Source organism: Saccostrea echinata, unplaced genomic scaffold (genome assembly GCF_033153115.1).
Source record: "Saccostrea echinata isolate AGI-Se365-2 ecotype Australia unplaced genomic scaffold, CSIRO_AGI_Sech_v1 ptg000016l, whole genome shotgun sequence".
Taxonomy (NCBI): Eukaryota; Metazoa; Mollusca; class Bivalvia; order Ostreida; family Ostreidae; genus Saccostrea; species Saccostrea echinata.
The window spans coordinates 5,592,054-5,736,232 of NW_026889765.1; the positions used below are offsets into that span (position 1 = coordinate 5,592,054).

General features: G+C 32.0%; 2 protein-coding genes across 3 annotated transcripts; one reads left to right on the forward strand and one right to left on the reverse strand.

Annotated features, from left to right (window-relative positions):
- Positions 1-6,020: 6,020 nt before the first annotated feature.
- Positions 6,021-90,949, reverse strand: LOC133188372 (uncharacterized). 2 transcript variants are annotated; one of them, XM_061323762.1, is made up of 4 exons: positions 90,780-90,949; positions 83,206-83,327; positions 72,576-72,831; positions 6,021-6,288 (listed from the first exon to the last, which is right to left on the reverse strand). In XM_061323762.1, the coding sequence occupies exons 1-3, from the start codon at positions 90,876-90,878 to the stop codon at positions 72,600-72,602; spliced, it is 453 nt and encodes a 150-aa protein (XP_061179746.1). In that variant the 5' UTR covers positions 90,879-90,949; the 3' UTR covers positions 6,021-6,288; positions 72,576-72,599. The 2 variants fall into 2 exon arrangements, with proteins under 2 accessions (XP_061179746.1, XP_061179745.1); XM_061323761.1 differs by lacking the exon at positions 6,021-6,288 and adding an exon at positions 60,874-61,598.
- A 34,749-nt stretch (positions 90,950-125,698) lies between these two features.
- Positions 125,699-144,055, forward strand: LOC133188376 (uncharacterized). The gene is made up of 14 exons (XM_061323764.1): positions 125,699-126,111; positions 128,696-128,796; positions 129,598-129,743; positions 129,967-130,179; positions 130,730-130,839; positions 131,889-132,031; positions 132,304-132,474; positions 134,134-134,261; positions 134,732-134,874; positions 140,443-140,513; positions 141,307-141,448; positions 141,762-142,046; positions 142,165-142,374; positions 142,897-144,055. The coding sequence occupies exons 1-14, from the start codon at positions 125,850-125,852 to the stop codon at positions 143,169-143,171; spliced, it is 2,400 nt and encodes a 799-aa protein (XP_061179748.1). The 5' UTR covers positions 125,699-125,849; the 3' UTR covers positions 143,172-144,055.
- The last annotated feature ends 124 nt before the right edge of the window (positions 144,056-144,179 follow it).

Consider the following 144,179-nt stretch of genomic DNA (forward strand, 5'->3'; position numbering starts at 1 on the left):
ATCGAAAAACTCGTTGTTTTATGGGAAGAAGATCAAAAGGAGTAACTACATGTAATTGTAAAAGTTGCTCAAATGCAGCGTTATCTATTCTAAAGAAGTTTTTATATCTACTGGGGTCTTCTCTTTGCACCTCATCTAGCGATGCATTGTGTGCACCAAGTACATATATTATACGAGTGTTCCGCCGCTGTTTCCATTACGATGTTTTTATTTTTTTTTTTCAGTTTTAATGCAATGCATAATACAATAACAGGTACAGCTAACAGAACCTCGTTTTCCAATAGAGAGAGAGAGAGAGAGAGAGAGAGAGAGAGAGAGAGAGAGAAATATTGCGAGGGAAACACGTAGAAATCCCTATAGTCTATTAACAATCTAATAAAACGTATAAACGTGTGTACAGGAAAGTATTATAATACAAATATAATACTTGTATTATACAGTATCTACAAATCTCATCGTTTGTACCGGCCTGAACAACTTCAAAATAATGAAGAATTTTGCGAAAATTTTATCAGGGTCTTAAAGTTTACCTTGTCTTCTTTCACTAAATTGTGTTTTTCGTTTGGTATTTTGAAGGAAATTCTGGTATAACCAGTGCAAATCAAGTGCACGATTAGGATGTAGCTGTGTTAGCTCATGTCGCCTCTGTATTATGGTCTGCAGGCATCTACAGACACATCCCTAAACACTAGTATCATACCTGACAATATTTGGATTGCCGAAATGAAAGAGATATTGAAGACATAAGCGAGTGATTATCGATATAGTAACGTTGTAGAATTTTCGTTGACCATGTTTTTTAATCTGAAATATACTTGTTCCGTCAATAAAATGTTAATTTAAATTACAGATAGTTTGTATTTCTTGGAGTTTTCATGTTAACCTAGCGACTCAAATTTTAAGCTATAATTTTTTATTTCATTTCCGAATGTTATTTATCTATACATGCATATAATAAAATATGTACCACCATGAGTACTACATACATGTATAATTTGTTTCACTGCACGTTTGTATTACTCTACGTATTACATGTACAGTGAATTACGATTAAATGTAGTGTGACATCGAAGTCATGTACATGTGAATCTTTCTTAAAACATACATTCATTCTTTGAATTGAAAAGCATTCAGCATATAAAACGAAAAATGATAAAGCTAAAGAAAAAAAAAGAGGGCATTTTTTATCATATACGAAAACTTAAGATTGATCTAATTCGGTGGTAGGAATCAAACATATGGATACGAATCGTGAAAATTCTCTCCTCCATTTAAATTCATACTGTAGAATCAATCTGGAAATAATGTGCAAATGTTTACATTCCAATTCCATGCGATTTAAATATCTCCGCCCATTTGCGGGTACCTTAAATTCGAAAGTGGCCCAGTTCAAATTTCCGGAATTTAAGGCTTATACATGTTCTTTTCAATGACGTTGTGTGGAATTATAGCAATATGTTTAACAAAATATTCGAAGTATAAATATCAAAAGCATATGTATGCACAATAATCATAGATTTATTTAGCAATATAGTCTTATTTAAGGCTTAGAATGGGTGGCCGAAAAGGCTCCAAATGACACTCTAAAGTGCACTCATTCTTTGAATGCTGCTGTTGGACATGTCTAGTTTAGGGGTTGCAACCTCATAAAATAAAAAGACGTAATTTTTATACGCAGTAAAACATCACTTGAAATTACCTGGAGAAAGAGCATATAGCATGTACCGAATGATTTTGTATGGAGAAGTCACTGACATGCTTGTGAACTTTGTCAAGTTTCTAGTCTGTGCAGAAAGGCAGTGTACGAAGATGGTATGCATACCTGTATGTCAATTAAATTACATATTTATTTAATTACGGATTGCAGAATTTAAAAAAAAAATGGAACTCCATTGTAGAAATTTCTCTTTTTTTAATCTATTTATTGGAATAAATTTAAAGTGAAAATAAGATTATTATTTTCCTGCTTTATGTACATGTAGTATTTCTCCGTGTAATACACGTATATTTATTAGAAGATTTAAAAAGAATTTTTCATATGGTTTTTATCCTCAAGTTCAGATACATGTAGAAAGTTAGTAATCTTGGCTCTATAAATGCTTTATCTTTGTCTTCATGATTTGTGTAATAGCAAGAATTTTTTTTATTCATCCTCCCAAGCTGGTCATTTATTAATGCTGTTCGGAAATCCCCTGGCAGTTACCGCAGCTCGTGTCATTAATGCAGGTGACAAAGTTTCATATCCACATTTTTATTTCCAGGTCAATTTCGTAAAATTTTAGGTGAGAGAAGCTTTTTAGTACAATATTTTTGAATAATTATTGTAAAAAAGCAAAAAATTAATATATCGAAGATAATTTGAAAATGAATTATGTGAAGATTTGAAGATAATTTGAAGAGGTGAACATTTAATTGCTGTATTTTTTTTACGGTATCATACTTTTATAAATGCTAGAGTTTTAAATTCATCTTTTTTTTGAAAAAAAAAAGAAGAAAAAATGCAAAAATCCGAAAATACAGCAAAATTGTTGCTTATTTAAATTATATGTGAAAATATATTGATTTATTAAAAATAATATTCAAAATAATGTTTTTGCTACAGTTTACTATATTACCAAGACGAGCAGTGAAAGTTTTGGGGACCCTTTAAAATTTTGTCCGGTCACCAAACTTTATGATTAAAAGAAGATTATGCAGACGCAGGATAATTGTTTATGGAGTCATGGTTCTTTCAGAGACATGTTCATCAATTAACACCATTTTACACGTGTGTTTCAAGTATTTTCAACAACTTATCAAGAGAAGATGAAATCTGCATTTTTGTAATCTTTAATAATGGGTAAGTACTCTTTAACACTTTAAAATCCGAACTTTAACTTTATGTATTGACTTTACTATATATGAAATTTATTAACACTAATCTCCTATGATCTAATTTATTTAAATGTCTGTGATTCTATTTGAACATTCTTTTTTCTTGTTAAACTAAATAAAATGATACATACACATATAAATAACATGCATGCTAATCTGGAAAATAATTATTTTTCTAAAAAAAATATATTCATACTGATGAATTTACTTTACTATTTGCAAGATTTTATTGATAAAAAGTAAAATATGTCTATATTTGCTGCATATATTAAAATAAAAAAAATCCTTGGTCAAATTTAGTATAAAAAAGGTCTAATAATCCAAAGAAAATACGTTAGTAAAAATATGGCCCAATGATAGGTTGAAATGCAATCAAGGTCATTATAACGGCCATAGAATTTACGAAATGCTGCCTAAGAACGAGATTTTTGAAATCTCTGTAACATAAACTTATTCGTCAGTAGACAACTTCGGCTTAAAATTTGATTGTACTCAGAGCATGCTCTTGTGCATCCATTAAGTTGGGAGATTCAATTAGAAAGGGTTTCGATGAAAAAGCTGAAGGCATCTCGTTTGTCATACAGTTTAGTCGTTAATTTGTATCGTCTATAGTCAGGAAAACATACAAGTATATATGAAACAGTTGTGGCAGACTCTATCATTACAAGAATTGCTCTGTGTCACAACCGTTCTTAACATTCTTAACAGTCAAATACATGTATATGTATACATGTAAAACGTACGATTGTTGAAAAACACCAATATCGACGTAAACAGAACATGACTTTACACAAGTATCATTCATCTCCATCAGTTAAAAATATTGCTATAAATAACTTTTCTCTTCAACTTACTTTGTGTTACAGGCACTTGTTTGTCTGGAGAAGCCTTTGAAATTGAAATCCCATACATACAAGTGAAAGGTGAGATATATAAGAAAAAAGTCATGTACATACACTTGCTTGTCAATAATGGATTACATGTATAATATTAAAAAATAAACAATGGTTATATACTCTTTATAGATAGATAAATATTCAAAACTTAGTTTTGGCTGAGAAGTACGTTTGTAAGCCAAGTTTATTTCTTTGTCGAAATATATATACAAAGTTATTGTTCATATCCCTTTTGGAAAGTCTACTAAATATCATGAATGGAACGAGGGAAAAACATTACATTTATGTTGTTTTAATTCAATTTAATTTAAAATGCGAAAGTTATTTTTTATTTCCATCAGAAATCAGATTATTAGCAGTAATGATTACTTTGACATATACTGCAAAGTCCAGAATCAATGCTGGATTCAAAATTTTTTTTTATTAACTCATTCACTTCACATTAAGTACATATTTAACATAAAACATTAAATTAAGGATTTAGAATCCACATACTTTGAAAAAAAGAAAATAAAAAGCTCGTTGATATCGAAGTACATTAAGAGGTTTAGTTTCTCTAACTTATCATTTCAATAACATTATGTGAAGGTTACTAAATTTCTTAAGTAGCAGAAATTATAACTTTAAACATCTGGTATTAATTACTAGTATTATAATTGTTGTATTATTGCTTGAACAAATGTTGAATATGGCAAACTCATAGTTCACTTTACTAGACTTAAAACAAAAATTGGATATTTTTAATTGCATAAAAAGTAGACATATATAGGTTACAAAGAGCATCATTTTGTTTTTTTTTTTCAGTGTACACAGTAAGAACATTTTTGTTGTCTATTTCTAAGAGGGTGTAATTTTCACTTTCCTTGACGGCTCAAGTTCTCTTGTTCCCCAGTCTAAGAGCTCTTGGCACTAAAATGTGCTTTGTTTTTCCATAGAATTAATAGACTACAACAACATTTTCCAGTAAACCACATGTAACGAATTTCAATTTTTTTTTTTTCAGAGGCAAATTCCTTCTATGAAGAAAGTGTTTATAAGTACCAATATTGTAATAGAAATGGTGGGATTTATGCTACAAAGGGAGATTTTTCAGTAGGTCAGGAATATTCCATTGAACAAAAAGAAAGAGGAGAAGGCCTCTTCGAAGATCCTGAAATTTTAAATGAAGGAAGAAAACTGATGAATGGAAATTTGTCCTGCTCAACAAATAACTCAGGTAATTCGAACTTAAGTTTAGAGATACAAAAAAACCGTACTTAGAACTTAAGTTTAAAGTTTAAAAATACAAAACAAAAACTTCGGATTTCCATGATGTAAAAGATTTATTGAACATCTTTGCCAAATATTCTACATGCACTTTTATTTAATATGATTAATCATTATCTTTTTACACTAGGAGTCATTAAAATTTTATCACACAAATAACCCTTCACCTGTCTCTTAGTTTTTCTGCATGTGTGCATATAATATGAGCTCTAAAACTGAAGGCAGATTAAACATAAGTCATTAATTTTTCACTGGATAGTTAATATTGTTATTTTATACTTTCAGCTCCGGATTACATTCAGATAGATTCTGGTGTGTATATTAGTTTTTTTTATCTGATAGCAAAATAAGCATCAAGAAAATTTTAATGGCCTTTTCATGTAACTTGTTTGCTACTTTTTAAAGCTTAAGAACGATTTTTTTAAATATCCATCGTAGTGTCATAATGACATTCTCTCGCACTTAACATCATTTTGCAAACATATACTCGTACCTACGTTCATTTTTTTTGTCTTTATGAAAGGAAAAAAAAGAAGACTTTTTAACAGCTGATTTTTTTTTAAAAAGATTTTTTATATGCTTTAAAGTTAATTCTGTAATTGTGTACAGCATTCATGATAACAAATTAAATAATTAAAATGTTACCTTTATAAATTGCATCCATAATTCATTTATAGACACTGCTGTTAAAAATGATTTTTTGATTTCTACTTTAAAATAGTGTCCCTAAATGACCTTTTCTTTTCTTTCTTTTTTAAAAAATCATCTTTGTCCATGAAAAAGCATTACATTCCCTTTATTTTAAATAAGTACATGTGTTGTACCAGTAAGTGTACAAAATTTCAAAATATGAATAAATGACTTAGATTAGTAAAGCACGCTTACCACGAAGGGCCAGGAACGGAGATTTTGCTTCTTTATGTACATATTATATACAAATTAAAATCACTTCGCTGTAAGCGCCAATTTAATTTATAAGTGCGTTTGCTATAAACGTGTTTCACTGTGAATAAAAAAAGATTAAATGATATTTTATCATAACAATTTTCAGAAGTACATCAAATGCCTGCAAAAGAGCATTCCAGACCGGAATCCCTAGAGAGTACATCCGATTTGGATTACGTTGTTACTGAGGCATATACATTCCCAGCATGCAAAGAGGATATTTCATTATTTCAAAAGATCACGTACCCCCAGCTACTTGTAGTGTACAGACGACCATCAAACAAATGTTCCTCCCGTGGTCTTCCAACTGAAAATGAAAACGAGGATTGCAATGACAATATGGTCAAAAAATTTAAAAGGGCTTTGTCAAATTGCAATGCAAATTTAAAAATTCGATTAGAATTTATATTTGAATATAATTATACAGATAAACTTTATATTCAGTTTACATGGATGAAACATGATATGGCCAAATCTTTGCAGTCATTGTTAAAAAATCATAAATATTTTTACGATATAACGACAAGTCAATTCAACAACGACAGTGAACTCGTCAAACAACGGAGTGATGGTGTGTATAACTACTATAAAAGATTCAATTTAGATGCAGGAAAAGCGATTTCAAAGTCAATAAAAGAGAATTTCGTGTTTATGCGAGAGAGACTATTTCCATTTACATTTAAAGATGGGTTATGTCACATTGAAGGCAATGCTGGCGAACAAATGTTTGTATTTGCTTTGTGTGGCTTTACAACAGATTATGTGGATTATAATTCCAGCTTTTATGGAGAAGTTTATTTAAGTAGATCTATGTCTGAAGATAATATATATCCCATGGACTGCAGTGGAAAAAACAATATCCAAATGAGCAATTGCATTTGACATATTTGAAACAAAGAGAATGTTGAAGCTCTTTTCAGTGAAATGGTGCTGCAAAGCCCTTATAAGGTGTTTGTATAGAAAATCTAAATGAAGAAAGAGTTTTCTATGACTTCTAAGGGAAATTCAAGAAGAACCTTAGAATAGACTTCATATTGAAATCTGTCATTGATATAAAAGGGATACATAATATGCTAAATGAAATATAAGCATGCAAGGGTCAATACGTATATCCCTAGGCTAGTGAATATTGTAACAGTAAAAAACTCGAAAGGACTTAAAACATTATTTTTATATCAGAATTCAAAAAATGTTACATGTGCATCTCTTAATTTTGAAATAAAATTTTGATAAACCTCGATAGAAAATGAAAAAGAGAAATGGATTTCCCTCAAAAGCGTATGCTATATTAAGTTTCTTTGTAGTTCACATAAGTTCTGTAAGTAAGTTTCTCTATCTGATTAAATTAATGCTTACGAAAACATTTATAACGGACGAATTAACAACACTGCAAAATTAATAATTTGTTTAGGAGAGCTACATGCTAAGTGTGTCAGTACGAAATGTAAAATGCCAATTACATGAAAATTTTTGCATCACCTAGTGTAACTTCTGACTTCAATAGAAAAGGTTACATTTCCTTTGTCAAAATTGTGTCACTGACATGCTTCGTTTTGTGGTTAGTAATGTACTTTATAACCAAGGTTACAGAATGATGTATGTATCTTGTTGTTATGGACGAATTATGTGTTAATTAACGGATAAAGGGTTTAATGATTGAGTAGGGATGCAGAAATTACCTGTATGTTAAATTGCATGAATGTATTATTCACAATTTGGGGGTATCGTGCGGTTGTCGAACCGTTGTTGCACGGTAGAAAAAGTGTGAGTTGAACAAAAAAGGGTTAAGAAGTTGGCTGTTATTTTTAGAATAAGAAAAGCAGGACGGCTTGAAAATACACATAAACAAAAATTGATTAACATTAATGTTCATTTAAAGAAAAAAATCTTTCTTACAACTCATCATGTTCTACATTTGAAATCCATCTGGCAAATTGCTACTAACAGGAATAAATATTACACGTTGATCTCATATTATAGCTAGATCATTTGGTAATCTAACAATATCTTATTTATCAAACTATAGGGCATGGTGATCGAATTTAAAATGGAGCAAGGTTGGGGGGGGGGGGGCTTCTATTTTTCTCTCTCTAAATACAGTTCCTGAAAGGTTATGTACCTTTCTTGCGTTCATTTTCCTAATTCACTCTTTGTTTACATTGGGCAGCAGAGTGTTTCAGGGATTGGGAATTTTTTAAGCTACATGTATACACACTAATACGATTTTGTATGTGAAATAATATGATTAAATGATTTGAGAAATATGTTGTGTTATGAAAAAAAAAAAAAAACAATTTCCACAAAATTTTACTAAATAGGTCGTTGTAATAGAAAAACAATAAGCAAGATCTGCTTATATTTCATGAATATTTATGAAGGAACAACACAAACACGAATGTCCGCGGGAAATCATAGAAGACAAGGTACAAGGGGTGATAAAAAAATTCCCGAACTAACTGAATGACTTCCATAAAAGAAATGAAATTGGGTTTAAGTGTTAGTTTTTTCCCCCTAAAGTAGGCCCCTGAAATTTTAAAACACATATGCCACGTAGGAAACACGTGGTCCACGCGGTCAAGTGTAATGCTCCATTGCGTACTCTTCACAGCAGCCCAAAGATTTTCCCGGCCATGGCCCTATATCCTATATACCCGTAACACGCGGGTTATTTTTTAATAACAAGAATAACTCTTAAATTGCAAAATCTCAGCAATAGGATGGATGTATTAGGATTTCATTCCCCAGTATGTGCATGTAAGTGTCTTTTACAACCCGTCTCCTCCGATTTTGAAGCATCGTGTATCCACCGTGGATCAAGTATGGCCGCTTTCTCTTTATTATACCTGATCTGTAAACAGTCTAAAGTAACTGAAATCTTAGGGGATTAAAAAATTATTTTATTCTTAAGATATTCAACTACTTATTGAAATGTGACTCGGCAATCTTTTATTACAAATTGTTCAACAAAGGACAAATCTCTTTCCCAACTTACTTTCACTGGGCACCAGAAAGAACATCATGTTAACCATCTTCCTATCTTTACTTAAACAATCCATCGAATTACTAATTAAACGTTTGGCAAGTGTTTGTCACCATTAAACATTTACAAATCATTTTAGATTACCTTAAAGGATTTTCCAAGATTCCAACACTATACAGCCGTTCCATGTACGAGAACGACTGAGTCGACCATTTTTTGTCATAGGTCAACTATATGTCACAGGGTGAATAAATTATTATTCTCATAAATATTATATGTATGATTAAATATTTAATGACCTAATCACTGATCATCATTTCATTATCTTCATCATCATTTTCATCTATAAAGCATAGTGAATTACAGTCCTCTGGAATTTGCTATGTGTTCATTCATAAAATATCTCATTCATATTCATGGGGTTGAATGCTCATTGGTGGATTTAGGAGTGTGAAAGGTCAAAGGTGTTTGTGTCAGAATGGGTGAGACTTGGAGTTGTATGATTGGTTGATATTTTAGAGTGAGAAGTGTGTGAGTGATTTTACTAGTTTGGCGCCAAATACCCTAATTAATTCACTCCACCCTAGGACAGCCAGGAGTAAGGAAGAATTCCTCTCCTACTCCACAAAGTCTATCATTTTATAATGTGGACAATTTAACTGCCTATTCGGTAAGAACTTTTACCACCGTTGCTTTAATTAAATTAAATATCTTATCAAATAATTATCTACTTAAAGATAATTACATTGGAAAAGTTGAAATATATTAAAGTAATTTAATGTGTGAGTGTATAGGTATGAGAGTGTATTCATTTATTTTCATTACTGTTATTGTTACAGGTCACCTATTTAGTCTTACCATGAAATTGAAAAATATATAAATCGAACCCAACAGCTGTATTCATTTTATTATTAAAAAGGAGTAACAAATAAATTACGGCTGTGACATATATATTGACGTCATTTTCACATTGTGGCGTCATAAACATGGAGCAAAATATTATGTAACACATGCTATTTATAGCACATGTTTATGACTATAATTTTATGATTTCCAAATTTCATTCTAATCTGAATTTTGGTTATGTAGATACAGGGGTAGTTTGCGAACTTTTAGATCACCCCTAGTACATTGTTTTTTTTTTTTTTTTTTTTTTTTTTTTTTTTGTACGAATGTGTAAAAAATGTTAAATATCTATCCTCACGAAGACGGTGGAAATTGATTGCTCTAAAAGATAACCATCGTTAAGAAAAAGACTTTTGCCATTCATGTCAAAATCAATTTTATGCATCGAACAGCCCACCTTATTTTTTCGACACCAGTTTTGTTCATCAATTAAAACTGGGGAATGTCTTCTCGCAGGCCCGTAGCAACAGTTTTAAAAGTTGGTCGGTGGGTGGGGGCAACCTCCCAAAAAAATCTGACGAGCGCAAAAATAGATAATAAATAGATAAATTAAACAATAATAATAATAAAAAAAAACAAAGAAAGAAACATGAATTATCCTAAAAGTGTGTGTGGGAGGGACCTCTAAAAAAAGTCTGACAAGCAAAAAAAAAAAAAAAAGAAAGAAAATAAATGGAAATTTACTATAGCAAACTACTATACTCTGGAAAAGTGCCCCCCCCCCCCCGCATTACGGCCGGGTCTGTTACGTGACACATCAATTTAAACGGTGTTAATACTTTCTTGGTATGAATATAAATTATATTATTTCAATTTGACATCTTTAGAATGTGTTCGATTTCAATTATGTAAATTACAGCATTTTTTTTAATTTAGTAATCAAAATGAATGATTGTCCAACTTTATCCTAAACTGACGCAAATTATAGCGTGTATATCTGAAGCTTTAAGAAACATTAGAGAAATGGACGCCATATGGTAAATCCTTAAAAGTATTTTGGAATTTAAAGAGCAATTCCACTATTTAACGAACAGTAATCAAACTCAAAAGTCCATTGAAACTATACAAATCGGGAACAGAACAAACGGATCTCTAAAACATCAGAGGTGGGATCAGGTGCCATAAAGGAGTAAGCATCCCGTGTCGACCGGTCACACCAGCTGTATGCTTATTGACATTATGGGGCAAAAAAGTAACATGTAATTTGTACATGTGAAAAATTTAATTATTTCAATAGTGGTTGAAAGTGCATTTCAAAACCAAACACAGGTTGTAACCACTATTGAAATAACGTTCAAAATTGAAATAATTATTTCATTAGTGGTTGAGGTTCATTTCAAAACCAAATAATTATTTCAATAGTGAACGTTATTTCAATAGTGGTTACAACCTGTGTTTGGTTTTGAAATGCACTTTCAACCACTATTGAAATAATTATTTCAATAGTGAACGTTATTTCAATAGTGGTTGCAACAATACAGTGTCTGCTTCTACATGTGAATGCTCATTGGGTAACTTCATATGACATCATTTTACAACATCTCTGCACCTCTGTTGTACATTGTATTGGTAATCATAAATGCATGAAGATTTACATGTACAGTACTAGTAATTTAAATAAACATCCACTTCTTTTGTAAAGTGAAATTAATTTGAAAACCTTTTTTCTCAGTTAAGAGATTAAAATGGAGAATGTATACAGTATCAGTTTGTCCTTGCATATTCTTTACTAATTTGTTTTAATTATATTAATTTGTTTTTTTTTAAATTTTCATTTTCAGATATAAATGCATGCTGTGTTTGTAAAACAGATGTAAAGTGTGGGTGGCTTAAAAATATGAAGTCAACAATAAAAAGGAACGTACAGTATACACATGTATGAGTTATGTCCAACAAGTCCTTTAGAATACAGGTAAAAAAATTTATACTTTTTAGGATCCTTCAATCACTTTTCAACAAACCCATAAATTATCCTTGCTATTTTTCTCTCGTCTGCAAAGCAGAGCGACACTTAGGGATCACTTTACCTGGCGTCTGTCAGTCACACCTTGGATTTGATATTTTGCACTTACAGTGTATTTGCATGGCATCATGAATTTTGTAAAAAAAAACCATGGTTACGGACTTTGAGACCTTTGAACCTGACCTTTGACTACTTTTTTTTAAAATCATGATGCTAGTATACAGTTATGCTTTTGATATTTAAGAGGAATGTCTATACTGTTTAGCACTGATTGTTGTCAATACCAATGATACAGTCTATATCTCCTTGAACTTTGACCTACTTTGCAAAAAATACTCCAGACAGTCAACTTATGCTTTCTGAGTTTTGAGAGGCAGGGTATTGACAATTAGCATTTATACATGTTAATGAGCTCATGACACTGTACTTGATGAATTATGTACAGTTACCACACACACACTGAAATTTAAATACATAATACTAGTACTTTGGAAAAACACAGGGAAAAGTATACCAGAATGGATCATTGTTGTGTGACAGATTGACAAATTGCAGTAAAGACAGGCTGAAATCTGTTTTAGAGGAGTGTTGGATCAAACTAAAATATTAATAAAATGATAAATATTTTTTATCAATTTCATTTTGATTATTCATTTTAGCTTTTAGGTTAGGGAATCATATTTCTATCAAAGTCTTGCACGTTTTACTATTCGAAGATGTTTTTTTTTCTTTCTTCACAAGCAATAAGGAGTATAATGCTAGTAGCAAATAAATAGCTGACCACTCTGGAGATTGATTTGCACCTTTAATGATGCAATATAGGGAAGGTGACACATGTGTTTCTTGGAACACTCTAGTAATATTGTTCTGTACATTTTTAATAAAAGTAAAAGAGCATTAGACAGACCATTTGATAATAAGTACAGAAATTTCCATGGACAGAAATTGGCAATGCTTGGCAGGTTTATTAGTAAAAATTGGAACATTGAATGCATTATTTATTTTTTTTTAGCTCACCTGACCTAAAAACTCAACTAAGCATCTCATGTATTGTGATGAGGTTTTGAAAATTCTAAATTGTACAAATCATGACTCCTAGGGGTTAAGTTTTACAATAAAATATAAGAAAAAATTTAAAAATCTTCTTCTAAAGAACCATTAGACCAGGAAAATGAAACTTAATAGAAAGCTAACTGAGGTAGAGTAGATTCTAATCTGTTTTTATAACTCATTGCCCCCAGGGCTAGGGTGGGTCCATAATAGGGGATCAAAGTTTTGCATGGAACTACATGTATATAAGATTTTTTTTTAAGTAACAAATGAAAACCATTAAATTACAAACATTCCCAATTTTTGTAGACTTTTAATTATGAACCACAGGTTAGAGTTAAAAGTAATTTGTATAATCAACTAAATGTTTTTAAAATATTTAGCTAAGGAATGGATTCCGCAGCCAGAGCCACATGGGCACCAGATCCCTCTTGCTCCTATTACAGAGGATCTTTGACCAGTCTGGTATTTATTCAAGCCGATGATCCACTTGTCTGGTTATGCTATGCAATGATTCTGTCCAAATACTGCTTAGGCAACAAAAGGACATTGAACAAATCCAATGTGGGAAGACATGAGGAAACAAAGAATAACTGTCTCCAACTTTGGAGCTCTGCTTAATGGTAAGTGAAAATGGTAATGCATGTGCACATTTGCAAATGGGTGTCTAAACCTGTGTAGAAAGCTAGAGTATGTGTAGGCATGTAGAAACAATTTAATGCTTTGATATTTATTTTTTAGTGTAATGTTTATTTTTTAATGTTTATGAAATTTAATGAATCAAATCAGATAAAACTGTTTTTTTTTATGCAAACAACTAATTCATTGCAGACTTGCTGTTTCTTTAAAGAGGTTCCTGATTCAGCATACAAATTAGAAAATGTAAAACCATTGCATGAGGAATAACATATGAGAATGATACTGAAGAAGTACCAGAATGACTTTGGTGAATCAATTCAGAAAATCAGTGATTTGCTAACCTAACTTAAAAATTAGAGTGAAACTTAAATATTAGAATTATTCTATGCCCCACCAAGAATATGACTGGGGCATATAGTGTTTGCCTGAATTAAATCTTTCCATCCTTCCATCTGTCTGTCCATTACAGTGCATTTAGTGAAGTTTAAAAGAAAATATTCAAGATATTTTTATCAAACCTTACATGACAATACATATTACTATCATTTTTTTTAAGTTGAACTTTCCTTTAAACTTGACCTCACTTAATTTGTGTTTAGCTCTGTAACGAAGAAGATATTCAAGATATTTTTATCAATCTTTTTTCAACCTTTATATGCTGTTACATATTAGTGAGGCTGTTGAACTGCATCATATCTTTTTGACCTAGACCTTCCATTGACCTTGACCTCACTTTTAAAAAAAAAAATTCACTTAGCTCAATTTCAAAGGAAAAAAATCAAGATATTTTTTCAAACTCTGTGTACATATTTGTGAATGCTACTGAACTGCATTAAAATTTTATGCCCTTGACCTTCTTTATGATCTTGATCTCTTTGTTATTAAATTTTCATTTAGCTCAGTTTTAAAGGAACTATAAAAGATATATTTTTGAAGCTTCATATTTTGATACCTATTGGTAAGAGCTATTCAATACCATCAACATTTTTTAACCTTGACTCGTTCTCTTTGACCTTACTATTCTTAAACTGAGTAAACTCAATTTTAAAGAAACTATTAAAGATATTTTTATCTCAACACATATAACAAAATGCATTGGTGAAAATTTATAAAATTTCTCCATTTTTCCCTTGTCCTTCCCTATGACCTTTTGACTTTACTAATTGTTGTGTTTAAATTTCAGTTTGAAAGAAACTATTCAAGAAATTTTCTTCAAACTTCACACACTACACAAATTGTTGACAGCTATTCAACTGTTTTCATATTTTTCTGACTTAACTTTCCCTGTGACCTTGACCTCAATATCTCTCATTTACCTACGCAGTACAGTTAAGGTGCCAAATGGAAATATCGGCGAATTGTTTAGGCAGAAAATACATTCTTTACAAAGATGGGTGATTCTTTTTAGGCCTTTACTATTATCGGACAAATGTAATGTGGCTGAGGACGTTTATATTTCCTATTTAGATTTGTCACGAAATGTGGCAGTCACGTGATTTTAGCAAATATACCTGCAGTATTGAGGTCATCTATAAATTCCAATATTGCAAGGGCATAACCAAGTTAAAAATCTAAGTTTAATTTATAATTATTTTCAACACTCTTTGTAGTTTGTGAAAAGTGCTGCGAACCTATATAGATTCTACTATATAATTGTAAAATTACATTTGTTGTTAATTGTAAAATTACATTTGTTAGGCCGTATGTTGAATATTTTTCTGGTCAAGTACATTTAATGTAGATATAACGCAGCTATGTTAAGGCTTCCCGAAGCTTTAAAATGCGCTCAAATAATAATATGTCATTGCGAGGTCGGTTTTAGTTTTAATTTACAAGTATTGAACTTAAGTACTTCCAATTTATATAGAGGGTTTCCTCGGCTTTATATTAACATATTTGTTATGATATCACATGACTTTGTTGATCACGTGACGGTCATTTATAATTTTTTGAAGTGTTTCATATAAATCGCTTCGGCGCAGCTGATTAACACAATAATTATTAACATTTTGTTATATAAATAAACTCATCGTATGCTTGTGTATCCGAAATGTGCTTGGGAAAAGTCATAGTATTACTTAGATACAAGATATTTCCTGAGAAATTCAACTTACCTACAAATTTGAGGGTATTTTCCCCACAATATCGTAATCTGTATTAAAACAAAGCCAACACAAATTTTTCCCAAGCAAGATTCAGTTAGAGAACAACCTCTTCTTACAGATTTCCACAAAAATTCTTAAATTAATCCTCATTAATCACCTGCGCCAGACTCTTTTATACACACAAAAAAAATCTACCTCCCACCACGGGTATAAAACAGAGAACATTTCAAAAGTATATTTTTCATAAGCATTTTGAACATGCTTAATTTCAATTAAGGGTAGGTAGGTGGTGTATTTTTAAAATATTCGGACACATAAGACTAAGAAAACCTTTAACGACCCGTGAATTTTGCAATAGCTTTCTAGCATTTTACATGTAGTTTGAAATAAAGTGTAAAGTTCATGACACTCTCCCCGTCAAAACACCTCAAGTTTGCAGTGACTTGACGTCATTTTCCATTATGACGTCATATTTTGGTAGTTCAGAGATGTGAAGGCACAGAGTGCACTGTGATATTCTACGGGAAGCCTTAACCTACCTGCGAAATAATTCATTTGCAAGATTTCATCAGGTTCGCAGCACTTTTCAAATATCTTCATACCTCATGTGTTTATGTGTAAAAGTTTGTCGTAATTCATTAAGGGTATGCCCTTACAATATATCGATTTATTTCGACCCTTCTATTACCCTTCAATGAATCTGCATACAAATGTACGGCAGTTTCACTTGTCTAGGGAATGTACGGAAAGTATATGAATAAAATCATAAAATAGACATCACATCCAAGTTAATGGCCTGTTATATATCTGCAAATAATATTTTATTTAATTACAAAACACATTTTTCATTGTATAAAAAATAACTTGATTCGCCTCTCACTGCATACAAACTGCGTCAAATTTTACGATAGGACGTCACATTGACAATTGCATTGCGATCAGTAAATTGTTTATACATTGCTGTGTGGGATTTAACCAACGACAAAAATACATGCAATAGTAAGTATTGATCAGATGTAGTTTAAAGCTATCCAACAGTTTAAAATATCGTACCATTTCATTTTGTGGTAAATTGAAGGACATGTATTTTTGTGTGATGTCATAGTAAGCATTTCCCGTAAAAATTAGGCCCCGCCTCTTTATTGCAGCCTTAACTGTGCTGCGTAATCTTAAACAAAGAAGCAAGGTACATTTCTCTTCAAGTTGCATTACAATGAAATCTGGACAGGGGACAGGGCATTCTTGTCCTATGGACATATTTTTAGCTTTCAATGATTGATATATTTTGGTTTACTTTTCAGGAATTTGGCTTGATGAATTGATTGGGTGCTTAAGATGTTTTACCAGATAGTTTAGTTCTGCATCCTCCTTTTTGTGAAGTATCTTACCAGACTCCAGATGCTAGGACAGCAATTTCCTAGTTCATGAGAGTCAAGTGTACCAACTCCGCTGCATCATTAACAGCTGAAGATGCAGTCCATTATCTGAAGGACTAATACTTCGGTACATGGTATTTTAATATGCAAAATATCATATACAGGTTTATGATTCCAGTGCTCCTTTGGACTATTACTGACTACTTTGCAAAATTTATCTTTAAAAAATTGACCTTAGTTTACTTCGATTTTTCTGATATTTTCCTATTTCAGAATACGAGGAAGATTCGTAACATCTGAGAACTGACCATGCCTACTACCACCAGATTCAAGGTTAACACATGTGTAACAAGAACTGTTGCATCCTCAGTGTTTGGACTCCAATAAACAGTGTCATTATTAGAATTGTGAAGGATAAGGAATGGGAAAAAATATGCTATAGATTTTTACTACAGTACCTTTATTCCAACACAAAGAGAAAACCAGAAACTTTGACAAGCTATGTTGGTGTCTGTTCTGTTCAGTAATTAATATTGCCATGTAAATCTGAGATGAATAAAGTGTAGCAGTTTTTTTTAAAGAAAGAAAATTTTCAATCCAGTACCTTTTTTAGTGCATGGACATACAATATTTGGTAGAAAAATACCATAAACATGTTGTTCAGTGACTTGTAAAGATACACTTTCTGCATAATGTTTAATTTTCAATCATTCATTTTTAAAATATGATTATGTTAATATTGCTACAGGTAACCTGTGTATTTGAAAATACATATACTGTCACAGGAATAAGTGAAGTACTCATTGCTGTCCAACTGCTGAGTGTAGGAATTTAAAAGAACACATAAACGGTCAATTTCACTCTTAAGGCCAGGCAACACGTTCCTCCAATATCGGCTTTGTATCTGTTCATAATATATAGAAAAATATTCATAATTTTTCATTATCTTGTGAGATGTGAACTGTTTTCAAAATGTCTTTTAAAAAATGTATCAAAAATTGTGATATTGACAATTCTCGAATTTAATAATAGAGTTATATAGAAAACACCATCCTCTGGTACATGTATCTTGTACAGATGCCTGGTAAGGTACCTCAATTTTTTGTGAGGAAGCTTGTTTAAGTAGTAATGCTTCAATGACAAATTCTTAGGAAATGATTTTGTGTCCTGGCAATTTTTAAGCACAGTGCAGTCTCTAGTTAAGCAAACTGACGTTGTGATATAGCAGGTAAATTTAGACATAGTCCTCGACTGACCTCGAGGTAGTTGATGAGGAACACTTTATCGGATAAGATAAGGACTCCGGCACTAATATTTTTGAGAATTAAAACCTCACTTTGTCGAACTGTGGCAAACTACTGATGTTGAGCCAGGATATAATAGCTTTGTGCAATATGTTACACCACTGTATGAAGCCAATTGGAGCTACACACAAGTGAGAGCCTTCACAGTATGATGGTTTTTAAGAGCTGTAAGCCATCTAAGCCTGCATATTTATATGTGACGTGATGTGTCATTTCAATAGCATCTATCGAAGTTCAGCTGATACAACTCTGCAAAGATTTTGACATTGATCCCTTGCATTTCAATTGACAGGAAAAACAATGGTTTTACTTGACTCCCTCAATCAAGTTACAAAACTCCATGTAGGGCATGCACATTGTATTAAATATGTTGGAAATGACTGGAAGGGTTACAAAAATATGTGACATAAGTCTAGGTCACAAAGGCTAAGCATGAGCTCCATCAAGTTGATTTTCAGTTCTAGCTATCATGATTGTAGGTGACCAATCACTCACGTCAAACCTAAGCAGTTATCTTACTAATACACTGTGCTGTATACAGTAGCATCTGAAAAAAAAAAAACATACAAAAGACAGACTGTAGTTGACATTGTTAAAATTAGATAAACCTTAATCTTCTAATCACTGTACACTCTTTGAAATGTAATTTGATTATTCCAAATATATAATTATGCTGAAAGTAGATGTCGTCACCGTGTTAAATATGACAAGAAGATACCTTGTTATTTTGATCACCAGGCTCCTGATCAGCTCTTTTAAAGGAGAAAAAAAATTGTCTAACAGCTATTGTTTTCCTATAGTAATCAGTTGATTTTCGATGATTTGAGGAATTCACTTTATTTATTAATTATATTTATATCTTCCTCAATATACCCGCATATATAATCCCATAAATATTTTTTTTTCTTTGTATGAAAGCCAAAGAAATGACAGTCTGATAATCAATGTGCAAAAATTGCATCACCGGGTACTTTCGTTATTTCCAACCAATGAAAATTGTCCTTACTTTAATAGAAAACTATTGCGTCATATTACCCACAATGCAATTATTGCACATACATCACAGGATTATAGAACATACATCACAAGATTTTGAATATATATCACAAGATTATCGAACATACATCACAAGATTATAGAATATACATCACAAGATTTTGAACATACATCACAAGATTTTGAATATATATCACAAGATTTCGAATATATATCACAATTTATTGAACATACATCACAAGATTTTGAATATACATCACAAGATATTGAACATACATCACAAGATTATAGAATATACATCACAAGATTTTGAACATACATCACAAGATTTTGAATATACATCACAAGATTTTCGAATAAAGCAACGTTTTACAAAGGAATTACAATCACAAAATTATGAATAGTGTGTCCATGTCTGGTAATATGTACATACGACTAATAACTACATTGTAGAAAGGATATCAAAATCTTACTGTGCTCAAATAATTGTACGACAGCTGATAATGTAATTTTCTACATTACACTTAAATGCCCCTAGAGATTTAGAGAGTCTTATGTGCTGGGAAAGTTTATTCCATAGGTGTACACTGAGTACTCAAAAGAGGTCTTGAATAAGTTTGTACGGAATTTTGGTAATCTTAGGTCATAGTTAGTTTCAGATCGCAGGTTATAAGAAGCTGAGGAGTGAAATTCAAATAAATTATAAAGATATTCTGGAGCCATTCCGCTGAAAATTTTGTAAAATAATATGTATTTGTATAGATCAACTAGCTCATAAACTGCCAACCATCCAAGTTTCTCAAACAGTGGTGTAGAAGAAGAATCAGGACTTGCGTCAAGAATAATCCTGGCTGCCCTTTTTTGTAATGTAAATAGTCTACCCATGTCCTGCTTGGGGGTATTACCCCAAATAGTCAAACAATAGTTAATAGATGGTAGAATATAAGCATTGTAATATATTTTCTGGTATGTAGGGGAAGAATTTTTTTTATCTTACGTAGAGTAAATAACTTATAGTTTATAGTTTTACAAACAGAATCAATATGATTTGCATACTGTAACTTATCATCAATATGTACACCAAGAAGTTTCTCAGTTTCAACCGTTTCAATTGTTTTGTCTGAGGCATCAAATTGTAAATTTGGATTATCTAGTTTTGATTTTCTTTGCTGTGTTCCCATTAGCATACATGTTGTTTTGTCTACATTTACTATCGAGAAATTAAGACGTACTAATGCAATAATCAGTTTTACATATACTTATTGTAAATAATGTATAAATTATAAGAAGCGCGCAGTGATTTTAATTTATTATAGGGGTTTTATCACATTTTTAAATTTCTTGTTAATTAAACGTGATTACATTGTTATTATATATCATTATCATATAACCGTATAATTAGTTTGAAAGGAAATCGTAAGTTGATGATAAAACGTCCGACAGGGTTAGATTAGATAGTCGGTAACATGGAGCTGAGACATCATCGGTGTAAATTCTAAAACAGTTGTCATAAGGATGACTTTGTCGTTAAACGAATGGGATTTTAATGTTTGAGTCTCAACCAGAGAGAAATACTGTAAACTAACCATTATTCGCGTCATCTTTTATTCGCGATTTATCAGTTTGAAATCAATTTTCGCGACTGATGAAACATTCTCTTCAAATGCAAAGCAAAATAAAAGGTTCGCGGTGAGTTAAAGTAGGTCGCGAAACTCACGGATATTTCTCGCACGCGAATAAAAGTTGGTTTACAGTAACCGTTACAATTGCCGATGAAACCGATGACAACTCGCGATATTGACTGATTGAAAGCATGTTCGTAATTATCTAAAGTAATAAGCAATCTAAGTATCATGTTTTATTTCAGTATTTCAATAAATGCTAGTCAAATACATTTTACATATCCTGTATCCGCGCATACATATTAAAAATTGTACTCTTCATCAATGGCGCCGTATACCATTAGGAATGCCTGAGTAATATTCTGTGCTACTCTGAGTGCATGCGATTAATATACAAATATAGCCCTTTCATGAGGTCGATCTATAGATATATTGTCTTCACAGAAAAGCTACGAGGTCGAGGTCGAATTAACTATGGATTGACCAAATGAATGGGCTATATTTGTTATTTTTTACAGAGATCGACAAATCAAAATTTTGAAAATATTGGGAACAAGCCACAAGTTTTCTCGCTTTTCTTTTTTTAACATTTAGATACTAGAGATAAAAATAAATTAAGCTGTTTAATGTAATTATGTTACTTTATACTGATCGAGTGATTTAGGGAATGAACTAATTTGAAAGACAACGTTTGTTGTATTACCGGTATATTATATCAATTTATGAAAAACATCTATTATGTTTTCATATAAAATACATCCTTATACAAGGAATTGTTACATCTTACCAATTATTACGAAACATCAACATTATAAATAGGAAATGAAGTAATTATTTTTTCAGAAACATCAAGTCATATAAGCTTTTGTAAAGTTATCACTATTGTTGTTTTATACAAGATTATTTCCATTTTTAGAAATATCAAGTCCATGTACTTTTGAAGTTAATGGTCTTAACTCACATTCCAGGTTTTTGAATTGTAGATATCTTTAACTACACTCTCTTAGATATCAAGATATAATTTTCATACATCAATGACGTTTTATTGTGTAAACGCTAGGGATGTCTAAGTGGGCACTCTATCGAACATATTGGTATCAAAAATCTATCAAAAATGTAACTTAAATATGCATTGTCCATGTTTATACTGTAATCAACGTAACTTGTACAGTAAATACCATATAATACCTGTGGCTGCAGGCCCGTAGGAAGCAAATTTCAGTTTGGAGGGGGGGGGGGGGGGGCACATCATACATTTTTCAGTTGACAGTTGAGGGGGCACTACCAAAAATTTCCTGACAAGCAAAAAAGAAAAAAAGGTCATCAAGCATATAGTATCTATGTTTACTAAAGTAATCTATATATCGGCAAAATTATCGTGCCCCCCCCCCCCGGTTCCTACGGCCATGGGCTGTGCACATGTATATACAGTAATTACCTTGACCAATCGCTACCTCTTTAAAAGTGATGAAACTACTGATCCCAGTCTATAGATTATTACATGTACAAAGGTGTGAAACAGATTTTCCTCCTATATTGATCAAATCGTCCTCCTAAACAAGAACCTTAAACTCTTTATAACAATTGTGTATTAATTGATGATTTTTGTGTTTATTTCATAGATAAATTTACTTCACCAAATTTTTGCGATACCTTCCTTTCGCGAAATGTTTGGTATTCATAAACGAGAAAATTGTTTCACGAAATTGGTAAATGTTTTATATATTCTTTATTAATAAAAATATACGTTAAAATAAAATTTTCGCAAGGAGACCATCTCGTTTAATTACACAAAAATAAAGTTCTTTTTTTATAGAAAGTAATTAACAGTAATTTAAAAAATTGTTTTCGTTTGGCTCGATGGTATGTACATGTAATATAAACGTAAAGAAATGATGTTGAACAGGGCATAAATGGTCTCAATAAAATTAACACACCTGTATTTACGTTGTTATCGAGTACCCGGGTACTCGATCGGAAATTCGTCCGAGTAACACATAATCAAATATATAGCGATTTGACATCCCTACGAAACGCACATCAAGAAGAGATCATTACCGTTACAATTAAAGTGTATTTTTCAATAGACTTTTGAGCTTGATTACCGTTAGCTATCTCCATATATCGCTAAAAATAACACATATTAAGCAAAACCTACAAGCTGTAAACTATATCAGGGTGTATAAGTAAAATGTTTAAAAAAAAACCCTGATAAACCACTGGAACAAAAAATAAAAAAAGGAAAAATAAAGTAAAAAGGAAAAAAATTAGCACAACATTTACATGACTGTATCTGTTATATTATACACTCAAAAGGAATTTTTAAATCCGTGTCACTGACCTGGTTTTGTCGGTGTGCACTTGGGGTTTAATGTAAGGACACAGAGCATTTGTTATGTTGCGACGTAGACAAGCCCAAAATGGCCGCTCAACTACCTTTATACTTTTCCATTATCATTAATTTGCAAATAAAAGTCCATATGTTTTTTTTTACAGTGTTAAAGGACCTTGAATTTGCAGGGGGATGTCCTTAATAGTAATAAATCCCAAATACTGGCATTGGGCTGAAAATATATTAGTCTTCACAGATGCAGGGTTTAAAACTTTAGTGCATTTTTGGCAAAGGACAAGGCTCTCGGAAATTCAACATTTGCATCCATTTCAAATTAGTTGCATTATTTCTTTAAAAATCTTCCCCTCTGCTCCTGGGTACTATGCAAAAAAAACTGAATGCATAGTTATGATGAGGAAGGTTGCCTCTTCCATAATTATGAATTTCATGGCCCTTGGGTCTGGGATTCTGGTGTTAGAGCGGAGCTCTATTGATTATATAGTGAAAATGCATTAATTCTTTGAAAATCTTCTCCTATGCTCCTGGGTATTAAGCCGATGAACTAAGTACATAGTTATGATTTGGAGGGGAGCTTCTTCTAAAACTGTGAATTTCATGACCCCTGGGCCAGGCGTTCTAGTGTTAGGGCGGGGCTCTTATGGTTATATTGTGAAAATGCATTAGTTCTTTGAAAATCTTCTCCTCTCCCCCTGTATATAAGCAGATAAACTAGGTGCATGGTTATGATGATCAAGGGTGTCTCTTCCAAAATTGTGAAATTTGTGTCCCCAGGGTGAGGGGTTCTGTTGGAGAAGGGAGGCTCTATTGATTATATAGTGAAAGTGCATTATTTCAATCTTTAAAAATCTTCTCTGCTCCTAGTTATGATGAGCAAGGACTTCACTTCCAAATTTATGAATATCTTGGCCCCTGGGTCAGGGGTTCTGGGTGGGGCTCTATTGATCATATGATGAAAATGCATTAATTCTTTAAAAATCTTCTTCTCTCCCCCATTATATAAAGCAGCTAAACTAATTGCATGGTTATGATGATCAACGGTGCATCTTACAAGATTGTGAAAATTGTGGCCCCAGGGTGAGGGATTCTCCGGGAAAGGGGGGGTCTCTATTGATTATATAGTTAAAGTGCCCCTGGGTCAAGGGCTTTGGTATCAGGGTGGGGCTATATTGAATCTATAGTGGAAATGGATTATTTCCTTGAAAATCTTCTCTCCTCTTGGGCATCTAGGATAAAAAAGTTGTAATAAACAAGGATGTTTTTACCAGATTTTGAAATTCTGTATCCTATGGTCAATTTATTAATTTCTACTGAAAGAAGTTATTCCCCTTTGCTATACAACTATAATAGTTAATCACTGTAAGTAATGTAACTTAATAAAGGTCAATTGAATAAAAAAAAATTAAAATATTAAACACAAAAGCACTTTCATAGCTTTAATGGTCAGGAAAAGTTTTAAATAATAGATAAATAAAAATGGTACAAAAGTACCATATCTTTGTACAATAAATAATATTTAAAGAGCAAGAGAGGCCAATGCGAGGGGGAATGACATGTGTTAACTGATACCGGTAGTGTTTTGTCTAGTCCGCATGAGGAAACTTTACAGATTTGTTGCTGAGTACTAAATTAATATTTTGATGATCCCTGATTATCCTGTTTCTCTTGCTTTTGAACAACATAGCTTTATCTATCAGCTTATTCTGTTTTAATCTATGGATTGTTACATTATACTCAGGTGACCGTTAAGGCCCTTTGGCCTTTTGTTTTACTAAGCAGGTAAGGCAAAATATAACATTTTTTTCTTTTTGGAAATTAATAATACTCGAGAAAAAATATAACCATCTGAAGCGCACTTACACAATTAAATTACTTTTCATTTAACACATTAAGAATCGATTCAATTTGCAAATAATAAAAAAAAAACTGAAAAAAACCCAAATATTTAAAAATTAAAGAAAATAAAAAACGTGACATTTTCCAAACTGATAATGAAAACGTCATTTAAACAAATATACAAACATAAGGGATGAAGGTTAAAACAAACTCTCCAACGAATAAGGGAACTAGAGACAATTTTGAAGAAATGATATCATTTAACCTTTTAACTTGTTTCATAACTTGACTAATATGTAAAGTCAAATGTCAACTTTTAATATCCCCACTTAGCCGTGGACATCTTTTTCTCCTCTTCTACGCTAAGACAAGACGAAATGATAACCCGTGTAAACAATTCTTGAAAGACTGGTTTCTCTTGTGGGTGGTGTAGGAAAATAACATTGAAACATGATTCGTCTTTCATTTTGAAACCTATTTTGAATATGAATTATTGCCATTGACAATGAGAGGTTAAAGTATAGCCAACATGATCAAAACTATACAATTTCAAGAATATTTTAGACATCCTAAATTTTTCTTACTTCAACATAGATCTCTTTGACTATATCTTACGAACTGTGGTGTCTGCAAATTTTGACCTATACTCGGCACTCAGGGCCATTGAGCAGTGAGGGATCTTTTTCGTGCCAGCATCTACTGTGACACGGGACCTCGGTTTCTACGGTTTCATCCGAAGGACCAGTCTCCACGTCCCACAGTGGGATTCGAACCCGCGACGTAAGGATTAACTCCTTACTCCGCGAGTCTAGAGCAGACGCTCTACCATTGCGCCATGCGGGCGACGATGTATTTTTGTACTCTAGCTGCATATTATCCAAAAATATTTACAATATCAAATGTCTTAATAAAAACCTTTTTACATTTCATACATGTGCAATGTATACAATTAAAATTAAAATTTGTTTACGATATCAATACATGTCTATGTCAATCTATGTTCTCCCAAACACCTCCCATGCACCAGTCTTTCACACTTATTTGATCTGGATTATCTCTCTTAGCATGCTGCCACACACCGTCAAGTTCCAATAATATGGACTCTGACATCCGATGTTTTTCTTTATCTCTTTCTTCTCTAGGAAACTATTATTTGGGAATAATTCGAATAGCGTTCTTAAGCAATATGCTTACTAATCAATTTTTAGAATAGAGTGTTTTATGTGCATGTGTGAAATCAGGGATATATAATGTAGGTGTATAGAGTTCTAAAACAAAATTAAGGTGTATTGTCCCTCTGATAAGAGAGATAACTTTCGAAGGATATTATTCCAAGCAATCTAATGAATTGCCTTACCATAGTTTACTAATGAGGATCAATATGTTGTCAATTCAATCAAATGAGAACTAAGTTACAGATATTGATTTCTATTTTCCAATGCCAATACTTTTATTACATGTAATTACTTATACAGTAAAACGTTTAGTAAGAACACGGATAAACCCCACTGTGGGACATGGAGACCAGTCCCTCGGATGAGACCGCATAAACCGAGGTCCCGTGTCGCAGTAGGTGCTGGAACGAAAAAGATCCCTCACTGCTCAATGGCCGTAAGTGCCGAGTATAGGACAAAATTTGCAGCTCTCCACCGCAAGTGGTGGCGTCTCCATATGAGTGAAAAATTCTCTAGAATGACGTTAAACAACATACAAACAAACAAAAAACGAACACGGATATAGCACATTTACGGCTATAGCGAAGTTTGTACCATCGCATCATCATTATATCACGTCATCGTTATTGCACCATCGATTTATCGTCATCTCGCCATCGTATTATCGCGCCATCGATCCTTTTGTCGATGCTTGATGGCACGATAGTGAAGAACGTGGTCCTACCCGGATTCCATACTCTCTACATTTACTTTCAAATCCAGTAATGCAGAGCTGGGGTCAGTAAGGGTTAAGATATGCTATAACCTATACCAAAGTGTCTAGTTTCATTTTATTTTTAATTTTTTTCCCTGTCAAAATTAGCAAAGGAAAAAAACAACCAAATAAAAAACTTGGAACGAAAATAGTCTTAAAAGAATACATGTTAATTAAATCACAATCTGATTGTAATGTTTTTTCTAGCTCAAAACACTGCAGCTCGACTTATCACAAAAAAATAAAAAAAAAAGAGATCACATCACTCCGATTCTTGCAGACCTGCACTGGCTTCCAGTAGAATTCCGTCCTAAATATAAAATCCTCGTATACACCTACCTAGCAGTGTATGTATTTGCTCCAATATACTTACAGGAACTGATTACTATCCTTAAAACTAACCGTACTCTACGATCGGACGGAAGTCTGCAACCCAATTTTTCGAGGGTGCGCACCGGAACGTATGGCGGCAGTTTAACTATGCCGCTGCCCATCTGTGGAACAGCCTTCCGGTGCGCATTCGACAAGCCAAATCCATTCAGTGTTTTAAAAGACAACTGAAATCCTTTTTTTTTTTTATAAATTAGCTTTTGATTAACTTTTTAGATTTATCTATCTTGTGATTTTTGAAAACATTTCATTGCTAGACTTTTAATCAACCGTATTTTTTTTTTCAATATTAAGCTAATTTTATTTTTAAAGTAATCCATGCAATCTTTTATGTACATTCTATGTAAAGCGCCTTAGGGTGATAGTTTTATTATATAGGGCGCTATAGAAATTATTTATTATTATTATTATTATAAGTTAATTGAAATTAATTGTAAAACACGAACATTCTAGCTAACTGCTAACTTTTCTTGGAATTCTTTGGGTAGTCTATAGTTTATTTGTCTTATTTTCACTCAGCTATGCAACTGATAAGAGCAGTTAGCAAAAACAGAATGGAAAAAGTTAATACGTATTTTTTATCTTTTTTAAATACAATCATGTTTATACTTTTAACTCTAATTAATTAAGGAATTAATGGGTTTCATTTTATAGAAAAAGGGAAAAAATAGTGATATATATAAAATTTTCCTAGCAATTCCTGTTACATAGTTTTAACGATATCACTTACAATTGAAAAATTGAAAAATGAAGATGATATAAAGTTTGAATCATATGAAAAAAAGAGGGCGTATAAGGCGAGGACGATCCCCTGCTCTGAGACAATATTTTTCTCGTTTTTCAAAGTTCATGGAAAAGTGATATTTTTCTAAAATTATGTTTTCAGCACTGACATCTTCATTACATTTCAATACATTTGGTGGCCCGCATGGCGCAGTGGTTAGAGCGTCTGCTTTAGAGTTAATTGAACGAAAAGTATATTAAAATCTATTTTATATTTCAAAAAAATGGAATCTGAACCAATTCTTTATGAAAATTGAACATTTCTGGGGGAAAAAAAATAACGCTCCACCAACCTCTTTTATTTCAATCACATTGACACACAATAATGACAAGACTTTGTGGCCTAATGGTTAATGAGATCAGTCTTACGCCTGACAATGAGCTTTGCAGAGATTTTAAATCATATAAAACCTTATAACATATGCGAAAAATAAATTAGTAATCTATAAGCTATTCAATAAAATAAATGAAGCAAATGTAAAATAAGATGATATTGACAACACAATTTTTGAAAAATGGAACTTTTCATGAACCTTAAGAACTGAGAAATGTCTTTTTTCAGAGTGGGGGATTGTCCTCACCTTTTACGCTTCCATTCTTTAATGTTCCATTTTATGTTCATAACCTTAAAATCTTCATTTGAGTTGGTGATGACCTCCCTAACAAAAAAATACTATAGTTAACTATAGTTTACTATCTATAGTTACATTGTAACTATAGTTAACTATAATGATAACCTTGACACTATGAAAACTTTGATTTACTGTAGTGATAACTTTGACACTTTGATTTACTATAGTGATCACTATGAAAACTTTGATTTACTATAGTGATCACTATGAAAACTTTGATTTACTATAGTGATCACTATGAAAACATTGATTTAATATAGTGATCACTATGAAAACATTGATTTAATATAGTGATCACTATGAAAACTTTGATTTACTATAGTGATAACTTTGACACCTTGATTTACTATAGTGATCACTATGAAAACTTTGATTTACTATAGTGATCACTATGAAAACATTGATTTAATATAGTGATCACTATGAAAACTTTGATTTACTATAGTGATCACTATGAAAACTTTGATTTACTATAGTGATAACTTTGACACCTTGATTTACTATAGTGATCACTATGAAAACTTTGATTTACTATAGTGATCACTACGAAAACTTTGATTTACTTTGGTGAAAACTTTGATTTACTATAGTGATCACTATGAAAACTTTGATTTATTATAGTGATCACTATGACACTATAGTGATTACTTTGAAAACTTTGATTTACTATAGTGATAACTTTGACACTTTGATTTACTATAGTTAACTATAATTAACTATAGTAAACTATAGTTAACTATAGTTTACTATAGTATTTTTTTGTTAGGGCTCTCAATTGATAGTGTGTTTTCCACGATTTTTGCCATATATTCTAAATTTGACTGCCGCCATATCTTACAAAGGTTCAGTGAACAGCTTGCATACCAAGAGAGAGTCCTGGGTCTTTCAAGATGATAATCTATGCCTTTCGACGTTACTTAAACCCCTTTACCACTAGGGTTGTGTCGTCACGGTGATTCCATTAAAATAGAACATTGACATGCTCTCAGTATTGTCTCCTTCAGCGCCGCAAGAACTCAGTGGGATCTCCAAGTGACGTTGATGACCGCCTAGAATAATTATTCTCTAAATGTTAATTCCAATAAGTAAATGTTAGCCAACTATTTCTTCAAAAAGTCATTAAAGTCAATACAGATAACCCAAACCGGGTTTTCATTATCCCTGTTACGTTTATTGGAAATACTCACTTTAATTATTACATATAAATTCTCTTAATAAAGTTTTGAGTTTTACACTTTTGCATAAATTATTACCTAAATTTATATTTAAATGTAAGACTTTCATAAACAACTGAGTATAAAGATTTATTTACATTTTTAAGAAATAGTCAACAGAAGCTATGGTTTAAAAATGGTGTACTTCATATAATATCAGTGAGACTTTTTTACCAGTACTACGGGAATAAACAAAAATATTGTAGGGGATTTGATTGCTGCTGTAAAATGTTAAGTTCAGAAGGTATTCAAAGTATACCAAAAAGTAATTAGAATATTTTTTAATTTTTCGTACACAATCAGGAGCACTTTACTAACCTTCAAAAGAGGTTGATACATATACCGAACAGTTTTATTTAGGGAAGTCACTGACATGCTTGTGAACTTCTTTAAAATCTAATTTGCTCAGAAAGTTCATGTACTAATATGTTACCTGTACATGTATGTCAATTAAAAAAATATCTTTTCAAAATTTGGAAATTTTGCAAAATTGTCCTTTGGAAAAACAGCTGTAGTTTTTAAATCTGATTAAATTTTTAATCGGACAAAAATTAAAATTAAATATATTATATTATATTATCTTTTTTATAAACATTTCTCTGATGAATATTTGAAATAAGATTTTAAAATCTCTTAAGGTTTCTCTTATGGTATCCATTCTTCAGATCATATAAATTGTAGAAATCCATGCCCTTAAAAAATTTAGAGAAAAAAAAAATCACGTCCTTGGAAAAAAATCTTATAATTTGAGTAAAAGCAAGGAGAACGTTTTTAAAAAAAAATTTCTAGCTGGTCATTTATTAATATGTTGTATGGGAATCCCCGGCCCGTTACTACAGCAGGTGTCATAAGTGCAGGAGACAAAGCATCATATCCACATTATTACGTCCAGCTTAATCATTATAAAATTATAGGTGAGAGAAGCTTTTCATAATATAATTTTGAGTCATCTTTATTTTGAAAATATGTTAAAAATGCAATAATACTTAAAGATTCCTGAAAGTTTTATTTTAATATCTTACGTTATTATATTTTGATGAATACTATAATCATATTTTAAAATAAAGACAAAATGCAATTATGCAAAGATATATAAAAATTGTTGCTTTTATTACGCTTTTGACTCTCATTTCATTAAAATTAAAGCTTTATTTAATTGTTTAAAAAAATGACTATAATACTTTTGTTGCAGTTTACTTTTAGCAATGAAGATTGTGCGTTTAAAAGCTGTGAGGACACTCTTAAATCGTTGTCCGGTCACTAAACTTTCTGATTCAAAGAATATTATGCAGACACAAAAAATAGTTCATGGACTCATGCTTTTCTAATAGGCATGTTAATCAATTAACACCATTCTTACACGAGTGTTTATCCTACAAATAATCCAAAGGAAATGAAGTCCGCACTTTCTTAATCTTTAAAGATGGGTAAGTATTGGTCAACTCTATATATTCATAATGTTATTTTTGAATTTAAATGCATTTGTTAACATTCAATTTCTGTAGTTGAAATTAATAATACTCATTTATCATCTTTAATCCCATTTCGACAATGTTTCAAAACGTTTCTAAATTAATAGTTTTGATACATATAATTCACATGCACCCAAATCCTTACTCTTTTTAGAAAACAATTCTGGAGTAATATTCCAATCATTTAGTAAAGCTTATCAGTTGCATTTCTATACAAATTAAAATTGTACAGGGATTATGTGGTAACAAAAATTGTTTGAATTAGGAAAAAAGACCATGACATGCTGCAATTTATTTTATTTAATCAACAAAATTTTAATACAATAGGAGAGTATCCCTGTGTTGACAACAATCTTAACAGTCAAATACATATTCAAACTATATACATGTATATTGTCGTTACAAAATGAAATTTTCATGTACAAATTTTGCATAAGCAATATCAAACGTTTGTAACGTACAATATAGCATGTGGAATTCATGATACCAATATAAAATCTAAGATGTTTCATCCATATATATCATTTAAATTCATTGCAATAATTGACTTAATTAACCTTGTCTATTTGATTAAAGGAACCTGTTTGTCTGGGGAAGAATTCGAAATAGATATACCATATATCCAAATGAAACGTAAGTTACATATACATGTATATAACATACATATGGATGAGCATGCAAAATAATCTTGACGTATAGATTTTATGTACTTTTCATTCGAAGAAAAGGTATATAATTAATTCTTCATAAGAGAGATGAGATTGGAAATGATTTTATCATATAACAAATTATCAGCTTTTCAATTACATATTTTTGTATATTGTTTTTGGTGTTATCAAATAGATAAAAGTACATATAAAATGTACACAGGAACGTATACATTGCCTTAAAATTATTTTCTTATCAAAATGAACACATATTTCACCACGTACATTTTTCCACATGTATTACAGGAAAAAAAATTAAAATGAAGAAATATTATAGAAAGACGACATATCTCCACATTTGACACTGTTTCGACAAATAAGTTAAATATTATTGATACAATTTGTGTGGAATATGAAACTTGTTTTAATATGTGCATATATAATTGTGATTACATGTATATTATTATAATGATAGGAAGATTAGATACGTTTGTTTTCCATGTTTTAGTTGTAGAAATAAAGGACAGTTATGAGGAAATGAAATGCAGTTGCAATATCAGAAATAAATTCTGAATATGAACATTTACATCCGAAAAAAATATCACAAATGATGAACATTCGGGCAAATTTTGTAAAATTAAGAATCAATAGTGAATTCTAATTAAGTAATTTAATTTCGTCGATTTGGTTCCATTGCAGCAAATATATGATTAAGCCCTTACAAAAAATACTATAGTATATACTAAAAATAACTTTAGTTAACCGGTACTGTAGTTAACTATAGTGATAACTTTGAGACTATGAAAATTATAGTTAACTATAGTTAAGGTAATAGCTTTGACACTTTTATTTACTATAGTGATAACTTTGAAAACTTTGATTTACTTAAGTAATCAATTTAACGTACGTACTTTAAATCGTTGTATATAAGATAATAACAGTTATCTATAGTATTTTTTGTTGGGGATGATGTAAGTTCTGCATATTTTTTTTTAAAAAGAAATATACTCAGTAATTGAAAGCTCATAGATTTTAAATTGTATTCAAAGAGGTACTGTATTGTTATTAAGATAATTAAATATAAAAAAGGTCATTGAGCCCATGTTAATTATAATCTTCTTACTTAAGAAATAAATTAATCATCATAGAGGGGACCTCAACTTTCACTACCAGTAATAGTGCCCATGATTGAAAATTATGATGACTAGCCAAGACATACAATCACGAAAATAATTGTATTTTTGAGAGATTGTTGTGATGACATGATTTCATATAATGCAGTTAGGTTGTTATTAAGGGACAGGGCTGTGAAAGAACAAGCTTACAATATTTGTTTGAAGAGTCAAGTTTGTGCCAAATTAAAAAAATACGCGATAACTAAAAAGTTTTTATGAGATTTATAAGCAGAGTTTAGTATATTGCTTCTATCTCTTTCAAATTCACAAAAAAATGTACGCAATCAACATTTAATAATTTTTGCCAACAATTCTATCTTAAGGAGGTAAACCTTATGGATGTTTATGGTACCTCTTTAAACATATGACTTAATCACTGAAAGACATATATATTTTCTTATCATTTTAAATGAATTTTTGGCATTTTGCGGAGAAAATTTAAAAAAAAAATGTTAAACACATTTCAAAATTATTTTTCAGAGTCAGGTTCCTACTATCAAGAAAGTACATATAAGTACCACGAAAGTGCATATGAATACCAATATTGTAGCGAAAATGCGGTGATTTGTGCAAACAAAGGAAAGAAATCTTTTTGTCAGGATCATACCATCAACATTGTAGATCACAACAAAGGAGACTTTGAAGATCCGAACATTTTAAACGCCCGACGAAAACAGCTGAATGGAAAGCCGTCGTCCATAGAAAATATCTCAGGTAAGAATTTACTAAATTCTTCAAAAAAAAAAAAGAATCAATTTTATACGATATTAGTAATATTTATCTTTTCACTTGGGGTGAGTGGGGTGTGGTTGTTAATCTCTCACTACCTCTTTTTGTTTTATGTCTGTGGGTGTTCATTTGTGTTTTGTGTCATACAGCGAATATTACACTACGGGACTTCAACATTTTCAAGAAGTAATTATTTTCTATGATTGGTATTCTTTTATTTTCAGCTCCGGATTACATTCAGATAGATTCTGGTGTATATATGTTTATTTTAATCTAAAAAATGCGTCAATCTAAAATAAAATCATATAACATGTTTTGTTTAAATTCATATAGTTCATAATTTATTTTACATTCAAGCTACTCATGTGTTGCTTTGAAACCATAGAATGAAATGTAACTTCTTAACTTCTTTTTTTTTCACAAGAATAATTGAAGATATCAAAAATATATTTCTAAAAGCTACAAAATACATCTCTAGTTTGCGTTACATAGATTTTGGAACAAAAAACAAACACCCCCCCCCCCAAAAAAAAAAAAAAAAACAAAAACAAAACAAAACAAACTTTTTAACGGCAGCATCTGTTTTGGGAGAATCCTAAGCATTTTTTAACAGTGAAGAATATTTGTAAAAAAAAAAAAAAAGAAAATGTCATGTCTATACCGATTATAGTATCTCAAGTGCCTTTTTTTTTTTTTTTTTTTTACATCTGAAAACATTTTTTTTTTCCCATGAAAAGGTACATTCCCTTATTAGTTAGTAAGTTTAAGAGGACACTTAACATCTATTTCAAAATATAAATGACTAACGTAGATAAGAAATTTTAATCTTCTAACAAACAATTCTTTTGAGGCATCCTAAGAAATTTAAGCAATTAAAATAAAGTTAGGACAAAATGCTTAAACTCAAGTAATAATTCATGATCATGTAACTATTTTCAGAACTACATCGAATAGCTGAGGAGAAACATTCCAGAACTATATATAAATACCAAGAGAGTACAGCCATTTTGGATTACATTGGCACAGAGGCCCATACACTCTCAACCTGCAATAACGTTATTTCACAATTTCAAGGGAACATAGACCCACAATTACTTCATCAACAACCATCTAAAAAATGTTTCTTCCTTGATCTTTTTCCAAAAAGTGAAAGCCAGAATTTAAAACGCAAACGGACTGAAAATTTTAACACGGGAAAGTCAGGCTTGCAACCGAATTTAAAAATTTCAGAGGAAATTATTTCTAAATATATTTATACAGACAAATTCATTATTCAATACGGATTGAGATATTATATGACCGAATCTGCCAAGTCGTTTTTTAAATGTAATAGAAATCTTCACGAAATAACGACACGCCATTTCAACAACGAAATGAACCTTGTCAGACAATGGTGTGGACCAATTGATACCTATTGCAGAGGACTCAATTCAGTTGCCGGAAAAGAGATTTCAAGAACAATCAAAGGAAAGTTTTTGTTTATGCAAGAAGATCGTTTTCCATTTGCACATATAGATAGGTTTAGTCGTGAATATTCAAATGTTGAATGTAATGCTAGAGAACATACGCTTGTATTTTTTACTTTGCGTAACCTTACCACAGATTTAACAAAGTACGATACCAGTTTTCAGGGAAGAGTTTATCTGTTGGGATTTATCCATTTGAATGATTGCATTTGACATCTTTCAAACAAAGGAAATAGCGAAAATGTTTTGGGTGAATATCTAATCCTGATGGTGCTTCAAAACTGTTGAAAGAATTATGTATCAAAAAAATTGGGGAAAATGATTCTCTGATCTTTAAAACAAAATCTGTTAATAATATCACAATATCCAATTCATTCTGTACAGCTATTATTGATATACCAATAAAAATACATAATTATAAAGCATTAATACATAGGTATGCTACTGACATATTCACACCCTAGACTTGTGAAAATTGTCATAAGAATTCAGAGATAAATGAAACCATTGGATCCTGAAACTTTGGAACAATTTTGGAACAAAACTTCATGATAAATGTATGTTAGAAAACAAAACTAAAAGTATCAAGCCAAAAGTGTATACTAAGGTGAGTGTCTTTATGATTGTGGTATGATCCGCAAATAGGTTTCTGTGTCTGATTTAAATTATGTTCACGAAAGCAGATATGACGAATAAATTAATGATGTAGCCTAGTTTATAATCAGTCCATACAAAAAGGAAGAACTGCATTTCAGATTTGTCAGAACGAAATGTAAAATGCCAAATACATGAGGATCTTTGCATCACCTTTTGTGACTTCTGACTTGATTAGTAAAGGTTACGCCTCCTTTGTCAGAATTGTGTCACTCACCTTGTATGTTTTGTGGTTTGTAATGCACTTTACCTTCAAGGTTACACGATGTATGTTTTCTAGTTTTTTATGGACAAATTATGTGTTAATAAACGGACAATGAATTCAATGATTGCCTTGTAGACAGATGTTTACCTGTATTTTACGGTGCATGACTGTAATATTTACAAACATCATTTCTACATTTGAAGGCGTCATGATGTTGTCAAACCATAAATGGTTCGACAACCTCATGGTGCCTTTAAATGTAGAAATGAATTTTGTAAATATTATATTATATTATATTATATTATATTATATTATATTATATTATATTATATTATATTATATTATATTATATTATATTATATTATATTATATTATATTATATTATATTATATTATAACATGTAATGAAATGAAGGAAATACAACAATGACTAAGTATTTTCAAACAAGGTAAAGATGTAGACAACTTATAAGGGGGCCGACAGGGGTTTTCATTGCGCAATACTTCGCGCAGCATCGTAAAATAAAGCGTATTTACTCTTTTAATGCAACTATTTTTACAAAATTTATAAAATTTACAAATTTAGGAATCTAATTTCGTTTTTAAATAACTGATTTTTTTTAACGATTTTTCAAATGACGGGTAGGTAGAGTCGTAATAGTGTGTTTTTGACCTAATGATTAACCGAAGTTCTTTAAGCGGGGTCATTAATTATTCCAAAAAATAAAAAGTATAAAATATATGCTCTTGAAATTTTAAACATATGAAATTGAGAATCTAACAATCATTTTTATTATTTTTTATGTAAATTTGTGTTATCTGTTTTGTTATACTCCGTAAAAACAGGAAAATATCAGGAATTTTGACATTTTGAGATGCCCCCTCTGGAAACCAGACGGTAGAATTTTGTGTTTCTTGCACAAAATGTACAATATAGTGTTACCGATCAAATAATTTAATATGAGCAAAAAGTCTATAGTAGCATTTGTATAATTTGCTCCGAAGTGCGAAAAAATGGTATTTTCCTATATAATCCTATAGTACATGTATCTGTATTTTGAGATGGTCCCTAAATAATAATCAGACGGTAGATTTTCACTAAACTTGGCATGTATACTGAAGTCAATGAAAGGTACATATGGTATAAAATTAAAGAGTTTCTCTATAGTAGTTTTTACACAATAAAACCCCAGTCGGCTCCCTTAATTAAAAAGATAAAACAAGAATAAACTTATGGTTCTCCCTGAAAGCGTCTATTATTAATTTGGAGTGCCCTCATATGTCTTTGTTCTGTGTGATCTCGTGGTTGTAGAACGAAATAACTCCAATATTCAAGAAAACATGAGTACTAGTGTAGAAATTGAACAGCTTTATAATGCCCCGAAGAAAACGATGTTGATAATTGTAACCAACCTAATGCATATACACCTAAAACGTTTCGAAATGGAATTGCAGGATACCTATGATTAAAAGAAAAGAATCATTCTTATTTTCTTATTTACAAAATCGCTACCTATTTCTTGAACTCTCATTGGCTGTCTCAAAAGAAAATCGATCAAGGTCAATAAACATGGTGGACAATTCAAGTGTGATGTTGACATAGACGAAAATAAGCAATATGTGGATTATTCATTAAAATCTTGGCTCAAATTTTAAATTTCACAGCTATAATTTTTGAGTTTATGTAAGAAATTCTAATAAAATAGTCATTTTCTGATAATTTAAGCCTAAATGTTTGCGGAAGTGAAAAGCTTCTGCTCTTGCACCATAACGCAGATCCTAAGGAGTTGTAGCACTCTACTTAAATTAAAATTTTTAAAGAATTGGTGAGGTCTACATTATTGCAGCATTTTTTAGGGTCTCTCTATGCCATTTGTAGATTATACCTCAGTAATAAACATGTAGTAAAAAAGTGACTCCCATCAAGCCACGAACCCCGTTTTCAGTTAGATCCGACACTAATTTAGTGTTTCGGCGGTGTGATAACAGGCCAAGCAATAAATAGATATTCTATACTAATTATAATTAGTTATATAAGTCCGCCATCATCATGAATCCACTTATATATATATCAATATTGTATATTCATTTTATTTGTTTTATTATATACCGGTATGTTCTTTTTAAATAGTAGAACCGGTAAGGGAATTTCCCAAGGTCACGTAATGTTTAAATAATAAACACAGATGAAAGTTGTTTGTGTAAATAAATATGCAAGAAAGCGACAATTTGCTAACTGTCTCTGACTGAGATATGTCAGTAAATGATATGGTTGATTACATTGTAATTGACCAGTAAGTGAAGCTTTACTAACTTTTATTAAAGTTTTGAACTTGTTAGGAGATCTCCTAAACTCCTGTGTTTTTTATATGCTATAATTGGTTTGTCTTTGAATATATCTTTGAGTTCGGGCTCTCTTGATAGAATGTGCCAGTATTTTAGCAATTTCTTTTTGATATTGCTAATGGCTGGGTTGTATTTTGTAACCATGACCAATGGTATATCAGAATTACTGTTAACTTTCTTTTTTTGATTTAAATGGTCTCTTTTGTAATTTTCTAGAACATTGTTCATTGAACTGTTAATCTCATTTTCATTATATCCTCTTTTCAACAGAGAAAATTTGAACTTCTCGATCGCATTGTGAAAAATATTAGAATCGCTAGTATTGCGTAAATGACGAATGATTTCGCCTTTAATGATTCCCTTGAAAACAGAAGGGCTATGTGCACTATTGCGTTCCAGATACTGGAAAGTATTAGTAGGTTTTATGAAAGTTTTGACATCAAGAATTCCTTCTAATTCAAACCTTTCTCCCTTAAATAGGGTGATGTCAAGGAAGTTCATTTCTTTGTCAGAAATTTCATATGTGAATTTTAAAAGAGGATGATGCGAATTTGCTATTTGGAAAAATTGATGAATTTCATCCATTTCCCCATGATAGATTATAAATCCATCATCTCGATATCGACCGTGATAAACAATATTATGTTGAAATGGAAATTTGTTAAGAATTTCCGAAGTGACTTCATACATTCTGATATCGCACAGATCAGGACTGCATTTTGAGCCCATTGCGCAGCCTATAATTTGTTTATATTTCTTAGAATTAAATTCAAAGACATTATTTTCTAATATTGTTTGTAACAACCACAGAAGATCTTCTGTAGGTGGCGAAGGAATTTTAAATTCTCCTTTGTTGAATTTGGAGTATGCTTCACTGACAGCTGTGAGTAATTCGTTGAACTGCATATTTGTATACAGGGATGTTACATCATAACTGACCATTATGCATTCTGCTTGAGGTCTAAGTTTTTCTATTTTTATTATGAAATCAGAGCTATCTCTGATGTAAGTGGATTGTGTTTTGACTATTGGTATTAGGAAGTAATCAACATATTGGCTGATTCGTTCCGTCGCCGACCCGCATTGCGAGATAATAGGTCGTGCCGGGCAAATGATTTCTTGATTGTAGTGGCCCTGTTCTTTGATAAGATCAAACATCGTCTGATCTAATTTGTGAAGTTTAGGTAGTAAGTATAATCTACCTATTCGTGGATACGTAATATCCATTAAAAATCTATATGTAACTTTATCTAGATACCCATTTGCCTTAAGTTCATTGATTTTATTTTCAATATTCCTTTGGAGCAATGATAAATCAAAATCGTCAATTATTTCGTATTATTTTGTGTTCAATTGGCGATCGCCCTCCTTAATATAATCGTGTTTGTTCATAACAACACATATGTTGTTTTTGTCTGCCTTTTTAATTACAATATCGTGGCGATATCGAAACTGGTTAAGTGCTCTTCTCTCAAGTTGAGATAAATTATCAGAGCATTTTTTTATTTGAATGGAGGAAAGTTCAAGTTTGGTCTTATCGATGTAGGTTTCAAGTGCACCAATCATCTTAGGTGGTTCATATCCACTCTTTGTGTAGAAAGGATGAATCTCATCGTTATTAGTCTTGAAATTGAACTTACATCTCATTTTACGTGCAAGTTCATCAAAATCTTTGAGTAAGTCGTTTTTTGCGACTTTTGTCGAAGGTGTTGGGATGAATTTCAGCCCTTTTGCTAACAATAAGTATTCACTATCTGTTAACTTGTTTTTGGTCAGATTGAATACATGTTCTCTTGCATAAAGAACATTGGAGTAGAACTTTCTATTTTTGCGGGCTTTGTATTTCATTGCCCTAATAGATCGTTTTCTTCTTTTGATGTTTCGATCGAAACGACGTGCCATTCTGTTGGCTGTGTATGTGAAAATGTGAGCAAACCTTCGCACGTGGTAAAAAATGCCGCTAGCGCATGCGTACAAATCCTGTATGTAATTATTGAATAATCCAGACGTAATCATGTTTGAACTAACCAATTAGAAAATTAAAAATACAATTTCCTTACCAAAAGGCATATCAATAAGATAGCAAAATTCCAAAGGAAATGAATATTTTATTCATTGATCATTCACAGAACATAAATTGTCACAGTATGTAATCAATAGCGAATGATACTTTAAAGAAATGACTAATTCCCATAGGGATAAGTTCGTTAGAGTTAAGAGTGATACACTCAAATATAATAATCGGACAATAGAGTCACTTTAGTATAGCGAATCAGTTCAGTTGCGCATGAGTGATACACTCGTTTTTATAACCGGACATTAAAGTCACTTAGTAAGGTGAAAATTTTCGCCCTTTATGTCCTTTGCCTTTGCCTCCTCTATATGAGGTATCGGTAGTGGATTTGTTTTTTCCAGCCGCCTGTTTAGGTTTGGTTCTTATTGCTGTGCAAAATTGCAACAGTTCCTTATCAAATTTTTCCTTGCTGGCATTCATACGGGTATTAAGCTCGTTTCGGGCTAATCCTGAGGTGGAAGTGGCTGTTCCGATTTTTTGGAGAGCCTCATGTCTGATTTCTTTTAATTGATTATTAGTTTCTTCAATTTTATCCTCCAAGAATTTGATGGATTCTTGCATAAATTCCTTTTTCAAAGAATCAGCCTTTTCCTTCCAAAGGAATTGGAACAAAATGTCAATGTCCTTATCTCCAAGATTGGGATTGCAGCTGATATTCCATTTCATGAATGGTGGCAACGTATTATTTTTCATTGAAAAATAAATTCCCTCTCGGGCACAGGCCAGTTGGTGTCGTGTTCCCAGTTTTTCAGTGAAATTATCACAGGCAATGGACACAGTAGTAGAGAAATTGTCCGATTTGACATCGGGTGAATCAAAATCTGTTAGATTCAATCCATAATCGAACTGGTCTTCAAGTTCATTTTGCATTTTTGCAAATTGTTCTTGGTTACTAGGTAAATCGTCAACATCCATTTTGATGTTTTGTTTTTTAGAGAGTGACAATCTGTTCATGATGAAATCAGAGTGATAATGACCAACTTTTGGGTGGTCAGAACGGCAAAAGGGTGTGAATATCGAGTTCTTGCCGAAACAAATCAATTAGATTAGATCAAATGAAAGGAAGTTCGGATCGCAGACAAAGTCGGCGATTCACGAGCAGTTAGAGTCATTCGGACATTGTCCAGACGTAACATGTAGTAAAAAAGTGACTCCCATCAAGCCACGAACCCCGTTTTCACTTAGATCCGACACTAATTTAGTGTTTCGGCGGTGTGATAACAGGCCAAGCAATAAATAGATATTCTATACTAATTATAATTAGTTATATAAGTCCGCCATCATCATGAATCCACTTATATATATATCAATATTGTATATTCATTTTATTTGTTTTATTATATACCGGTATGTTCTTTTTAAATAGTAGAACCGGTAAGGGAATTTCCCAAGGTCACGTAATGTTTAAATAATAAACACAGATGAAAGTTGTTTGTGTAAATAAATATGCAAGAAAGCGATAATTTGTTAACTGTCTCTGACTGAGATATGTCAGTAAATGATCTGGTTGATTACATTGTAATTGACCAGTAAGTGAGGCTTTAATAACTTTTATTAAAGTTTTGAACTTGTTAGGAGATCTCCTAAACTCCTGTGTTTTTTATATGCTATAATTGGTTTGTCTTTGAATATATCTTTGAGTTCGGGCTCTCTTGATAGAGTGTGCCAGTATTTTAGCAATTTCTTTTTGATATTGCTAATGGCTGGGTTGTATTTTGTAACCATGACCAATGGTATATCAGAATTACTGTTAACTTTCTTTTTTTGATTTAAATGGTCTCTTTTGTAATTTTCTAGAACATCTAGTAAAAAAGTGACTCCCATCAAGCCACGAACCCCGTTCTCACTTAGATCCGACACTAATTTAGTGTTTCGGCGGTGTGATAACAGAATATACAATATTGATATATATAAGTGGATTCCTGATGATGGCGGACTTATATAACTAATTATAATTAGTATAGAATATCTATTTATTGCTTGGCCTGTGTCGATAGTGTTGGGAATCTTTCCAGTCCACAGTGTAACAATGTAAATGTGATGGGACTTTTTAACCATACACAGAGACGTAAGCGTAGTCATGGGCATCGGTCTTACAATAAACCTTTAATACACGATGTCTCTTTTGATTCATTACTACCTTACGTAAATCAACAGTTAGGTCTACATCATATTCGCACCAAACTTTACTCTGTCCCTTTCAAACTTTTAATTAGTCTTCTTAAAAAGGTCAATGAAAGTCCATTTTTGATTCCTCGACACCAGAATATAAGCTCGGATCTGTAATTATGGATATCGCAAATCATAGGCTTTTTAAACCCCCACGTTTTACTGAAGAAAATGCAGCTAAAACAATCCGTTTATTCCTTAAATTTGCCAACAAAGGAATTGACGCGGTTAATATGAGTAATATTCTTAATCACAAAAGGGTCCAGTCTTGTATTCCACCATATTTCAAGTTAAAGACTATATCTTGTATTTCCTACAAATATACATCGACTATTGCTTCCAAACTTTTTAATTACAAGAAAACTTTACAGGGCCTGGATATCGAATATCTGAAACATAATCCTCCATCGTCTTCATGTTCTTCTTCGCCCTATAACTATAGTCGTGCTGGACACGTTATTACTGGTGACGTAAATATAGTTAATAATGAGGACCTTAGATCACTAATTTTAAATGGCCCTAAATATAGGGAACACTGATCCTTCAACTGGCGTCGAAATTTCATAAATATTATGGATTCTGTAGAGGATTACGCCAGGCGATGGCCCAGACATGAAAAAGAAGACCTTGACACTTTGTCAGAATGGATCAAATGTATCAGATGTATGTTAAAAGATTGAGTGGCAAAATGAGAACCATCTATCCTTCTGTATTCAGTAATCCAGAAGTTAAAAAAGAATTAGATAGATTACATGATCAGTACGTATTGGTCCCTGCTGACAAAACAGGTAACAACATTGTCTTTGTTTGTAAGGCTCACTATATTAAATGTATTTTAGAGGAAATTGGATTTAATTCTACAAGTGGCAATCCGACTTATACTCATTGTTCCCTTTCTAAGGAAGACATTCTTCAAAATCATATATCAGTTTTGAATATTTTTAATATTCCAAACAACCAAAATGAATTTGAATTACCATATTTATATTGGATTCCAAAACTCCATAAAAATCCTTACAAACAAAGATACAAAGCGGGTTCCAGTAAATGTTCTACCAAGCCTCTTTCTTTACTCCTCACTAAGATATTTACAGTAGTGAAGGAGAAACGTCAAGAGTACTGTGCAACAATATATTCGAGAAGAGATGTAAATCAGATGTGGATACTAAAAAATTCCAAGGAACTTTTGGAAAATTTGAAATCACAAGATTTACCAAAATCAACAGCTTAAAAACTTACGGATTTTCAACTTTATGCACAACCATTCCCCACGATAAATTAAAGTCCAGGCTTTTTGATATCATTGACAGCTGCTTTTTCAATAAAAATTGAACTCGTAAATATACTTACCTTGTCATTGGCCATTTGCAAAATTACTTTGTTAAAAAACATTCTGATTGTACACACAAGTACTCTGAAGTTGACATTAAAAAGATGCTCGAGTTTCTGATTGACAATATCTATGTGGTTTTTTGGAGACCAGGTCTTCCAACAAACTATTGGAATTCCCATGGGTACCAATTGCGCCCCGTTATTAGCAGACCTATTTTTGTATTCAGAAGAATGAAGGTTTATATTTCTTAGTTGATTCGATACGCAAGAGCATGCTCTACGTATGAAAAATTTCTAAAACGAGGTAAATTATTGACAAACAAGTTGATGAAACAAGAATATCAGCAGTTTCGATTAAAGTCATCATTTCGTAAGTTCTATGGTCGATACAATGACCTTGTCAGCAAATTCAATCTTTCATTAAGTCAAATGCTGACTGACTTTTTTCATACTAATTGTTAGGCCATTATTTACACAATGATCCGTCGACGGATTTTTCCGTTATTTCCCGATCATGACAAGGAGCACACGGCGGGTGTGACCGGTCTGCAGGGGATGCACACTCCTCCATGGCACCTGATCCCACCTCTGATGTCTTAGAGGTCCGTGTTTGCTCTACTCCTATTATGTAATGTTTAATGGACTTTTGAGCTCGAATACTGTTCGTTATCTCCACATATTTCATTAAATTTTCAGTTTTTATGTCATGGAAACATCTTTTACTATAAACTCTGTAATTTACTTTTGAAAGTTTCTATAGATCGTCATCCAGACCAAAGAGTGGAATGGAAACTAATGTTCAACCTCCTATTTTGTTAGTCCATATAGATAGAAAAAAGGCTACAAGATTATTTATGGAGTGTATTTTGCTTGAATTATAAGATTCATGTTAAATACTAGTAACTTTTGGCAGCAATTGTGTTTGATGTTTTTCGGAACAGCTTTCTTTATTAAAACATGAATTCTTATACTTTATAACATAAAATTGACATTGTTTTAACTTAATCTTTTAAAATCTAAATCAATTTAAATGTAAATTTATCTTGTTGCTAACAGTTGTTGGCATTGCGCATTAATAGCTTGATATAACATATTCTGGGTAAACTTTTTTCTCAAGAAAGTTATAACTTTAAAGGAAAATTCAATCTCACACAACAAATGTCTATAAACTAATCTTGTTAATATCTTTAAAATTGCCTTTTCATATATAATGAATTTTCATAAATAAGCTTTTCATAAAAATATCATTTGAAAAGTCTCAATACATTATTTTATGAACTTTTCAAATACATGTAAATTTGTGTGTTTTTATATAATTAATCCTTTATCTCTATGCTTTATTAGTTAAAAGTTCATACTCCCATGAACTATCGTTAATGAGCAGGAATATGACTCTTTCTTCAGCGTCACAGAATTATGACGTCGAACATTCCAATCGATATCAATTGCCAAACAACTTCCATTTATACAGACAAGCGATAGAGACATCAAAACAAGTGTTATTTGAAACATTTCAAAACAACTCGAGCTTTACACACATTTTGGTGTTCCTAGTTTAGTGAAAGTGTATGTAGTTCTTATATTCTACCGCTTCCTGACAAAGTTTTGCGTGTGTTGAAGAGTGTTAAATATTGTAAATTTTCTAAGAATTTAAATAGATTTCATAAGGAAAGTTACACTGATTGCAAATATTTCATTATAGCCAAAAATTTGTAATAATAACAAAGATTAATAATAATAATGATACTAATAAAGATTACTTAAATTGCTGACAAAGAAAAGCTTGTTAGAACTGCAGACTGAAAGCTATATGCAACAAAATAATGAAATTTCTATCTAGTTCTTACAATAATATGATGATAGTGCGTAGAAAAATTTGCAATTAAGCTAAGAAATCTTATCATATACTCTATAAAGGGAAAGTTTATCTACCTTTTGTTTTTGCCTATTTTGCCCTTGTTGCAATTGAGCGAATAAAAGACAAAAAAATTCAAAGGTAACAGTATTATCATTCAAATACAACTGTGTCTGGACGGTGAAAATGACCTCATATATATATATATATATATATATATATATATATATATATATATATATATATATATATATATATATATATATATATAGGTTGTCTAATGTATCAAATTTCAGTAACCGGTTACTCGCCTTTTTTCATTCAATACACGAATACCCATTTATTATTCAATAAAATCCTTTTGTTTTTTTTTTTTTTAAATAAAATATCTCGTGGTTTTATGTCATTTCTTGTGGATGGTTTTATGTAATTTCAAAATTTAAATGCTGACGTTAAGTAACTGATAGAGTGAAAAGAAGATATTTTCGATATATTTCAACAAATATAATTATGATAAACATGAATTTTCTGGAATAATTATAAATGTCAAATCAAACGTACATAGATTCTTTAATTTCAATGTTTATACCACGGCATCAGCATGTAGTCTTAAACTATTGTCTTAATTATTAGTAAAGGGATTGCGTTAGTATGCCCGATTATTATTTATTCTGAAGAAAATTTAAAAATTTTAAAATAATAATTTTTTTCAATGCTAATTTGATGCCAATGAGCTTCATATATTAAAAGATTTAACATGCTATTCGTCCCTCTCTTGTACGTAAATTCAGCAACACAGATTTAATATTTCATAGGCATTTCCACAGAGATTGGACGATTTTGCTACTAAACACTAGAGAAAAATGCCATATGATAATTTATTGAATTAATTTGAACTGAATTCAAGTTCAGTTTGCACTCTCATACCCAAGATTGGTACCTGAGATACGGTTTGTAATATATAAAATTATACATTTTTGTCCATATATATATATATATATATATATATATATGTGTGTGTGTGTGTGTGTGTGTGTGTGTGTGTGTGTGTGTGTGTGTGTAGGTTACATCTAAAAACTTGGAAATTATCACCGAAAGTAGAAGTCAACATTTGACTAAAGAAAATTAGATGATGGAAAATTCACACATGAATGCATTAAGACATTTTATTTACCTCAACAATACGAAGAGCAATTCACAGTACAGTCCCGACATGACTTGGATTAAGTGGAATACTATCAATTTCAACAATTTACAGTAAATTTGAATCCTAAATGAAAACCACGTGTGATACGCAAAACATGACCATTAATTGATAGATAATATAGCACTAATCAAAAATAGAGATAATTGAGCATACCATCTTGCAACATGCAAGTTTCCTATATTTCAAAACAATAAAAAGGGGAAAATTAATAATAAGATGTACGTATGATATACATGTACTAGAATCATTTATTCATAATAATACGAAACATGTATACCTATAATTTCAGCTGGGATTGAGAAAGATTGATTGTATGTTGTACGTACCGTGGGAGAATTTTTCACTTCTATAGAGACGTCACCATATATACCGGTGAAGGGCTTCAAACTCAGCACTTAGGACCATTGAGCAGTGAGGGTTCTTTATCCTCGGTTTTAAACGTCTCATCAAAGAGTTCCCGCAACTTTCACTTCAAAGTGCCGAGCGCTTGGCGAATTTGAGAGGCACATTGATTCTAATTGATCATTTTTAGGATAAGCAATTACCACTCTTTCTTCTCTTCTTCTCACGATGCCTACAGTGAAAAAAAATTTTTCCAGTGTTTTTCCTGACTGTCCAGATACATTTTGCGAATTTTTCTGTGACAATTTACTTTTCTCCTTCGTTTGTAAAACAATAAAAGTGGATAAGTACACGGATCACAAGACGCCAACCACTGGGAGGCCAGCCATGTCATATGAGGTCCACTCCCATCAACAAATGTACGTAAAACGTCACCAAGGACAAAAAGGACAGTTAGTGGTAACCAAGAGACGACGAAAACAATCACTAAGGCAGCAAGAAATATAAGCGTCTGAAAGAAAAAGACCATAAGATAATAACCCGTTCATAAATAAATGTTACTTATTCAAAAAGGAATGAAAATTAACTGCACGTAGATATAAATTTGAAGGAAAAAAATTCCTGGACTTTGGTCCGGTTGTATAAGAAACACGATACCAATGTTGTATTTCTCTAAAAAAAAAAAAGCAAGAGAGAAATCATGTTCACATTAAGACCAACAGATATTAAGCAAAAACGTACCGTTATACTACGTTGTTGGACGCGAACATCCCTTTCAAAGTTATTTTCTCCTGGTAATCTTCTAGATAGCAATATAGCTCCTGTACGGATGTGGGAGACAGCCATAATAATGGCCGGTAAAAAGAACGCCAGTAGGAAAAAGAAAAGTGTACCCTTTTCTTGATGAAGCCGGCAAAACAGTACCCCTCTTCTGTTGGTTCTATGTGTATAACCCTACTAGTCACTAACGACAGTATAGAGAGAACAAAGGAAAAGAACAACTGAACCAAAATAATAATATTCCCATTCTTTCTAGAGATAGTGCTATTAGGAATACTGCTTATACAGTAATGGCGATGCACCGACAATGTCTCCAAAGCAAATGCTCTTTTTAACATTATAATTGAACGTGCATACGATATTGTGGGACAAAGGAAATCTGCAAAACGTTGCCAGTGGAAGTTTAAAACGCAGCACAAAATAGTGAAGGGGACACAAATCACGGAAATAGCTATGTTACTCAAAGCAAAACTACAAACAAATGGCGATTTCACTTTTTTTCCACTTTCCATGCTTGAAGGAGTAGACTATGACCTGTGTATTTCCAGCAATAGACACCGTTAATACAATCACATAGAGCACTAATGAAGTCAATTTAAAGAGTGGCGGCAAAACGTTAGTATGATCAAGAGGTAAATTTATATACATCTCTGTTTTATCTAAAACAATCATTTTATGTTTTTTTCTCTTTATTTGACAAAACACAGTCACTTAAAAGTAGGAAAAATGTATTTTGCCTTTAATGTCTCTTTCGATGTGTCTATCAAGTAAAATATATATGAAATAGCTGAGTAATTTAAACTTATTTCTCATTCGCATGGTTAATACTCCAATCAATATATATATATATATATATATATATATTTACAGATAATGTGCTCTGAACCAATTTATGAAATATCTGGAATCAAACAGATTACTACCTAGCTATCAAAGTGCATATAGAAGAGGGTTCAGTACCGAAACAGCTCTCCTGAAACTGTCATCAGACATTCTGTGGAAAATGGAAAAACAGGAAGTTACTGCCTTAGTCGCATTGGATCTCTCTGCTGCATTCGACACAGTCGACCATACCATACTTAGCAACGTGTTAGAAACTACTTTCGGAGTATCTGAAGTAGCTCTTCATTGGTTTCAATCATACCTTTCGTTCAGGAAAGCCGAAGTGCATATCAACGCGTCTATATCACAACCTAGATGTCTGGACTTCTCGGTACCGCAAGGCAGCATATGCGGACCTGCGTTATATACCGTGTACGCGAGTACGCTACAACATTACATCAAAGACTCGGTTGTGTCATTATTAGGTTACGCAGATGACCACTCTGCATACGATAGTTTTAATCCGAAGATTTTCGCTGATGAGATACGTGTAACAACAAATTTAGAAAAAGTATTGGTTACCATCAATGACTGGATGAATCTGAACAAACTAAAACTTAACCCTAGTAAAACTCAATTTGTACTATTTTGCAGTCAACAGATGTTATCTCTATCATCTTCCATTTCCCTTAATGTAGTGGATACGGATGTTAATTCATCTCCTTGTATCAAATATCTTGGATGTTATTTGGACGAAAATTTAACTTTCAAAAAATTTGTCCGTGAAAAATGCAAAACAATTTCATTGAATTTGTACTTGATTAAACAAATTCGCCAACATCTTAGTGATGATTCGTGTAAACAAATTGTACAGTCCCTTGTCACTAGCCATTTAGATTTTGCAAATAGTGTCCTGTACGGATTGCCAGAGTGTACCATTAAAAGACTACAGTTGTTGCAAAATCGTGCTGCAAAGCTTGTGTTGAAGCTGAGGTCTACGGATAGTCCTACTGAAGCATTCAAACGACTACACTGGCTACCGGTACACTACCGCATTAAATTCAAACTTGCATGCATTGTCTTCAAGTGCATTAACGTCAGTGACAGCCCACAGTATCTTAAAGAAATGCTCAGTTTACGAACATCATCATATAGCATTCGATCCGTAAATCCTGCAGCGAAAACATTGAACGTCCCGTCCGTAAGACGCAAAACTTTTGCCTCTAGGTCTTTCGCGGTAGCAGGACCTTCGATTTGGAATGATTTGCCAACGAACGTTCGAATGTTAACTGATTTCTGTATTTTTAAACGACATCTCAAGGCGTTTTACTACACATGTGCTTTTAAATAACATTTAATTGTGAACACTAGTATATTTTATTTAAACAGCCAGTGATCATTTAGACTTTATTTGATATTTTAACATATGCATTGTTTTTTTATTATATGTATGTATTTTATTGTATGTACAGCGCCAATGATTGCATACTGTATGTAAAATTGAGCGCTTTAACAAATTTTAATAATAATAATAATAATAATAATGTGATGTTTTTTTTCTTTGAAATGTGATTACATGATCATGAGAGTTTGCTATAGGTGTACATGTTATATGCATGCAGGCATCTCCACCGACCTAATCATTTAAGACATTGAGAAAGAGATTAAGGTGTAAAATTACTTATTCTGCCACATCCAAAAAAAAAAAAAAAAAAAAAAAAAAAAAAAAAAAAAAAAAATCAAGGTTACACGATGCAACTTTATCCCCTCCCCCACCTTAAGAAAAGCTCAATATCTGAAGATTTATAATTTTAAAACAAAAATATGGATAAAAATGTATATGTAAGAGAAAACATTCTGAAGATGCATAGAATCAAGGAGCGCATGTGTCGCCTTGAAGAACTCTATGACAAGAGAACATCGTATCTTATTCAAAATTCTAGTATCAGGAGTAATTTTAAATAAATATATAAATGGTAAATAAGCAGGTTTAACGCTTTAATTTTTTTATTCCTAAAAACTAAACCCCATTTGTAGCCCTTATTACCTACGCAGCATGGTCTCAATATATTTAATCTTTGGGATACAGATATACGTACTTGATTTCAAGTTTACAAACTTGTGTTTGAAAACCGTGCATATTCCTATGTTAAATCCTTATACCCCTTTCGCAGCCCCTTCATGAATCCTAGACATGGCTGACACTACACTGAATTTACACAACATGGTGCTTGGAAATTAAAGCTCTCTTCTTCAGAAAAAAAAATTGAGAACATTTCCTACATATTTTGTATAAAATAAAGATTTAAATCTTTTTCATAGTTTCGAACTCACTTCGAAGTCCAATTCTCATACATACAATACTGGAAATTATACTGATATATTAATATTGTTGGATTTAGCCTGAATCTCTATATAATAATCATATAGATTTTTCTATAAATTTCAAAGTACAACTTTGTCCTCCCTCCTCGACCTAAGCAGCATGGGGGGGGGGGCATAAGCCGCAAAGGGGAGGGGCATAATTTAGAGAAGCGTGAATGTATTGATATATCATGATGTTCGCATATTAGTTAAGAGTAAATATGATACTGTTGTTACCGAAAATATGGTGCATAAATATATTTCCTATACAAGAGGCCCAAGGGCCTTAACGGTCACTTGAGTATAATGTAACGATCCATAAATTAAAACAAAATAAGCTCATAAATGAGGCTATGTTGCCCAAAAGCAAGAGAAATAGGATGATCAGGGATCAACAAAATATTGATTTAGTTTAGTACTCAGTAAAATATCTGAAAGTTGATCGATTTATTTGCCTGTATTTTACCCCATTTGTCAATATCCCATGTGGACTAAAAGCAATAGTTACCATTAGCACCATTAGTTACCACATTTCAACCCCCCCCCCCTTACATTGGCATCTCTTAGTCTTTGAAATTATTTAACGCACAAATATATGGTATTTTTGTCCCATTTTCATTTATCTATTATTTTGAAGTCTACCTAACCATTAAAAAACTATGAAAGGACTTTTTGTATAAATTATCATAATTTTTTTGTATAATTCTTTTATTTAATTACCTTTTCAATTTACATTATATGCAGTAATAAACTATCATAGATGAATAACAAAGGGGAATAACATCTTTCAGTAGAAATTAATAAATTGACCAAATGGTACAGAATTTCAAAATCTGGTAGAAACACCCTCGCTTATTACAATTGTATATACACTGTTTGCATCCTGGATGCACAGGAGCAGAGAAGATTTTCAAAGAAATAATCCATCTTCACTATAAATTCAATATAGTCCTATCCTAATACCAGAGCCCCTTACCCAGGGGCCAAGATATTCACAAATTTGGAAGAGGCACCCTTGCTCATCACAATCATGTTCTTACTATGTTGCCTTAACAATAGGCAAAGAAGATTTTCAATGAAATAATACATTTCTACTACATTTTCAAAAGAGCCTCACCCTAAAAAACCCTGAGCCCGGCCGGGTAATGAATTTCAAACTTTTTGAAAAAATATCCTTGCTCATCATAACCATGCAATTAGTTTTTCTGTTAAAACCCAGGGGCAGAGATGGAGATTTAAAAAAAAAGCATTGCCACTATATATTCAATCAATAGACCCCCCCCCCCCCCCCCCAGGAACCCCGACCCTAGTTTCACAAATTTCACAATTTTGGAAGAGGCAACCTTGCTCATCATAACTATATACTTGGTTCACATGTATCTGCTAAATACCTAGGAGCAGAGAAAATCTTTTAGAGAAATAATGCATTTTCTCTTTATAATCAATAGAACCCCCTCCCGTATAACCCCTCATCCTTGGGCCACAAATTTAACAATTTATAAGAGGCACCCTTGATAACATAACCATGCACCTAGTTTATCTGCTTTATTTACAGGAGGAGAAAGGAAATTTTTTAAAGAATTAATGCATTTTCACTATATGATCAATAGAGCCCCTTCCTAACACCAGAACCCCAGACCCATGGGCCAAGATATTCACAATTTTGGAAGAGGCACCTTTGCTCATCATTAGTATAAACTTGGCTTATCTGCTAAATACATAGGAGCAGAGAAGAAGATTTTCAACGAGATAATGCACATTTACTATATAATCAATAGAGCCCCTTCCTGCAGAATACCTCATCTTGGGGCCAAAAATTTCACAATTTTGGAAGAGGCACCTTGATCATCATAACCATGCACCTAGTTAATCTGCTTAATTTACAGGGGGAGTATAGAAAAATTTTAAAGAATTCAGGTATTTTCACTATATGATCAATATAACCCCGCCATAACACAAGAACCCCAGACCCATGGGCCTTGATATTCACAATTTTGGAAGAGGCATTTTTCTCATCATAACTATAAACTTGGTTTATTTGCTAAATGCCGTGGAACAGAAAAAAAAGACTTTAAAAAATAATGCACTTTCACTGAACAATCAATAGATCCCCCTCCCGCATAACTCCTCATCCTGGGGCCATAGATTTCACAATTTTGGAAGAGACATCCTTGATCATCATAACCATGCACCTAGTAGTTTATCTGCTTTATATACAGGGGGAGAGGAGAAGATTTTTAAAGAATTTATGCATTTTCACCATATGATCAATAGAGCCCCTCCCTAACATCAGAACCATGACCCGGGGCCAAGATATTCACAATGTTGGAAGATGTGCCCTTGCTCATCATAACTATATTTGGTTTATCTGCGAAATGCCTAGGAGAAGAGAAAAAGATTTTTAAAGAAATAATGCACTTTCACTATATAATCTATAGAGCCCCCCCCCCCCCCTCCTGCATAACCCCTCACCCTGGGACCACAAATTTCACAATTTTGGAAGAGACACCCTTGATCATCATTTCCATGTACCAACTTATCTGCTTTATATACAGGGAAATTAACCATCAGCTATAACTTATTTTTTTAGATATGATATCTTAAGCTGTCAACTATCATTTTGCAAAGAAAAAATTCATACATTTTAGATTTAAAATTTGATCATTTTTGTATATCTTTATATGGAGCTCTTCTTCTAAAGGAGATCAATATAGTCTAGAAATGGCCACGACCACCCAGCCCTCTTAAAGAATTTATGTATTTACACTATTTGATCATTAGAGCACCACCCTAACTCCAGAAGTCCTGACCCCGAGGCCATGAATTTTACAATTTTAGTAGAGGACTCATTGCTTATTACAATTATGCCATCAGTTTGACTGCTTGATGTCAAGGAGTAAAGAAGAAGATTTTGAAAGATTGTACTAATTTTGACGATTTTGCCCCACCCCTTAGGTCCCATGGGGCATGGACCATGAAATTCGCAATTTTTGTTCCCCTTTACTCATAGATGTTCTATGCCAATATAGGTTGAAATTGGTTCAGCGGTTGAATTTAGAAACCTTTAGTAATCTAATCTGTTTCGACTCATCGCGGAATCATAATAGGCATAAACTTAAAATTCCATAACATTAGGATATTACTTAGCATATTACTTTAACAAACTGCAATCATCAACTTTTGATAAAAATATGAAAAAAAACCCCCTAAATTTGGGTACGAACATATTTGATTTGCATTTGAGAAAATTTAACCTTTGCTATAAGTTGCCATGAGGGGGCATCAGTGTTTCACAAACACATCTTGTTCAAATTAATTTTACATTTGTAATAACTTTTGAATGAGAGTAGATAGGACTTTCATATTTCTACATGCACATCACCTATGACAACACCTTTCAGAAAAGTATATCATTTTTGACTTCGTGACCTTGACCTAGATGTTTGACCTACTTATCAAATATTTTAACCTATACCATAACCTTTATGCTCCAGAAGAGACAGGACTTTCATATCTTTTATGTGCAATATGCATGTGCATTACTTGTGACAAGACCTTTCGAATTGTATTATGATATTTGACCTCATGACCTTGATCTTTGATGTAGTTTTTAAAAGCTATAATCTTTGCCATAACTGTCACTTATTTAATAATTTCTGTCCTTTTTGTATGAGTCTAAGAAAAGATAGGACTCACAAGCAAGACAGTTAAAATTAATCATAAATAACTGCATCCCATCCACTCGGGGTACCACAATTCTTTGAATTAATTTGCTTGTTTCCAAAAGGTTTTTCCTATGTTAATATAAGTATTATCACGGGAATCGGCGTACAGACGATCAAAATTTTCAAAATATAAAAAAGTAATCCGTGTATAATGTTTTTATTATATGTATAATATACTTTAAAAAATTGTTTGGTAAAATTGATAGGAACACCGACTCCTGTGATGGCGTATCATCCCCATGTAATATTCTAGGTTCATACTGTGGTCCAATTATGAAGATATACTGGGCGTTTACACAACAGATGTACTGGGCATTTACACAATAAAACAATTTTAGCAAACATTTTTTCTGCAAGGTTGGGTGCGTCGATTTACCAAAATGGAACCCAAATGGACCCAAATGGAACCAAATGGAACCCAAATGGAAACACAAATGGACCCAAATGGAAATCAAATGGACCCAAATGGAATATTAAATATATATTATCGTATTCTCAAGTTGTTACTTATTTAAAATGATGAAAATAATAAACTTGCAAATGGAAAATATTAATTATTCATTTCTAATATTGTATTTTAAAATACGAATTAATATTTTTATTCTATTTGAAATAACTTTTGCATATCTATATCATTTAATACAAAATGAAAGTATTTCATATTAAAGTTTATAGATTTTATAGCCGTAGGAACCGAGGGGGGGGGGGCACGAGAAAGGCGCACTACCCCCCCCCCCCCCCCCCCCCAATAATTTTATCGATGTATAGAAAACTATAGAAAATTAATTCGTATTTTAAAATACAATATTAGAAATGAATAATTAATATTCTCCATTTGTAAGTTCATTATTTTCATCATTTTAAACAAGTAACAACTTGATAATACGATGATGTATATCTAATATTCCATTTGGTTTCCATTTGTGTTTCCATTTGGGTCCATTTGGGTTCCATTTGGGTTCCATTTGGGTCCATTTGGGTAAATCGACGTGCCGGCAAGGTTTTGTTGTTCCCGTGTGAAACTCAGTGGGCACATTTATGAAGGTATCTTAAGAACACTGTTAATACAAGACTTAAGATATATATTTAAAGATTACTCCAAGACATATCTTATTTTGTAAACTGAAGCCACGTATTGGAAGTTACCACATCTTATGTTGACTTAATTCCTAAGGGATATATATATATATATATATATATATATATATATATATATATATATATATATATATATATATATATATATATATATATATATATATATATATATATTTGAATACATTTACGTACTACGAAACGGAACCCCAATTTCTCTGATACCGCTTCAAACACTCCTAAAAGAAGTCCTAAGATGCAATAGTGTACGCGTACTGTCTTCCATACTGTCTTTTGTGACAACGAGCAATTCAAAAAGGGGGATTAAAGACCGCCTTTGATGTCTTAAAATAAGACATTTTTAAAGACAATTTTGTATCGCAAGTTAGGACTGCTTCAAGAAACTATCTTAGAAGAACTAAGACGTGCCTTAAGAGTAGAGCTTCAGGAACATGCACATTGGATCCATCACAGCTCCACAGATAGTATGAAAATTGCTGGCACACTATGATAAAATCAAGCCCTACTTATTACTTGGATGCTTAATTACAGCTCAATTCTGATCCTAAGAGGTTGTGTTTAGCAAAGATTAATCTTCAAAGAAATCTAGGTTTTGCATTTTAATAATATCATCAAATTTGAATATCTATATACAATATCTATGTACAATTATCTCTCTTGGAAAGAAATGTTTTAAGGTTTGAATTCCTATTCATCAAGCATGCTAAAAGTATAATTTTTTGGCATGACTCTAGACACATGGGCAACCCAAGATGCATTTAAATACATACATGTATGTAGCTCACCTGAATCAAAGTGCACCTGATCCTTTTACATTTCACAAATAATACAAGACCATCTTCGCAATACTTTTATTGAATTTTCGTGAAAATGTTGAAATTGTATTCGGGGAGAATACAATTTTAATTTTCATGTAAAGTGTTCTTTTCTGCTATAAATTTCATGGACTAGAAGATAATATTCTACATAAAAATTCATCCTCTTAGTATGAGAAAAAAATATATTGATACACCTTCTTTCCAAAAACATCCTTGAACTTAAGTTGAACCACAATAGCTATATCACAGTCAAAGAATTTTAATATAAACAGAAAAGATACTGAAAAGATGAAAAACTGCACGTCAAGGCCTTCAGAGACAAGAAATGATGTAAGTATCTATAAAGTAACCAGTCGATGTCTCCGGTGTGAATTAGGGATTTAGGACGGAAGTAGCAAATTAAAAACACATAACTATTATAATTCGCGCCTTGGGAAGATGGGCACTGCTGAATTTTCTATTAAATGTCTTATCATAAATTTCTTCATCCCTCGAGGTATGAATTAAAATATTGCATTTCATATATTGTCGGTGCTAGAATTCTCGATCTCCGAAAGGACAATTATCATTTATTTTTCCAGAAAGTTATTAATTGGAGAAAGTGCATATGAACTTTTCTTTCCTTGATAACGTGTCCTTAGTTACACCCCATAACCACATGTACAGTCCTTTTTATTTCTTTATGAAATGGAGCAAAATAAATTAAAAAAAAAAGTTATGTCGAGTTCTTTGTTCTCGCCGAGCAATATCAAACTGTGGTTTAAATTGTAGCTGAGACATTTTCGGCAGCCAATATTCGAGATATTTTCGGGTGCCAATATTTAAACAAACCTAAGTTCTACAGTTCAAGTCTTTATAACATTTGAAGAAATAAATCTCATTTTTTGTTTATTGATCGAGGTAGCAAATGAAAAATTCGACGGAAACTTCATCAATTCGCGAAGCACACAAAGGTTTCCGTCTAACTTTTCCTTTGATACCTCAATCAATGAAAAAAAAATTCTTTTCATCCTTCAAAGATAAATGTATATAAATGTACAATCTAGCTCATACATGGAGTAAAATAAATTTTAAAATGCGCGTAAATTATTGTGTGATCTTTTTGCACTTAAAAATTTTCATATTTTGGATATTAATAAATTAATTTCTTATATCAAGCTTTATATAAACGTTAACTGAGCGCTAATATTTTGAAAGTATTGTGCAATTTCAAATTTAAAAAAAACCCTTGAAAATGGGGCTAGTGATGTCAATTTTAAGATATTTGATAAAATATGCAAATTTCAGAGTAAAAAAAATGTTTTTTTTAAAATTATTTTTGCCTAAAAATGTGTAAAATTTGTTCTTAAAATATCATTTGAAACCTAAATTGTATCATCCTAACATATAACAAAAAAAACAAACAAAAAAAAACAAAAAAACAAAACAAAACAAAAAACAAAAAACAAAAAAAAAAAAAAAAAAAAAAAGAACAAGAGATGTTTGTGAAACACTTACCCCCCCCCCCCCCAATAACTGGAATTTGTCTAAGTCCAAGGGGCATAACTCTGTCAAAAATTGCTCGATTGTATCCAAAACAGAACTTGACCTAGATATTCTTATGGTAAATCTGTATACCAAATTTCATTTCATTACGTGCAACCTCTGCGAAGAAAATGAACGGAAACTGGAAATAATTGGAATTTGTCTAAGTCCAAGGGGCATAACTCTGTCAAAAATTGCTCGATCGTACCCAAAACAGAACTTGACCTAGATATTCTTATAATAAATCTGTATACCAAATTTCATTTCATTACGTGCAACCTCTGCGAAGAAAATGAACGGAAACTGGAAATAATTGGAATTTTTCTAAGTTCAAAGGGCATAACTCTGTCAAAAATTGCTTGATCGTACCCAAAACATAATTTGACCTAGATATTCGTATGATAAATCTGTATACCAAATTTCATTTCAGTATGTGCAACCACTGCAAAGAAAATGAACGGAAACTGTTGATGGACCGACAGACAGACCGACCGAGCAACAGACAGCAGCAAAGCAATTAGCTGCAATAATGTAGCCCTCTCCGATTTTTTTTAATCTGATATTTTCAGGAGAGGGCTACAATTTCACTGCATCTCCGTAATGGTGCAAATATATTTTTTAAATAAGGGCGACTGCAAGCAAAATAAATTGTTTTTGTATTCAACTTACTTCCAATGAGACGGAATTTTTATTCACTATCAACATCATAGCCCTTTATACGCGAAAACCAAGTAAAATAAATCTGCGTGTTTACCAATCGTTCTCCTCAGCAGCCATGACAGTTCTCGCGTGATGTACTGAGACTTGCGCTTGAAATTTAGAATCACTTGATAAAGTAAATGTCGGTGATGATAAATGTTTGTGTTGTGTGATATCAATAAACATTGATAAATTAAAGCATTCCATGGGATATTTTTTCATAAACAGTGATATTTATGCTTAAAATAAGGGAAATCCTAAACAATCCGCTCCCCTAGATCCCGAATTCTCTTTGGTTGTCCCAAAATAAAATCGATCAAGGTCAGTAAACATGGCGGATAAATTCAAGTTGTGATGTTGACATACACGAAAAATAACCGATATACGGATTAATCTGTATATTTTTGGATCAATTCCTGTCTTGCATAACTACATTTTATGAGTTCAGGTAAGATATGTTAATAAAATGCCCACTTACTGATAATTTGAGCCGAAATATGCGCGGTAGTGAATCACTCCCGCACTTGTACCATTACGGAGATCCTAAGGAGTTGTAGCCCTCTCCCCCCCCCCCAAAAAAAAAAAAAAAAAAAAAAAAAAAAAAAAAAAAAAAAAAAAAAAATCGGAGAGGGCTACAGTATTGTAGCTACAAAGCAATATGCCCTCCCTTCTTCGAAGGGGAGCATAAAAAATTCTTTGAATAAAAATATGTAAGGCAAAAGTTTCAACATACTGAATAAATTAAAAGTGTAGATTTTGAGAATTTTCTTTTATTATAAATACCCTTCTAACACGAGATATAATCCTTCATAAATCGTATTCCTTTTCAATTTTTTGAGAGGTTTTTAAATTGAAACTTGTATATTTGCATTATGTAGTTAAAGTTAGTTATAAAAATTCAATTGAAATTGATAATTTCGATATTTATTAGAGGTTCTGATCAAACTTTTTCAAAAGCTGTTAATAAGATATTCAATCATATATATAATTATATATTGAATACTGATATGCCAGCACTCTTACACTTTTCATTATAGACACATTCTGTAAAACAAGAATATTTATCCTGGTCAAAGGTGTCCCAACAGGGCTAAAACATTCAAAGTAGTCACGTACATGTACCCAATCCCAAAAGCCAAGGCTGACAATAAGGAATTGATCCTTTCTGTCAGACTTAAGCATGACTATGAAAATGTTAAAAACATGCAATTGTGACTTTCTAGTCGTCTTACAAAACAGCAACTTATACTAATATACCCAATTTTAAATAAAAGGAACAAATTCTGATGTGGAACAACAATTTACTAGTTATTTGAGCTTAACTTTCTATAAAATGCTTATTAAATATATACATATATATATATAATATTAAATAACAATATTTATCTGTTTGACGGAGTACAACATGGACACCTCTAAAGTGGTCATTATCTTTATAGCAATAATTTTTATTAAGAAATTAATCGTCTTTTATATCCAAATTCATTAATGGGTACCCAGTGGAGATTCTCTTCTCCCAAAGTGATTTTCCCTTTGTAAGAGTCACGCACTTGCAATTTACGACCCAGGACCAGTTCTTCAGTGTTCTAAATTGCGTCATCTTCAATTCATCATTTGGCGTTTCCACTAAAACCGTGACGCAAATTTCTTCCGAATTATTCAGTATTCCCCATCCATAGGCACTCAAATAATGCAAAGGGTTACAGAGGCTTTTATCGTAAACATCACGTGCAAAACCGGAGGTCAGATGTAAACCCGTGTTTTTGAAAAAATCCAATATGGCGCCTGAAATTTTTTCTTTCTCTTTCATTTCCCACTTTCCTTTTGTCCATGCGTTATACAAATCTGCAACTGTATTTGCTGTGACACCAGTTTTGGCTAAAGTGGACAATCCAAAGTCTTTTTCAAAATACCCAGTGAGTGGATAGTCCTTGGTGGGAGTGAGAAGAATCCAGACATTCCCACCAGAGTCGTTGGAGACGAAAAGCTCCCCAGTACTTGGGCCATTTCCCATTATGAAATCTAGAAATTATACACATTGATTAATTACTTGCTTGATTTTATGTTAAAGATCACCTTATATAATATGTGTACACGATTTACTTAAAACTTAGAAAGAATAGGATAAATTTAATTCTAGGTAATATTATGTAATTTATTAAGTAAATAAATTTAATTCCATACATGTATCACTGTTTTAATTCAATACATGTATAATTGTTTTAATACAATAGAATGAGTGATGTGGTTCTCTAAGATATTTCATTAAGACTTTATAATCAACTGGTCAAGCGATGTCTTCATTTAGGCAAATGTATATAAAAAAAGTTCATGAATCATGTACATTCAGAAAAAAACTTACAATTTTGGTGTAAAAACTAACTGGTGAACTGTGTCAGTATGTATAATGTAAAATGTCGACAAAACCTAAAAAAAAACACTGGGGGAAAAATGAAGAAAAAAAAATAGGAAAAGAAAAAAGTTATTAATTAAAAGCAGATCTGTTACATTATATCTGTTATAATAAACACTTAAATAAATTTGTCAATTCATGTCACTGACCTAGTTTTGTCCGTCTGCAATGGGGGGTTAAATGCAAGGACACAGAGTGATTTGTTATGTTGTGTCTTAGACAGCCTAAGACGGACACTCAACTGCCTCTCTGTCCCTCCATTAACATTAATTTGCAAATAAAAATTCCCTGTGGTTTTAGATACTGTATTAAAGGACCTTGAATTTGCAGTGGGAATGTCCTCAACATCCATCAGTCTAAACCTTGGCATCGGGCTGAAAATTTTTTCTTCAAAGATGCAGTTTTTAAACTCCCTGAGTGCATTTCTGGCGTGGAGTGAGGGTCTACAGAATTCAGCACTTGCACTCATTTCGTTTTATGTTTAGAAATAAAGAAAATGGGCGAAAAAGGTGAGCAAAATGCCTTTTGTGCGACAATTAAGAAAGCGAAAAATTAAATCTCAATTATGACAAAATTGTCTTTGTTACATGTATAATTTAACATCAACTTTATGTAAAATCTACACAATTTACAACAATCTAACAAATAATGAAATTATTCATCTATGAAATAGCACAATATACACCAGAGAGGGTAAAAATGATCTTCATACTGAAACACAACTTTTTCCATGTGAGTGGGTAATCGCACCATTTTTATTTTTAAAGACTAAACAAAAACATGAAGCAAAGACCCACTGTATCTTAAAAATACAATTTTATGACACAACATTCGTATCTTTTCGAGAAATATTTGAAGTCCACTTAGCATGGTTAGAGAAGGTTCATATATCACAAACATGATTTAAATGCTATTGCTTGTTATGAGCAGTATAGCGTAGAAGTTAGCAAATAAGTCTGAAGGGAAAATTTATTCTCACGATTTTCATTGCTTGGGTTCGAACCCGAGGAATACCAAATTTTTTTTTAAAATCAAAGACTGATTTTTGCCAAAAGAATTTTCCGGAAAAAAAGGTTTGTGTGTCATACTTTCATACCTTTCAATGATTAGAATTCTACTCTAAATACATGCACTAAATTCACAAACTGAATATGACTTTTACAAATAAGCTCAATGCATTTTGTGAGTCTTGTTCTCACACTTTTAAAAGTTCCTTATTTTTAGCAGGTAAGGTTGTCAACACAAACCACATCACATTTGTCCTTTCTTTTAAAAATTCTAAATTAAACAAATTATGTAAACTATCCACTTACTAAATGCTCCACTAAAACATGCTTAATATAATTATCAAGCAAGAACAAAAACCAAAGGCCGACTGGTAATATATAATTCACATATGCCATCAATTACAAGAGGCCCATCGGCCATAACGCTTACTTGAGTCATGATATGGTCCTCCTGATTTATTCACTATATACGAGGGCTGTTCGAAAATTATTGAGACAATTACTTCTACTCCACAAAGGACAGAGATAAATTCATGAACATTTGTCAACATTTTATAAAGAACAAATAAAAGAATTGTGCAAAATTTCTAATTTATAGGATAATTAAATAAGTTCCAGTGAAATTATAAACAAGCATATATCTATTGACCTGGAACAGCATCGTTACGTCATTTTAACGTCAAGTCAGCCGATATTTTCTCATAGTGAAATGATCGGGAAGCGTTCAATCTACTTCCTCTGTCATTACATATAACATTCCAAAATTCAAACTGTCTCTTATAACTCTTAAACGATTCTTTAAGATTCTTTAAAAAAAAATAAAATAAAACGTGTGCTGTTGCTATCCCGGTGTAAAATATACACGAAGTGTCATATACAGGTTGACTTAGTATCATGCAGTATCGAGTTGTGCAACGCGGGTCAACGTTGTTTAGTCCGTAATAATTGATGGTCGTCCGGAGCTTTTGTTTTTACTCTGGTTAAATTATTTGTAAGGAAATACCAATGAAAAAACTAGTATTAATTGTAACGGGGACCGTTACAGATGTTCCCCAAACGCTCCCCAACTTCCTTTTGGTGTCTTATTCCCTGTAAGCTTCATTAAATAAGGCAATCAAGTTTATTGGGTTGTTTTACGCATTACACACGCGCGCACGGGCATGCATGTACAAAATGACAATGTCAGCTTGTCTACACTTTTAATACATCTTTATATTCAAATTTCATTAAAAGATAAAAAAAAATTCGGCTATATTAAGTATATCTGTCATTTTACGCATTGCATGAGCGCGCACGTGCATGCATGTCCATGATGACCGTGTCATCTTGTCAACACTATAAATATATCTACATATTTCGGGTATCAAATCATTTCATCAAAAAGTATAAAAGTAACAACTATATCAAGTATATTGGTCATTTTAGCATTGCATGCGCGCGCACGTGCATGCATATGCATGTTGACAATGTCGTCTTGTCTACATTTATAATATGTCTATATATATTCTGAGTATCAAAGCATAACATCAAAAAATGTAAAAGTTCTGGCTATATCAAGTATATTGGTGATTTTATTCATTGCACGCGCACGCACGTGCATGCAAATGCATGCATGTGCGCGCTGATCATGTCATCTTGTCTACACTTCTAATATATATTTATATTCTGAGTTTCAAAGCAATTCATCTAGAAATATACAAGTTAAGTCTATATCATTCGTATAGGTTATTTCAATCATTGCGCATGCGCACACGTGCATGAATGTGCATTTTGACCATGTCATCTTGTCTACACTATTAATATATCCTGATATCCTGAGTATCAAAGCATTTCATCAAAAGAGTTGAAAGTTATGGCTACATCAAGTATATTTGTCATTTTATTCATTGCAAGCGCACGCACGTGCACGGACGTGCAAGCATGTATGCGCTGATCAAGTCTTCTTGTCTACACTTCTAATATATATTTATATTCTGAGTGTCAAAGCAATTCATCAAAAAATGTACAAGTTAAGTCTATATCAATTGTATTGGTTATTTTAATCAATGCGCATGCGCGCACGTGCATGCATGTGCATTCTGACCATGTCATCTTGTCTACACTATTAATATATCCTTATATTCTGAGTATCAAAGTATTTCATCAAAAGATATAAAAGTTATGGCTATATCAAGTATATTGGTCATTTTACTCATTGCACGCGCACGCACGTGCATGCACGTGCGCGCAAAATGACCTTCGTTCCGCAAATCTACATAACATTCCTATTAACCCTAAAAAGGTTTCAACTCAATCGGATGTATAGTTTCGGAGATCACTCACGGACAAAAAAGTACCCAGGAAGAAAAATAATAATAATAATAATAATAAGAAACAGAGTAAAAACAATATGTTCCCAAACTTCGTTTGGGGAACATAATAAACCCTTAGACATGTTTTATTGCATTGTTATTGTTTTAGCAGGTCGTTCAGTCTGGACAAGAGTTCTCAATACCGCTACACAAAATTTTAGATATGCTCGCTGCTCCGCCTTGATGTCAAAATCCGTTTTGTCGTCGTTATCAGATTGCTATACCGCGCTTAAATTTTTTAATGATCTTCTTATTTCTGATCGAAATTCTAGCAAACTTGCACGAAATGAAGTCCAAGTTAAATTGAAAAATTATATACATAATTTGAATTATTTTCTCTCTTACAATGGGTCCACTGGGAGTTTTAACGTTGGTTTTACATATTTTCAATATCTGATTTCGTGACTGCGCCGGGTACCTTTACCATTGACACATTTATATACCATTGAAAAGAAGAAATAAAATATTTTTAAAATATTTCTTGCTTTTATTAATTCTTAGTCTTTGTCAAACGTACATGCAAATTTTCACCGAAAAACGTACATTAGAAAGAAGAATATACACAATGTCTCAATAATTTCCGAAGAGCCCTCATATTTCATATATTTCATAAACTTCTATGTGATATGTACTCTAATACAATGTATCCTTGTAAAAATAGCAACATGATGAGTGAACCATTCAGAGCTAATCGAGGGGTAAAACAATGTGACAATTTAAGTCCTACACTGTTTAATTTATATGTTGACGATTTATTTAGAATACTTACATAGTTCAGATACTTTACCAGCATGTTTAGATTCAATGCCTATTGATCACATGTTTTCGCTGATGACTTAGTATTAATTTCTGAATCTCCATCTGGGCTTTAACATTGTCTGAATGCTTTGGAAAAATGTGTAGATTGGCAGTTACAAGTTAATATAGAAAAAAAAAAACAAATGCAATGATTTTCTGTAGAAAAGCATCAGTGAAAGATATATATGGTTTCTATTATACGCAAAATATTGTACCTATAACAGATCAATATAAATATTTAGGACTTCAGGATGTTTTAGGATATTTAGGATGTTTACATCAAGCGGAAAACTGAAGTTTACTTCTGAACAACTTTCAGAACGTGCTTAAAAGGGCATATTATACACTGAAATCAAGTATACCATCTTTCAGTTCAAGTTGTACTTAAACTATACCATTCAATGAGTGTACCAATTATAACATATGGATCTAAAATATGGATCACAGCCTATAAATTAGATATTACCTGTAAATTCTCAAAATGTTTTCCATTTGAAAAAAAAAAAAAACAAAACTCAAAATCATATTCTCAAAGATATACTAGATGTACAATTGAGCAAAATCTCATCTTCTAACTCGGGAAAACTTTATTTCTATAATAAAATCTTAAATTGTACTGATTATAAATTGAAGGATTACTTAAAGTTTCCCTTGAAAAAGCATGAAAGATCCCAGCTAACAAAATTAAGAATTAGTGCACATTCACTATTAATTGAAACAGGTAGATATTGTATACCAATAATCCCTAAGGAAAAACGTTTATGCTATGCTTATAAATTTTTTGTTGAAAATCAAAAAAAAAAAAAAAAAAAAAAAAAAAAAAAAAAAAAAAAAAAATTTGTACTTTACTGTCCTGTGAATGACAATCTTCGATTTCAATAATGTGATATATTTTTGATGATAAATTATACTGCGGTACTGATCTCATGAAAGAAATTGTTAACCCATGATCATAATACTACAAAACGTTTATATAACTATTAAGATAAATGCTTTATGCAGAGAAAACAAACCTAGAGACTATAAAGAATTGTGTAAAATTGTCTTGCATGCTATTGCCATTAATTGTTATAATATCTTTTTCTTTATATCTGTTGTCTGTCATTTGATTTTTTATTTTGAATGTATACCAACATGGTGATGTCAATAAATTGAATTGAAAAAAAAATTGAATTATTTCTTTGTAAAACTTTGATCACGTACCCCCCCCCCCCCCTCCCCGTCATGATTTGAAAAAAAAGAGAATCTACACTACATGAACCTGAGGATGTGACTCATCATGCCTTTGTTCTTGAAAAAAAAAATATTTTTAAAGATTGATTCTTATATTTCGTATATAAAATTCTGATCTTCCACTGTGGCCTCACCATACCTCCAGGGGTCATGATCTTATTCTACTCTACCTGAGGATGCTTTCTAATTAATATGATTTATCATCATGATGCCTTTGCTATTCTTGAGAAGATGATTTTTAAAGATAAAGATTTTTCCCCTTATATTTTTATAGGTAAAAATATGAGCACCTTTTATGGCCCAACCCTATCCCGGAGGATCAAGATTTGAACAAACTTGAATCTACACTACCTTAGGATGCTTCCATAATATCAATATGACTCTTCATACCTTTACTGTTCTTGAAAAGAAGATTATTAAAGACTGTTAACTCTCCTACATATTCCTGTGTAAAACTTCAAGCGCCTATTATGGCCCATCCTACTCGGGGGGTCATGATTTGAAAAAACTTGAATGTATACTACTTGAAGATTCTTCCATATCAATATTACTTATCAAGCTTTCATTTTCACCAAGTCTTAATTACCTTTCCTTGAAGGAAATTGTGGCCTTTCAATAGAACAAATTTGAATCCTCCTTAACCAAATTTGGTTCAAATTGTCCCAGCGGTTCTGAAGAGAAAATGAATATGCAAAGTGTTACAAGAATGTAAAACGTTTACAATGACAACGACAGACAACGGACAAAGTTCGATCAGAAAGATTCACTTGAGCCTTGGGCTCAGGTGAGCTAAAAACTGTCAAAACTTACATCGAAATATTAATAAAAAAAATAGCATGTGAACTGATAATGAAAACTTCATTAGAATAAATATCACATGTTAAACTCTTTTTCAGACAAGTATCTGAGGTACATGGTGAATTACCTATCTGTATAGTAGGGTTGGGATATCGAGATCAAAAATCCTTTGACCTTGTTTCAGAAACAGAAATTATGACTAACATGTAAAGTCAAGAGTCAAATCCCAACTACACGTACATACATCTTAAAATCAATCCATTTCGCCATAGCAATTTTTGTCTTTTTTTTTTTAACTTCTCTATGCCAAAAGGAATTTTTAACTCAAGTACATATTTAAAAGACCAAGTTCTAATGAATGAAAAAGAATTCATTTTTCATTTTGAAACGCCTACGTTCAAAATGAATTTATGTCAAATAATTGAGTATGGGAGATGAGATAAACAGCAATACCAATGATTTTCAATGCTCTTCAATTTAATTGCCTCAAAGAGTTCTTATTAACATGATTAAGAAAATTCTAGATCTCGAAACTTCCGAAGATTTCTTGTCTTCAAAAGAATCTTCTAGGCTATATTTAATGACAGGCACGTAGTATCGTTATTGAATGGGGACAGACAGATTACATAATTGATAACTTATATACCTGGTAAATCTTTGACAAGCAAAAAAAATCAAAGACGAAAATCCTATTTCATGGGAGAAATTCACTATACTTCGACAATAGGTGCCTGTGTGGGGGAAAGGGGAGGGCAATCAACGAACATTTTCACATCAAATTAAAAGTAAAATATTTAATTCTGGAAAAAAAATGTACGTGTACGTGTCTCTACGAACTGTAGCCACTGTATGTATAAAATTATACAAAAATAAGTTCGAACTTTCAAATTGGTAATTTTAAGATCAGAATATTCATGAACAATGCAAGGAAGTTCGGGCGGCCTCTATCAATACTTTCGTTTTAACGTGTCTCAATAAGCAATAAATTTGACGTAGTTAAAAGCTATCAAACCATCAAGGCAACCAACCATACAATTGAAAATTAAACAGGGAGTCGTTTTGAAATCAATTTTGCAAAAAGCAAACACTGAAATCTAAAGACCAGTAAATAATTCAATAATTCGGTTAATTACTAAACACTAATACTGCATGCATTACAAAAACTATTTTCTTGCCGTAAGGTTCATAAGCTATGAGTCCTGACACGGCAAAATCTCAATATCGAATAAAGAATATTAAACATCGGTTTTACGTGAAAGAACTGCCTAGAAATCTAAACAGAAGTTCGGGTACTTCAAAATATCCCACAGCTTGAAAATTTTTAAAATACATACAGATGTTGTAACAATAGAGCTTAAATCACGGAGATACCAAAAAATCACTTACAGTTATAGATACGCAATTCATTTATCCAAATTTCAACCCCAAAACTGCCATATGCTAAATCCTCATGTCTAATACAAACTAATCAATGTGTATTGATAGCAGCGATCGATTCAAGCAACAGAAAAAAAGTCGTTCAATGCATTTAAATTCCTGTAATGTCATTGATGTACAAACACGATATACCTTATTCTTTAAATTCTTTTGACACTAATAAACGCTGAGTTGGTTAACTCATAACTTTTTAGATATCTGTGTTTGGAGTATACGTCAAATGATAAGAATACCTTGATTGTAAAACTGATATTCAACAGAAGTACTCCTGCACCCCAATTGGTTAGCTTCCAAAAATATTAACATAATCGTGTCATTTAAGAATCTTCAGAATGATATGATTTTTTTTAAAATTACAAATAAAGTCAACATTCGTTGATTTTTTTTTAATTTCTGAAAAAAAAATCTTTCAGTAGGAGAAATGGATTTCCATGCATTTAGTGCGAGGTTATCTTTCCTCTCACAAGCAAAAGTCATATAATACTATGTAAAGATATTAGAACTGGATTATCTTTCTTGGCATTCTGTTTCATTAATTTGATTCTGACTTCTTAAAAAGACTTTTGTTCTCTCAAATACGAGATACTGTGGAAATTCGAATTACATAATTCTACAAAATTTAAACTGCACGTTTGTTAGAGTGAGAGCTGTTTTCGTGTGTACATTAATGGCCTGACTGTGTGTACATCGATTATTTTTTTTCAAAGTTTTCAGTAGAGCATTAGCTTGCGAGGAAACAGTTTTATTGAATTTTATTAGGGAGACCAAAAAAAAAAAGGGGGGGGTTCAGCTGCTTCAAAGATTTTATGAAAGGGGGAGGGGGTTCTAAATTTCTAAAATTATCATACTTTCTTTTGTAACTGAAAATTATTTGCTTTATTCTCGATTTCTCAAAAAAAAAAAAAAAAAAAAAAAAAAATAATTAAAAAAAAAATAATAAAAAACACTTTAAGCACATTTTACTTCATATGCAGCACAACAATTAAAAGACATATCTTTTTTCATTGTTTAATTATTTATTTTTGAACACAAATCCACTGGAAATCTTATATGTAAACCTGACAGGGAAAAAAATCCTAAATGTGCATTTCTTTGATCGATGCCGACTTGAAAAAAATCTTCTGCATGGTTTTCAATAAGGGGGGGCAGGAGGCGATTTTTCAACATTTCAATAATCAAAATTCAGTCAATTCACTTCTTCAAATTTCATAATTAGCAAAATAAAAAAAAAATTCTAAAACAGCCTCTTCAAATTGATAAATTCACCTCTTCACATAAAAATCATTGAAAGTCCTGATTCTGTGTAAATAAATTGGTACATGCACATATATATCTGTGTTGGCTTTTTCAAATATCTGAAAAAAATCTTTCACGCGCAGTAGGAAAAATGGATTTCCATGCATTTAACTAGTGCGAGGTTATCTTTCCTCTCACATGCAAAAGTCATATAATACTATGTAAAGATATTAGATCTGGATTATCTTTCTTTGCATTCTGTTTCATTAATTTGATTTTGACTTCTTAAAGAGACTTTTGTTCTCTCAATTACGAGATACTGTGGAAATTCGAATTACATAATTCTACAAAATTTAAACTGCTCATTTGTTAGAGTGAGAGTCGTTTTTGTGTGTACATTAATGGCCCTGACTCTGTGTACATCGATGATTTTTTTTTCAGTTTTCAATAGAGCATTAGCTTGCAAGGAAACAGTTTTACTGAACTTTATAAACATGATAAAGGAGACCAAAATAAAGTCAACTGCTTCAAAGATTTTATGAAAAGGGGAGGGGGTTCGAAAAATTGTCATAATTTTTTGTAACTGAAAATTAATTGCTTTATTTTCGATATCTCAAAAAAAAAAAAATTGCACTTTAAGCACTTTTTTCTTCATATGCAGCAAAACGATTAAAAGACATATCTTTTTTCATTGTTTAATTATTTACTTTTGAACACAAATCCACTGGAAATCTTATATGTAAACCTGACAGGGAAAAAATCCTAAATGTGCATTTCTTTAATCAATGCCGACTTGAAATAATTCTTCTGCATGGTTTTCAATAAGGGGAGGCAGGAGGCGATTTTTCACCATTTCAAAGATCAAAATTCAGTCAATTCGCCGCTTCAAATTTCATAATTAGCAAAATAGAAAAAATTCTAAAACAGCCTCTTCAAATTGATAAATTCACCTCTTCACATAAAAATCATTGAAAGCCTTGATTTCTGTGTAAATATATTGGTACATGTACATATATATCTCTCAGGTAAAATAAATCTTCGTTTTAAACGTAAACTAATACGAAATTTACACAAATTTTATTTTTTTCGAATAACTAATTACAAGTTTTCTGACTGATTACCATCGTTGCAAACGAGTAACTGGTTAACCGGTTACAAATTGCCATCCTTAATTCATTCGTATTTTGATTTGTACATTCACAAACCTTAATCCAAATTATATTTTTCCCTTGACCTTCCTCTAGAAAAAGTTGCTACTAACATTTACCATGTGTACAAATGAAAAGATAATTGCTTTTAAAAAGTTGTGAAGTTAACATACATGTATATACAATAAAACCAGTAAACACTATTGGAACTTCAAGTAATTAAGTAAAAAAAACGTTAAGAGAATAGTTTAAGGTTTATCACCTCTCTGTTCACTCATATAAAATTTGTTTCAATAGTAATGATTAAAATTAAAATTAAAAGAAATCTAATTTATAATTAAAATCTGCTCAATATCAGTATACATGTACTTTGTAGGTCAAAATTTGTCAGAAATGGCTATTTTACTTGACAATCTTATAAAGGAATAACAATAGTCATTTATTCCAGTGAGAGATACATGTGTATAGCTCTTATTTGCGAGGGGGGGGGGGGGTGTCAATAAACCTTTAAGTCCCTGTTTATTCACTTTCCTCAAAGCCTTATGTGCAAAACAACACACAGAGGATTAAATATTTACCTTGCTCGTTCAGGTGGCCCATCATCATTTCCGTTGAGTAATTTGACAAAGTTGAGAACTAAATTCCTGGACTTTCTGCTCCACCTCTCTCTCCCATTCCCTAAATTCTCCATCCTCCAGAACTGTCTCTGATGCATTCAAACAGGTATGCTCAAAAGTCTGAACATTCTGTAGCAGGTCTTCCAATTTTTTCTGAGTATCATCAGTGAGCCTCTTTTGGTCAGCACTGTAGATGTGGTTCAAAGAGAGATAAGCACTGTGAAATAAAAATGAAAGTACTGAGAGGGCTGGGGTGTATTCAAGATGGTAGCAGCTAACCGAACTGCTAGGCTAGATATCTAAGGTGGTAGCAGCTAACCTAGCTTCTAGGCTAAATACATGTATCTAGGCCTAGGTCTACTGAAGGCACTGAACTTCTTAGTATGGCTAAGCTAGCATACTGCTAAAGATCATACCTCTACGTAGAACTAAATAGTGGCTATCATCTTCACACACTACCCTGGGCTCACATACAGAGCAGATAGGACCTAATGACTCACTGTATACCTCATTTAGTGTTTCAAAGAAACTTATTCTCAAAACTTCCTACACTGGTTTATAAATGTGAGAGTTAATTCAACTCTGTCATAACTTTCTGAGCTTGAATTTTCTTTTCACTTTTAACTCCAGTTTTACCTCATCTACTGGTCAGACACTAGAAGAGCTTAATATGCATTAGTAAGGTGTCCATTGTCCATCTGTTTGTCTGTCTCTCTGTGGGTCAGTAAATAATTCTTTAAAAATGTACTCCTCTTAAAGTTTTATTCCATTTTCAAAAGGAATTGGTACACAAGTAAACTATACTAAGATAAATAATTCTATATTTAATTTGTTTATTTTCATGACCTGTGTTGCCATGGTTACTAAACATAGAAATTTCTGTAAAATTCTTTCAAATCCTACTTCTTCTACAGTTTTGTTCTGATTTCAGTATAAGTTAGCACACAAGTAGACTACACTAAGATACATAATTCTGTACATTTGTTTTATGATTTCCATGAATGGTGTTGCTATGGTTATTAAAAAAGAAATTTCTGTGAAATTCTTTCAAATATTATTCTTCATCCAGTGTAAGTCTGATTTCAATATGTGGCTTGGTACACATCAAGTAGACTTTTCTATGACACATGTACATTATAAGTTCTGGTTATTGGGTTAATTTGATTAAGGTGAACACTATAACTACAATGTTTACTAGAAATAGTATAATGTTGGAATTCATTTAAAACATTACTCCTCCTATGTTGTTTGTCTCAATTTCATACAACTTGGTACGGAAGTAAACTAAATCAAGGATCATAATTCTTATTTACTGATGTTGCCACTGCTACTAAGTTTCAAGTTCAGGTGCTCAGCTTTACTCTTTCTTATCATAAGTACAAATCAGTAGAGTTAGTCTACAGTCTCTGACTGAATCTTCTAGTTCTCTTAGTTAATTTATAATTTCATAAACAATTACTGCAATCAGGTTCATATTGGGATATATATATTCTCTTTGCGATCATATACATATTAATTTCCCACATGAGACATAGCTATTTAAGATGGACAAGTATACCTGGTAGCTACTACATGTATATGTCACCCTGAATCAACACCATGTATATGTACTAGGGCTGCGCAATAATATCGATATTCCGGTATTTTGCGATGCGTTAACAAAAAATGTATTGCGATATGTTTTTCCAGTACCGACATACCGGCAAAATGAATGGGCTTAAGATGTATAAAGTAAAATATGAAATTTAAAATGTCTGTAGAGGTTTCTGTTGTATAGTTGCATATCATTGCTAAACTGTAGTGAAATCAACTAGAACTTTTTTTGTTACAACATATCTGTAAAAGTTTTAGACACTCTGCTTATAAATGGAGGTTAACAAAATAAGAAAAGAGCATTTTATTAACTGTTATTAAAATATTGCAATACATATTGCAATACAGTTCAAAATATCGCAATATATTGCAATATGAAATTCCCAACCGATACCCAGCCCTTACATGTAACATGTACATATGTACCATATGCTACAATAGGTAACAACTGTAATAAAAATAACAGTTCTGAATATCAAAAAAAGGACAAACAGACAGACAGGACAAAAACTAGAACTGTCCAAAAGGGACAAATACCCCCCGCTGGGTTTTTCAGAGAAGGTACCAAATCACTAATGTTTTCTAGATGTGAGAGGTGTTCACAATTTGCTTAAACATTTAGAGTGAAAATTTATTTACTCATTATATTTTTTTTAATGAATGAAACTAAGGTGCATCCTAATAAAACATCAATGCTAGTAATTACAGTATTTTTTAAATACATTGAAAAAATAGTTTGCAACTATCTGTCATCTTTGTGAGACATGACACTCTGCAAATTGATTGTTGAAAAAAAAAAAAAAAAATTAATTATACAAAATCAAATTGATCTTAATACCTTTATATCAAACTCATTTTACTAATAAAAGGTTGGTTCCAGTAACTATGTATTTTGACAGACATAAATTACAATTAAGAGACTTAGACAACAGAGATCTTTATTTCTTTCTGCCCCATTCCCAGGAGATATAGATAAGACTTGCTTGATCAGAGATGCCCTAACAGCTTCCCACACTGAACTCATTAATTAATCTTTAACTGGATGCATGTCCACTCATTACTCCAAAGGGACAAATGGATTTACACTATCTGCTGTGTCATGTAAAAACTGATTTTAATACTTTGTGATTTTTTTTAGTTCTAATGAGTAGTTTTAAGCTGTAGTTCACATTTTTGTACAGATGTTCTAGATTCTATGTCTCAAACCTTAGACATGAATCTGAAATGACTAAGTCAATAAAAATGAAAAAAAAAAAAACACCTGTAAAATGCTGACAAATTATCAAATAATGTTGAAAATACCAGGTGGACATCTTCATATGGTAAATAATAAGTGTACAAATTTTCATACAAATCTATGCAATAGTCTCTGGGAACAGATCCGGACAAAACCACATAATAAAAATAAAAAAAACACCTGTAAAATGCAAAAAAATTATCCAATCATGATGAAAATACCAGGTGCACACCTTCATATGGCGAAGAATAAGTGTACAAATTTTCAGACAAATCCTTGCAACAGTTTCCAAGAAATGGCCTGGACAAAATCTCGTCTACAGACAGACGGACAGACAGACAGACGGACAGACAGATGGACAAGCTGATTCCAATATACCCCCCTAAACTTCGTTTGCGGGGGGTATAACAATATACCCCCGGGATCTTTCGATCCGGGAACATAACAAGATGTGTTTGTGAAACACTATGCCCCCGATGGTAACACAATTCTGGAGTGAGACGTAGACTACAATGCAATAGTTATGGCCAATGTTAAAGTTTTTCAAATGTAGGTCAAAGGTCACAGTTGAGGTCACATGATCAAAAATTTCTGTACCAATGGAAAGGTCTTGTCATAATGAAAACTCATGTCAAATATTAAAGCCTTACCCTTGACAGCGCAATAGTTATGGGCTAGGTTAAAGTTGACAACAGACAGACAGACAAACAGACAAACAGACAGGACAAAAACAATATACCCCTGGGATCTTTCGATCCGGGGGCATAAAAAAGAAAAAAAAGAATTCCTTCTTTCATTGTAATTTACTATTACCTTAGATTAAAGAAAGATTAGGACATATTTCTTTTCATTTTACAATACAAATGTATTACTGCATGGGTATGACAATCATGCCCTGTGATCATATTTCTGGTTTATCTAGTTCTAGTGATTTTATATCAAGTTTAATTAGTCTAAGAGTTATCTCTCTCTGTTCAAGAGAGTACAGTGTATGATAAAAAAAAAAAATTAGCACCTACTAATTAAATCTTCTTTAAAATCTAATTAATTTGTTGTCAGTTAACTCCAAGGTTTTTTATTTTTCTTTAATTCTTTTAATAAAACCTTCTTACAACTTTTTTTATCATACAAATAGAGTTTGAAGTTACGAATACATATGTACATGTACAACGGAGAATATTTTATGTATACTGTATAGATATTGCTTCTCAATGATAAAATCAAGGAACTAGACCAGGACTTATGTGATTAAATCACAATTATTGAAAATTTAATCGCAGAAAATTAAAATTAATATCATTATATCAATATGAAGACATGTAGCTAAATAATATTTTAAGGCTCAATATGTGTTCCTAATACAATGGAATGTATACGTGCAAATTTTTGTTTTGCTTTTTAACATAAGATTTTTCACTTTATGGCTGCAGAATTTAATGTAAAAATACAGATTTATTTAACATGTTTAGAGATAATGTCTGATATAACAAACAATTTTTTTTTCTTATTGTATAGAACTATAATTACAAGTTATACAACATGCTCTATTTTTAAGACATTATCATATTTCATTTGCATGTACAGCCACGTGCTTCTTTTAAAAAAAATATCTAGTACCGGTAATCATTTAAATTCTGTCCTACATTTCCCCCTTGTGGCTAACTTTAAATCATTTCACCTGTAACATGTTATTAATAGACCAAAAAGTTCATCAACATCATGAAGATTTATCCTTGTTCAGAATTTATGCCCTATATACATGTGTTTTGTAAGCATGCAGTATTCATATTGCCCTAAAATTTCAACAGCTTATTAGCTATTATGCAAGTTACATCATTAACATAACTGATGCATGATAAAATTAACAATTTTAGTTTCATGTTAATACAAATTAATTAATGAAGTTTTATAATATCTATGACTACCTAATTGATATGGTTTTTCCATTATGCCTACACATTGTGAGAAAGCCTTAAATTGAGTTGAACAAGAGGCCAACACATGGACCACAACACTCAGCTGAGGTATAAATTGCCCTTGTGCTGTTCATCACCAGATTTTTTTTCTATATATTCCAATATAAAACTTATATATCATTATCAAACTTATGGCCCCTACCTACACTTGAGGGACCTGATTTGAACAAACTTGCATTTATACTACCTGGGGATGCTTCCACATACAGTGGAACTTCATTACATGTATCTTGACCACAGATCATGATATCTCAAATACCAGGGATAAGTCAAAGTGAGTTGGCAATCCTAACCACTTCCTCTTTATATTTTTTACTTTCATTACATGTATGTCAAATCCTCAGATATCTCAAAGTTTAATCTTGATCCCGTTGAGTTTCACATACATGCTGTAAAATATGACTAACAGTGTTATTTTGTATTTTGGGACCGGGGACTGCATGGGGCCCTCTGAATTAGGAATTTCAGTGCACGTCAATTCCGCTAATTTGGATATTTTCAAGAAGTACCATTGGCATGAGAAGCAATATCAAAAAAAAAAAAAAAAAATTGTGTTGTCTTTGCACTATACTGTTTATAACAGATATTAAGGCTAAAATTCTTAGTATGAATTATCTAATTATTAATATCAAGAACATTAAGTGGTATGAGTAAACTTAAGTTTTCACATTGAAGGAATTAATCCAACATGGTTTATCAACAAAACCAGCTTGAACTTACTGAAAATCATGCAACAAACAGAATTTGATCAAATATTTTATTAAGTTTTTCTTTGGAAAAACTTCCACTACATTTTGGGAAAATACATGCATATTTTTAATTGAAAATGCATAGGGCCAGCCCCAAATACACCCTTATAAACAAGGGTCCCTGTGGCCACATCGCTCACCTGAGCACTCTGGCTAGGAAAAAGCAGAATTCAGTTCATTCTTGAAAAGTTTAAATATAAAAGTGATTTGGGGAAGGGGGGGGGGGGGGGTTGAACTAACTTGAATCTATACTTCATAGAGATGCTTTTGAATTAATATGAAAAATAATGGCTTTGCTGTTCTTAAGAAGAAAATTTTATTGATATATCCTTTGTATTCCTTTGTGTAACTATGATCCCTTGTTATGGCCCCTCTATTCTCCTGGGGGATCATGATTTGAACAAACTTGCATCTACACTAGTCTACCTGAGGATGCTTCCATATAAATATGACCAATCATGGCTTTGATATTCTTGAGCAGAAGATTTTTTTTAAAAAATTTCCTATGTATTCCTATGTAAAACTTTTATAGCCCATTGTGGCACCACCCTACCCATGGGGGTCATGATTCGATCAAACTTGCATCTACACTACCTGAGGATGCTTCCATATAAGTTTCATATTTTCAAGCAAAATGATTCTTTAAAAGATTTTTAAATGATGCTGGGTTTTCCATGAGCTGTTTTACTGTGTCGGCCCCAACACAGTAAAATTTCCCCCAACATAGTAACAATGCAAATTTTATGCGTGCGACACAGTAAAAAAATTTTGCGACACAGTAAGATCCGTGATAATCAGAAAATCAAAACATAAATTTTCTCTAACTGAAACATTAATCAAACAAATCTACCATCTTTCAATTTTTAATGCAGAGCATTTAATTATCTCTGAATTAGGGCACATTGTCTTGCTTCACATTGCATTATCAATTATCTCCTAGACCCTCGCTGGACTTTACGCATGAAGGAACATTTAAGACAAATCATTTGTTGTTACATTTCCATGTAACTGTATAATTGCTAGTTGCATTTTTTAAATATTATTTAAATATATAAAAATTAATTAAATATATATGCCTTTACTTCAGAACCACGTCTCTTAGAGGCTATGTTGGCACTGTGAGTCAAACATCATATCGTAATCATTTAATTGATGTACATGTATTGTTGAAGAATTTAAAGGCACCCCCTAAAAGCATTTTACTAACAATCTAAAGTTCCTTTCTAAATTCAAAAACTTACCAGTAATTTGATCAACTTAATCAAAAATAAGGGCAAATTTACTTTTAAAAATGGTAAATATTTTTCTTTAAATCGTACTTATTTTTTTTTAAATGTGGATGGGGGGGGGGGGGGGGGAGGGGGGAGGTGGTTTGAGTTATAGTATGTACATTATTATATATAATTGGAGACATTCTAACTTCCATTAATTTATTTTTCATTAATATGTATGATCATACCATTTGTGTAACGAATTAGAGGGTCAAAAAAGTTGTGTTTGTGCATGTATTCTTGTGTAATTATAATAAATAGTGGCGAATTTGATTGCAAAAATACCGCAAATATTAATGCTTCGCGTAAAGTCTGCAACACACTCAATTTCAAATGATGGAGAACCCTGATGATGCCATTAATTTTTTCACGAATTCATAATTATCTCACCTTGGAAAAAGGCATGGCCCTTCATTTGAACAAACTTGCATCCCCTTTACCCAAGGATACTTTGTGGCAAATTTGGTTGAAATTGGCCCATAATGGTTCTTGAGAAGATGAAATTGAAAATTTTATTACAATGACAACAGACAACGGACAAATTTTGATCAGGAAAGCTCAAATGAGCCTTCGGCTCAGGTGAGCTAAAAATCACTGACTAAAATCATGGCTTTGCTGTTCTTGAGAAGATATTAGATTTTAAAAGATTTTTCCTATACAATATATATATTCTTTGTAAAACCTTTGATCACCCTTTACAATATGGACCCAATGTGCCCCCAATGGTCATGTTTTGAACAAAACATGTACCTCATGAGGATGCTTCAACATAAATAAAACTAATCATGACTTCGCTGTTCTTGAGCAGATTTTTAAAGATTTTTCCTACATGTATGTCCCACGATGTAAAACTTTGATAGCCATTATGGCCTCACCCTGAGAATGCTTCGATCCACGTAAATATGACTAATCACGGCTTTGTTGCTCTTGGGATGATTTTTTAAAATTTTCTTATATATTCCCATGTAAAACTTTGATGGCCCATTGTGGACCCGCCCTACTTGGGAGTTGGGGGATGACTTGAACAAACTTAAACTAATTACAGTATGTCAGGAAGCTTTCATATAAGTTTCATCTTTTCTGACTCAGTGGTTCTTGAGAAGAGGATTTTTAAATGACGTACCCTCCCAATTTTTTCTCCTCTTAGTCATCTCCCCTGGAAGGAGTTGTGACCCTTAATTCATTTGAATAAATTTGAATCACCTTTACCCAAGGATACTCTGTGCCAAGTTTGGTTGAAATTGGACCAGTGATTCTTGATTAGAAGATGAAAATATGGAAGTTTATGAAAACAAAGACAAATGATGACAATGACAAACAATGGACAAATTTTGATCAGAAAAGCTCTCACTTGAGCCTTTGGCTTGATCAGGTGAGCTAAAAAGTACTGCAGTAAAGATAATAAATTTGTTAATAATATTGTCTAATTAAATCAAAATTGTCATGAATATCACTATAAAAATGATATTAATTTGTAATTAGATGGAAATTGACGACTTTGTCAGTGCAGATTGCAACATGAGAATAAATGTACTACAAAGTCCATATTTGATCATAATGGGAAATGTCATAATGTGAAATTCACAAATTCCACTGGCATATTAAAATATTATTGCTTACAAAATTTTATGATTGTTGATTGAATCAATCTTATCTAAAAACAGTTTTCATTAAATTGCAAATTTAAGTATTCGGTTACTGTATACAGTGAAATTTTCACACTCGATTGTTTTATTTTCGCCCTAATGTCTAAAGTGGGAGATACTGAAACATGCAGGCAAATTCAAAGAAAACAGCCTTGTCTTTTTTAATTATAACTTTTATTGGGCAAATTTGAAATGGCAAAAATAATGTTTTCAAGTTTGAAAGGGTGAAAATAACATTAGCGAAATAAACCCTATATACCTCATGTACCTGTAGTGTATACAGTAAATACATGTACAAATTCAAATTTTAATTGATAGTAAAATATTTGTTCCAATTATTCCCAAAAAACTATTAATTTTTTTAAAGCAAAAATCATCTTTTAACTTTTATAAAAAAAAGAACTTTATTATAATGAAAATTCAATGCCCTTAATATTTGGAAGTATCAGCTGAATGTAATCTTCCATTATGATCATAACTAAATAACTTTCTGTAAATTAAAGTGTCAAATATATGAGAAAATGTAAAAGCAAATACTTTTAAAGTACCAGATAATTATATAGTCATATAGCATTTCTATGTTTACACATGTTTACACAAGTTTCACAGTACTTAATCTAAAAATGCACTGATGTAAAAATAGGAATTTATGAACAAAATTGAATCTACACCATGTCAGGAACCAAATACTGCATAAGTACGTAATTAGTAATCAGCATTGCTATGTTTATAATATGGGTTTCACTGTACTATCTGAAAATGCACTGAGGCAAAATGGGAATTTGAGTTTCACAGCTTTGGTGAAATGGGAAAAAGCCATTAATTGCTTAAAGACTAATTAGCGTACAATTATAGCATGTTTAAATGATGTTGATACATGGTTTTATTGGACTACATAATTACTAAGAACGCTATTATAATGACTGGTGTTGACCTCCAGGGTTAATAATCATGGACAATATTAGGTGTGACTTGTATGATCATAGAATAACATATCAACATGCTGCAGGTGTTTTATATTATTTTAAAGACTACATATTGGGGGCTGGGGTTGGGGGGTTACTGTATATAATAGTCATTTTCTTTTAATATTGAACTGCAGAGCTTAATTGGGAAGTTTCTCAGTAATCTGTTAAATTATTTTCCAAGAACCTTTAGTTTTCTCATGTCAATACCCCCACCCTCCCCATTAATTTCTTAGATTTAATGATTTTTAAAACTATAATTTTAACTCTATTCACTGTGACCTTGGCAAAACAATTGATATCATTTCAAAACAACCTTTCAAACCTTCTGAACAAAACAATTTTTTTATGCACTTTGACTTAAAACTGCATTTCAATTACAATGTCAACTTACTCGCAGTTACAATATATGTACCATGCATGGTCATACATGCTGTTTGTATTTTCAATTTGTACAACTTTGGAAAATAATAATTTGGTTATTAATGGTTGAGTCCGCATGCCCCTAATTGACTGCATTTATAGAGTCTTAACTGTCACTTAAATCCATCCAAAATAAAAAATATAAAAGAGAGTAATTAAGATGTAATTTCTGATCAATTTTGTGTAAATTTTCTAATGTACTGTGTTCCCTTTTACTTTGGAATCATCATTGTTTGTGGGGGACCAATGTTCATGGATTTCATGGATTTCATGGATCACCCTTTAATACCCATGAATTTACATCGATCCATACAAATGTTTATTTTGTAAACATATTGGTTCATTGAATCTACTATATAAACCAGTAACCCACAAAATTACGTCCCATGAACAAGCCCATGAACAATGACTCTCAAGAATTAAAATAATTCCACAGTATTTGCATTGCTACAGCATACTTCAATCCAGAATTAAGTTTTATTCAGGTAATTAAGAGGTACGTTTTTATAATAGTGATAGAATATGCATGCAAAACAAAATGACACAGTACAGACACCCACCCCTAGGACAGTAGTTCAGGAAGAGGTCTGGTTAAATCCTGTCTGAAGTACATGTACGGTGCTACTTACCGAATTTGTCCCCATACAGTAGACACCCCCTATAATAGCTAGAACAGTGGTTCAGGAAAATTAAGGCTTGGTTAACCCTGTCTGAAGAACATGTAGACTTACCAAATCTGTCCCCTGACAGTAGATATTTTCTGTAGTAGGATGGTAGACCTGGAGAAGGCCTGGTTAAACCCTGTCTGAAGTTCCCCCTCCTGTCCCTCGGAGAGGCCTGCACGAAAACCATCCTGTACAATGAAACAAAGTTTACAAATTGTATACTGTTTGCATGCAACCTTTTCAACTTTCTTTTAGGGTTCCTCAGGACAATGGTCAGGAAGAAAAAGCATAAAAATACACCCCTCCCCCAATTTTTTGTGTTAAAGTGACTCCCAAAAAATTCATACACAATTAGCTTTCAAAATTTTCAAATGAACAGAAATTTTTGTGTTATTCCATAAAATTTAGACCCCATGGAAAAAAGTATGTTTACATTACTATTTCAAAGGGTTAAAACAATCCTTGGTTTTCAAAGCTAGCAGGAACACACTGTCCGGAAATCACACTAAAGTGGATAAATTATGAAAGAGGTTGTACAAGGAGATTAATCTACTTGTGTCCCTGTACAAAGTCTCATCTATAGTATGCTTTGCAATGGTATTCTGAATTGAGAAGATTTGCAAAGAATCAATTTTCAGAATTACATTTAAAATATTCCACAGAGAGTGGCAAATAAATTTTGCCCAACCTTTTTGAGCTTGCATTGCTTGTGCTGTCTAAATACTGGTAATTATGTTCCCCAAACGAAGTTTGGGAACATATTGTTTTTACTCTGTTTCTTATTATTATTATTATTATTATTATTATCATTCTTTTTTTCTACTTTCTTCTCCGGTACTTTTTTGTCCGCGAGTGTTCTCATAGAACCACTCATCCGATTGACATGAAACCTTTTTAGGGTTAATAGGCATGTTGTGTAGGTGTTCGGAACGAAGGTCATTTTGCGCGCACATGCATGCACGTGCGCGCGCGTGCAATGAGTGAAATGACTGATATACTTGATGAAGCCGTAACTTTGATATTTCTTGATGAATTGCTTTGAAACTCAAGATATAAAGATACATTAGTAGTCTAGACAAGATAACATGGTCAAATTAGCGTGAACTCACGCGCATGCACGTGCGCTCTTCTCTGATTGGCTGATACAAAAATCTCAATAATTTCCTTGTTTTTTGACAAAATACTTTGAAATTTAGAATATAAGTATATATTATAAGGTGCTACAACATGTTATATAGGAAATTTCTTGAAAACACGCGCATGCAGGTGTGCTGCAATCTGATTGGTTGAAACTTTAAATGTCTATAACTCCCTTGGTTTTCAACAAAACAGGATGAAATTTATGACATGGATAGGCACATAGAGCTCCTACATTATAATACTATCAAAATTGAATGCAAGGACCTGCATGTGCGTATGCTGAATTCTGATTGGCTAATACTTAAAGGGTTACATCTCTCTTATTTTTCAATGAAATTCTTTAATATTTAACACAACTGTATGTATTGTGAGACACTATAAGAAAATTAAAGTGAAAAATGTAGAAAACATGTGCAAGCACATGCGCTGAAATTTGATTGGCTAATACCCATATGGCTATATCGGAGTAGTTTTCCAATGAAATACCCTTAAAAATAAAGTGTCCATCTATATTACAAAAGTATTCTCTAATTTATTTAAGCTTGTAGAAAATGGGGCATCATAAGGGATTTGGGGAGCCGTTTGGGGAACATCTGTAACGGTTCCCGTTACAATTAGCACTAGTTAATTCATACAATATATTTGTCTAATATTTTCATTGGTCTTCCAGATTCAGGGGCTTTTTCTTTCCTTTTCTCTGTATTTCTTAATTAAAAGGCCACATGCTAACTTCCACTTCCATCAGCCTAACCAGCTAATCCTGATGCTTTATTTGTTTTTTCCCACCAAGTCCAGCCTTTTTAGTGGTGAAATGATACACCTCCCTCATGATATGATAGGTATTGTATAATTTTGTCACGGGACTAGGGCTGTCACTGTTCCCCAAAATGACCAAAAACCATGGACCAAGTTGTCCTGGTTTGGTTGGGTTTCGGTTCCATTATCTGGATTTTAGTTTGCATCTTCCCTAGCCAAGGGTTTCTAATCTGCTACTCTCCTCATAATTCCTTGGCCTATGGTGCTGTCAAAAGTTGGGATTTTTTTCTCGAGTTGTGATTGGAGTTGATTGATATAGACCGCCCAATCAGCAATTGTTTTTTGTAAATGACGATATCTGCGTTCGGGATATATCTTGACTCTTTAGTCTTGGGAATGAAAAACACAAACTGAACAATGATCCGTAAGATAACATGTCATTCTATAAATAGTTATGGTGTGATCCAATCTTAAGTTGAAGTGCAAATAACGTGACCTGGGGCCCGTTTTACAAAAGAACTTACGACTAAGACCAAAATTTAATTCTGCTAATAACTTTCCTATTTACATGAAATAGGAAATAGTTTTAATCTTTTTAAAAGGTATATAGAAAGATACTTTTACGCTAGCAATTTTAAACAAAATCATTAATTCTGCATAATTTTACAATCAACTGAAGTTTTTGGTCTTAGTCGTAAGTTCTTTTGTAAAACGGGCCCCTGGAATCTATATTACAGATGTAGATATGCATCCTAAATAAAAAGCAAACATTGCTCGATACCTTCTTGTTAATCATTCTCTAAAAACTTTAATGTTTAAATTTGCTAATCATTCTCTAAAAACTTTAATGTTTAAATTTGCTTTTAGGCCAAAGTTTTTTTATTTGGTTTACGATTCCGCCGACCCTAATTTTCACCAATCATGAAAATAAAAACAATGTCTTTTTCCGACATATCAGGGTTCGCAACTAACTTTTTTACCTTGGTGGACCACAGGTCCACTTGTCAAAAATTATTGGTGGACCTTCTCAAATTTTGGCGGACCTTCATAAATGTTTGAATTCATTAAACAAGGCTTGAAACTAACTTATGTACCCAGTGCAGTCAGACTAATAAAGCATTAGTTTAACCAGTCAACTGAAACAAATCAATAAGTCAGAAGTTTTTCAGCAATACTCTTTAATATATTTTCAATATTTAAAAACAGAATACAATTTATATCTTAAAAAAAAAAAATGTTATTTCAATACGGTATCATTTATTTACAATGGTAAAAACCAGCATTTATTTTGCTTCCAACGGTAGATAAAATTTAAAATCCAAATAATTAAGTTGTACATATAAACAAGACGTGAATTTTTCATGTATCTATGGCTAGATTCTTTTTTGTGATTTAATGTATAGCAGAAAAAAAGAAACTGCAGATAACGTGTTCATGAAATACAAATCATGCCTGTTTGAAGATCTAAAAAAAAATAAACAATGCATAAATGCAGCTGTCAATCAATTCTAATCATCTCTAAACCTGGCCATCAGTGTGCATTCAGGCATGGAGTGATTTCCTGTTACCCAGTGTACATTTTCACACCTTTCTGTGCATTAAGTAAACAAATTTGGCACGATTTTTACTGGCTTCTTTTTCAAGGTCCGTGTTGAATGTTCTTGCGTCTCAATGTTATTGTTAATGTAGTCATCAATATGTAAAATATATATTCAGCTAAATATTTAGCTAAAACAAATTTAACCATTTATTTATTGTTAAATACAAGTATAGATGAATTAATTGTTTGATTTACGGATATCGATTTATAGAAAAAACGGAATTTTACTGTGTATTTTTCAATATGGTGTTTAAATTTTAAATGGACCGAAGGTCCACCTAGTCCAGAACATTTGGTGGACCATCCAATTTTTTGGTGGACTCGGGCCGCCGGTCCACCGTTATTGTCGAACCCTGCATATTTTTCCGGATTTTTCTCAGCTGAACTGGTGGGTTTTAAATTTTAGAATGCATCTTAGTCGAATAAGCGCTTATAAATATATGAGACCTTTACAAACATTTAGGTGACCGTAAATAAACACACGTGCAAACTAAAAATGGCGGTTCTGTCATGTAACAAGGTAATTCCTCACTGAAAGCAATGACACACACTTAAAGAACTTTTTCTGCATGAAAAAGTGAATAAATTATTGGATGCATGATCCCTTTCTCCAATTGCAAATGTCTCAATTGGCTAAATTCATACCGTAATATTGGAGAGTTTATGCCCAACCCTGATCGACCTAGCAGACACGGTTACACATATAGATAACAAGGATTTATCAGTGCCTTCTCAGGGGCCGAAATTCGGCCCCATTTCCAATTGAAAATGAGTTCAGTTTTTCCCAATTTGGCAGTATTTTTTGCCAATTGGTGAACAATGCTTTTATTTTTAATTATCTTGAAAAAACACAAAGTAAAATTGTCAGACTGTCTGTAATTTTCATCTATTTAACTAGCAAAGCTACAGTCATAACACCTGTTTAAAAACACTGTAAAAACATCGCCAACTTTTAATCCGAATTTCCTCCGTTTTTCTAAAAAAAAAGATGATATTGTGTAATTATATAGATTTATTAAGTTATTTCCACCTACTCAATTGACCTGCGAGTGAATGGTAAGGACTTTAGGTATTATTTCAGATAGAAAAATATATTTTCAATGCATTAATACATATTAAAAGAGGACTTTTAGAAAATGTGTACTTGGTATAATTTTTTGCAGGAGGTTTATAATCTCCAGAAGCAGATACTATATGACCTAAATTGAAATCTCATACACACATGTACTACCCTAAGTTGTATAAATGCTTTACACTCATTGAAGTCCAATTTACTTTTATTAGTATTTTATTCATAATTGATCTTGTATGATGAAGATGGATCATATTTTATTCCCAATTCCCCAAAAATGGTGTTTCCCAAAATAGGCTGATAAATCCATTGATAATAGTTAGGCCAATTTAGTGTTGAGAGATACATCTTAGTTGAAGTAACGCTGACCGGTATTTCACTGGATAAATTCAAATGTGTATAAAACATTTATTATTTTTATATAGAAGTAAATTCAATATACAAATCTTTGCAAAATTCGCACTCAATTGAGATCAAAGCCCTTTGAATTACTAAGTAAATAATGAGCATTGCCTACTGTGCAGGTACATAACAAAAATTTAAAGAAGGACTTGATGGAGAAATTATTAGGCTATTGTGCCGCAGGTTGAACATTAAATTTGATAGCTGCATGATCAAATTATTATAACCTTTATTTCAATGTCAATTACTGTAACATTTGATATTGTTAAACAATTAAATTGTATTTTTCTTCAATCTAAATTTAACTTAAATTTGGATCCTTATTTTTAGTTTGTGGGGATACCAAGGTTTATAACACATCACATATCACTGAAGAGCACAAAAAGAAGTTGAACATCATGAACCAAGCACTGATTGACAAACAAAAATTGGAACTATATGTAAATGTAAATGACATTCAGTCTAAAGTTAGAAATGAATCAAAATTAAATAAAAAGAGTTATGTGATCTAGACAGTAAAACTTAAAAGTACTATTGATGTGTATTATTTTTATTAAAATAAACATTGCTGGTATTTTAAAATGAAACTGTTGAATCCTAAATTATTTTTATTTTTATTTTTCGACCACCCAATGCATTTTTTGGAGACAGAAAATCGTAAACCAAAAAAAATAAAAACTTTGGCCTTACTTCTATTGATGACGCAATCTGTGCATATGTGGTAAGATTCAAGATCACGTGACATAAACATTCCCGTCTTTTGACAGCACCATATGCCAAGGGTTTGTGAGGAGAGTAGCGGATCAGAAACCCTTGGTTAGTGAAGATGTTTAGTTTGGGTCTGGTTTTAACATGTTTAACAAAAAAATGGCATCGAAATGCAAAGAAATATGTATGACAATAACAGTGATAAATAAACATGACAGCTGAAATTTACTACATTCCACGACAAAACACAAGTTGTCACAAAAGGATTAGATAAATATTATCGTTTTACTAACAATGTGACAGTTTGCTTGATGGGGCGCCGTGCTAATATTTTGTATGCTGATTATTATTTTACGCATTGATTGGATGTTTGATTTCAATGAAATCAATACTTATTTGCATATGAAACTCAGAATAAAACAATACCCTGATAATACTGGCCAATCACACTGAATGATTGTTTACCAGTACGGCATTTGTAGTCAGCAGCAACACGTGGTCAGTCAAAGTCCGTTTTCTGTCCACAAAAAAGGATGTGTCATATTTTTTGCGACTTGACCTGATGGAGTTTTAAATATGTATAAGAAAATTTAATTTGTATTATATAGTTATCGATATCATCATTATAGGAAGTAAACCTTGTAACACATGTAATTGTTGTTTACTGCATACTAGTGAACAATCATTCAATACGATTGGTCATATTGTCAATGGTATTGCTGGGTCAATTCTGTGTTTCATATGCAAAGTATTATTGATTCCACTGAAATCAAACATCCAATCGATGAGTAAAATGATCATCAGCACACAAAATTTTAGCACGCCCCATCAAGCAAACTGTCACGCTGTCAGTAAAATGATAATAATTATCAAAACGAGCAAGAGTAATTAGGTTGTAGCTAATAGTTGGCCTAGTAGTCCTAAACACTGATGTCCAGACTTTAAGTACATGGTTAAGACTAGAATAATCGAACTGTATCTCAGGACAAGCTTTCACCACAGTTAGAATACGTCCCATATACTTGCAATGTAGCAAATCTGAGCGAATCCACTCCAAAATGATTTTTGAAGAAAACAAAAGGAGTTGCATTGAAAATGACTATCAAATTAATCACAACAACCCCTTTTGAGATTGTATATGCCTTTTAACCTTAAAAATAATCCATATAAATATGAAAATTCCAACTCATTTTCACAACGTTTTTACCTTGCTTCAAATTTACACGCCATGCTGACATTCGGAACTCTCTGGATTGTTCACAGAAAATGCACAGAGTTTGAGTTATCGCCCGTGTTTATTTTGCTACACTGCCAATACACAGAATGAATTCTATCATTAATCCGAGTCCGTAGGACAATATCATTTTAACAATAGAACGTTCTATCTAGGTTAAGACTTGTTTCCGAGGTGAATTTAACATAACAGAATTTAACATAACAAATAAAGATTCATCAAAAGAAGGTTTAAAATAGATCTATGTAAAAAACCGAACAGTAAAAAACATAACTGTACCGAAAATTTTCAGATTCAACCCGAAAAATTTTGGAACCAAGACAGCCCTACATGAGACAGTTATTTTTTGCTATATGATTCATTCTAATTGAAGGAACAAATTCAAAGTTCTTTTATGTCTTCTTTCACTAAAAGCAGTTGCTTAATTTAGCTGCAAATTGACTAGAAGCAATTGACTAGAATAAAGTGACTGTTAATGATTATTTTACAAATTCTTAGTCTTCCAGAATCACATTTTAAAAATTAAATCATGCTGTGAACCGTGTTTTCACAAAGGCCAAACCTGAGTACTGGAGTATTGACACTCAATTTGAGTACACTCCACAAAGGGAGGAAGAAGAATGTAACCTAAAAAATTGTTAGTGGAGTATGGATGTTCAAAGGATAGAGAAGACAAGTAGATCGTGACGAGCCCCTGTTTCAAATAAATTGGCAATAAACCGACTTACCTTTTGAAGATTTGCCTTCTGTTTTTCTACATCTTTTGAACCTATGCCAACTTCTGGAACATCCTGATCAAAAATATCCTCAACATCGAAGGAAGCCATTGCGTCACATGTGCCTACTTTCACTTCAACACTTTTGAATCAATTTACGAAACATCGATCCCGATATAAAGATGATAAACAGAGATGTTTTTTCCCCGTTTTTCAATAGCTACAACTTGTAACAAGTTTAACTGTATAGTGTACAATTTTTTCCCAAATGTGTGAAATATCAAATGTATTTTAATTATAATACGTTATTTTTCTGGTGGATGGAACAGTTGCATTATAAAAGTTAGAAGTGTGGAAGCTGCAGAGTTTTAATTCAAATTAATTAAGACATCTAATAAAAAAAATCCTTGTAAATAAAATTACTATCATTCTTTCAGATCAACACTACCTCTAGTTAAATATTCCTTTCATTATAATCAAGCTTTTAAGAAATATTAGTTCAAAAGAGGTAGATGTTGTTGAATAATTGCAAATAATATAATAGTTGAAATATTACATTCGGTAAATGTAGAACTCTAGTGCACATGTACGTATCACCCGATATAAACTGAGGCTGCCAAGCAGAATGTAAATCAGACAAACATCTTCAAGTAATATTAACTAAAGTTTTATTATTTAGTGTTTATTTAAACCCTTTCGGTTGGTCTTAAGTATGTTATAGTGTTGGCGAGGAACAAATGCACAATTATGGCTATTTAATTGATATATGTGCATGCCCCCTTTTTCATAATAGCATCCAAACTACATATATTTGATTTGAATGATGTTTGAAGCTTGAAAATATTCTCCCTTATTCTAATTTTGTCATAAAAGAGAAAGGGCTCTGAAAAATCCCCCAAGAGGTACATTATATTTCAAATTATTTACGATGTAACTAAGTAAATATTTCAAAATATCATAAGTATAAGGTTGATAAATTGTGTATTACTTTTTATTCGTTAACTTTTGTCTGATTTAAAGATTGTACGATTTGTTTAGTTGAAATAAAATCAAGCATCATCAGACTTCATTATGTAGATTGTTTGCAGATGACAACTCGTTGCAATGTTCCTCATATAATGTTGCAACTATTGAATATATCTTGAATCACGATTTAGAAATTCTTGATATATAGGTGGTCCTCCAAATGGCTTATGAAATTCAAAAGCATTATTCTTTACATTAAGATCTAATTATTATTTTCCTAAACTACAATTTCAACGATGTAAATTAGAATACATAACCTCTCATAAACATCTAGGACTACGATTGAGCCAAAATCTCAATTCGTCTGAACATATAGACAATATAGTTAAACAGGCTTACCAAAGATTAGGCCTCCTAAAAAAGCTAAAATACAATATTGGTAGAAACACACTATCTAAAATGTACATAACTTTTATTAAACAACTGCTTGAATATTGTTCTGTAGTTTGGGATGGATGTTCTCTACAAGATGTTGAAAAATTAGAAAAGGTGCAGCTTTATGCTGCGAGAATAATTACAGGGTTACCCATTATAGCTTCAAGAGATGCATTATATTTAGAAACAGGATGGGAACCTTTCGCAGAGAGGCGTAAAGTAGGAAAACTAAATACTATGTTAACTTTAAAGTACATCACAGTTTGGTACCTGATTATTTAAAAAGTATTTTTCCCTCAATAAGGAGTGTTGAAACAAATTACAAAACACGTAATCGAGATGACTACACTATTCCTAGATGCAGACTTGAAATATTTAAGAAATCTTTTGTTCCTGATACAGTAAACCAATGGAATAGTTTAAGAATTACCACAAGAAACAGCTCAACTTTTAGTAGTTTCAAAAACAAAATACATAAAAAACCAGAAAACCCCCTCCTTATTTCTGTTATGGTAACAGACGACTTAATATCATACATACTAAACTACGACACAACTGTATTTTAAATTATGATCTTTATAAAAGAAACATTATTGAGAGTCCTGATTGTTCATGTGGTACACCAGAAGACCCATATCATTTCTTCTTTGTTTGTAATAAGTATCAACATGCTAGAGAGGAACTATTTAGAAACCTGTGTCTTTCTGAACTAAACACTAAATTGTTTTTTTTTTTTTTTTTTTGGATGGATTTGACCAAAAACCGTAGGTTAATTTATCTTGTACACTTTTACTTTTCCCCGTCAACATCTCTTTGGAATACATATTACACTGTACTTAAAATGAATAAACAGTCAAATAGATTTATCATGTGTTGACTCTCGTCTGAAAAAGCCGAAACATGTGACTTTCATTCATTTTTCTTTCTTGTGCAAACCGTGTAATTTAATATCTCAGGTATATCGCAAGGCGTGCAAATCGTGTACATTTCTAGGTCCCAAAGCGAGCGTGCTAGAATCTTATATGCACGAGAAACATGCAGAAAACGTGCATGATTCATTCAAAAATCACTAATCTTTATTGATCAAGGTATATATAGCAGAAGGTTTGTTGCTCTTTGTAAACATATTAGTAGTGTTTAAAGTGCAAAAAGTAAAATACTCCACGTGAGCAGCCATAATTTAAAAAGTACGGGTTTTTTTTTTCTAAATACGTATGTGAGAAAGTATGAATTATCTTTAAAATTCTAACAAATGCATAGAGTCTACTTATTCAGGAGGATTAAATATCAAGATTTTTAATCATAAGTTTCTATAGGCATTACAATGAAGATAATAGCTCAGAAGATTCACGCAGATTTTTTTCCTTTCAGAAACTATGCATATGATCTATAAGTTTTATTTTAATTGTGCATATTTATGACCAATGATCAGATTTTATCGATATCTAAAAATTGAATATTTGATTGAATGTCTTTAAGCAGTAAAGTTGTAACAAAGAAGAAAATTTCAGCGTTTGTTCGCATCTTGTAATTTTAGGTTCTTCCTGCATTAAGATTGAACATTAGACTAAGTTATAACTACAAATGTAGCTAGACTGCTATACAGCTTGTTAACTGATTCAAAAATAACAAGTGAAGAAAGTATAGGGAAATTTACTGATATGGTTAGCATCCAAGAAAACAAATGTGATTATATTTAATTGTAAAATGATGCATTTTTTTCCCTAACGTATGTATTTATTTGTGCCTTTTCGAAGTTTATTACTCTAGTTTATTATACACCAATATGTACTCCTTATATAACATAATAAATTTCAAAGAAACTGTTTCGTTTGTTGATGCTTGCCTCTTATTCGGACGAAACAATTTTCTCTTTCTACATGTATGGTTCCATTTTCTTAGCAACGATGTAATTGCTAATTAAAAATTAATTAACCCTCAGTAAGACTTAAAATACAATGTTAAAATCAGGTGTGTTATCTGTCCAAATCTCATTTTCGAATCCAGAATTGCAGTCTATGAAATATCTGTCATATAATCATACCTCAAGCTCGATGTTTTTTGTTTTGTTTTGTTTGTTTGTTTGTTTGTTTTTATATTATTGGCTCTACGTCCATAACCAACTACATTTATATAACTCTGGTTCATTGACAACATTACTAGGAAGATTCTTTGCAGTAGTATGCAGTTATCGCTTCCATAAAGTACTACTTGATACAGCATTGTTTTTTTCATCATTCTGACTCGTCCACTAAACATGAGAATTCTTTTTTGAAGCAGAATTTTACAAACCTACATGTAAGCTTCGTCATCCGATGAACACAACCATCACTGGCTGCTGCTTTTGCCATAAAGTCCTCTGGCATTATTTTTCACCCTAATCAACTTGAGTTACAAAGACACCTTACATTTATTGGAACTATTATGCTAGAAAATACATGCCAAAATATTCCATTCATCTTTCTGGTCAAAACGTCTAAAAGGACATCGAATTAGATAAAGCGCGAATATATTATCCAGATCTTGGAATATAATTTCCTAATAATTTTTTTGCCTAATTACCAAGCGTATTAAGCTGAAGGTAGATACATGTACTATGCAAGGAAATTGCACTTCTATATGGATAATTATTTTGATTGAAAGAGTTTCTTCTCCCTGTTAGATAGTCATTTGTTCTAATCCAGGAAGCTTTTCCTCAATGTTTATTTCGCTAGCCCACCACAACCCTTCCTACACTCCTCTTTTATACATTTTCTGTTTGTCACTGGTTGCGTGTTTTAAAATTTGCATAATGGCAGTTCTGTTATCAAAGTTCTTTAACTCGGATCATGTCCCTTTGAACAACGTAAGGAAAACGGTCACGGCTTTCTGTTCTCATATTATGCAAATGTTCAGTCACTGTTAACCAGCAACAAGTTAGATTACTTTAAAAGTCGTTAGAATCGGCAAAAGAATTAGAATATATTCAACAGTTACAGAAATGTCACATGTTTACCGTGAGTCTTTCTCACTAAACAAAGACAGCAAAGCAGGACTCAATGGAACGTTACAATTCTTTCATGAAAATCGACGGTTTAGTTTATGTTTCATCTCAAGGGTTGAAATTTAAAGATGCACCTGTGAAAGCATAAAAAATATGTAATTAACATGTACGACAAATACTGCTGAAAAAAATGTATTGAATTCTTTAATTTGCTCCTGCAAATGGTTTTTTCAAGACATTAGAATATTTTTGTCACAGTTTTTACCAGTTCTTTTTACCTTAATTATTATAATCAATAAGCATTTAAGACATATCGTCGACGTATTGTCAATTAACAATGTTTATTTCCATTCTTATGTCGATAGGGTATATCCCGGTGAGCTTGAAATAAAAGATACCACAGAGTCTGACACATCTATTTCATATTTTGATATTTTACAAGAAAAAGACGTTAATGGTAATCTAACAACTAAGCTTTATGATAAAGGTGATGACTTTAACTTTTCAATTGTCTACTTCCCTTACCTATGCAGCAATATACCTTCATCATCTGCATACGGGGTTTACATCTCTCAGTTGATTCGATACACTAGAGCATGCTATACGCGTGTGAATAATTTCTAAAACGAGGTATTATTGACAAACAAGTTGATGAAACAAGAAAATCAGCAGTCTCGTTTAAAGTCGTCATTTCGTAAGTTCTATGGTCCATACAATGACATTGTCAGCAAATACAATTTATCATTAAGTCAAATGCTGACTGACGTTTTTCATACTAATTTTTAGGCCATTATTTACACTCTGAATTGTTGACGGATTTTTCCGTCATTTCCCGATGATGACAAGGAGCACACGACGGGTGTGCATGACCACTCGACAGGTAATGCTCACTCCTCCATGGCACCTGATCCCATCTCTGATGTTTTAGAGGTCCGTGTTTGTTCTGCTCCAAAATTTGAATTGTTTAATGACTATCCAAGTCTCATGTTGGAACTCAGAATTACAGCCAATTAATTACAAAGCTGTGTTATATCGATATCTTAGAAGTTGAAAGTATTTAATTTAACGTTATCACCTGTAACCAAGTACATTTACAAAACACTATTTCATTGACAAGAATATCCTTTGCAATGCAATGCTATACAGGTGTCGCTTCTATATTTCTTGAGGCAGCCGTTGATATTGAATTTTTATTTTTTGTATGTACTATCATCTTTAAATGTTTAAAACATTCGAGAAAATAGTCAATGGGAAATCTCAGTATAAAAATGTTATTTTTTTATGTGTGTGTGTGTGTGTGTGTGAGGGTGTGTGTGTGTGTGTTCCATGGCAACACTATGCATATGACTATATTTCCCATACGGTGTTTTGGTGAAATATGTGATCATGTGTGCCACACCACTCACATAAAAGACAATGGTGCAAATCCTTGCAGAGAACTAGTCCTGCGTAGATTCTACTTAATGAAATTTACACAGTTTCTTCTTTTGCATGTCTCGTTCATCCGGACGATTGTGTTCCCGGGCAATAAACAATCAACCAATATTACTCTTTTTTTAAATTATTCCTTTAATCAGATATAAATTTTTTTTATAAAATTTCAAAAACTTAAAGGAGCCCCAAATTCTTTTTCTTCCAAGTTCTTTATTAATTTTTTTCTTTTTTATCTCTTTACTATCTTCTAAATCAACTTCTTTTCTTCTTTTATAGTAACGCTATTTTAATACATGGTTGTACAATTTACAAAATTAAACGAATTAATTAGCGATAATTAATTCGTTCAATTATGTTAATTGATCGAAGATGTAACCATCTACTTGTCCTCGGGCAAGTATCCCAGCCATTATCCTGAAAATGAGAAGAATCGAACACGGAAACAGGCCAAAGTCCTTTTTATATGACGATGGCAACTTTTCCAACTGAAAGTCGGGCCGACCGAGTTTCATTAAGGCTAAAGGTCTGGAATTTTATATCAACTGGTTTTTTTTTTTTTTTTTTTTTTTTTACATTCAAGTTATATCAGGCTTACTTAGTTTGTATTAGTGCTATTTATTTAAGTATTCTTGTTTTTTTCCCATTTCCTTTGTTTTTATGACTTCCTTATCTTTTGTTGTCCTGAGGAGTGGAAAAATTCGTCGTTCGTCATCATTAATGCTCATCTATTATACATATACTAGTATGTATAAAAAGTACTTAATTCGTTCAGAAATAATCTGCATTTACATATTGAAACAGTTTGGTTAATATCATTTGAAATAATTTATTTGATGTAAAAAAAAAAAAAAACCAAACACCAAAAGTATACATTTCAGTGCTTGTATCTGGACAAACAGCATAACGCAGGCTATGCAGTACCCACTCTTTTATTTAAGAACTGATGATGGTGAATTGGAATATATGGGAAAAAGCAAATCTTTAAAAAAATTATTCAATCGTATCATTGGATAAGAAAATGAAAATGATATGACATATCGATATTTGTGTGGTCTTCCGGAATACCATTATAATGTATTCCAATTACCGCTGTGTATATTTATTTATTGTCAATATGAAAATCATTTACATTGATATATGAAAATTCACACAAGCCTTATCATTCTGAACGAAGGCTTTTTTTGAGGACTTCAAAGAATTCATCTCTTTTTTCAAACCATAAATTATTTCAGATGGAGCTAATTATTAGACAAAATTTACGTACTTTTATATACATAATTTGTAGTGTTCTGTCAAACTGACACATGTGATGAAGATTTAGATGACATAAGTGTATGAACCGTATAAATAAACACACACTTAATCTGCTGAGCGTAGATATTTCTTCATATACTCTGCTGAAGAAGATACTTGTTATATACACGTACCTTTTTCACTAAAAGATAAAGTTTGATTATAAATGCATCTTGAAGTGGGCCAAGGTTCTCCATCATTCGAAATTTTACTATGTTGCAGACTTTACTTGAAGCACTAGTATTCACGTTATTTTTGCGATCGAATTCGCAACTGAACCACTGTTCATTATAATTACAAAAGCATACACACACACACACACACACACAACTTTTTTGAAACACTAATTCGTTACCCAAATATGGTGTGGTCGTACATATTAATAAAAAATAAATTAATGGATATTCAAAACAATTAGAATGTCTCCATATAGTAATGTACAAACAGTGAATCATAAGACAAACCAAATGTTAATTTCCCCCTCCCCAACACACAACTTAATAAAATAAGTACGATTTAAAAAAAGAATAAGTACAATTTTGAAAAAACAAAAAAAAAAAAAAAAAAAAAAAACGGTATATAACATTATACGAGGGTTGTCCGGTAAAATCGTGGACAAAGCGTTTTTCTCGGAAAATGATTGGCGCACTAAGCTGAAATTTTCAGCAAATGTTTATTCATCAAAATAAGTGCATCTTAATTGTTTTTTAATATATAAAATATAGACAAAAATAAAGATTTTATTATGCTTGAATGTGCACAGGGTAAGGTCCTACGGCGCACGATAAAACAAAAAAACAAACAAAAAAAAAAAAAAAAAAAAAAAAAAAAAAAAAAAACAGGGTTTCATTAGCGAATACACAAGTATTATTTCGAAATAAAAGTATTAAATAGATAAGGTTGGGGTAAATATTATCCTATTTTTAATCCACTATCTATTATTTCGTCTTTTGTAAAATATCAAGGCATTTGCTTAATTTTTGGCAGTTTCCCGAGCATTTGAAATGAGAAAGTGGTAAATGCAACACACGAAAAATAGTAACCTTTGATGACGTTACGGCGCACCGGAGAGCAGTTCAGTTTGATTTAGATGTAGTAATGACACCCTAAGAAACTTTAAATGACTACAGAAGAAAAAAAAGTATTAAATCTATCACTTGATCTTTAGTATACAAGTGAAATGGGAGTTTTCTAAGCGGAAGCTTTTTGATCGGGTCCCCGGGTAGAACAAAACATACGGACTAACAGCTACTGGCAATAGCAAAAGACGCTGTCACTGTAGATCGTCGATATAAGATAGCCTATTTAGTTGAATGATAGTGAGAGTACTGTCCATACCTACTAATAAATCTTCGGAAGTTCCCATGTGTGTGCGAGATTGGTTCCTCGACCGTTTATGGAGGAATAAAGGGAAAATCAAGTTTATGCATCAATGAAATCCCCGAATTTAAGTGGGGCTTATCTAACTTTTATTTAGCAAAGAAGAAACGTGACGCTGCTTTAGACACTTTGACGTTAACATCCGTGTGCCGTAAGGCGATACCACACGTAGCATAAAATCTCATATTTTGTTTATTTGAGCAGATATCTATTTGAAATTTGCTATATATATTGATGAGAAATGTACTAAAAGTAGTGAAAGTTTTAGAATGCAGTTATGATTATTTATCAATCTAGACAACTTGTCCACGATTTTACCGGACAACCCTCGTATTCTGGCATTTAACCTAACATCGCTTCTCAGAAAGTTAAGAGATTTTGACAAAGATGATGTTAAGATGCTATATCATTTAAAATGCTACTAACTTCTACATAAAGAAAAAAAGACGTCATGTTATTATGAAAAATCCAAATATGCTTAATTTAGCAATAATACATGTATTTATAACTTCAAAATGAACAATCTTTCAAATAAATCCCAGATTTTTAGGATAACCTGCTTCAGATAGATTCCTATGCATAATGCATAAAACAGTGCGGTATTTATAATTTAAACTTCGCACGTCTACTTTGGAGCTTTGTTTTGAGATACTCTACATGTACGTACACGCTATTCTGAATTTGTTTGACCATCCCAAGCTGCTGAAGATAGATCACACACACACACACACACACTCTCTCTATCTCTATTTCTCTCTCTCTCAAACGCAAATGTTAAAGCCCAATTTTCTGGCTTCGAACGTATCATTCTATTATAACATGTATATAAAACTTTCCTACGTAAAACGTAACAAGTTTTTTTTATTCAAGATCTATAATGTTTGGATATTCAGCAATCTTACCAGAAACGTTGGAATGCTAATGGTAGTGCAGATTTAGGTTTGTATTATTCATTATCTCAAGACTAAGTTTAGGCCACAATATCACGTGAACATATAGTTTTAAGAGACATTCTTTGAAAGGATTTGCAATTTTATACCTGTCTGTGAAGGGTGTGGCACGCATGATCATAATATTGTCTACACACTTGGTACTGTCAACTTTAGATTTATTTGAAAATTTACATTTCGTTGAGGACATGAAATTTTGGGTCTCTTCTTAGCACGAAAGCAACGAAAATTAAACCATGGTTTCCATGGAAACGGCTCTCAAAGGTGGAAAAGTGAGAAGTTTTAATATCTTACTGCTTATTCTGGTGGCAAAGTGAAACTATATATTAATTGCTGAAACATGAATTTTAAGACTTCATGTTTCATATTCATCAAAAGGACCATAGGGAATAGAGCTAAAATGTGGATTTACCATGGACCCCCCACCCACCCTCCCACCCCCCCCCCCCCAAAAAAAAATGAAAATCACATTATTATATGGTTGATTCATTGAATAATTTTTTTTTTTTTCCAAATCTTTTAAATAATAATAATAATAATAATAATAATAAAATTTTATATAGCGCCTTATCTTATGTGAACTCTAAAGCGCTTTACATAGATATAATAATCTACATAATAAAAGGAAGACTAAAACAATCTTATATCACCTATAAAATAGTAAGACATTCTGAAAATACAGTCACGTTGATATTAAAACAAGCCATACGTATATACACTTTCCACTTCAAGTAAAGGCTTTTTTTAAAAAGATGAGTCTTAAGTTCCCTTTTAAAAACTTCCAATTTGTGAACTTGTCGAAGTTCTACTGGCAGCTGATTCCAAAGTGTTGGAGCAACTCTATCGAATCTACGATCACCGTATGTTTTTGATCGGACTCGAGGCACGACCAACTTGTTTGACGAAACCGAGCGAAGTGACCTGGCGGGTCTGTATTCGCAAACTAGTTCAGAAAGATAAGTCGGTGCCAAACCATGAAGTGCTTTGAAAACATAGACACATAGTTTGTATTGCACTCTATATTTGACACATTCAGCCAGGTCTCAGTTGGTTCTACTACTAGATAAACTTGCGTATCATCGGCGTATACGTGGTACCTCATACCATGACGCAAGCAAATCTCGGTAAGCGGACGGGAAAAAATACAGTATATTTTAGGCCCCAACACTGAGCCTTGAGGTACACCGATATTTAATGGTAATGGATCGGAAATTTCGGAACCAACTGATATGCGTTGCGTTCTTTGACTCATGTATGACTTGATCCACAAAAGAGCGTTCTCTGTTATACCAAAAGTGTGTGCAAGCCGTTTGTACAAGATGCCATGGTCAATGACGTCGAAGGCTGCCGAAAGATCCAACATAACTAGAACTGCACAACTGTTGTTGTCCAGCGCAGCAGCAGTGTCGTGATGAACACGAAGTAGGGCTGTCTCAGTGGAATGGTATTTCCTGTAAGCGGACTGAAGGTCATCGTTAAGACGGTTTTGTTCTAGATGACGATCAATTCGAATGGCGACAACCTTTTCCAAAACTTTTGATATGAAAGGCAAGTTCGAGACAGGTCGATAATTTTTGAAACATTCTTTATCCAAACCTTGTTTTTTAAGCAATGGTTTCACATCTGCTTCCTTGAAACTCGATGGAACAGAACACTCAGATATCGATTTGTTGATGATATCTGTGATATGAGGCACTAATACTGAACTTTCACATTCTTTGAGTAAATTGGTTGGTAACGGGTCTAAACAGCACGTTTTTGGTGCAGAGTTTGACAAAATTTTCAAAACTTCCTCACAAGTTGTAGGATCAAAATTGACCAACGCTTCGCCCTGAAATGGTTTATCAAATGCCATGGAATTAGTCTCGCCTCTGCTTTCACTGACCAACTCATCTCGAATGTTGTTTATCTTGTTACTGAAAAATGATCCAAACTTGTTCGCTAATTCCAAATCAGATGTACAGTCGGGAAGAATAGGAGCATTTGATTCTCCAAGTAATGAATTCGTAATTTTGAAAATTGTTCCTTGATCTTTACCGCAAGAATCAATTTTGGACAAATAGTAGTCTCGCTTGCTTTCAACGAGTAGCTTCGTGCTCGATGAACACTTTTCTTTGTAAATCAAATGATGCACAGTCAGTTTAGTGCGCCTTCAAACCCTTTCAGCTTTTCTTTTCTCACGTTTTGCTTCGCGCAGTTCAGATGAGTACCACTTTGTGTTCGGTCTTAACGTAATTTCTTAACTTAAGAGAGGTGCGTGTTTGTCGACAACATTGCGCACAATGGAATCGTACTTCGTAACATGGTCGTCAAGCGAAATGTCATCTGATTTCAGAAAACTAAGGGTGTCATCGAGGTCGGAACTCAGGTCCTTTATATTAACTTCACGAAATTGCCTAAAACTCACTAATTTCTTTGTTGTTTTTTTTGAATATTTACAAATAATAGTACATACAAATGAAAGAAAATATATGCAAATGTCTTTTTCTATTTGAAGTTATTTTTTAAAAGATAATTAGTAATACATCCTTGGTATGAAAATAAAAAAAAATGAATCTTTGACAATAAAATTTATTATTTATTTGTATTTTTATGTTATCTAAAATTTAAACTCGTCTTTAATAAACAAGTGACCATTGATGTGTTAATTGATTTTGACTGAGTTATTGAATTTCATCCCCCCCCCCCCCGAAAAAAAAGAAAATCAAAATTCTCATTATCTCCATTGCCCCCCTCTCGCATTTGTCACTGTTATAACTTTTTTTATCCTCTGCATGAGTTCATCAGTGCATTTATTATTCTCAAAGGGATATAATCATTCAACCCTTCCGACAAGGTAACCCTTAGTTGGTCAAGAGTAGCTGGGGCATTGCGACACCTTCAAACTCTACCGTCAGTTAGTCCCACAGATGTTCGAATTGGGGAAAAAGATAGACTTTTAAGGATACCAGTTGAGTGGTTAATTTGATTGTTTGCGAGAATGTCTTGAAAAATACCAGCTTCATTTGCTGGGTGTTAACATGCTGACAATTTAGCACACGTGCGCGAGTAATACCTAAGTAAAGTTGACGAGCTCACAAACCAAAGTGGCGCAATCAATTTCTTTCAGTTTTGGGGAGAATGTAACGATTATGATTGCCAACTGTGTTAATAACGGTTTCAGTGGTAGTGAGGTGGCGGTTGAGGAAACAACAACAACAACAAAAAAAAAACAACAAAAAACTGAGCAGCAACTTTTTATTACAATATCTTTCCCTTAAGCAATGCAATAACTCGTCCCAAATGGTTGAATGATTGTAAAAAAATTCACATAAAAATGACTTTAAAAATCGAAAAATGATGTCATAAAGTGATGCTGCAACATGTGTTGACAAACCTGCAACCATCAATAAGCCCGTGCTTTTGACTATATACCACTTTCCTTACGTGACGTCATACATTTCACGGTTGAGTAATTTTTCATAATCGACCAGTAACCAAGATATATCTCTGACCAGTTTTCATAATTTTCGGCCAGGCAGTCAAAAATATTTCGCATTTTGCCCTGCATTTCTTTTCCTTTCAGTATATTAAGTTTCAAGAAAAGTCGTAATCATGTCTGCCACAAAAAATTGAAATGCTTGCGGAGAATACTAGTAGCTCTAAATAGCCAAGTTGTAAAATATGTGTACACAGATAAATCAAAGAGTGTTTTGTTTTAAGAGTATTTTATTCATTACATTCATAGGGCAGAACAGAAGGCTGGAAACATAGATATTTTATGGTTGTGCCCCTTGATTATGAGGTCCAAAGGTCAAGGTCAGAAATATATACATGTATTGCATATATAGTTTTCAGATAATAATTTTTGTTTATCTGTAATATCTTGCAAAGAAATTTTTGGTCATGAATTTCTTTAAATTTAAAAAGACTCCTTTGGCTTTAAGGACGAAAGCTGAAAGGTCAAAATTGACCTGTTTTCTGTCTCCATCTGCAAAACGTTCCAATTTATTTAAAAAAAGTAATAAGAAACTGGTTTTATCAGTAATTGGAATATGGTCTCCAAAACATTAGATTAAAAAAGTCGGAGAGAGCAACATTTTTGCAACTAGAATTACAGTATAAATTTTATTTGACTCAATTTATACATGCAGTTACATGTATGCTTTATTTATGTACAAATTCATCAATCATGCTATTCGTGTATTCTTGATTTAAGTCTTTATATATATTCATTGTAAGCGTACGGTCTTTTTTCCTTCGTTGACTTATTCACCAATTGACCAATTATATTAACAAAGACTTAGTAAAAAGATCACTAAATAAATATGGGTAAAAGATAAATAACTCTAATCTTAAAGCTCCTCCATAATTTTTTTACAGATAAAAATAATTTTCATATATACAGGTATCCCATCCTTAAAGTATTATAAAAGTAAAGAATGGGGTTTCTACTTTTGCCTCTCACAGTGGCATAAGACTATTCAAATCTCATGACAGTTCAAGAAAATATAGAATAGTTCCATTTCGAAAGTTTCAGCTTATATTTAATTCAAAATGCAATTAGGATGTATCACGCTTTCAGCTTACATAATTCCGAGTGTAATTAGTATGCATCACTTTTCAAGCTTATATAACGCCAAATTAGTATTCCCCACATTAAAGACTTGTTGAAATTTATTTAAACCAGAGGAATAAAAAAAACTAATTGTATTTTAGAACACAACAGTTCCACATCAAATTCTCTAGCTATTAAATAAGGTAAATTAACTTAATTGAAAATTAAACTAGATGCTGACATAAGGCGCCAAAAACACTAACATAAATGTTTTCCTCTAAAATTACTCTCATGTTTCCCTGGTTGAACAGTGAAGAAATAAAAAAGTTATTCTATAATTAACGGAAAATGGTCAAGTATAGTTATTCTAGTATAATTAAAGGAAAACGGTCAAGAATATTTTTTCTATAATTAACAGAAAATGGTCAGGACTATTCTATAATTAACTGAAAACGGTCAAGAATATTATATAGTTAACAGAAAACTGTCAAGAATATTCTAAATTAACAGAAAACGGTCAAGAATATTATATAAGTAACAGAAAAATGTCAAGAACATTCTATAATTAAATGAAAACGGTCAAGAATATTATATTATTAACAGAAAACGGTCAAGAATATTATATAAGTAACAGAAAACTGTCAAGAATATTCAATAATTAACAGAAAACGGTCAAGAATATTATATTATTAACAGAAAACTGCCAAGAATATACTATAATTCACAGAAAACGGTCAAGAATATTATATAATAAACAGAAAACTGTCAAGAATATTCTATAATTAACAGAAAACGGTCAAGAATATTATATTATTAACAGAAAACTGTCAAGAATATTATATTATTAACAGAAAACGGTCAAGAATATTATATAAGTAACATAAAACTGTCAAAAAATATTATATAAGTAACAGAATACTGTCAAGAGAAATATTATATAATTAACAGAAAAATGTCAAGAATATTATATAATTAACAGAAAACTGTCAACAATATTATATAAGTAACAGGAAACTGTCAAGAATATTATATAATTAACAGAAAACGGTCAAGAATATTATATTAGTAACAGAAAACGGTCAAGAATATTCTATAATTAACAGAAAACGGTCCAGTGAGCCTGTTATCTTAGTATTTCATACAATAAATGTATTACCAATCTGAAAGATAAACCTTAAAAAAAAGCATATATTCTGTTTAAAAAAGAAATTTGGAAAGCAAGATTTTGATTGTCCAAAAAAAAAATTGTATTTTCGACACACAGTTGGCCTTTTGAATGAAAATGAAATAAAAAAGGCTTTAAGCCTTTAATCAATAAGTTATTGATTATCAACAGTACACCGCAGTAAAATATAAGAGGAATATTAATTCTAGGAACATGGATTTTGTAGAAAACTAGTTTATTGGCCTCCAATTGGCCTCTCCTATAAAAAATCTTAAAATATCTACAGGACACCACTAATCCAATCACGTTCCAAAAGATGAATTGGCTACTACCCAAAATATATGGTCGTAATAATGACTTTGCTAGCAAATATACTAGCCTATTATTGGATCGTACTTTGGCTGATATATTTCATACCAAATGTAAGGCCTTTGTTTTAATACTAAATTTGACTACGTAATGATCTACCTGATCAATATATTGGATTCACGGCCGGTCCACAGGGGAAGCTTACTCCTGGCATAGGTACCTAATAACACCTCTTGAATTTCCGGGGGTTCGTGTTTTAAACCCTGTTTGTATATTTTGGGATCAATCACTGTTCGTCATCTTCACCTTTTTTATAAAATGTAGAGTAATTAAAACAACTTTTTTTTTTGTTTTTTAAAATCGTTTTTCTATCTATAATTGGCCCCAGGGTGAAAATGAAAATTCCGAAACCTTATTGCACAGCTACAGGAAACAATCTATCGTATTCCGAAAGATGAATTAGTTTTTGCTTTAATTTAAAGACATTTAACATAATATATAGTTTCACAAAGGATGAATGAACCAGAATATTATTGACCTGAATAACAAAAATGTATCAGAATTTTCTTAAGAAAGTGGAGATATAACAAAAAAATTGATGGGCTTCTTGGATGAAAATGAAAATTCCCAAACATCTTAATCTACAAGATATACAACAAAACATTCTTGGAAACGAGGCTTAATTGGCTACAGCGTAATATATGAGGAGAGGAGTTCGCATAGTACAGTACAAAGATGGAATAATTAAGTTGGGTCTATTAAAGCCTAGAGGTTATTATAATGACATAAAGCTAAATATGTCGCGTAATTATACATGTAAATACGTTCTCTCTTTTTCCAATGCGGAAAATTGCTTCTCGATATTTTCATATTTAAGTCCAATTTTAAATAAAATCTTGGCTGCTTTGTACGCCTCCATATAACTCGGTATAATATATATGAAAAAAACACTTTTTTCATTTGATTTACACATGGTTTTACAAACATAGTCAAAAAGAAGTTCAAAATAAATCCTTGATAAACTTTATTCATTTCAAATAAAAGATAAATGGAAGATGACTTTTCCTCTGCATGAAAACAGATAATAATATGTTTAAGAGAAGATACCTTTAAGTTTGATAGTACAGCTAAGTTTGTCTATAATACCTATCAGTATATTCAAAGAAAGTTCTAGAATATACTGGAAAATTCGTTATGGTTTTTTTTAATAATACGCATCGTCCTACCTTCATGTGACAGGTTTTGCTTAAGTATTTGGAAGTAAAATTGGATGTAGAGTTTTGTAGGTATACCTTAGGGAATCCTACATTTGATATTTGCCAACAATAGAAATAAAAACAAACACTTACATAGCAATCTTTGCAAGTGATTGACTAATTTCCCGATAATGATTTGAAAACTTAGGACCATGATATGTACAATTCAACATAATAAAGTAAATTCACGTATTTATTCCGAAATTGAACCCTTTGAAACATTATAGACTGTCTATAAAACATGTAATTCAATGATGAATGATATTTAATTTGATAAGGTAATACTACACGTCTTTAAACAATCTAAGAAGGGTTCATTTTGCAAAGTCCTGGTTACGATTTTTATAGTCCTGGATTCTAAATTCATAGAACTTTTATAGGAAATCTTAAAAGGAAGAAAATTTATAATTTTTAATTTCATTCTATCATTTAAAAGAGTATTAAAAAACATAGACTACGTAAACATGTTAAGAAATTGAACATGAATAAAAGATTCCTATCATATTTTTCTAAAGGCATCACTGTTGAAAAAAGAGTGTTTTTTTAGCATGCTATAATTTGAAAGAGTAAAAACATAAAAGACGTAAACATGTTATTTAGATCCTAAATAGGAATAAACACATAAATAAGTTGTTTATGTACAGTGTTGTCGGTTGCCATTTCAACAGATACATGTATTAGCTCCATGATTTTTGTCGTAAGAATATAAATTTCATAATATTATAAATTTCTAAACATTAACAAGAATCTATTTATTTGATATGATTAAAAATTCATATGTATCTACATCGTGTACTAACAAAAAACAAAAAAGGATCTTAATGTTTGAAAAATTGTTTCTATACTATTTGGCGTAACCATAAATAAAATATTCATAACGCCTTAATTTCTTAAGTGTTTATTCATAACCCAGTCAGGTTGCTGTCAATTCCCCCAATAAGTCAATCTAAATACATTTAAGAGGAACAAGATGTTACTATATTAATGGAAAAAATGTTGCAATTTTCTTCAATGTCCAAGGATTCATAATTAATTTGTTGATGATAGCCGCTAAATAAAAATAAAAATCTTCTCTACTTATTACGTCCATTTCCATGACAAAAAAATGTCACTGTGATAATTATTTCACATTTCATGTCTTCAAATTCAGTACATTTTCAGTTAAGAAGGGATTCTTGTTTGGTTTCTGACTAATGAAATAACAAAATACATTTGGTTAAATGTCATTTATATTTAGATGTTAAAGATTTTTAAAGGATTTTCCCCAATCTTTCTCATAATTGTACAACTTGAAATAGAAATGGAAAACGGAATTTGAAATCTAGCAGGGACTATATTTTTGGCTGAACGTCTCCTTTGTTTGCTTCACAAAATTACTATACAACAATAAGTTCAGCTGGCATTTAAAGAAAAGTTATTAAAGAATTTTTTGAAGTTACTGAAATTAAGAATTATAAACTGAAGATTTGAAATATATCAAAATATATGATTTTCCAAAAAGGCAATATTGTTAACCTTTGATACTTCTTATTTAAGAACAGATTTGAGCATAAATTCAGTAAAAGAATGTTTTTCTCTCTTATCAAAATGTCAAAACTTTTTTTTTTATCATGTATTTTATATGACTATTTCACCATATGTAAAAAATAAGAAAAAAATTAAATAATAGATAAGTAAAATTTCCTTAACATGTAAGAAAATTAAGGAAACTTGGGTTATTAATAGTTATCTATTCAGTAAAAATATTGATCTCAATTTGGTAGTATTTTCTGATAGACCCTCTGTGTTACATCATTTTATGCAAAAAAGAAAAGCATTTTAATTTTTTTTTTAAAAATAGAAGTAAGTATCACATGATTGCCAACAATATTTTTTCATTCTTATTTTCAAGGAAAAGAAAGTGGCCTTGCTCCTGAAATAAAATGGTAAATTTTAATCTAATTGATTACGTCACTTAGCGATGCCGTCTTCTAGAATTGGCGATAATTTCATTAGTTTCTCAATACAATTAAGATGAGAAGAATCACTCATTAGTTGTATTTACATGTAAATGAACGTTTTACCATACATGCATGTACATATGTTCAGAAGATGGGAAAAAATTCAAGAAAATTCCACCACGAAAAATATGAGTTTTTACCTTTTTATTTCCATGGTAATACCACAAATCTGCTATACTCCTTACTTTTTAATAAATTTCTAGCAATAAACATACTTCCACATAGTCCAACTAATATGCAGTAAGATCCCAAGTTTTGCATTTTTCCAACTTTTAAACTCATTTCACGGTAATCATTCATCCAAAACATCCCAGATTCTTGAAGATTCTATGTTATACAACGGTAGAAATAAATGTGTGATCAAGCCTGCCACACACCTTATATAAAAGTGCAAATCCTTACCTCAGAAAATGGCTTTTTAAATTCTTAAATATTTAAATATTTACTTACATAAATTTTTTTTGGCACTCTTATGCAAGGATAAGAAGGCGGTAGTTGATAATAATATTTTAGTAATACGTGTATATTATATTCCTAAAGCACTGGATAGCGCCTTTGAACAATATGGCGTAATGTTTATGAAATTCAGGTTTGAAACTTTTCTTGAGGATGACGTTTACTCAGCGTTTTAGTTGACAGAAAAGTACAATATGTTGCATAAAAATGTTCTAAATACTAGTAGCCAAAATAACCACGTTGCAATTTAATATCAATTTAAAAATCTAATATTTTATTATTTGATGAAAAAATGCAAAAGCAAAAATATATTTCTGTGTCTCATATCTCATGAATTTGATCAGCTGTCTCGTTTAAAGTCATCATTTCGTAAGTTCTATGGTCGATACAATGACTTGTCAGCAAATACAATTTATCATAGAGTCATATGCTGACTGACGTTTTTCATAATAGTTGTTAGGCCATTATTTACACACTGAATTGTAGACGGATTTTTCCGTTATTTCCCGATCATGACAAGGAGCACACGGTGGATGTGACCGGTCGGCAGGGGATGCTCACTCCTCCATGGCATCTGATCCCACCTCTGATGTTTTGGAGGTCCGTGTTTGCTCTGCACCTATTTTGTAATGTTTAATGGACTTTTGAGCTTGTATACTGTTCGTTATCTCCATATATTTCATTGACCGTGTATAATTTTAATACCAGCAGAATAAGGACAACAATAGTAACTAGAGGCTATGAATAGTTTAGAGTTCTTATCCAAATTGTTGTAATATTAGACTAAAAATGGATAAAAAATAATTAGAAAATTCACAAAAGAAATTAAGAATAGAATAATTAATAAGTTTAATTTATTTGTGTGTAGGAAAATTTTGCTTTACTATATGTATAACATGAATATTTCTTATCCTAAGAGTTTTTCTTTTACTTGTATTTTTTTGTTAGTCTAGAAAATATTGGTCATATATTAAAAAATTAGGGGCAACTATCATAAAAAATAGGCCATTGATTTCGTAGATTGAAAGTAAATAAAAACACTACAATCATAGGTCTACAATGTACAATAGATTTTTTAAAATTTCTATCAGTGAATTTTTTGGTCAACCTTTAAGTGGAGCATTATCGAATCAATTATAATTATCGATAAGTTACAATCAACCACTCACTGAATTTATCAATTAATCGATCGATAAATTGTAAAAATAATCACCATTTTCATCTTGTAAATTCCGAAGATCAGGACAACAATAAATTCAACAAGGGTCTGCACATATTGTCGTCGGCGAAAATGTGTGCAGGTATATTTTTCTCCAGCAATAATATGAGCAATACTAGTCTATTTGTGGCATATTTACGCTTTTTGCATGCAGGATAAATTATGACAAAAGTATTTATCCGGTCATGATAAGCTAACATGCAAGTAACAAATATTTTCGGGGAATCTGATTTTAATCTTACTTTTTTGTCGCAACAGAATATAACAAAAAAAAAGAAGTATGACACTTTCCAGAATATATACCTGAGACATCTTCTAAGACTAAGATGACCAGGTACATGTAAAATATCAAATGAAGAGTTATGTAGACCAAAAACAGCAACAGTCAGTAAAACAACATTCAGGAAATGGACATAGATTGCATTAGTGATAAAATATACCTTTATTTAAATCAGATTAAAAAAAAAAGTAACTTGCAAGTAAACTTAAAATCGTTATCATGCATGTAGATATAATCGTCTTTCTTGTAGACATACTTTTCTTGCATGCTGATATACTTCTCTTGCATGTTGATATACTTTACTTGCATATTGACATACTTTATTGCATATTGATATAATTTTACTTGCATGTAGAGGACTTTATATGTCACATTAGCAGTCCATTTCTGCATACAATGTTGCCAGCGACAAATGTGCAGGGGCAACAATCTGTTAAATTCTAGTTTGGATTATCTATTATTTTCATTTATAGGGATTTCTTTATTTGAAGATCAGTTTTGTGTAAAATTAAAAAAGTAGAAGAAAGAAGATAATTGACAACTTTTTATTTTTTCTATTATATTACTTTATTATGTACATGCATATCACAGAATAATATATTAGCTTTTGATGAATTGGTGTAAAGATTGCTTTTTCTTTCAAATAGGTTCCTGTTTTCAATGATTTGTATTTCTTTATGTTACGCTCTCTCTCTCTCTCTCTCTCTCTCTATATATATATATATATGATGAAATAATACAAACACATTTCAACTACACAACAGCCCCCCCCCCCCCTTAAAAAGGTTTGAATGTCAATGAAACCTTAAATTGTCAAAATAAAATATATGTACATCAATGCAAAAACTTGTGATCCATATATACAAGAATTGGATGTAAAGTAGCATTCAAATTAACATCAAAATGCTGTAAAGCTAACACAAAAGCAAGGCATTTTTTTCGATGGTAGAATATTTTTGTTGACATTTTGCAAGTTTCTTTGAAAAATAAGAAATAACTCTATCTACCTTATCACTATGTTCTTGAAACAAAGCAGCCCCGATTCCAACATCACTATAGCTTCAACAGTAAGCTTGAATTGCTTAGAAAAATCTGGAGTTGATAGAACTGGATTGCACATAATATATGAAATGGTTCTTCACAGTCCTTTGTCCATTCAGAGTTAACCCTCTTTTGTAAAAAAAATTGTAAGTGGACTAAATACTGAGGAAAACTTTGGACAAAATTTTCTGTAAAACCCAGCCATGCACAAAAATCTAATTTCTTGTTCGTAGGAATCAGTAACTTTGCAATAGGTTCCACATTAGCCGTAATGGGTGTAACATAACCTTGACCACTTTATGACCTAAATACTCTACATAAGCATGACAAAATTAGCTTTTTCCAAGGTTCACACTTAAGTTTGCTTAGCTAGAATGTCGTAGATGCTCGTCCCATGTGTTGCTGTGTATGATAACGTCATCGATCTAGGCCTCACATCCTTCGAGGTCTTGAAGAAGGGAGTGAATCATGCTTTGGAACGTATCTGGTTTGTTGTTCATGCAGGGCATTACTTTATAGTAAAGTCCATCTGGTGTAACAAAAGCAGCAGATATTTCTTTTACTCTTTCTGCTAACGGCACTTACCAGTAGCCTTTCAATAGGTCAAATTTACTGACAAATTTGGTATTTCCAATTTTGTCAATACAGTCATCAACTCTAGGGATTGGATATGAATCAGTTTTTGTGAAAGACTTCACCTTTCTTAAGTCTATACAAAATCGATAGGTACCGTCCGGTTTTGGTTGGTTGAGCCCCAATTACTTTCACTAGGCTCATTGTCCAACATGTGCTGCACTTCTCTTCTAAGGTACTGCAAATTTATTGGATTAAGACGGTAAGGATGTTGTTTGACAGGCAAGTCGTCTCCAACTATGACATCACGACACATTGCATTAGATTTCTTTAGATCATCCGAAAAGATTTAATGATACTCATACATCAAGTTTTTAGCTTGTTCTTTTTGGTGAATATTCAAATGTCCAAGTTTGACCTAAAAATCAGCCAAAATTTCTGCGTTTTGCAAACGGATACTCTGATTACAATCTTTATCATTCATCTCTACATTTCATCTCTTTCAATACAATTTTGAACTGCCTTGGCATTGGTCAACGTGGAAACTGGTTTTACAAAATTTCGGTCACACCTTTCAAAGTACTCTTTTAACATGTTAATGTGACAAACTCGTTTCTTTTTTCGTCGACTTGGTGTCTTAATTACAAAGTTTACATCACTAATCTTGCTTTCAATTTCATAAGGACAGTAATCCAGGTCTGTAAAGGATGACCAGGAAAGGTAAAAATACCAGCACCTAGCTTAAAAATTCTATTTTTGGTATCTTTGTCATATACCACATTTTCATTTTCATCTGAGAACTCTTCAGATTTTCTTGTGCTAATTTACAGGAATTGTAAAGTTTTTCTTTGAAATCAGACACATAATCTAAAAGATTGAGATCACTACTCTCAGTCAGCCACTTTTTTTTCCAACAATTTCAAAGGACCTCTAACCGTATGACCAAACACCAATTCAAAAGGAATGAACCCAAGAGATTCCCAAACTGCCTCCCGTGCAGCAAATAGTATAAGATACCCCGTCATCCCAGTCTTTTTCATACTGGTAACATTAGGTCTTCAGTATCGTTTAAGGGTCTGATGAAAGCGTTCTAGCGCCCCATGGGACTCAGAATGATAAGCAGTTGATCTATACTGCTTAATACTAAACTCATATGTAACTTGCTGGGCAATCCTGCATAAAATTCGAGCTTGATCTGACTGAATTGCCTTAGGTGCCCCTGCAAAACTGAAAAAATTGGTTAGGACCTTAACATTGGTTTTTCCTTTAATATTCCTAAGAGGTATGGCTTCAGGGAATCGAGTGGGTGTACACATTATGGTAAGTAAATACTGGTTCCCTGACCGACCCAGTCCTAGGCAAAGGTTCTACACAATCCACCAACACTCGACTGAAAGGTTCTTCAAAAGCTGGAATTGGTTGGAAAGGGCCTTGGTATCTTCTGATTCGGTTCACGTTCATGTAACCATCTGACAAACATGACATGACTTACAAAACTCAGAAACATCCTTTCTTAACTTATGTAAATGAATATGACTCAAGATCCTACTACAAGTCTTATTGACACCTAAGTGACCTGCCACAGGTGTGTCGTGAGCTAAAATCATAGCATCTCCACGATAAGCAGCTGGGACCACTATTTGGTGAACAACACTCCACACTTCATCTGGGGAAGCGTCAAGTTGTCGCCATTTCGCATAAGGGTGCCATCTTTCATATAGAAGCATTCTCCAACTTAAGTGGCCTCTTCTGGTGGAAGTGCCCTCTTACTACGTTGGACGATATCGGGGTCTTTATGCTGTTCAGAAAGTAACTGCTCTCGGCTGAGGATGTCCTTGTCTTGGTTTAATGATGGATTCAATTCATCATCATTACCACTAGATTTTGATAAAGGTTCATTCCTCATCGGGTTTTTGATATTGTGTGGCTCCATGCTTGTTTTAGTGCCATTACGGTCAGAAAAGAAAGTGTCATTCAAATCAATGTCAGTAGAGGAATTTGTCTTCTCAAGGGCTTGAGTATGGTCAGTCCACGTTTTTCGTCCTCCGGCCATCGCTCTAGTAACAGCACAGGCTAAATATATGTTGTCGTCTACATCATTGCACATGACATTGAAAATGATTTTCTCACAAACTATGGGATCTGGTACAACTTTTAAATCAGCTAAATCGTTGCCTGGCAACAACGAAATGCCTGGAACGGGAAGAGTAGGTCGAAAACCTACATTGACAGGTCTAGTAACTAATTTTGACTTCCAATAATTTCTACGCAGGGGAACATCAATTACGCCTAATTCCACACCCTGTAATAAAACTGACCCGCCACTAGAAGTCTGCTCAGACAAAGAAAGCACGCCCTCTAATAACAAAGTCTGTGGAACAACAGTATCTCTCAAAATCTGAACAGGTTTAATTTTACTAGAATCACCGAGTGAAACAAATCCCCGAGACAAAAATCCTCTAGAGATTCAAAAGAACTGGACTTTAAACCCTGAACATCAGGAGTGTCAGAACAAATCGAAACTAAGGCTTCCCCATCACTTCTAACTGCCGCACAAGCGTGTGGCTGGGTTTTGTCAAGGTCATTATGTCTCTTTTGAGCATTTTTCTTACAATAACTACAAGTAAAAAGCGACCCTATTCCAGGACCTGGACCGGACTTAAAACCACCTTGCGATGGAGACTGGGAACTTGTGGAAGACTGAGACCCTGAACCACTCTTTTTAAATCAAAATGTGTTTGAATTTTTAGAATTATTGCTAGCCTGAGATCTTATAACAAAATTCTTTTTATGAGACAGAGTATAAGTATCAGATATGAATGCTGCCTCTTCAAGATTTTCACATTCTTATCTTCGAGATGTGTTTTCAAATCTTGAGAAACACATTCCCTAAACTCTTCTACCAGGATGACTTGATGCAAATTAGCGAAAATTTTATTAAGTTTCTTGGATCAAAACCAGTGATCAAATACATCTTCTACTCTCTTGAAAATTCAACAAATGTTTGATCATCATACTTTCTATATTTTTTTTTAATTTTGTCTAACGCTTGGGGTACTAATTCGTACGCTTTTAATATAGCTGAATTACCTTGTCATAGTCTGGACTCTTAGCTTCCCCTAGTGTAGAGTATACCTCAGCCGCTTTGCTAATCAGTGCACTTTGTAGCATAGTTGACCAAACATTTCGTGGCCATTTAAGATTCTCTGCGCCTTTTCCGAATTGTGGGAATATTTGTCCATAGAGTTTTCTTGAAATTTTGGAACTTATATGATATTTTTGCTGCATCAAATTCAGTACTGACATATGACGGTTCCGTTTGATGCTTTAATCTTAATTTTTCTAACCCAAAGTCCATTTCATGCTCTCTTTCTCGCTCTTGTCTTTCTATTTTTTCTAATTCAATCCGTTCATGTTCTCCTCTTTCTCTTTCTAATTTTTCTCGTTCAAATTGCATTTTCTGTAACTCTACTTGATGCCGAAATTCTGACATTTTACAAGGTTCTAACTCTGATTTAACTGTATATTCTGGAAAATCGTATGTTTCGAAAATGTTTTCCTGTACTAGTTTGTTTGCAACCTTAATTCTGATTTCTTGCTTTCTCAGAGAAGATTTAACATCTAACCCAAAGTGCATACCTAACGTGATTAAGCCTTGCTCCTTTTATAACGAATCAAAAACCTGAATCCTTGGCGAGTTGAGAAAGTCTGTGACCGAAAATACCGTGTTCATTTCTGCTGGCTTTTTATTAAATTAATTTAAACAAATCAATTAACAAAATTCTGACAATAAACTTAAAACTGCAAAAGTGCAATAAATTCTTTCTCCCGGACGAGCCCCCATTTCTTTTATGGGTCAGTATCACCAAAAATGCCAGCAAAAATAAATCACACAGTTTAAACTTTTAAAAATAACAATTTATTTACAATAATATATAAAAATCAAAAAGTAAAAACATACAGCAAGAATCCAAACATACATACAATAGAGTGTCCGTTATTGTACATACAATGTCCCTGTGAGGGTATCCAAAAATATCATCTAGCATGGGATACGCAGCAAATCAATCACTTCCATTGAGTTTATAACAATAATAAAATATATATTGATTAAAGTTGTGTTCTTTTATCACAGTTCTCATTTAATGTTTATATCTTTTAAGAATATAAATATCATGATGATAGAATTTGATAACTGACAGTTTTGAATTTAATCACCTATCGTCTCTGCTAATATTCACTTTCACCAAGTATCTCTTGACTCTGTTAAATATCTGAAAGAGATAAACATGTATGTAGTGTATTCGATGGAGTTCATTTAACAGTTCCCTTAAGGACCCTCTCTACACCATTGCAAAATGTTTTTTGGACTTGAGAAAATTATTTTGAATAAAGGTGTAAATATTGAGCTTATCTTTTTAATTTTCAATATATGGTACGTGGCATTTACCCCCAGGAAAAATGTTCAAAAACAAATCAGTATCAGTGAACAGAAATCACTGCTGTTTACTTCCATGGAGAAAATACATGTAAATAACATGTTCAATTAATTTATCTTGGCCTTTTAAAATGTTAAGAATACTTGAATTGATTTCAAATTGAGTAATATACTGTAAATTTCTTTTTATTGGAATTGAGATCTAAGGGCAGATCACTCTAACTGCAGAAAAATACCATAGAATCAGAACTCTTTAGTGTGCAGTGTAGAGAGGGTTCTTAAAGACCCTCTCTACACTAGTGCAAAATGTTTTCTGGACATCGAGAAAATCATACTGAATAAAGGTGTACATGTAAATATTGAGCTTATATATTTAATTTTCAATATATGGTACCGTTGGTACGTGGCATTTACCCCCAGGAAAAATGTTCAAACACAAACAGTACATCAGTGAACAGAAATCGCTGTTGTTTACTGACTTCCATGGGGAAAATACATGTAAATAACGTGTTCAATTAATTTATCTTGGCCTTTTTTAAAACATGTTAAAAATACATGAGCTGATTACAAATTGAGTAATATACTGTAAATTTCTATTTATTGGAATTTAGATCTAAGGGCAGATCACTCTAACTGCATAAAAATACCATAGAATCAGAAAACTCTTTAGTGTGCAGTGTAGAGAGGGTTCTTAAATAATTTTACAAGAGAGACAATCAATTAAATCCCCTCCTTTGATATTGCTAATTAAATACATTAATCATTTGACATGAAGGGGTGTACTTTATTATATATAAAGATAATTATATTTCAAAAGACGCATTTGGATACCTCACATTTTTTCGTTCAAAATCGAATTTTGAAATTAAGGATACATGCTAGGAACAAAAATTTGGATGCACGGATTGGTATATATTTTTGGACTTACTTTGGGTGTAAATGATTCATTTGTCAAAACTCTTAAATAATACGATATTGAAAATTTTCTATGATGTTCAAATTTCTTCCTTTATCTCATCACCATTAAAAATCTTTTCTTTATCATTTTACATGTATAGGACATTACTGAGAAATGAAACTTTGTGTGGCTAAACTTACTCATTTTATTTATATGTATCTGCTAAACAGTTGATATTTCAATGACTCAAAAAATGAATCAAAATTCACACTCACATTGAAGAGTTTGATGGTAATAGTTGTTGGAAAGGCTCTTCTAATCATTATAACTTACCCAAAGGATAATCCAGGGAATTTGCATACAAAGAAGTGAGACAAAAAAAAAGTAAATACAAGCATTGAATTATTATTTTTTGAAAGATGTAGTCTAAGAACTGCAATGGTGTGTGCAAACAAAGAGCCATTATCTTACTTGCCAACCTCCAACATGTAAAAATCTGGCCATGACCAGATTTGGAAAGTAAAAAATCTGGTCATAACGCGTAACGACATTCACAACATATCTAACATGATTAAATTATATATATATATATATATATATATATATATATATATATATATATATATATATATATATATATATATATATATATAAGTATTTGTGTATTGTGAATTCTTTTATTAAACAGAGGCTTTAACTTACAATGACAAAAAATTAATATACATTGATTAAATTTACATGCTAAAAAGAGCATTGAAGGTTTCATTATTCAGTATTGACCTGGATTAAGTGTGCATTTTTCTTAAAAGAAAGCCTTTTCAGAATCTGCATTGCTGTTTTGAAGCACATGTTTGTGCTGAATTTGAAAGTATTCCAATTTTGGTTTTGAAGTTATTTTTCCTCTCCCGAATTAATATACAAGTGCAATATTTATTAAATATACAGTAAGGCCTACACCATCTTCGATCACTTTATTTTATCTAATGAAAGTTGTTTTCCAAGAGTCCTTGATATGTACATAGATATCGTTTCTCTTTTCCTTGGTTCAGTTTGTTCCTGCTGGCCATAGTTCTATCGGAAGCCATTTTAAATTGACTTCAAACTTTGATTTGTCAAAACAACTCCCAGGTAATTGTTTACACCTGCGCTGATAATTTACTGTTACACGGCCTACTGAACATAGCCATCGGCATTGTTTACGCAGATCCGAGCTTGGGTTGCAACTGGAAGTTAAAAACGGAACCTAATTTACGAACCAAATCCGGAAATCGGGAGATTTTCGGCTTGTTTGGCAAAAATCGGGAGAAAAGTATGACCCGCCGTGTCAAAAAAAAAAAAAAAAAAAAAAAAATCGGGTTAAGGGTCGAAAAATCGGGTGTAACCCGACGAAATCGGGTGAGTTGGCAACTATGCATTGCTCTGCCTTGCCGACGACACGGCCAACTCGAGAATTTAAAAGGAAATCACCCGTTTCTATTTATAGACTGTTCAATTCAAAGCTAACATACGTGTATACAATATAATTTGTGGACGTGTAATTATATTTTCTTAAGTGCAAGTATAACATATAAAAGTAATTTACATGTTCATTACTCTAATTTCAAGACAAAAGGTTAAGAAAATCTTTGACAATAAAACAAGGAGGTATGAATTAGTAAAATTTAATAAAATAGTTTAGAACTGTCTTTTCCCGAGATACTATCAAAGTGTAACGTGTATATTGAAATTTTTCGAAATTGTGTTCATTACCATTTAAAAAAAAACGTAGAAAAGAAACGCTTAAAAAAAAACAAACAAAAGAACAAAAATTAAAAAAGCACATGGATGGAGCATATTGGTCTCGATCTCGGAACCATGAGATTTTCAGACCAGCAATCATACCACTGCGCCACGAAGTCATTGATGTTCAAATGATAAACGTTTGACAGATTAGTAAATCTTACGGAAATATGAGAAGGAAAATTGAATATATATTTTCATCATTTTCAATATTAAGACCATCTTTAACCAAAATTATCTAAATGTAATAAGGTGAAATCACACCCAAATAAAATTATTCAGAAGTTGTTTTTCTGGTAAAAGGTGGTCTTTGGCAACAGTTTGTCAAAGTTGAGTTAGCTACCTTAATATTTACTATATAATCCATACAAACTGAATAATTTCCATATTAATCGTATAGGGAACTATTAATATTTAAATACTATAATAGTGTAATTTGAGTTTACTAATGTATAAACTAAGATTATATAACAAAATATTGGTTAAAAAATGTATTTGAGAAATCACTACAACAGTAGGCAAAAATGCCTATCAAATGCGCTATGACTCTTTTCATAATGCTCTAAAGTGCGTTACTCAATTTGTTTGCACACATCACTGCAGTCATGAGACTACGTCTTTCAAAAAAAAAAAAAAAAAAAAAAAAAAAAAAAAAAAAAAAAAAAAAAATACAATGCTTGTATAAATGAAAGCTTCATCTCAAGATTTCAAGAATTTTCTGTGCAATGTGATTAGCTTAAAACTTGGTGAAAAGAAAGCATTTTTTTTCTAAAATACAATTATTCATCTTTATTACTGTACATCTTCTCTGTTACCTCCTGATTATCATTTGTATTGCAAGCAGAAATATATATATTTTTTAAATTCTTTGTAAAAGTTATTTAATCATACTTGAACATGTTGAAAATACAGTTTTAAATGTAGCATTTACTTCTTAGTTCCAAACACAAGGTATCTGCACTGGGGGATTAAGAGGGGGGCCAAGGGCCCCCTTTTGTGTCCAAAATATACATAATTTAATAAATCAATTTTTTTTGGTATTGTTGTGGGCCCCTACCCCTACCCAAAACTGGAGCCCTCCCCCCTTTTCAAGATTCCTGGATCCGCCACTGATATGTATTACCAGAAGACATTCATATTGATTAAAGCATTCATTATAATAAATTAATCCTAGATATTGACCATGGTTAAATAAAAAGTGTGTTGAACACTTCCCTAGGAAAATGCTTTGTTTTCCTTTTTGAAAGTGTTTTTTGTGAAGGATTTTGTGACGTCAGTGCAGTATTTGGTTGTTCAAAATTCATGCAGAAATTCAAACTTCTAAGAAATACAGTAAAACATGCTTATAGCCAACAAGCTTATAATGAATTTTTAATCTAACTTGCTGCAGCTTAACCTGCCCAAAATCAATGGAGACTCTACCACATCAATAGAAAAGTTAACTCAGTAACGATGCAGTATAAATTTTCTAAAGAGGCTCAGTGGCGGATTCAGGGGGGTTTGGGGGGGGGGGTCGGGAAAACCCCCCCGCCCGATCAAAAAAAATTTTTTTTACAAGTGTCATTTTAACAATATATTGCATAAATGCGACTCTATCCAAGCCCATTGTTTTATACAAAGAGGTGAAATAAACAGTCACATGCGAAATCCCTTTCCGCTTGAGCGCACACAATATACAGGTAATCAACAGTACGTACTATGCAGAGATCATGATAGTCCGTGCAGCTAGTGATGACGCAACGACATACACTAACAACCAAAACTGCACATAGTTATTACGGTTTTGTTTTGGCTAAATTAATATTGTTTCGAGAATTTTCTTCTTTCTTCGATAATTGAATGTTATTTTCTTTATTGAATCACATGAATAAACTGTGATTATTATTTAATAGAAGAAAAAAATAATTAATACATCAGGGATGTATACCAGTTGAAATACGTTGTGACCTTTACCAAAAAGCACATTGAAAGTATTCCTTTTGTAGATTGAAGTTACAATGCAATTTTAAAAAGCAAAAGATCTGCATTTTTTTAAATTACAGTTGAATGTTGTTGAATAAAACCCAACTAACGGTTACAACTTTGTATAAAGAATTGTGGTAAAACTAATACGTATAAATTAGAGGTCCTGTCAAAACAAGAATTGGCCACTTTTTTATTGATTGTTTTTCAAGATTTTTTTTCAAACTTAGGGCAGGTAAGTAGGTAAAAAAAAAAAAAAAATAGAATTAAAGAGTGCATTTATGTTAGAAATTATAATTACCCCCCCCCCCCCCCAATGAATAAGCAATAATTCCAATTATTTTCCAAAATAATTTATATTTATTCTTCAATATGAAATATCATTATGTGTTTATATTAAAAATTATATGAACAGTATAGTCAAGTAGTTAAAAAGAGTAATTAGGGTTTCTACACAGAATTCGAATATTCTAAGTGCTGGAAAATTGCACATCATGCAGTTGTATTTTGGTAGACAAAGCTTCACATGCGACAGTGTGTTGGACATGCATTTTAAAATGAAGAATTGGATATTATATAGCAAATGGCGATATTTCTAATTTTATCAGATTTTACATTTAATTTTTTCTTTAGAAAAGTCTCATTTTTCAAGTTAACATGGAAGTTAAAAATAATCCCAAAATGTTAATTTTTTGTCCAATTTCTTGAAAATTTGGGTAGGTCGGTCTTGAAAAACAACTAGGAAAAAAGTGGCCAAAAACTAACTAATTCAATCTAAAATGCTGGAAAATGCACCATTTGGAGCCATTTTTAAAGAAAATTTCCTCCACCTATGGGAGGGGGACACCCCCTCCCATGCCCTCCCCCTTCGGCACTATGGGCCTCAAAACCCCCCCAGGTGGACTTCTGGATCTGCCACTGAGGCTCATGGGCCACATCACTCACCGGAGCACTTTGGTTAGAGAAAAGCAGAAATCAGTTCAGTATTGAAAAGTTTAAATATATAAAGGGCCTCAACCTACCCAGGGAGGGGCAGGAGAGGGTGTCATGATAGGAACAATCTTGAATCTGCACTACCTGGGGATATTTTCCTACATTTATATGACTATTCATGGATTTTAAAGATTTTTATGAATTTTCTGTTCCATTATCCTATGCATAAAGTTGATCTTCTATTCTGGCCCCACCCTACCCTCAGGAAATCATGATTTTAACAAACCTTCCATATTAATATGAACAATAATGGCTTAGGAGATGGCCGAACAAGACATGCAGAATCATAAAGGTTCAGAGATATGAAAATTATATTCAATTTGTAATAAATATTAGTACTAAGAGTAATGTTCTCATTATTGAAATTTATGAAATTCCGATTTCTGGGGAAAATTTTTTCGGCAAAAATTATTCTGTTATTAAAAAATAATGTGGTACATGTATTTGTAGGTTTGAATCCTATAGCAATAAAAATCCTGAGTATCATTTTCCTTCGAGACTAACACACTAACCACTACACAACACAACTCCTGATGCATAGTGGCATTTAAATCATGTTTGTGATATGATCCTTGACTAAATGGACTTTAAGTATTTCTCAGAAAGATGCAAATGCTGTGTCATAAAAATGTATGTTTAAGGTATAGCGGGTCTTTGCTCTATGTGTAAGTAAACTAAAAAATGTTAATTTTTATGCAAAAATTTTTATTGAAAAATTCTGATATATAGTATGAGAAAATGGCCCTTTTTGCCCTCTTTAGTGTGTGTATGCCATTTTTATATGCAAATAATTTCAATCTATGTGATATTTTTGCAAATCTACACTACCTGAGGATGCTCCCATATAAAAAAAACTAATCATGGCTTTGATGTTCTTGAGAAACAAGATTTTGAAAGATATTTTATATATATTCCCATGTATTAAAACTTTGATGCCAATTGTAGCCCCAACCTATCCTTGGGGGTGAGGGTCATGTTTTGAACAACCTTGAATCTTCACTACATGAGGATGCTTCCATATACCTGTAAATTGACGTACCATTGCTTTGCTGTTTTTGAGAAGAAGATTTTAAAAGACTACACTTGCTATGTAACTGATATGCAGCTTTAAAACTATTGAAGCAAACAACAAAGAAAATCATTTCTGAGCTCAGGTAGACATATTATTAGTTATCCAGGTCCAATCAAAGGTGTACGGGGATTTACCCTGGGTTTTATACCATACACCCTGAGGCCGAAGGCCGAAGGGTGTATGGAATACAATCCGGGGTAAATACCCATACACCCTTGATTGTACCTGGATAACGAATTTATTTCCTATGTACCCAAATAAATTCTTTGTAGACAAGTCAAATCAACTGTGTTTCAAGCTATAATCGAAAAGATTTACTACGTCCTACAATGTATTGAGACATAATGTTATTTGCTTTTTATCATAGAGAAACTATGCATTGTGACGTCAAGTTTTTTTTTACCCTCGGCTCAAGTTGGGTGTACGGAAATTTACATCCAACTTTGTAACCTGATCAAAGCTTGTGTTACAAGCTACATAGGAAATAAGTATGTTAATCACCATTTTATAAAGAAAACTCTGCTCCACACAGAGGAGTAGTGTAGGTCAAAAAGTAATTGCACACCTTTTATTATCATTACTATTCTTGTATAAAATGTTAATCGTGTAATATTTTTAATAGGGGTTATATAGTTTATCGTATTTATCTTATGTCCCAACTTTATTTTATACCTGCATTTTTAAAACTGTTTTGTGTCAGAGAGAGAGAGAGAGAGAGAGAGAGAGTTGTTTTCTGTTGTGACAGTGAAACTTTGTTGATTTTCTTTAAAAGCGTGAACTGTATTGTTGCTCTGACCCCGAGGTCAGGACACTTCCATATATAAGCAATTTACGACTTACGACACTTATAGTATCATGTAAGTAAAGAAATACATACCAACATGTATGAATATAATTATTGGAGTCTATAGCATCATCTGATATACTTTTCATCTGTACTATGTGGATAATCATAATGTATTATGTAAACACGAAAGACTCTACTTTCTCTTCGGGACGACCTTGAAATGTTATTATAAAATACCGATCCCGATCCAAAATACTCACGTGACCAAATTGTGAAACTTTTGCTTTGAAATTTTTGATTTTAGAACAAAATTTGGTGATTGCATGTAACAAAAGTGTCAGGTATAATTTCTAAAAAAAAAATCTCCCCTTTACGTACATCTACTTTTTCCCTTTTTGTAAAATGTTTAAGTCTTCGGTTTATTAAGAAAAGAATTCCACTGAGTTACAAATGAAAACCAATATATATCGTTAACTCTTCGAGTTGAAAGGGAAATCATTTTAAAAATAACGTGGGTTTGTAAATTGCCATGTTGTTGTTCAATCTAGCGATAGTAATAATACAATATTTATTTTAGAAGCTGCGAAATGAAGCGATTTTGGACAATATAGCTACAGGCGACCTTGAATGCTCCGGTAGTCTTGTGACTCTCTCGTTAGGTAAATAGATTCACATGGTTACTTGTTGATAGAAGAAAAAAAATCTGGATTATTCAGTATTATATGCAGTAGGTCGATGACTCCTTTTTAAATGAATATAAACTTCTAATTTCATGAAGGGCGCACTTTTAAACGCCCATGAACTGGTGTTCAAATTTATACAACCATTGGAACTTGATCACTCCGAAGTTTCATTTAAGTTCACTTTACGTCAAAAATGAAAGTCGGAATTTCGTATGAGCTACAGTGTGCTTTCCTCTGTTTGTGTTTTCGTGCTATTCTATGTGGATTTAACCATCGAGTGATCCCTGCATGTGATGAAACTGAAGATGTATGTAAATTTGAATTTGACGTTCGATACAAATTCTCCATGGTGCATTATTTTAACGGGTACTCCACTCCCATTGTGGTGAGGAACGGGACATTACTGAAGAGATCGGTGTATAGCAGCGACAAATTTGAACCTCTTACCCCTCAAGGTAATCTCTCTCCCTCTCTCTCTCTCTATCAAAATACAAATGTATATTATATGCATGTAGAAAAAACACTCCTACTGCTGTTAAATTCTCTTATTTTATCACATTATAATCATATTATAATCTTAGGTACCTGCTATGTGGACAGGACCCACTCAAAACCCCGTCGATATGTTGAATTTTTTTGTAACAAAAAATACTCATTATAGACTTTTTTTGGACGGTAGAAAGAATTTGGAAAATCTTCAAAGCAATCGTTCCATACAAAAATAAATGTATATAAAAGTCTGTTAAACATCATTTCTTTTAAAAATCCATCCGACGTTTTAATACTGGGGGGGGGGGGGGGGGGGGGGTTATGGGGTGTCTAGCTGTCCATGTTTACCTGAGATAATAAATTTGTATATCTTGACGAAATACCTTCAAAGACATGACAGTCTTAGTAGTCATGAAAATCAAATTCGAGGAACCCCCGCCTCTATTTATGCCATCAGTTATGGGTGTACAGTTGTTGAATTAAGGAAGTAAATTCAAGTTATATATTGAAGACTGTGTAAAATAAGTCTTCAAGACAGAAATTTTGCATTTAACATTTGAACATAAAATTTTAGATGTTTTTCAAATTAAAAATCGACCTTTATATAAAAGATATAATTATGTATACGCAGTATTAGAACACTTTAATCTATACGGTCTACATGTGCATCTCTACTAATAATATGAGAAATTAAATAATAATAATAAAAAAAGAGATTATTATTATTCTATGGTTATTATTCTATGGTATAGTGGTCAAGGTAGTAAAGCATCAAGCTACATGCATTTTTGGCCTGTAAAAGATATCTTGTGAGGTATAAATGACCATCACATGTCATTGGTGTACCTTAACATGCACTGAGTCACGTACCGCAGTGCAGAAATTATTTCACGTTCTGTTAAAATACGCGACACGTGCATTCGACATTGGTGATGCAACGAACGATATACAGTTCTAAAATATATAATCATAATTTTAAGTTAAAAATATTTTTTATTGTTAGTAACTTAGTGTAAATGACCTATTTCTTAGTATGCCACAGATTTAGTGCTACCCTAACAAAAAATACTATAGTTAATTATAGTTTACTATAGAATCAAAGTTTTTGTACTATAGTAAATCAAAGTATTTTTACTATGGATTTCAGATAGTTATATTTTTTGTTCTTCAATTCATACATGCTCATTTTTTTTTATAGTAAATGAAACTATTATTTATATACATGTATTCACATATAGTTTCCAAATTTTACATAACGTTTGTCGAATTTAATAGATTCTAAGCTTTGGAATCTCAATAAAAGTTAAATGTAAATTAAAGTGTCAAAGTAATTTTTTGTTAGGGTTATAATGTCAATTTTACTACATCTGTTACTTTTACTATCTGTTACCATGCAATCAGGTGATTTTTTTATTCTCTCAATTTTAGACTACAGTATGAAAACTGTCATAAAAAGGGAATGTTTCTGTTATTGATTTAGTAAAAGAATTTGTTGGAGACAAATGGTTTATTAGTAATACTTTGAGAGGGAAACTCAAGAATAACGGAGATATAATTCTCGAAATGTAAGCAATTCAGTTTTGAATATTTGGGAATTAAAAAAAATAAAAAGAATACTTGGAAAATTACTCTTAAACATGCAGGTAGTCGTTCTGGGTTTGTTGTTTTTTTGTTTGTTTTTGTTTTTTTTTTGTTTTGTTTTTTTTTTTTGACAAGTGAGCTACAGATTTATGGATACAATCCAATCTTGTTAAAAAGTTTTCTTAGTTTTCATAATTATTTAAAACCCATGATATGCACGAAAGGAGAAGTACATGAACTGTAATTATAGCAATTGTTGTACTGGGAATATGAGAGTTTGTAAGTAAATACATGTACATCACCCGTCAAAACAACACAGACTCTTACAGTGATTTGTTAAACGGAAATCAAGTATGTAAACTGCGTCATACTTTTAATTCTTACTAAGAATTATGAAAACTTGAACGAGTGATTCTGTTACGGTAAATAAAGTAGAAATTACTACCAAATCAGGACTCAAATGGGCATAACATATTGTATACAACAAAAATAATTACAGACAATACACAATGAAGAGACAGTCTTTGTGCCTGGACACGCACATTAATATTGGTGATATATATTTCCTTATTTTTTTTTTCAAATATCTACTTGATACTGCAAACACGCATGTATTATATTTTACACAATATACATACACATCTGAACACATATATGTACACATGTCACTATAAATAAATAAATTACTTACTTACTTACTTACATGTATTTGATGCATCAATAAGAGGCAGCAAGAGTCGGTGCCAACGGGTATCATAAACAAAATCTACTTCGGCTTCGTCTGTAAAATATACATATTTATGTTATTTATACTATTAATATACTAATTAAGAGATATATTCCGCGATAAAATATTTTCAGATTCTTTTTAAGAAAAGTAAACGTATAGATCTTCCTGTGAATTTATTCACAAGAGTACAATCAACAACTAAACTATATATGCATTTTTTTGTGTTTTTTTTTTTTCAGAACTAGATGAAGTTTTAACTGTCGATGGTGTTTATAGACTTTTGTTTAGCATAAATGGAGAGATGCCGGGTCCACCTATAGTTGTATATGAAGGGCAAGTGGTAAGAGTAATGAATTCATTATGTAAACCAAATTTTATATATGTCTGACTTTCTGTGAAATAATTACTACATGTAAATACTTGTATCTTGTCTCTGGATAGTAGGAAAAAGGATTTCTTCAGCAAAACTTCTCATCGGAATTACTGTTAATAATCAAATGCAAAGCTTTTTTATTTGAAAAAAAAAACCCCGCAATATCTCTATATATTTTTTCATTCCTTCCTTCTGACTCTTACGAAAGTACATTTATTCTATAAAAGTGCGTTTCACTTAAACAGTGTAACAATTAATTTTCAACAATGAGTACATAACTAAATTAGCCATGTACTCATATGCACTAGCAGTTAAAAATTGTATGATAATTAGTGATAAACAATAGATACATAGATGTATATTATCAATGAAATATAAGTCACAGAAATGAATAATAAAAGATCAATTAAATAATAATAAAACTTACATCAACTAATTCTGATGCGTATTTGATAATAATCGATACATAAAGTACATTTATATACGTGTCATGCAATCAAACATATACACTTTTCATGTATTTTTCCTCTTTTTATATACATGTGTATTGTTAATTGTCATTGACTATTAATTTTCTTTCAAAACTTCACTCTTTCAATAATTGTATCTTTTAATAAACACTACATAAATTAAAAAAAATAAATAATTCTTTCCCGTAACTGAAGGTTTTCTCTAAATTCAGTTCCCTTTCGTGTTGAAAATTGTATACAATTTACAAAGCATTTAACTCATGAGTTAAGAAAATGATCATTTTCTTCCCGACTTCAGATCGAGGTCATGGTGAAGAATAGTTTGTCTAATGAAGCGTTCACTATTCACTGGCACGGAATGATCCAGAAAAACACGCCATGGATGGATGGTGCTTCCATGGTTACCCAATGTCCAATCAACTCTGGCGATTCATTTCTGTACAGGTGTGTATCGATCCCAACTCAAATTCCAATATTCTTGCGCTATTCTCTCTCTCTCTCTCTCTCTCTCTATTAAATTACAAAAATAATGTTTCATTGATTTTATCTCAGAAATATTCAAAAATTAGTTATAATGATTACTGGAAAAGAAGTTTTATTAAAAAAAGGCTTTTTTTTTACTGTTACAATCTTTCGTAAGGTACGTATACACTTGTGTTCCCTTCAGGTTTAAGGCTGAACCACGTGGGACCCATTGGTACCACTCCCATCAGGGTACAATGAGAACAGACGGCTTGGCGGGACCTCTTATCGTCCTCCCGCGGGAGGAGCGGCTAGACATACCGGAAGTAGAGGACGACTTTATTCTGATGATCCAGGATTGGAACAGGAACATATCCTCCTTAGAAAGTCATCAGATTCAACATTACAACATGCACTTGTTAGTAATTTAAACATGGACAAGATACATATATTCTGAATGTTTTTAACTTTTCAATATGATAATATAATTAAATAAATGTAATAGCTCCATCCACACTTTGCAAAGGTTGTGTTCCCTTGCGGGGCCATGCAACCAAAAGGTCAAAAGGGAAAGAAACGACAAACATGCATCTCCTCTTTATCCTATCAAACATTTGGGCGTGCTAGGATGAATCCATCGTGTATAAATTTCTTTCAAAGTATGGGTAGCACCATCCTGGGGCAATCAATACACAAAAAGGAAATACTTTTTCCAGCCAAATGACAAAGTTATAAACCAGAAAACTACACAGCTATTTTGAGGATTCTATGGGTTTTTCCCCAAAGATGACTTCCAAAGGACACAATTTTTGAAAAGTGTGGATTCAACTATCTGAAAAGAGTGTTCTAGGAGTATTCTTGTATTATGCCTATTTGAATATTAAATTCATTTCTTCCATTAAAGGATAAACACTGTGATAATTCTGCAAATCTTTAAGGCATTTCTAACATATTTTATGATATGGCAGATACACCAATGATTTTAATTGTACAAATGACTGTTACCTACCCACCCACACTGCGGATGGGACTAATATGGGCGTAGTACCATTCCACTCGGGACTCATTAACGGAAAAGGTAGGACTTCTCTTTCATTTACCTTCAACTCTAACCCCCCCCCCCCCCAAAAAAAAAATCCTCGTAAACTAAAATTAACTTTAGTGAATCAATATATCAAAGCATTTACAATAGAAAATCAAATATCAAAGGGTTTACAATTATACACTGTAGTAAGTGAATTAGTCAAAGTATGTACATGTATATACAAAATGTAATGTACTAAAGTAAATCTTAGTATAAACAATTTTACAATTATTAAATCAAAGTATGAAGGTTTTTACAGTCACAGAATCAAAGTATCATTTTTTTTTTTTTTTTTTTTTTTTTTACAAAACTAGTACAGTAATTTAAAGTATCAAGGGTTTAGCAATTATAGTAAGTCAAGGCATCAAAATTTTAAATTAAGTAAATCAAAATATTTTAAGATTACGAAATTAAATTGTTATATTTCATAAATGTCAACTCTAATAAAGATATCTTTTAACATTTAAAGAAAATTACTTGTTTTTTTTTAAATATCATTACCAGACATATATGTTCTACCATTGATACAGAATTGAAGAGAAAAAATAATTCTATAAATCTAAACAAAGGTTCCGAAGTATTTTTATGGTAAATTAAAGTTTCATCATAATAGTAAAGTTTCAAATTGTCATAGTAAATCACATTAAAATATCAAAGCATTAAAAAATAAACAATAGTTAACTTTAGTAAGATGTAAAATATAGTAAATTCTTTTTAGGAAAGTATTCATAAATGATAAATAGAAGTAGAAGAATTTATAGATTGTGTGTGTTTAGTTTGTATCTAGTATGTCAATCTACATCGTATATTGATCCCATGCTACTTTATAATAAAGTAAATTTCTATAAACATTCAGATCTTGCGCCAAAAGGCAGTCTTCTTTTTCACAGATTTGCAGATATATTAACGTGTTTGTTAAAATAGTTATGATCGACGTAATGTATACCTATATTGAAATTAACATTATTTTCATTTCCATTTCGCATAAAAGCTTATCACTATTTTTTTTTATTGTGCAACTATATAAAAGAGTCTTTTAACAGGTCACTATTACCCACATAAGTCATATAATCCATTAATTCCGGAACTTCCCATAGAGACATTTAAGGTGAAACCTGACAAGTACTATCGCTTCCGGGTCATCAACGCCGCCATGATGTTTTCTTTCCGGTTCTCAGTTGACGAAGTATAATCTTTTTCTAAAGCTTTAATTACACTGTGTTGTGCTCATTCTTATTAGGTATAATGTGCATTCATTTGATAAAATAATGGTCTAACCATAAAAAATCCCAATTTACTTGTAACTGCAGAGAGAAAGTGTTTTTCAATAATATTAAAATTTGAGATATGAAAAAAAACGTTGAATTTATCAAGCTAATTTTGTTAGAAATAATTGGCTAACTAATTTATTCTTAATTTTTACCGTCATATTATTTAAGTTACTCTTTTGAATTGAAGCACATGATCCATGTTATTTCTACCGACGGAAATGACGTAGAGATGGAGACTGCGCAGTCAGTGATCATTTCTAGCGGTGAACGTTTTGACATCTTGGTAAAAACAGATGGGGACCCTAGAAAGAACTACTACATTCGTGCAGAAACAACTGAAGTTAAAAACAGACATAATGTAAGTTATGGTTGATTTACATGCGGAACTAGATAAGCATTGAAACTTCACTATACCGATAAAAAGTGGAAAGATAAGGCCAACTGTAAAATAATGTTTGCTTGCCCTCTCCCGACCCAGGATGAAAAATTTGGGTCGGTAGGTACATGTAGGTGGTGAATTTTTTTCCTAGAAAATTTCAACATCAATCCTGAATTTTTAAAATATATTTTCCGGAATGCATAAAAAATAATTGCTTCCTTGAGGTTAAATAAAGTTTTGAGTCGGGCCTTTTTCAGCCAGTCGATCGGAAGAGGGCAACCAAACAATTTTTTAAAGATGGCCTTAGCTAAAATTTTATTTATCACCAAAGAGCATTACTGGTACATGTAATTGACAATATTTTGACGGTCTGATATTCCTCCATACACGATAGCACTTTAATTTGTTACATGCATTATTTTATGAGGTTTTTTTTCTGATATGAAAATGTTAACTTGAAGTATGTTCTTGGTGAATATACGTGGGGAATACATTATTTTTCAAAACTGTTCATTTTCTAGAGCCGTTTTACCACAAAAATCTTTTTGAGGAAAAGCAAAAGCACGTGTTCTTTTTTGTTCTGTTTGTTGGTGCTGATTGGTCAGCAATATGTTCATGTATATGAAGTACATGTATATTCATAGCAACTTTCAGTTTTCATTTATCTTCCGGACCTGTTACTTTTCTGACACATTTCTCTTGCTTTTGATGAGAATTTGACTATGAATGATGTACTCAAATGTTTGAAACAGTTTGCTTCTCACGTATCAAAGAAAATAGATGATCAAATTTAGATGAAAAGCCATTTTCCAGAAAACATCAATATCAGCAACTATAAAAGAAGGAATCTTTGATCTTAAATATTAACGAAATTGAAAGATGAAGACCTTGTAGTAAAAAAAAATATTCCTGCATCAGATTCGAGAACGTTTACCGAAAATAGATGATCAAATTTAGATGAAAAGCCATTTTCCAGAAAACATCAATATCAGCAACTATAAAAGAAGGAATCTTTGATCTTAAATATTAACGAAATTGAAAGATGAAGACCTTGTAGTAAAAAAAAATTCCTGCATCAGATTCGAGAACGTTTACCGAAAAATACGTTAACATATTGATTTTCAGCAAAGTCCCTGATGTATCAGTTTTGGTATTTTTGATCCTTACAAGAATATTTGATACATATTTTATGCCTTGAATGACATTTCATCTAAATATGTAAAAAAAAGAATTAAAACTGTCGCTTAATTTTACATTTAATGGTAAATCTGATTGTCTAGACATATTTGTATTTACATGCGCACACCTCTATCGCTCCCATCCATTAATTACGAGCACCTACACAAGAAGAGTTATATATCTTTGTTAAAAAAGTATTTTAAGAGCATTGCATAGGCAATGCTGAGTAACCTTTTGGCATGGGTTGTCAAAAAATCATGAAATTTTATACTGTAACTCACAAAACAAACAAAAATAAATCATCTCTTGCAAACGCTTAGAAAAAAAAAACTGACAAGACAGACAGAAAAACAAACATAAGGACAATAATTTATAGTAAAAAAATGTTATTGTAAGTTATCTTTCATGTATATGAAACACCCTTCTCGAAGTTTTCTGAGTCACCGAGATTAATTTTAGGAGGAAATTTATCCTGGAAGGACTTTGGCTGTTTTAAGATATGAGGATGCACCCGAGGAATTGCCAAAGACCACACGCCATGAGTGTACAAGAGAAAGAGTGTGTAAAGTCCTCAATTGTCCATTTGAGTAAGTGATCTATGCAATGCAAATACAGGAGTAAATATTATCTGGACTTTGTCATGGTAGATCCACTGAGTACATGTATGTAACACTTATTTGATTAAAGTTCTTTGGTCCTCTAATAAGAGAAGTAACGCTCACTAATATAAATGCTTATTATTCTTGAATAAAACTACCAAGTAAATAGGGCATTTCTTTCATGTTTTGCCCCACAAGATATGCTGAAATTTTTATGCATAATAATAGATAAGATTTCCTTTAAAAGGTTTTTAATGATAAAGCAAGAAGTGAGGGACAAAGATTTTTAGTCATAATTGGTAAAAAAAAAATGAAAAGCGGAGAGCGCATGCTAAGATTGAGCAATGACAATGATTTGCTGTACACATGTATAGTTAGATAAATCCTTTTTTTTTTATTTTGACCATTTTTACAGACTATGAAACTGTTTTCACTTTGTTTATTTCTTTGTTTTGCAGACTGTACCCTGCAGATGCTAATATCATGTGCATGTCCACTGCTGACTTCCGGTCCACACAGGAAATGGTCAGTAGACAACCGGTTCCAATGCCACCAAGGGGTGAGGAAATTCGGGAGGATTTCCTTAACTTTCACTATGCTGGTATGTTTTTACTATATAAAGGATTTTTTGTCCATATATTATACATGTAACTTATGCAGCATATGGATTGTAGTAGTGCTTGCATTTCAGAATAGTCTTATCAGAAATATATGAACATATTTTCTTAATTTTTTTTTTGGTACGTACTATTTTTGTAGTATGAACTATTTTTCGTACAGGTATCAAATTTAATGTCTAAATTTCAACTACATGTAAATGAAAAATTAACAAAATTATAGGATCTTTAAACTTACCTTAAAATTGCCTGTCTTAGAATTTTTTATGTACATGTATACAGGGTTTGTTTTTTTGTCTCATACTTCACAAAGTAAATAACCGAATTGAAAACAGGAATTATTCATAATTTTTTTTATCAGTTAGTTATGTGCAAAATTAATTCAAAGTTTGACTGTTTCAAAATAAGACTGGCAAAAAATAACGCTGTTATATAACATAAAATGCCATCACAAAGCACAAAATTGATGGATGCTTTATTATATGGAACACTAAATTAAATATACGTGTATTCAAATATTTGTAACAGTTAACCTATCTCTACATAAATTGAAGGTATAGGTATGATTTGATATAACAAAGTTCGAAATGAACTAAAGATAGAATGATGTAAATAATGAATATTTTATATCTATCTCGAATTCTTGTTATATGTGCCTGTCGTCCATGGAATTATACATGTACGTTTCTTCAAATCAAAGGGTTGTACTTTTTTCAAATGAATTAAATATACAGTGTAGGTATAATTCAATTTTACACATAGTGCATTAAGAAATAAGTACTTTTGATTTTAACATACATTTGAATATGTTAATTTTGCGTTCCATAATCCATACGTGTACATGGAATTTGCCAGTGCTCGAGGAATTTGCCAATGCTCAATCTTACAGCAACAAAAGGTGGGGGGGGGGGGCATCTAAAGGAAAATTTACTATAGCAAAATACTATACTCAGAAAAAGTGGAGGAGGAGCCCCCCCCCCCCCCATGCCCAACCCGCTTTCTACGGGCCTGATCTTGAAATAGTTGAAACTAGCGGTCTCCAAATAAATACAGTCAGTATGTCGGGGCCACAAAAGGGGATCGAAGTTTAACATAGGAATATATAGGAAATGTCTATAAAAATGTTCCTTTCAAAATCAGCAAAGCCATGATAAGTCATATTAGAATAGAAGTATCCTCAGGTAGTGTTGATTCAAGTTTGTTCCAATCATGACCCCTGGGGGCAAGACAAGGCCACAACAGGGGTCAAAGTCTACCATAGGTATTTATAGGGAATATCTTTAAAAATCTTCTCAAGAACAGCTAAGACATTATTAGTCATATTAATACAGAAGTATCTTCAGGCAGTGTAAATTCAAGATTTGTTCAAATCATGACCCCTGGGGGGTAAGGCGGGGCCACAACAGTTGGTCAACGTGTTACATAGGAATATATAGGTGTAATGGTTAAGGGTCATTTGAGTAGAACTCATTGAAGACTTCAAAAAGTGGAATGAACTGACAACCATTGGAATGGACTAGCCAAAGTGTATATAAGGCAAAGCTTGGGGAAAACGGGCATTCAGAAACTAGCTGAAGCAGTTGGACGTTGAATCAGCAATAAAGATGTTAATAAAAGTTCTAAAACCAGTGGCAAGTATCCTAGGGAATTGATGTTAACTATCTGAAGAAGATTGAGACACCTGGTTCTTATCTATCAATGGGAACCTAGGGGAGAAACACAGTGCAAGTAGTACGCACCTTACTCAGTCTCTAAATAAGAGAAAATTCAAGTACTGTGTGATATACCCTCAGACAGAGCTGTCTTAATGATCATTCCAATCATTAACTCAGACAGAGTGAAAGGAAAACCTATACATCTCTTGTAAGAACCTGATCATACACGTTAAATAGGAAATGTCTTTATAATCCTCTTTTTAAAAACAGCCAAGCCATTATTAGTCATCTTTATGACACCCCAGGCTTTGGGGGCACAGCAGAGGGTCAACGTTTTTTAAAAGAATATACAGAAATCATCTTGAAAAAATCTTCTGCTCAAGAACAGCAAAACCATGAGTAGTCATATTATAATAGAAGCATTATCAAATTTGTTCAAATTTAGGGTGATAGGGTGGGGCCGCAATGAGCAATCAGAGCACATAAGGAAAAAAAATCTTTAAAATTCTCCTGTATAAGAACAGCAAAGCCATGACTGGTAATATTGATATTGAAACTATCCTGAGATAGTGTAAATTTAAGTCCGTTCCGTTCAATACTGAACTGATTTCTGCTTCTTCCATGCCCATGTGCTCAGGTGAGCGATGTGGTCCATGGGCCTCTTGTTAAAAAGATATCAACGTTTTATACAGAAATAAAGGAAAAAATACTATTGTAAATAAGTAGTATATAAAAATAATTAAATAAATAAATATATGTGGTTACGTAAAATATATATAAAACTGTATAATTTATTTAATTTGGAACTATATTTTTTAGCAATTAGGACGTAAGCACATAATTTTGTCATGATATGAAAACATTCTTTAAAAAATTAAACATGGATTCAAGTCTTTAAAAATCTCTTGACAGATGATACAGTAATTTCTGATACATGTCGTACAAAAAGATCGTCACATCTTTTGACCTTAAGCTATCGAGTATATGAATCCAACACCAAATAATTAATTAAATAAAGTTTTCGTGTTTCGTGACTGTAATTGAAATCTTGTTATTATCGGTAATTACATATGATATAAACACACGGAGAGTGTATTAGAGGTACATTGTATTATTTTGTAATATTTTGAAATAAGTAAGTCAAGATAATGAGGGTTTTTTTATATACTTTAGTCTACATTCTAATAATTGGATAAAATATCATTTATACTACATTATTATATATAGCCAACAGAAGCAAAAAAAAAAAAAAAATCTGACTACTATCATTAATGACATTTGTAAAGTGAATATATACCTTACAGATTCTATTTAAGGACCCCAAAATTAAAGAAATCTGTAAAATAGTTTGTGCAGGCTTAATCATAACATTTTACCATAAAATTCACCTATCAATGCAGCCTTATTCTTTTCATTATTCCCAAATTTATACCTTAAAAAGTTTATATCTACATGTATATTGAAATTCAATTCAAAAACATGAAGACCTTTGACCTTGAATAATACATTAGCAACATTGTTTTGACAATGTATGATTTATCACATGTGTACTCCTTCATACGGTGGATATCGGTCATATAACATCGTTTTGATATTAATAGTTGTGACGTCACAATATGGTATGCGTGAAAGTTATAAAGTCAAATTAAGCTATGTGTTAAACATATGATAAAAACAATCTCTCATGATTTATGGTGTGATAGGATTTTTATTCAGATCTTGCGTTTTTTATCCTCTCGTCAAGGATAAATAACCACACAACTCGTTGGATAAAAATCATATCAAATCATAAACCACGGTATATCCTATATAAGGCCGTATTTATTTAAGGAATGTTTTTAAGTTTTGTGTGAGTTATTGGTGTGTAAATCACACAGACTTGTCACGTAGGCATATTTCATGAAGCGCGCTACACACCAATAATTCACACAAAACTTAAAAACATTCCTTATATTTACATTTTACAAGTTTAAAAGCACCAATAATATACTCAATATTTGAATTTCTTGCTGCCCTATATCGTTACATTTTTATTTACGTCTCTGTAGCCTCATTGTGACGTCACTTTAGCGCGAGTTTCATCGTGTATATTTCTACGCGTGAGTATACACAAAAATGACTTTCAAATCAATTTCACAGTTGGCTTAGTAGAAAAACACAGCAAATGTAAATATATAAATTTATTTTCTACTTCACTCTGTTCATCCGCAAATAAAACATTTCTTTTCTAACTCATAATAACAAATCAAGAATATATTAACTTACAATGTTTATTAGATATGAGTCATGTACCCAGCTCTGATTTAACATAATATTTCGCGTAATCTTTCCTATGATATACAATATTAAAATATTAAGATTAAGTCTTCTTGCATTGTCTCCCTCTAAATGGTAGTGTGAATTAATTTTAATGACGATGTACAAGGTAAATAGCGTTATAGGTACCTATAATATACAATCCAAATATATAATCTCATGATATATTCTTCTCATTAAAATTATGCTGCAAATTCTGGACATCCTAAACTACAATGAAAAATATATTATAAACAACTTACAAATAAACAAAAAAATGTGTTCGATATCAATATTCATGGCATTGTCGCTATATATAGCTGAGTACTAACTCCAATGACCAAAGCACTCTGAGACCGGATTTAAATACTCTTGACCTAAGCACACAAAAATAAGTGCACAAAAACATTACGCTTTACATTTATAATATTATGAAAACGAAAAGAAATTTAAGTCCCCACCATAAAACGTCCGAGTCAATAAGCGATCTTTCGGGACATTTACTTGTGAAGTAACATATCTATCACTCAAGTATTTAAAGTACAGTGATACGAAAGTGTGCTAGTCTCGATAATACAGAGATCTAGAACATTATGAATTTTGAAATGGACAATTAAGATAGTGTGATTAGATTAGATTATATTCAGAAGAAACCGTTAAATCGTTAAATTACCAACTCTTCCCTTCTGAATTTGCATGACGCAGTTGCCGAACATATACTCAATAATAGTTGCTGTAAATATCCATTACTTAGTCAGCTTAATCAGCTTACATCTAATGGTAAAACTAATGCCGTATGTCTTCAAAATGAAGATGAACAATATACATGTAAGATGATAAATTTTGATTTTTGTTACTTTAAAAAAAAGACTTGAGTATTGTTAACAATTTTAAGACTATATGTATTTCTAGCAGGTTTTGTTAAAATTTAGTTTATTGAAATAAGGATAAATAAAAAAATAAGTTTGAATAAAAATCTATCTGACAAAACGTACCCCTTTGAACCATGAGCAAAATAATGCAAACATTGATAAATTTGTTTCAGTAACAAAATTTTAAATATATTTATGGTATACTTATTCCTTACTTCAAGGTTCTTTAATGTTATTAAAAAGAAAATTTAAAAAAATCAGAACTGAAGATATAATGCCTTGAATGTTTGGCTAAATAGGCCAGTTCAAATGACATGTTTATGATAAAGTTTATTATTTTCAGGAGATTCCCTACATCTAATAAATATTTACAAAAGTCAGTACCATCTGAAAAGAACACGAAGTGTTTTCTAGCGGGGGCTTTCGTTTTACAAGCATGTTAATGTCATTTATACGTACTTCTTCTGCGTGTTAGTGCTAAAACACTGTCTATTGTCCAATTACTGGTCTCCTTAATTACTAAATACGACCATTTGATATTGTTAAGTGTCAGTGTTTCCAAAGCAATTTAAGAGACTTTTTTTCACTTATAGCCATCAATAAAAAATGCACGCTACATACTTTCCACTTAAGAGATAAAGAAAAGTGGATTTTCATATAAGTGCACACATGCAGGTGCGTGATAATTAATTCCGAAAAGTTGACATTTATATTAATGCAAATGTTTCAGGTAAGAAAGGAAGTCCTTTCATGGCTGCCATTAATGGGTATAAGTTCGAATTCCCCACCTGCCCCCCTCAGGTAAGTGTTTTGCATTGAAAAAGAAAGTGTTACTTACCTCTACAAATTGTTACTTACCTCTACAAATTGTTACTTACATGTATCTCTACAAATTATTACTTACATGTATCTCTACAAATTGTTAATTACCTCTACAAATTGTTACTTACCTCTACAAATTGTTACTTACATGTATCTCTACAAATTGTTACTTAAATGTGCCTCTACAAATTGTTACTTACATGTATCTCTTCAAATTGTTCCTTACCTTTACAAATTGTTAATTATCTTTAAAAATTGTTAATTACCTCTACAAATTGTTACTTACATGTATCTCTACAAATTGTTACTTAAATGTGCCTCTACAAATTGTTACTTACATGTATCTCTACAAATTGTTCCTTACCTTTACAAATTGTTAATTATCTTTAAATATTGTTAATTACCTCTACAAATTATTACTTACAGGTACCTCTACAAATTGTTAATTACATGTATCTCTACAAATTGTTACTTACCTCTACAAATTGTTACTTACCTCTACAAATTGTTAATTACATGTACCTCTACAAATTGTTACTTACATGTATCTCTACAAATTGTTTATTACATGTATCTCTACAAACTGTTAATTACCTCTACAAATTGTTAATTACCTCTACAAATTGTTACTTACATGTACCTCTACAAATTGTTACTTACATGTACCTCTACAAATTGTTAATTACATGTATCTCTACAAATTGTTACTTCTACAAATTGTTACTTACATGTATCTCTACAAATTGTTACTTACCTCTTCAAATTGCTACAGATAACATATGACCCACCAGCGCGCACCTGTTTCAATGACTGCCAGGACCACGACTGCGAGGCTTATTGTGAATGTACTCATACCCTCAAATACGATCAGCTACCACTGAACGCAGGAGTACAGATGGTCCTAGTTAATAAAGGTTAGTCAATTTTCATCTTTGAATTGAATAAGAAACAAATAAATAGAAACACAAACGATGTAGATGTAATAAGCAAAAAATATCTAAAATCTCTTGGGTAATTACAAAGGTAATGTTAGCAAATACATTGGTTTGATTAGGAATTGATTAGAGTGGTGATTCTATCCAGTGTAGAAAAAAAAGAAATAGAAAAAATATGTGACGAATGAAGATTATTCTCATCTTCTGATTAATGAAAAAATGAGATTCTTTTCTGATAAAAATTAAGAATACCTGTTATTAAGCAAGGTATAAATAACGTGCTTAACTTCAGATACATTTATTGGTGCTACAAATCACCCCATTCACATACATGGCCATCACGTTCACATCCTTAAGATTGGCTACCCGGAAGTGGACCACGAAACTGGATTAATTGTGAATGACACACCCGACATTAGATGTGCAGGGAAAGATTGTAAATATCCGAGCTGGATACGTGACGATTGGGCAGGAGGGAATGCCCCAGGTCTTAATCTTAAGAATCCTCCATTAAAAGACACTGTTGTGGTACCACGAAAGGGTTATGTTGTGCTGCGATTTCCTCTTGATAACCCGGGTAAGCCTACATAAAAAAATACTCATTATGTACATCGCAAACTTTCTATTGCTTGAACTTATATTCAAAATGAACAGTATGATCTTCTTATCAATAAAACAATACATGTACAATGTAGGATACTGGTACATGCATTGTCATATGGAGGCCCACCAACTTGAGGGGATGACCATGATTATCAAGGAGGGTCTTCATTCTGACCAGAAGAAACCTCCCAAGAATTTCCCAACCTGTGGGGATTATACATGGTCATTCGACGAATATGAGGATATTGTCAACAGCCCTACCGTTGGACTAGGAGCAGTGTTAAAAAATGGCGCACAGAGTGGTAAGGGAAACCATTTGTATTCCAGAATTTTACTTAGGTACAAGTAAGAAATGCTTGAAGTTAAAAAATTTTCCACATTTGATGTAATTCTTTTATTTTAAAAAATATATTGTCAACATTTGTATAAAATTTTACTTACTGTAGCGAATAAAGAAGTGATTACGATATAAATTATGAAACCAATTCTGTAATTCAACAACGTAGAAGGTTTACTTCGATAATCACCAAAATTTAAATGCAGAACATTAAGAAAAATCATCGTTAAATTAATATTTTTCTGGCCTTTTCTATCATATTATAATTTTAATTCACTTCAGTTAAAGTCCTCAACCTTTCAGTCAAGCTCACAATTTACAAATCCGTTGACGATATCGAAATCTTCAGCTTAAACATTTAAAGTGTACACAGCGACAAACATTTTTGATGCATTTTAACTATTGTAAGTTTTTATTTTTTTCTGTTTATAACATCTGGCTGAAATCAAAAGTTTGAAGTCAAAATTAATGTTCATGTTTGTTTTAGAATACACCAAAGAATCAGCTACAGGGGACCAGTCCACGGATGCCCAGAGTTACGCGTCACAGACAACTGTTACTATTTTGATTGTCGCCCTTTCTGCCACGGTTCTCTGCCTTGTGGTAGTCCTCATCAAATTAGTTCGATGTAACCCTACACAGATCATTGTGCGCAGAGAATCGTACAACGAAGGAGTCAAATCCCTTTCCTCCAAACTAAATGGGACCGACAGGCAACCATTGCTGTCTTCTAGACCCAAAGTAACAGAAATAGAAATATGATAGGAACTCTCTAATGTTAATCTTACTCGATGATTTTGAATCTCTACAAGTAAATTTAAATAATTATCCCCCCCCCTGGCTGCCAGTCATGTATTTACTGTTTTCTTTATGTCAAAACATAGAAAAATTGCCCAAAGATCGACTTGAATCGAAAAATTGTGTGATTGCGTATTACTTGTAACTGTTAAATCTGGCATTAGACAAAGGTGAGGAGAAATTTGCTTTTCACCCGAAAGGAATGGGGTATGGATGGTTTCCTTAACAATTATAAATTTTAATTTGTTCTTCTCCAGATAACCTCCCTTTTTTGGTACAATTGACAGATTCTGAAATTTTATTAAACTGAGAAGTTCACTCTTGTTGTCCTCTGTATACAGTTACATGTAGCATAATGAAATGATAAATAATATATACCTGTATTATTTAGATAGACAATCTAACTTAGACTGTTTGAATACCAATTTATGATTTTTTTTCTCATTTATGGCTAAAGATGATGATGCACAAAAATACAAAAATAGAGAGCCATTGTGTTTTAATTTCTATGGTATGAAATGTGCAATATGTGAATTATGAATCATTTGAAGACAGGGCAATCTTTTACCATCCTCCTACGCAGCAAAAGCGGAAGAATAAAATGTTCCTTAATTTGTTATTCATATATGTCTTGTTTATCACAAGAAGCATTTTGAAAAGCAATTGTCAAACGCTTTTAAGTTAGTATGCATTTCATCAATTTGAAAACTTGAATTTTATATTTTTTCTATCTTCCGCTAAGCTTGTTGCCGTACTAACGATATAAAACAAGAATTTTTGTTTTCCGTCAGATTGCATTTTACTGTACTGGAAGTGTAAAATTAATTGTATTAAAATGCTAAAAAATCTTTTTAGATTTTATAATTAGAAGTACGAAATATATGGAGATAACGAAAGGTATTCAAACTCAAGAGTCCATTCAAACAATACAAATCAGGAGCAGAGCAAACATCAGAGATGGGATCAGGTGCC

Coding starts and splice junctions, on each gene's coding strand:
- LOC133188372 (XM_061323762.1), bottom strand. CDS start 90,878: ATGGCTTCCTTCGATGTTGAGGATATTTTTGATCAGGATGTTCCAGAA. Junction 83,328..90,779: donor AGAAGGCAAATCTTCAAAAG/GTAAGTCGGTTT, acceptor TTCATTGTACAG/GATGGTTTTCGTGCAGGCCT. Junction 72,832..83,205: donor ACTGTCAGGGGACAGATTTG/GTAAGTCTACAT, acceptor TTTATTTCACAG/TGCTTATCTCTCTTTGAACC.
- LOC133188376 (XM_061323764.1), top strand. CDS start 125,850: ATGAAAGTCGGAATTTCGTATGAGCTACAGTGTGCTTTCCTCTGTTTG. Junction 134,875..140,442: donor CCTTAACTTTCACTATGCTG/GTATGTTTTTAC, acceptor CAAATGTTTCAG/GTAAGAAAGGAAGTCCTTTC. Junction 142,047..142,164: donor ATTTCCTCTTGATAACCCGG/GTAAGCCTACAT, acceptor TGTACAATGTAG/GATACTGGTACATGCATTGT.